The sequence below is a fragment of the Nothobranchius furzeri genome, chromosome 2, assembly GCF_043380555.1.
Source record: "Nothobranchius furzeri strain GRZ-AD chromosome 2, NfurGRZ-RIMD1, whole genome shotgun sequence".
Lineage (NCBI taxonomy): Eukaryota > Metazoa > Chordata > Actinopteri > Cyprinodontiformes > Nothobranchiidae > Nothobranchius > Nothobranchius furzeri.
In genome coordinates, this window is record NC_091742.1 from 79,328,830 (window position 1) to 79,473,008 (window position 144,179).

General features: G+C 42.6%; 5 protein-coding genes and 4 long non-coding RNA genes across 10 annotated transcripts; 5 read left to right on the forward strand and 4 right to left on the reverse strand.

The window, feature by feature from the left end:
• Positions 1-3,392: 3,392 nt before the first annotated feature.
• On the forward strand, positions 3,393-18,383 carry LOC129165504 (zinc finger protein 79-like). Of its 2 annotated transcripts, XM_070548042.1 has the most exons (3): positions 3,674-6,573; positions 6,718-6,894; positions 16,813-18,383. In XM_070548042.1, exon 3 carries the CDS (start codon positions 16,845-16,847, stop codon positions 18,030-18,032), a length of 1,188 nt encoding a protein of 395 aa, XP_070404143.1. In that variant the 5' UTR covers positions 3,674-6,573; positions 6,718-6,894; positions 16,813-16,844; the 3' UTR covers positions 18,033-18,383. The 2 variants fall into 2 exon arrangements, with proteins under 2 accessions (XP_070404142.1, XP_070404143.1); XM_070548041.1 differs by lacking the exons at positions 3,674-6,573; positions 6,718-6,894 and adding an exon at positions 3,393-3,662.
• LOC139066115 (uncharacterized) lies at positions 6,901-15,267 on the forward strand. Its single transcript, XR_011519086.1, has 2 exons — positions 6,901-8,394; positions 8,502-15,267. It is a non-coding gene; the product is annotated as an uncharacterized lncRNA (long non-coding RNA).
• Positions 18,384-26,603: 8,220 nt separating the features above from the next.
• On the forward strand, positions 26,604-27,887 carry LOC139066116 (uncharacterized). The gene is made up of 3 exons (XR_011519087.1): positions 26,604-26,673; positions 26,757-26,835; positions 26,910-27,887. It is a non-coding gene; the product is annotated as an uncharacterized lncRNA (long non-coding RNA).
• A 1,470-nt stretch (positions 27,888-29,357) lies between these two features.
• LOC129165499 (uncharacterized) lies at positions 29,358-35,291 on the forward strand. Its single transcript, XM_054748774.2, has 2 exons — positions 29,358-30,576; positions 31,381-35,291. Exon 2 carries the CDS (start codon positions 33,114-33,116, stop codon positions 34,557-34,559), a length of 1,446 nt encoding a protein of 481 aa, XP_054604749.2. The 5' UTR covers positions 29,358-30,576; positions 31,381-33,113; the 3' UTR covers positions 34,560-35,291.
• Positions 35,292-49,874: 14,583 nt separating this feature from the next.
• LOC129165505 (zinc finger protein 121-like) lies at positions 49,875-94,212 on the forward strand. The gene is made up of 2 exons (XM_054748789.2): positions 49,875-50,125; positions 91,108-94,212. Exons 1-2 carry the CDS (start codon positions 49,957-49,959, stop codon positions 92,385-92,387), a joined length of 1,449 nt encoding a protein of 482 aa, XP_054604764.2. The 5' UTR covers positions 49,875-49,956; the 3' UTR covers positions 92,388-94,212.
• On the reverse strand, positions 55,596-56,797 carry LOC139066113 (uncharacterized). Its single transcript, XR_011519084.1, has 2 exons — positions 56,355-56,797; positions 55,596-55,627 (listed from the first exon to the last, which is right to left on the reverse strand). It is a non-coding gene; the product is annotated as an uncharacterized lncRNA (long non-coding RNA).
• LOC139066305 (E3 SUMO-protein ligase ZBED1-like) lies at positions 65,508-66,752 on the reverse strand. Its single transcript, XM_070548747.1, has 2 exons — positions 66,324-66,752; positions 65,508-65,924 (listed from the first exon to the last, which is right to left on the reverse strand). The coding sequence occupies exons 1-2, from the start codon at positions 66,453-66,455 to the stop codon at positions 65,508-65,510; spliced, it is 549 nt and encodes a 182-aa protein (XP_070404848.1). The 5' UTR covers positions 66,456-66,752.
• LOC139066117 (uncharacterized) lies at positions 84,685-85,751 on the reverse strand. Its single transcript, XR_011519088.1, has 2 exons — positions 85,002-85,751; positions 84,685-84,952 (listed from the first exon to the last, which is right to left on the reverse strand). It is a non-coding gene; the product is annotated as an uncharacterized lncRNA (long non-coding RNA).
• A 13,414-nt stretch (positions 94,213-107,626) lies between the features above and the next one.
• LOC139062053 (ras-related protein Rab-38-like) lies at positions 107,627-110,974 on the reverse strand. Its single transcript, XM_070542240.1, has 3 exons — positions 110,897-110,974; positions 110,621-110,818; positions 107,627-109,287 (listed from the first exon to the last, which is right to left on the reverse strand). The coding sequence occupies exons 1-3, from the start codon at positions 110,972-110,974 to the stop codon at positions 109,072-109,074; spliced, it is 492 nt and encodes a 163-aa protein (XP_070398341.1). The 3' UTR covers positions 107,627-109,071.
• Positions 110,975-144,179: the final 33,205 nt, after the last annotated feature.

Below are 144,179 nucleotides of genomic sequence, written 5' to 3' on the forward strand. Positions count from 1 at the left end.
ACAGAAAATGAATCAGTCATGTGAATCAGGCGAATCAAGGTTTCGTTTGTGATCAGTCACGTGGGTTTCTGCGAGGCTTTGTCGAAGCAGGGCATCATGGACAAACCCCCTTCCTTCTTGACAAGCCTCGAAGCCTCACGCTTCACTAGTCCCATCACTAGTACCTACGGCTGCTAACGACATCACCTGCTCTGAAAAGACTGCAGTGGGACGCCACTCGGGTCCAAGGAGGACCACAGCTCTGGCGCCTCCAGTGAGCAGGAACTTTGGAGCTGTTTAGCTCGGGTGTGCGTGTGCATTGCGCACTTCTGGCATGCATCTGAATGGGACTGATTGCTCTCTTTGAAAATTTATTTTGTTTATTTTTTACTTATTTTAGACAGCTTGCAACTCCTGGCTGGTGAAATAGCACTGTCCATCAGTTTCTTTATAATTCGTTTCGCCAACTGCTTGTTGGTTAGTTGACTTGTTTTTAACTTTTTCTTTCTTTCATATCAGGCTGTTTGTTCCCAACGGCGTACCATCGACTTCAGTGGCGGGAGTTTTCCACGTGTGTGTGTGTGTGTGTGTGTGTTCCTTCACTGTGAACCTCCTGGGTGCATGACACTGTGACTGGGGTGGTTTTAGTTTGGTTTGGTTTGTATTTTTGCTGGTCGAGTTGGACCCTGGACTTTTCCATTTTTTTTTTCCTTTTATTTTGATTTGATGAATAAAACCATGTTATTAGTCAGGCCACATCTCCTGCCTGATGTGGACCTGTGTGTCTTTATATCCTGGGGTGCAACTCCCTAGGTGGCGTTGTGTACAATTGTCAGCCTGCAACTCGAACTCCCACATTTTCATTTCTCAAATAATAATAAAGAGACATTTCAATGCTGTTGGTCATTCTGACAGACTTGAATTACCCGCCACATGTGGGTGTGCAGACATTTTAGGTCACGCACAGAGAACAATGCAGAGGTAACAAAATTAATCAAGAAAAGACTCCCATCAGAACATGTGAGCATTATCTCAGACTTGGACATCATGATCAGCACAGCTCGCTATCAGCCCACTGAGGAGCCATGGTGAGCAGCTCGGAGCGCATCGGTGGGTCACAGGCCAACAGCAGAACCAGAACGCGGGAGGTAAAAGGTTCCTACTTTAAGAGAAATAATTTAATTGTGACATTATGATGCTGGGCACGCTGGTCAGCTTGTTTAGACTAAATATTAACGACAAATGAAAATTAAACAGTGATATTAATTCATGTATGTGTATAAGAAATGAAAATGACAAGAGGAAATTATCATAACAGTTTTATTTACTCTGTCGGTAAAAATAAAAACAAAGCGACTAGCGTGACTTCTGAATGTAGGTATTGTTTCTATACCTGCTTGTAACTTATATTGATTATAACTTGTTTAATTAAGGCCCATCCAAAACTGAAACCTAGTGCAACGTCTGAGTTAGTGGACAAATGTTTTTGGACGGCTACTTTTTACTTTTACTTTATTATAAATATGTTGAAGTGGTGCTCCACTTATATTTTCGGCAGTAATGAAACGTCTGCGCTCCATTTGTTGACTTTGAGGTCGTAGGGATCTATGTTGTTGATTTTTCTGAACACACCTATCCCTATCCTCCTTCACAATTTTATTCCTGTAAGGAATGTATTCATCCATGTTCTTTGTATCCGTCCTTTTGACTCTTGATCTGCTTCAACTTCAGCTGCGGCTTCCCCTAGGAACGCGAGTCATACACCTAAAATGGCACTAAGGGGGTGTGGTTTACATGCAGGTAACATGTCTGATAAAGACCGATACCGTGGATAGCTGCTGCTATAAATTGAGCTCTTTGTAACAAGTGCTCTCCATCTCCATCAGCATGGGCATGCATTTGCTGCATGTACACCAGTGATTGAACCCCACTCACTCCAATGACTGGGAATTTTCTTCGCTACTCACTTGCCTCTCATCCCGGTTTCACACTGCAAGCATCAGCGGAACAAAACAGCAGCGGAGCGGCTCACTCGCGAACTTCAAAGCGGCCCTTTTCACACCGGGAGGGTCTTGGCCGCGGCACGGCTTCCTTGCTGCGCCTCGCTGTACCCGCGAGATTCTAAAACCCCTCGAGACTTCCGACACCTTCCTCATCGAGAGATCACAATCCCCGCGAGGAATCACACCGTTGCACTTCTCGAAAGAAACCAGTGGTAAACACAGTCGTTCGGTCACACGTACTGACATAAGTTATAAATAACATCGCAACGTTGCATTTTATTTTGAAAATAACTGGGAATTTTACACTGAAACCGTGTAGTTTCCTGTCTCGCACTATGTGAACTGCGGAAAATGGTGTGTCCCAGAAGCAGCTCATGGAAAAAATAGAACTCAATCCTATCTTTTGCGACGCAGCATGTCGCTTCTGGGATGCGCCTGGAAATTGCCGCGTCGCGGCTTGTTTGAAACACTTCATAGACTAAAATCGGATTTTATTTGAAGCGGTGCCGCTTTGCTGCCGTTCCGCTGATGCTTGCAGTATGAAACTGGAGTCAGGTTCAAGTTGGAAAGGCTGAACTGACGCCCACTGCACTGTCAGCCGTGTGAACCAGATAAGTAGTCCAACCATGTGATGTCACTACCCAGAATATATACATATATATATATATATATATTAGGGATGGACAATAAAGGCTAATGTTAGTCATTTTTTAACATATCGGTATTGGTCAGATAAACAAAATTTAGCGGATATTACCAGCTGATATTTTTTCCATCTCGTCTCCATTTGTTTGAGTGTTTCAGAGGGTGAGCGGGGTGATGTGTATTTGTTTAGTCATGTGACAGAGTAATCATCTCAAAAGCGTAAACGTGTGTGGTGTGTGCACAATAATGTAAATTCAGCTTTAATAATTTTTATTCTGCTGATTTTGAAAGCATTAATGTCAGTATATCGGTATGGGCAAATATCGGATATCGGCCATAACAGTGATTTTGATATCGGTATCGGCCCAAATATTTCATATTTGTGCATCACTAACATCTATCTATCTATCTATCTATCTATCTATCTATCTATCTATCTATCTATCTATCTATCTATCTATCTATCTATATAATATCCTCCCCATTTCAGTTTTGCCATTTTTATTCATATAAATCTGACTCCAAATGTGATGATTTTAAAATAAATTACAAAAAACTAATTTCAACTAAACATCCAGTGATATATCAATATTGTTAAAGTTTCATGTAAATCCGTATAAAACATTCCAGTGTTTGTTTCTGTGAGATAGAGTACCTCACTTACGTTTTTACAATGAAAGAAAGTTTATATTTTGGATTAGTACTTCAAGTTCTCACTTGGTGTCGTTCTTATCCTGACCAGCAGGTGGCGGTAACACGTTCATTGTTCTCCGAGCGCCAACCAAAACCAAGACGAAGAAGAAGTAAAGGAGTGTTAGCAAACTTAGCTTGTTGTATGAGGTGAATATTGAGTCTCTGGGTTAAACATGTATTCAGGAGAGTCTCTTATGGAGTTTGTCCACAAGCAAGTAGCTACTGCTAGAAAACTCATCAGGAAGGTTGAAGAAGCCTTGGCCCAGATCGAGGAAGGGCTCGGTGGTCAGCGCAGACTGTCGGATATGAGCTGGGAACCACAGAACCGCTTGCACGGAGCAGGTAAGAAACACCAGCGGGACTCGTGCAGAGACGGAATGGGACAATAATTTAGCCCAGGGCCGTGTCCTGTTATTATTTAAGGCGTGTAGAAAGCTGCTTTCTTGTGTAGATCATCTCCAGCAAGCGGACCTCAGTTTTCTGACTGCCTTCTAGCCAGCCGTCTTTCGATTTTTATGGGCGCAACTACAAGAGAAATTACGGTGTCCTCGTTATAGAGTGCCTTTCAAAATAAAAGCGCTCAAAACACATTTCAAAATTTGTGTAAAATTGTGTCTACAATAAAACTGCGTTTTATGATTTTATCTATTTAAAAATACTTTTAATTCAAATAATGAACACAAAATAAACGTGTTTGTGTAAAATTGTGTGCAAAATAAAACAGTTTTTTATGATTTTATCTATTTAAAAATACTTTAAATTAAAAGATTAACCACATTTGTCTACTTTGCAATTTTATCCCTCCCCTCCCTTTCATCCTGATCGGATGTGGCATTTAAAAAAAGTGAAAGTTATTGACAATTATCACTAAATTCAATGGTTTCATTCTCAAAAACGGTCTAAATGAAGTGCAAATTTAACTATAAAGACAATTTTCACCATATTCAATGGTTTCTTTCTCAAAAACTGTCTAATTCCACGTCAGTCTTAAAGTACACACCGACTGCTAAATCCTCCCCAACTTTCATAAGGATCTGATGTGGCATTTCAAAATAAAGTGCAATCAAGTATGACTTTAGAGACAATATTCACTATATTCAATGGTTAATTTCTCAAAAACTGTCTGATTCGACAACATCTTTCCACCTCAGTCTTAGAGTACACATCGAGGAATACATCCTCTGCAAATTTTATTAAGACCTGATGGTACATCAGAAATTTTGTGAGGATGTAGTCGTCTATGTGTACTTTAAGGCAGATGTGGAATGATGTTGCGGAATCAAACTGAGAAATCAGCCGTGGAATATAGTTAAAATTGTCATTACTGACTAGTTTCATTGCACTTTATTTTGAAATGTCACATCAGATCTTTATGAAATTTGGGGAGGATGTAGTGCTCGATGTGTACTCTAAGACTGAAGTGGATTGATGTTGTGGGATGAAACAGTTTTTGAGAAATTACCATGGAATTAGTAAAAATAGTCATTAATGACTTTTGATTGCAATTTATTTTGAAATGCCACATCAATCAATCAAAGCTTTATTTATAAAACGCCTGTCGGGAAGCCCAAGGCGTTGAACATGGTACATGAGAAATGTGAAACATGATGAATAAATTGAAAATAAAAGCAATTCAAATAGTGCAAAAAAGGTAAAATATTAAAGTAGAAGACAAATGGGTAAAACAAGGGATAAAGAGACCAATGAAAACAGGGAAATTAAATCAACATAAAAGAGGGCCAAATTCAAACACGTTCAGGGAATGCCATGTCTACTAAATTTGTCGGGGTTGTTAACATTGTATCACTCACTGATTGAACCATATTTATTTTATTGTTTAGAAATTTGGGGAGCCACTTGCAAAACTTTTACACAACCATTGTTCATGTTGCAAAAAAGAGCATTGAGAATCATTAACAACAGTAACTATAGAGATCACACTAATCAATTATTCATTAGATACAAAATACTGAAATTTCCTGACTTGGTAGAGTGGAAAATATTGCAAATAATGTACAGAGCGAATACGAGTAATCTACCAACTAATATTCAGAAAATGTTTCATAAGAGAGTAAGTGGGTACATGTTAAAAGGAACTGATGTCTTTAAAGAGCAAGTAATGTCTAAATTAACTTTTTTTGCTGATGAACTGTATAAATGAGTGTCTAATAGTGTTTTAAATGTGTGCATTCTTTATTTTAGCATTTTGGTGCATTTTCTTTAAAAATGCTGCCTAAATACCACAGTATAGCACCATCTTCAGCTTAAAACATAGAATTTGACTCATTTTGAATAAATTTTAGCCAATGGCTAAAGAGTAAGATACTACGTAAACCAGTAGAGTACTACGTAGCAGCTCTGTGTGAACGTTATAAAAGCAACGAGCGTCTCGGCCACGCCTTGTGGCGAGTTGGGAGTTGGATTTGCAAGAGAGCGTAGGAGGTTAGCGGTAGTTCAGCCTTAGCATATAGCGTTAGCATATCCTAGTCTTTAGCATAGCTTTTAGTGTTAAAAATACTTATTTAGTGTTAGTTTGGCTGTTGGATATTGTAGTTTAGTTAGCGTTTGGCTGTTAGTGTAATTGGGAAAGTAGTTCGGGTTTAGTGCTCCATATCGTGTTAGTATTGGTGAGTAGGTGTAGTGTAGTATGGTTGCGGAGCTCTGTGGGCATTTTACCCGCGATTCTGCACGTCTCCGTTTTAAGAGGGAGGCTGTGCCCACCGTGGCTCTTCCGCGATTTAGATGCAGCCCACCGACTCTGCTCCCCCACCACGGTGGGCTCCAGTCTGAGGTGAGTAAGCTAAATAAACGTTTTAACATCTTCTAAAGACAATTTCCTACCTAAATGCAAAGTCCGAGAGACGTGGTTCACTTCCTTTAGCTAGTCAGTCGGTAATTCTGCAACAGTGTCTCTTAACTAACGCAGCACTAGTTGACAAGACAGCATTACAGCGTGAAATCCAGCTTGTGACCCGATTCTGTGAGGAATTCTGTTCAGGTCACATTTCAGGCTCTCCACATCATGTGTGACTGACTTTTACGTTATAACAACGATCACACACTAGGAATGTTATAAAGCGCCTTTATAGGACAGTTTCTTTTGTATTTTATCTGACTTTATAAACTCCCAACAACAATGTGCTTCTATTTTTTTTTTCAGGCTAAATCTACCCAAGACATTGGCTGTCAGACTGATTTAGCTGCAAGAATGCACTTGTCCAGGCTGACATGAAGCCTTGCCGGCGTAGCAAATGTGAATTCTTTTTAATAATCTTCTATGTAAACATTTTATTATTACCTTCTAGTTTTAATTTGTTTTACAGATTATTGTTACACGTGATTTTATGCTCTTTTAAACATTTATAAATGTGCTGCTTCTTTGTTTTTACATTGCCAGCCAGAATGGAGTTCACAGCCGCAGTGTGTCTTGTGACACAGGGACCATGATGGAAATTCATCTTCCAGAAAGGCCCAGAGCAACGTCCACACCCCTGAAAAGACCCAGATGTGAGGTGTCTGCTGTTGATTCCAGCTTCCACCTCAGTGACAGTGCAAGCTCAGTGAACTGTTCAAGGTAAAAAAAATTAAAACATTTCAGAATTTTTAAGACATTAACAATTAAATAAGTATGTGATTACATCATGACATCATGAAGGAGGCTACTAATTCTGGCCCTGTGACACTTGGTGGTGACTAGGGTTGTCACGGTAACCGGTATAGCGGTAAACCCCGGTAAAAAAGTTGACAATAAAAATAACCGTCCAGTTTTTAAAAAACTAAATTATCTCGGTGGGTTTACCGTGGCCGCGGTTTAGGCGCGGTGACCCTTACCAGCCACCGTTGCTTCTGCTGAAGTTCCCGCGCACACGCACTTTTTAGTTTGCAACCAAAACTTTGAAGCTGAAATAATGGCCGAAGGAGGAGACGGCAGCGCCCAGGACATCCATCAGCCCTCAAAGAAGACTAAATCGGAAGTATGGGCATATTTTGGATTTCTGAAAAATGCTGAGGGACAATTGATAGAAGACGGCTATCCCGTTTGCAGAACGTGCAGGAAACAAGTGTCTGCAAAAGGCAGCAACACTTCGAATCTAATGGCACATCTGCGTGACCATCACCCACGTCTCTACAGCCAGTGCAAGGTAAGTTAACATTAGCATTTTAGCTTAAATGCATGACGTGAGGACTTTTGGCTGAGGGAGAATGCAACGAGTCACTATAAACTGCAGCCGCAGCGTCCTCTGCCAGCATTTAAACCGTGTCACGGACACCCTGTTGCTGGATGAAGCATCTTATTTGTTGATGATGAAGAGAAATATACAATTAGTTCCTTGTCATTGATTTGTTTACTTATTCAATGCCATTTATACTTGAACATTTGGATTTGATTACATGGTGTAGTAGTTATTTTAGTCATTTGTTTAAAGTGGCTATTTATTTTAAATACATATTTTTTAAGGTTGACTTGTACAGTGCTCAAGTCAAGTATGGACTGGAGTTTTAGATTTTCATTTTGATAATGAAGAAAACAAGTGTATGAGAAAACAAGTGTATGAGAAAACAAGTGGTGTTTCTTTGATTTGTTTACATATTGTTTATGTTTTGAATGTTTGGATTTGTATCATTTAAACCTGCACTGACTACTGTAACATGTTCCAGAAAAAGAAGCTATTTGTTCCTTTACTTGTGAAAAGTTGCACTTTTGCTAAGGCTTTGTGTAATTTTAGGTTTAATAAACACTGTTAAACCTTTTCAAAACTATTTTAGTTTGTGTAGAACAGGACTATCAAAGCTTTCTGAACATATGCAACACCGTTTAATAAATACCGCGATAATACCGAAAACCGTGATAATTTTGGTCACAATAACCGTGAGGTTAAATTTTCATACCATGACAACCCTAGTGGTGACGTGTGAGCTGATTCACCTGGTAAATAACTTTTACATTAAATATTTTGTTTTTGCTTTCAAAAGTAAATTAACTAATAACCTGCATTATTGCAGGACACTCAGCAAAATATGGACTCTACACCATGAGGCAGGCACACGTTCATATTCTATAAGAGCACATAAGGTGAGCAACACCACATATTATTGTACTGTCCTGGATTTGTTTTCTTTCTGCATCTCATCATTAGCCTGGCTGATCACCTGATAACTCCTGTCATCTGGTTATGACAGCATGAGGACGTCCTCACACACCTGTAACCTATCAGCTCATCTGGCAGAATAGAGAGAGAAGAGACAACACCACATCTCCTGTTCCTGGAAAGCCTTCAGCCATCCTTCGATGACTGAGAACCTCCATCAGCTCTGTCTCCTGTCTGCCTACAATTATTATAATAAATATTGTGTTTGACAAGTTTTTGACACATTTTTGTTGCATGTTTAACTAGCTCTATTGTGATGAATTAAACTAGCACCTCACTGTTAAAAGCTCGTTTTAATTTCAAGCATGTTTACGTATTTATGGACATGAACAAAAACAGGAAATATATAAATTGAGATTTATTTAATTAATATAACAAATAAGGGGGAAAGAGTCATTGAAAGGCACATTCTTCTGGAAGCTCCTGATCCTGACGACACCAGCAGAGGAGACCACCTGCAGACACCAGAGACCAGCTGCAGACACCAGAGGACCTAGAACCGAGAGAACAGCTGTTATTAGTAAATAAATAAAGAAATCAGGGCAGTTTTAGTGGGCTGAACACATTACAGAATAATTTTCTCATGGGGTATTTTCATAACTTTGTATGCAGCAGACTGTAACTTGAGCCCAGGGCTACCGGAGAGCTGCTATCCAGCATGTTTCAGTGGTTTTCCTGCTTTAACAGGTTAGATTAGCTGTTAAGCAGCTCAGCTATTTGTTGCTGATTAAAACCAGGTGTGCTGAAGCAGATAAACCTCTAACACATGCTGAATACTAGCTCTAGGGCCGTGGAGACAAACCCTGCAGCTAATCTGATGCTATGGCTAATGGCTACTTACATTCAGAGGTGGTTCTGTTGGGTCGGTTCCGCTAGTTTCAGGCAACTCACACGCTCAAAACAATAAGGCTCAGGTCCGCTTGTCTCCAAATAGACTTGGTCCCTTTCTTCTCGAGTGTCTGGGTAAGGAGGGGGAGAAAGGTCCTCCACTTCTAATAACTGCTCAGAGTGAAGGGAGCTAGCATCGTCTAGTTAGCCATCGTCTTCATCACTGCCGCGGCTCTGCCCTCTCGGTCCTCCAGGCAACGCCTACTAATGTTGCATTTTTAAAAATTGATACGTGGGTGGAGAAGGACTCCGAGGCTCAGTTGACCCGCTCTTTAAGAAACCTAGATTCAGAACCAAAGTTAGGGAATGTAACATATCTGTAAATGGTGTAAGATTGTGGAATGCCATTAACAAGGAATTTAAAGAATCAACTACACTTGCAATATTTAAAAAATGTATAAAATCTAATGTATTTAGTAATTATGAAAAGGAGAATTATAATGTCAAAGATTAGACGTGAAAATATTAGAAAGTGACTGAGGTTACACTGTGTTTGTTTGGCGGATAATTTTATTTCGTAAAAAGGGGCAGAAATCATAAGATTTTTTCTTCTATCTGCTCCTTTTCATTCAAATGTTTTTTTTCAATATGTTAATGTATCCTGTATTTGTTTGTGTTTATTTTATACATTGTGAATGAAATAAAATATTTAAAAAAAAGTGGAGGAGGTGGGTTTTTAGGCGACTCTTAAAAGACTGGCAGAGATGGGGACAGCCTAACTGAGGGTGGCAAGTGGTTCCAGAGTGACGGTGTTAGGACAGAGAAAGCCCGGTCCTCGCGAGTACGATTCCTAGAACGAGAGACAGCGAGCAGGCCTTGGTCAGAGGAGCGCAGAGCGCGTGATGGGGAATGTCTGTTCAGAAGTGTGGCTAGATAGGGGGGAGCACCACCCTAGAAGAAATTGTAAACAAAGACGAGGAGTTTAAAGTGTGAACGATAACAGACTGGAAGCCAGTGCAGGGAGGCCAGAACCGGACTGATGTGGTCCCGTTTCCTGGTCCCAGTCAGGAACCTGGCTGCGCTGTTCTGCACTACTGTAGACGACGCAGTGATGACTGACACAACCCTGCATATAGAGAGTTGCAGTAATCAAGCCTAGAAATTACAAAAGCATGGAGTCCGGCTCCAGGTGGGCTCTCGACAGCATAGGCTTTATTTTTGCAAGGCGTCTCAGGTGAAAGAAACTGGATCGGATCACAGAGTTGATGTGAGCATCAAATTTAAGTCCAGCGTCAATTTTTACCCCCAGACTGGTGACAACTGGTTTTGAGTAGGAAGGGCCAAGATCAACATAACGACCCACTGCCCTGCTATTGGGGTGAAAAACAATGAGCTCTGTCTTTCCCTCATTCAGATGCAGATAATTGGCCATTAGCCAAGACTTTACCTCGTTAAGACAAGACACAAAGAACTGGATAGAGAGACCTTTCTCCTGACACAACGGAGAGTAAATCTGGCAATCGTCAGCATTGAGATGGAACGCTAGGCCATGTTTACGAAAGATTGACCCCAGAGGAAGCAGATAAATTGCAAATAAAAGAGGACCAAGGATCAATCCCTGCGGAACCCCCCAGCGGAGCCCCTCCCAAGAAGAAAAAACATCACTAAGTTTAACACTAGAACTCCCAGTGACCTGTCATTTGACGGGATCCCCCATCTCTACCAGAGAGTTGTCATTTGACTGGGCTGCTGTTATCTAGGATCCTTAATCACTTGTGGATGGTTTCCTTTGTTCTGTAAAGGTGGCAGTTACTTACATGTGAATTGGTAGTGTAGTGACAATTCCTTCAAAGATTCCAACATTTCAGGTTCCAAAATGTTGCCTGTCTGTGTCTCCAGTCAACCTTTCTTCTTTAGAGGAGTTCTGCTCTCTGACGTGGAACACAACTCATCATCTGAAGACAAATCAAAACTCTCCTGCAAGAGAATGGATTCTTCCTCCCCCAACTGAATCACAAGAACCCATATTTTGCAACCCTCAGTCCGACGCGCGGAGCCGTAGGCGGAAGATCGCCGGCAGGACTAACCAGCCGGCCGGGAGGCAATGCAAGCCCCCTGGCTTTGAAGAGAGAGCGGCGCCTGTTCGGCTCCCTGGAGACGATCTCCCAGCCTACCGGCTCGCACGACGGGGACGGCACCAAAATGTTGGGTATTTTTATTTATTCAATCCAGGCGTACCTCAAAGAAAGTCCACAACACACAAGGGGGTTAGAGATATTATTGTTATTAATACCATTTACCAATAAACACAAATAATCAATAATCAGATTTTGCAAAACCGGAGAGAAAAAAGTAACACCCACACCAGGGAGGTCGGTTTAGTCTCTCAACGAGCCGGGGGCTCATCAAAAGGTTTTATTCACAGATGACATATGACATAGCACACACGCATTAAAAGGTGACCCCACCTCCTCCTTCACAGACAGCAAACTTTCCCAGGTTCAGAGAGCTTGTTGTGATCTTCCATGCATCCAATACTGTATTTACTCATTGACATTAATATTATGGACATCTTCTTTCCATAGGCTCCAATATCAGTTTTTTGAGGCCAAATGGGAGGTGGCCACCACCGCCATTTTGACCGTGTCACAGGTTCCGTCAAGCCCAAACAATTCCAAAAAAGGAAAGAGGCTGGGATCGACTGACGACACCCGGTCGAACTAGCTACAAGCTAACCTGAAGCTAACCCAAAGCTAATGCGGAGGTGGGGGCTAAGCTAACGGAGGTAGCAACCTAGCTACAACCGGAGTTAACTGTGCACAACACCAGAGCTTCTGAGTTAGAGATACGCCGGGCTGACCGCTGGGTAAAACCGGGTGGAACACAGAGGTCTCGGAGACCTCCACAAGCCGGCAGCCGCACAGCACACATAAGCCGCGATCAGACAGATGCGCCGAGCTGCTGGGAGAACCAGCCGTCAGCCCGCGCAGCACACAGAAGCCGCGATCAGACAGATGCGCCGAGCTGCTGGGAGAACCAGCTGTCAGCCCGCCGCAGCACACAGAAGCCGCGATCAGACAGCGATGCGCCAAGCTGCTGGGAGAACCAGCCGTCAGCCCGCGCAGCTAAGGAGCCGCGATCAGACAGAGATGGACCGGGCTGCGGGGAGGGGAGAACCGAGTGGAAAACAGAGGTCTCCCGAGAGCTCCACAAGCCGATAGTCGGAACCCAGCTCCACCAACATGTTATATTTCAACCCATTTTCTAAAGTGCAGCATTATGTTAAATGCACTGGCGTTTACCCTATTACATTTAAATTTCATGGTTAAACAGTACATGTTAAAATCTAAGCTCAGCTCGGCAGTGACCTAAAATACATAAATATAATTTTACTTACCGAAATAAATTAAGTGGAGACTCCTTGGATGCTCTATTAGTGCAATTAATGCCACGTTAAGTCATTTTGTCCAACAATTGCACAAAAAATATCCAAAAAAAGAATACACAAACACAGAGACTCAAAATCCTGGAACAGTTTCCAAGCCAGGCCGAGGCTGTACTGAGGCCTTTCCATGGAGCTAGCTCTGTGGTCACGTGGGTCTGATGCTCATTAATTATACAGAATTTTAGGCTTTTAATACACTTAAACAGAAGAGTGAGAAAAAAATTCACCCCCCTCAGAGTTGTCATGAGTGTAAACTAGATCATTTAAACCAAAAACATGTTTTGGTACCAGGCTTTAAACATGTTTATTTCTGCTGTGAAATTGGCATTTTTAACATGGGAGTCAATGAGGATTTGCTCGCTTCTGACACCAGCCCCCAGTGGATGAGGGTGGAACTGCAATTTTTGGTACTTCCGGGTTGGCCTCAATTTTAAAGCCGCATTGTGGGGGCTTGTATTTACCACATTAAATGTGAATAAGGCTAATGAACTCTGTTTGAAAAAACAATAGTGAAGGTGAAATCAGCTTGTTATCCAACAGGCAGCTAACGATCAGTGTTTTAGTCATTGTTATCAAACCAAGCAGTTATTTGGCAAAGCTCTGGTAGAGCTGGGGGAATCAGAAAATGCTGAGAGTTCTAGTGTTAACACAAAATGTTCTGTTGTGGAGATATGATCTAAACCACTCCAGAACAGACCCTTGGATCCCAACCCATCGTTCCAAGCGATCAAGTAGAATCACGTGGTCAACTGTGTCAAACGCTGCCGTCAGATCTAACAACAGAAGCACCACAGATGTACCCTGATCTAGTGATAGATTGATATCATTTAAGACCCTCAGTAGAGCCGACTCAGTACTATGGCCAGACCTGAACCCTGATTGGAAAACCTCAGACAGATCACAGTCAGCTAAATGTGAGACCAGCTGCTGATAAACGACTTTCTCAAGCAGTTTCAATGTAAAAGGCAGGGTAGAGATAGGCCTGTAATTTTTGATCACAGAGACATCAGCACCAGGTTTCTTCAGGGTCGACCGAACAACTGCTGCTTTGAAAGCAGCTGGGACCACACCTGTGCTGAGGCTCCCATTGGTAATCTGACCAAGTGATGGGCCAAGACACGGAAAGGCAGCCTTCCAGAGACGAGGCGGCAGGACCTCAAGTGGAGAGCCAGATGGCTTCTGCCTTGCAACAAGCTTCCTCAGCTCAGAATAAGAAACGGTCTTGAGGGAGCTCAGGGTGGGTGGTGATGGAGGAACTGGAACAGGGTCAATAGAGTTACCAGAAATAGCTGCTCTAATGCCTGATACTTTATGAACAAAGAATTTGTGAAAATCTTCAGAGTTTCCAGCAGCTGTAGTGGACATGAAGCTGGGCTTCTGATACACCAGAACAGAGTTCAGTGTTTTGTAGAGATTCTTGGGATTTTTAGAGTTTGTTTCGATGATGTCTGCAAAATAGGCAGTTCTAGCAACCCTCACTGCATCCAGATAAGCAACCAGAGATGCTCAGAACAACTCACGCGAGACCTGTAGGCCATCCTTTTTCCACTTTCTCTCAGAGGATCTACACGCCCGCCTACAAGCCCGTGTGACACCAGAGAGCCAAGGCTCCCTCCTAGGCCAAGACTTGCAAAACTTGAGAGGGACAACCACATCCAGGACCTGAATACAAAGTAAATCAAAGTGTTGTGAGTAATGATCAATGTTAGATGGATCTGGGTTAAAGGTCTCTAAGCTTACAGACTTGTGACTTTGCCTCCTGTGTTCGCTGACCACTCTCCAATACTCTGTGATGTTACTTTGCCATGTCCTGTCCCTGTGTGTGAAGCTCCAGCTACTAGGTTCAGAGCCCTGGATGCAGAAACTGTTGCAAAGTTTGTAGACATACAGTCCACAAACCAAGACATACAGGATGCCGGCCCTCGAGGACCAGGGTTCCCCACGCCTGGTTAAAATAGACAGAATCATTACATACAATTTTACGCACGCACACACACGCACACACACACGCACGCACACACACACACACACACACACACACACACACACACACAACACACACACAAAATACCATACCACTTTATTTGTAGAGCGCTTTTAACACAGCAATACAAACGACCATAGCGCTGCACTTAAAAACAAATAAAAACACAAGCTAAAATAGTCGTGTGTATCATAAGAAGTAAAAAAGATGAAATAGTTAAAAGAACAACAAACTAAAACCAATAGAACAAGTAAAACCAGAATATAACAAAAACAAATTTAAAATCGAACAAACAAGGTGGAAAAACTAAGGATGAGTTAATGCTTTATGGTTTGGGAGTTGAAGGCCAGGGAGAGGTAGTGGGTTTTCAGGCGTGATTTAAAAACGGCAATAGAGGGTGCTTGCCTAACCTGAAGAGGTAATGAGTTCCACAATTTTGGGGCACAGACAGAAAAAGCCCTTTCCCCATGGGTCTTCAAACGTGCCTCAGGGACAGTTAGGAGGAGCTGATCTTCAGACCTAAGAGCACAAGGAGGGTGGTAGTAGTTAGAATAACATTTAAATCTAGTTCATTCTTTTCATGAAAAGTATTTTAATTAGATAAATCATTGCAAAGCTGTTTTATCTTAGACACAATTTTACACAAACTTTTAATTGTGTTCATCAGCATGCTCAGACACACATCTTAAAAGTGCACTTTTATTTTGAAAGGCACTCAAAAAATGAGGGCACCGTAATTTCTCATGTAGTTGTGCCCATAAAAATCGAAGGAGGGCTGGCTTGACGCTTGTTTCCAAACAGTCATGTCTGCGCTTAAACATTTTTAAAGAGAAGATCTGGACTTCTCCACAGCACAGCCAATGGTTGAAAGTACCAAAGAGGCTCTGAAAGAAATAATAGTCCATCTTGGCTCTGCTGAAAGGGAATTATTTAGCTCTCTTGATGGATACTGAGCATGCGCGAGGAAAACAGGCGCTGAAGTCACTGAAGGAACACGCCAGAGTTATGGAAAGTGGTTAAAAACTGTCAAGATTGATGGAGTAATATTCTGGATAAAACTTTTCGAATCACTTTTATTGTGAAGGACTTCTGGCTGATTATTTGGAGCTTACTGATGACGTTATGTCATTAAAAAGGTCAAGGATAAGGAACGCGAAAAAGAAAACAACGCTGGAGCAAGGTGTGGCTGACGAGCAACAGGTGACAGGAGTTACAATGGCAGGCATGGATGATCAGCAACAGGATTTACCGACGACGATTTTCATGATAATAGGAGAGCAAATAAGAGGAGTAATAGAGACCTTGCAGCCACAACTAGACGATTTAAAGCAAGAGATATTGCAGGCTGGCAAAAAAATGGAAGATGTGGAAGAATCGTGTGAAATGGACAGTCGGATTATAATATTGGAGAAAGAAAACGGACAACAGCAGTTTAGATGAGCAGAGGGCATGAAAGGCCTTGGGCCAATATCTCATGTAGATTAGGCCTCCCGACAGAGACATCACGTCTCCGCTCGAGCAGACGCAGCAGAGCATGACCTTTTAGGTCAAAAACAGGACATTTCGTGATGCTACAATGTATATATATATATATATATATATATATATATATATATATATATATATATATATATATATATATATATATATATATATATATATATATATATATATATCTTCTCATTCAATATGTTTTCTTTATTTTCATGACCATTTACAAAGGGGCCAACAAGTGCTAAACACCTCTGGGAACTTCTTCAAGACAGTTGGAAAACCATTTCAGGTGACTCCCTCTTGAAGATCATCAAGAGAATGCCAAGAGTGTGCAAAGCAGTAATCAGAGCAAAGGGTGACTATTTTGAAGAAAATAGAATATAAAACATGTTTTCAGGTATTTCGCCGTTGTGGTTAAGTACATAACTCCACATGTATTCATTCATAGTTTTAATGCCTTCAGTTAGAATCGCCCAATGTAAATGGTCATGAAAATAAAGAAAACACGTTGAATGAGAAGCTTTGTCCAAACACGAGATTTTTTTAAATTCACATTAATCTACATTTTGTTTTGTCTTTTATCCTGTCCAGAACTTCCACAGCATCATGTCTGGGAAAACAAGATGGCTCTGACTGACCAGCAGCTCTCTAAACAGAAATGGACCTCCAGTTTGGACCAGAAGGAACCAGAACCTCCACTGATGAAAGAGGAACAACAAGAACTCCTTATCCATCAGCATGAAGGGCAGTTTCTTTTGAAGCAGGAAGTTGTTACCCTCATGGAGCCTTCTCCTTCTGAAGAAACAGACTGTCATGAACCAGAACCAAACAAGAACCAACCCTTGTGTCAGAGTACTACAAAAGCTGAGAACCAAGATCAGGGTGGATGCAGGAAAGAAAACTCAGAATCAAACAGCAATGAAGAACTGATATGTAATAAAATATGCCAATCCAAAGATCACAGAGACAGTGTAGATGATAAAAAACAAAAAAGGCACAAGGGGGCTCACACAAAAAGGCACAAAAGGGCTCACACAGGTAAGAAGCCATATCCATGTAAAACTTGTGGTAAATGTTTTAGTGTCAGTAGTTCCTTGACTACACACATGAGAACTCACACAGGTGAGAAGCCATATTCATGTAAAACTTGTGGTAAATGTTTTAGTGAGGGTGGTTCCTTGACTAAACACATGAGAACTCACACAGGTGAGAAGCCTTATCCATGTATAAGTTGTAGTAAATGTTTCTCACAGAGTGCTGCTTTGATTAATCACATGAGAACTCACACAGGTGAGAAGCCATATCCATGTAATACTTGTGGTAAATGTTTTAGTGACAGTAGTACCTTGACTAAACACATGAGAACTCACACAGGTGAGAAGCCTTATCCATGTAAAACTTGTGGTAAATGTTTTTGTGACAGTGGTAACTTGACTACACACATGAGAACTCACACAGGTGAGAAGCCTTATCCATGTAAAACTTGTGGTAAATGTTTTTGTGACAGTGGTAACTTGACTACACACATGAGAACTCACACAGGTGAGAAGCCATATCCATGTAAAACTTGTGGTAAATGTTTTAGTGACAGTGGTAACTTGACTACACACATGAGAACTCACACAGGTGAGAAGCCATTTCAATGTAAAAGTTGTAGTAAATGTTTCTCACATAGTACTGCTTTGATTAAACACATGAGAACTCACACAGGCGAGAAGCCATATCCATGTAAAACTTGTGGTAAATGTTTTAGTGACAGTGGTCACTTGGCTAAACACATGAGAATTCACATTATATCACTGAATTGCTAAAGCCTCATACTCCAACCCGAGCCCTCAGGTCCACAAATAGAACCTTCTAGAAGTTCCAAAGACCAATTATAGAAGTCCAGGTGATGGCTCCTTCCAGACTGTTGCACCCTGACATTGGAGTGGTCCTCCTTTTAGTCTTATGTAGTCTTGACAGTCTGGACACTTTTAAACAAACAGCAGAAGACCCTTTCATTTAAAGCTGCTATTTATGTGACTTAGATTTTTATTTCTGTTTTAAGATCACTATGATTTTATGACTCAATGATTTGTTTTGATCTATGTGAAACACCATGTGATTTCTGTCTGTGATGAGTGCTATATAAATAAAATGTACATACATGTGAAAAGCCATATCTAGGGATGCTCTGATCAAGTTTTTTTTGCTTCCAATCACGAATTCAAAGAGTGTTGATTACTGATACCGATCACACAGCTTGGCCAAAAATTTCCTGTGAAGTTATGAGTTCTACAGATATGTTCTGGGCATAAAGGAACAATAACATCCACTAAAATGGCCTATATTAATTAGAAAGAAAAGGAAACAATTTTATATAGCTCCTCTCAAGATAAAAATCAGAGGCGCTTCACAAGAACAAAACATTTTAAATATATAAAAGATTTTGAAAAATTCTAAAAATTGTGATTAAAAATGTAAGGAAAGGGAATACGAAAACCAAGAGGAAAGAAATCAGTGGATCCCGGGAAAGGCAAAATAGGTAGAAAGAGCAGAATAAGGAGGGTGATGATGAAGGTCACATCAAAGCCAGCCTGAACAGGTGAGATTTCAGCTGATTTTTAAAGGAGACCACTAAATCCAATGATCTCAGGCTCAGGGGGAGAGAGTTCCAGAGCCTGGTGCGCTGCACAACCAGTAGGTTTTGGTCAATGGACCTCAGGGACCTGCTGGGGATGTAGGGACTGAGAAGATCACCAATGTATGATGGAGCTTGTCCATGTAAGGCCCTGAAAACCAGAACCATGATATTGAATTTGACTCGCAGCCAGACATGTTAGACAAAAACATATTTTTAAACATTTTTAAGAGATAAAAAGACTTGCAGCACAATAATTGTGTTTGTTTCTGTATGTTCCCCGAATAAGTCAAGAAACGAAAGTCTTCTGATTAAACATTCAAAGGCCAATCAGATTGATATTTCATATTTACATGGAATTATCACATCTTATTGATAAGTTCATATGTATGTAGTCGATCCTTAATGCAACAGTGTTGTAAACTTCTACCTTCTACTACCTTCTCAGATGTACCTAGGTTTGGTGCAGGTTGTGTTTTTTGTTTCTCCCAAGCCCCACATTGCGGTCAAAAATTGAAGCAATTCCCAAAGTGAAATAAATTGCAGTTCCACCCTCATCCGCTGGGGGCTGGTGTCAGAAGCGAGCAAATCCTCATTGACTCCCATGTTAAAAATACCAATTTCACAGCAGAAATAAACATGTTTACAGCCTGGTACCCAGTGGCGGCTGGTGAAAAATATTTTTGGTGGGGCTGTGCTATTTTTTATTTTTAAACAAACTTGTGCTTTCTGAGCTTTGTGCACAACTCCACTATGTCCTGAATTAAGCACAGCTCTTTTATTTCCTGTCTTACATCATTGGACAAACTGATTAATCCAGGTGTGTCTGACTATTGGCAAACTGCCTTGCGGACCAAGGTTGAAAAATACTGCATTAAATTGCACATAAAATAACATGACCATAAATGGTAAATAGGCAATTCAAGAGGCAAGTAACAAAAACATTTTGTTTAATTTCAACATTTGAGTGAACACGAAAAATTATGAGCAGGTCACTGTTACAGTAATGGTAGTAAACTCTAAAAAATGCCAGAAATTTACACTGTTAAATATTTCTGGAGTGTTGTGCCAAGGTCAACTTTATACAAAGATCAAGTTGATGCATTTGTGTGTGTGTGATACCTCATTTGTACAGAAATTTTGCCCTTCTGTCCTTCTGAGTGGCAAAGCTCTCGATTAGCTTTTTATTGAAGTCAGGAATGTTTGTGACAAGCTTTTTTTTCCATGGAGAGCATGGCAAGAGCATTCAGCCCATCCTGTGTCATGGTGTTCCTCAAGGAAAGTCTTAATCCTCTTTAAAGTAGATAAATAAAAAACAACAGATAAGTACATAGGAAACACTTTCATAGGAAATAATGTCATCAGTATCCTCTTACAAATGTCATATTTCCCAGTTTTTGGGACAATAAAACATTTCTGATTTTCAATCAGATGTTTTTACATTTGAGGTAAAAACATCTAATTGAGAATCAGAAATGTTTTATTGTCCCAAAAGCTGGGAAATTTGTTTGCTGCAGCAGAAGTGTAACAAGTTAAATGGAATCAGATTGATGTATGTACAAATTTACATGAAATACACATTTACGTGATTAAATATGTATAATAAGTATGTGTGTTGAAATTAGTTTTTACAGTTATTGCACATTAAACATGTTATTAAACAAATGTCCCAGTTTGTGGGACAACCAAGGATTTCTGATTCTGATTGTCTTGTTCACAGAAATGTAATGTACACCTTACATCTGCACCCAGCTGCTGTTGTTCCCTCGTCGAGCTGCATGGCAACGTTAGCTCTGCTGCATAGCATGGCTAGCTTCACCGTGTTGTTGTCCATGTGTGCCCGGGATGACTCGTGTTTCTTCACCTTCTCAGAAAAATGTTTCATGTCTGTAACTCCTGACTCATCCATGCCTTATCTGTCCCAGCCGTTTTGAATAACAAACACGGAAAGCAAAAATAACGCATTAGCGTGATTGCATCCAGCTAGCCGAGCCTTCCCAGAAGCCTCGTGTGTACAGTTTACCTCTATCCTTCTCCTGCTGGCTTATCTTTACGTCGGGCTGATCTGGTCCAAGCTCTTTGACATTAAGTTTTTCCACAATAGTTCTCCCTCAAACGGATACTGGAGAAGAGACTGAACTGAATTCAGTGGCTGCTGAGATCCGGTATCCATGCTGGTTGTGGTCACCGGCGGCGTCCATGTTACATCTGCGTCACGACCAAAAACGACTCTGCCGAGTTCTACCGAACACCAACGAAACCTTTGGCGGTAGCTCTATCGCCCATTATGCTTCTGAAACGTTCTGAAACAACGTCGACGCTGATTGGATACATTCCCATTCCTACCCTTTGATTTTCTTGTCAGCAATTGGACAGCTGGTCCCGTCCTGTTTGGGCGATTGAAACACAACACACAGCCTCCACCGCTCGGCAGAGACCAGTATATATATATATATATATATATATGATTTATTTTTGTTACAAAACACACAATTAACTTAGAATATGTGATTATTGTTAATTTTATTTATTTATTTTTTAAATAAAAATTAAAATAACGGGAAAACTGGGAGGGCGGCGCCCTATCGCCCTCTACTGGCCAGCCGCCACTGCTGGTACCAAAACATGTTTTTTGTTCAAATGATCTAGTTTACACTCATGACAACTCTGAGAGGGGTGAATTTTTTTCTCACTCTTGTGTTTAAGTGTATTAAAAGCCTAAAATTCTGTATAATTAATGAGCATCCGACCCACGTGACCGCCGCCTTAGACCCACGTGACCACAGAGCTAGCTCCGTGGAAAGGCCTCAATAGAGCCTCGGTCTCGCCTGAAAACTGTTCCGTGATTTTTATTCTCTGAAATTAGACCAGTAGTTGTGGCGTTTGTGCATTCTTTTTGGATATTATTTGTGCAATTGTTGGACAAAATGACTTGCTGTGGTATTAATTGCACTAATAGAGCATCCAAGGAGTCTCCACTTCATTTTTTCCGGTAAGCAGGGGCGGATTAAGGACTGAAGAAGATCCGGGGCTTAACACACACATGCGCGCACACACACACGCACGCGTGAGCGCACACACACACACGTGACACGCACTAGTCAACATCATATATATTTGTCTTGTACCACATAATTTTTAATCTGAAGCTACATATTAAGCATATTCAGGGCAAAGTATTGTTCCTGTTAGTGTTTAGTTAGAGATGATAGTAAATATTCCCTTTCTTTCTCCATCAACTTTACCTGATAGTAAGCCAACTTTAGGCAAACCAGCAGCACAACAAATATTTTCAAATAAGACTCACAAAGCTGAGTAAACACCAGTCTCATCAAAGCTGGGGTTCTGTCGCGGTACTTTTGGTCTAAGGCCGGGCGTACACTGTGTGACTTTTTTACTCGCAGCGTTCAGCTTCAGCTCAAACTGTACGACCCTCGCAGAGCAGATCTCACGAGCCAGGCGCTCACACTGCACGACCCAGTTCTCGCATGCGACCTGACTGCTCACACAGTACGTCTGGTAGTAACACGTCAGCCCTAAAAATATGCTAAAAATAGCAGTTTTTACTCAATACGTCAGACTTTTTTGTCTTGTCTTGCCTGTTGTCCTTCGGGAGTGCTGCAGGACACACAGGGATTTATGGAGGTTGGATGAGGAAAACGAAATAAAGAAAGTAAATCTGTGTTTTGTGATCAGTTTAATTTGACATGAACACGACAAACATGCTTTCTTGACAATCTTTGTGAGTAAAAAAACGTGTAGAAACACAAACGAACAGCGTGTGTTATTAGGGAAATAGCGAGCGGCGTTGATGCAGGATTGCGCATGCGCCGTGAGCGGTTCTGATACTTTTTGGGTCACAGCTGCTCGCAGCGTCGCTTCAACAGTGCGATACCCTCACGAGGGACGAGCGAAAATTTAAACACGCCAGAAGTCCGTGCGACCTCACGACTGCTGATCGGCAGCTGGTCACGTGGTGTTAATCGCCTCTCGTAACCCCCTGTACACTACACGACCGCTCGGCGCAAAACTCGCCCCGATGTCGTGGATTCTCGCACGACTGGAAAATCGGCTCAAAAAAGTGAAAAAGTCGCACAGTGTATGCCCGGCTTAAAAAATGTCCTTATGTCTATCTTCTCACGTGTTTCAGGCAGAGTGTAGAAGAAACCAGGCACTGCAGAAGAAGCCGGCTGCTGAAGGGCTTCTTCTTCAGTGGTGGAGGCTCAGGCAGGCTGTATACAAACTACTGCCTGCTGCTCCCTCTCTGTTGGACTTTGGTACTGCATGTTACTTCCACGTTTGAGATCCGGGGCTTTTCATTAAACATTCGGGACTTAAGCCCAAGTAGCCGGGCCTACCGCCGCCCCTGCCGGTAAGTAAAATTATATTTATGTATTTTAGGTCACTGCCGCTTTTGCTCTAGCTGAGTTTATCAGAAAACTACCATTTTAACATGTACAGTTTAACCCTGAAATTTAGATGTAATATACGGTAAAATAATTAATAGGGTATATGTCGATGGGTAAAACCATGGTAAAACCCAGTGCATTTAACATAAAAATGGGTTGAAATATGACGGAGCTCTCGGAGGGACACTTCTGTGTTCCATTCTTCCACCCGGTTCTCCCCAGCGGTCAGCCCGGCGCATCTCTGACCGCTTCGGCGCCTGGCTGCTGTGTGGGCTGACCGCTTGTGGAGCGGACTCGGAGAGAGACCTGACCGCAGAAATACTGCAGCTCGGTGAGTTGGTTGATAGTGCTTGATGTTAGTCTCCAGGAGTCTGTATGCCATCAGATAAACTCGCTCGTTTTTTTTATTTTTTGCATATTTGTAAAATAGTGGTGGTGGGGAGCGACTAAATAACTAATTTGTCCACAAAGAGCCGCGACCGGGTGCCCTGTTCTCATGGGAACTAGTGCAGTTTAATAAAATGGAAATTAGTTAATAAAATTGATTATTAAAAGGTTCATATCCTATCCAATAAGGCGATAGACTCAAGTAGTTCGTTTTATATTGTTTTTTAATAAAGTATGCATTTTGTATTACTCTTTATCCTAATTTTAGACCTTTTACTACAAGCCATGATAAGCTATTAAGTATTTTAAACCCATATGCTTAAGTAGTTCTTTGTATGAAGTTTTCCTCTAGGTGATCCAGAGAGGCTTGACCTTTAAGAGAGTGCTGGACTCCCAATTCACACTCCCGCTTGTGCAGTGAACACTATGAGAGTCATCACTTCACCACGGACTCCAGGGTACAAACACATTACTTCATACTTTGGTCAAGATTGAAAAGATTGAAGCATTAGCTGTATAATATACAGATGTTACATTGCTGTGTAACTAGAAGAAAACTTTCTTGTAAATAAGTATATAGTTTTTCTTCTTTGTTCCAGCGTCACAGTTATGGTTATTACGTATTTTTTTCATATTATTGATATATTATTATTATATTGCAGCACAAACCAGCACAAATGTTTGACACCAATTTTGTTCGATTTGAAGAAGGGGGGGGGGGGGGCAACTTCACTTAGGTACCTACTGCAAATAATGATAATATAGCAATAATATGAAAAAAGTAATAACTGTAACTCATGCATGAACGAAGAAGAAACACCCAATAAATACTGTAGCTACATGGATGGATGAAATGACGCCCATCAATCTATCTGCACAACTGTAGACCTGGGCCTAAGCTGAGATCAGTGCTGGACACAGACACATATGAGGGAGTCCTTCTGAAGCCTTCTGATGCTGGCCAGCACAACAAGGCAAAGAACGAGTTGATCGGTTCTCTGTGTCAATGCATCACTGCGAGATTTAGTGATGGGAACAGTGGTGTCCTGCATGCTATGCGACTGACCAGTTTCCAGTGCTGGCCAGAGGCAGACACGAGTTTCGGTTAGTGGTGGACACATCTTGCCAATGCATTTTATGATTCACGACAACTTCTGAACTTTGTAGTAATGTTTTCCCTTGTTCTCAGATTTTGGTGATGAGGAGATAAACAAGCTCACAAGTCACTTCCGACCTCTTCTGCTGTCTGCTGGAGTGGATGTGGACTTGATCCCTGATCAATGGACAATTCTTAAGGCTGAACTGTACACAGCAGGATTTAGCCAAGGTATTTAGAGAATGATGTTAGAGAAAAAAATTAACATTGATGTTCCTAAATGGCAAAGTTTTTAACAAGTCCTTAAAAAGCTAAATGTCTAATAGTGTAAGATTCGAATTTGTTAAAAGCGCATTACTATGGAAGCCCATTCCCGCCACTCAGATAAAATTAAAAAAAAATTATTATCTCATAATTATGACTTAGCTATCTAATAATAATGAGATACTATCTCATTATTTCTGTGCAGCTCCTATATAATAATAATGATATACTATGTCATTATTATGAGATACTATCTTATTATTTTGACTTAACTATCTCATAATAATGAAATACTATCTCATTATTATGACTTAGCTATCTCATAATTATGACTTAGCTATCTCATTATGAGATACTATCTCATTATTATGACTTGATTATCTCATTATTATGACTTAGGATCTCATTATGACTTAGTATCTCATAATTATGACTTAGGATCTCATTATTATGACTTAGTATCTCATAATTATGACTTAGCTATCTCATTATTATGAGATAGTATCTCATTATTATGACTTAGTATCTCATAATTATGACTTAGCTATCTCATAATTATGAGATAGTATCTCATAATTATGAGATAAATTCTGCTGGCCTCCACGGACTTCCGTTTTTGCACTTCCGTATTTTTCAACCTGCAGCACACAACTTCGTTCGCGCTGAGTGGTCAGAATGGCTATTTGTACGCGTTTGCTGCAAGACCTCCCAAGAGTAATAGTTAACGATGTACACCGAATCTTTCTTGCCTCGTCCGAAATGCCAAAATCTAGTATGGACAAAACTTGTATTGTATGTGCCCGGCTACTTACACAGCTATGAAGGTAAGCTAACAAACTTCTGCTCTGAGTTACTAAAGATGCTACATGCTAGCTCTCCACTAGCCTAAGTTAGCACAACAAGGAAACGTTATTGGAGTGATAAGTAAGGTCATGCGTGTTTTTCGTGTCTGAAATGAAAGAAAAAAAAACCAACAGTTCATATGTTATTCTCAGTTTTAATCATGCAGTCAGGAGAGGTCACGGTTAGGTCCGAGTGTTTCAGGTCAATGAGGAAAAACCAGAAGCCCCACCGTCTGAGTGTAGGAAACCGTTACCCTGCAGGTTCAGTGCAGGATTGATTCAGGTTCAAAAGAAGACTGTTCATGTTTTTAAACGTCACATTTTTGCGAGTCATATCATTGCTTTTAGTTTGATAACAGGTTAATGACATGCCTGAACTACGTGTGTCATGTGGTATCAGAGATAAAATGTGTCCCAGAAAGATATAGTAAGTAAAGTTTGTATAAATAGCATGTCACAGAAAGTCAGACATTAGATGACTCGCAGAAGCACAACATTGTTTACAGTTATTTTATTTTTTTCCATTACTTGTTCTACTCTTCTATTTTAAAATGAATAAAGTGAAGTTAATCATCAATGTTTGTCTCTCTTTAAATGAAGTTGTACTCTAACAAATATTCTGTGTTGTAACAGATTGTACTAAGGGATTCAAAGCCAGTGGTGGTGCCAGTGTACGTGTGGCAGGTGCAGCCTTGTGATGTCATGTGGCAGCTCAACTCTACCAGACGGCACATTTCTCCCAGCTGAAACTTACATCGGTCCCCCCCCCCCCCCCCCCCAGTGTTGAGCTGCACAGAAACTGGACAACAGTGGCACAAAACGGGGACCAAGGTTACAATCTTTTAATGATACTATTATTATGTGTATACATATTTCTGTTATAACCTTTAAACTTGTTTTTATTTGGAAACAAGGTATTAAACCATGTCCAGTTAATGACATGGTCATCATATCAGCCAGACCAAGAGAGAGGAGACCGGTAGAATGAACAAGGTATGTTTTTCTTTCTGGACTGCACGCACACACACATGCACACACCCCATTTGACTTTTGTTTTTCTTCCCCAGAAGCAGTTTGTAAAAAGGAGTCAGCTTCCCCGATGACAGACAGCTTCATTCTGAAGGTGCAGGAGGCGTACCACAGACTTGGTGCAGATGAGGCTCCGGTGATGACAACCATGGCTGTCTCTGGTGATGTACCTCTGGTAGGGTCCACGTTTGGTTCGGTGCAGGAGGGAAGCGGGCCATCTTACCAACTACCGGTGAGGACGGCCCCCAGGACGCGTCCACACAAAGACAACCCTTCTCTCCCACAACTGTCTCTCTCTCATTATAGACTGGGACCCTCTGCATATGCATTTGTGTTTACTGAACATCATCATTTCACATCCCTCACAACATCATTGGGGAAATCATACAAAGCTGAGAACAGAACACAACTGCAGAGTTTCTGTGTGGAGGGGCACCAACTAAGGAGATGCCACATCACTTCTACAAAATTTAGATAAGTGTGTCACACCAGGGCAGAAGGTTCTGCTGAGAACCTTGTGAAACAGCCTATGGGAACAAGTAGTCAGACTGATGACAAATGTTGGGGTCTTGCTTTGGAGCCTACAGCCATCAAGGAGTACTGCAAGGTAAGAGAGGTAAACCACTACCCATGTGGGGTCCTGATCCACCCTGAGGCACCATGGATGGGTTCAACAGCCGATGGGATTATGTATGAGGGCAGCCTGAGTGTGGCCTGTTGGAAATAAAATGCCTAAATGTGTGTAGCTTTGTGGACTATTATGCTCAGAAAAGGTTTACTCTCTGTGGCGATCTCATCCTCATTACTGGCAGGTCGGTGTTGACTGTTGATTTCTCCATGTGAGTGGTGTGACTTTGTTGTTTACACCACAGATGACATGTTTATTCAGCGAGTTCCCCGTGACATGGAGTCATACAGACACTATTGTAATGTTTTTGTTGCTGTTTAAATGTAAAGACTTACTGTGGAGGAAATTCAATGTAAATCTGCAGTAAAATTAAATATTTCTGCATTTTCTTGTTTGTGATGTTTTGTTTGCTAGATGAGTAATCATTTTTAAATGGCTTCTGTTTAGTTTCAAAAGATAAGATTTAAATTAAATGAATTAAAGAAGACTAAACAAAAACCGATTACTTATTTTATTTACCACAGAAGCATTTGAAACCAAAAACTTTCAATTTCTTTTTTATTACAAAACCATTTTAAACATACAAATACACATTTAAGCATGACATAGGTTTTTTTTTATTTTAAGAACTATCAATTGAGAAATTAATCATAACTTACTTTATTGCAGAGGTTTTGTAAAGGTACCGCATCTCAAGCCCTCAGAAGGGCACAGCACCGTTGAAGATCATCTGAGTGAAAGCTTTAAATGCAGTACCTTTATGGAAGTGTGTAAATAGACAGTGTGGTTGCCCTACATGACTCGAGGTGCTCAGACATCAGGCTCCTTTGTAGGAGGAAAACACCTCACTCTGGAGGAGAGGGGAAGATGGACATTGACACTTCAGCTCAGTGCAGTCAAGAATGACTGTGGTGTCTGGGTAGTCCTAAAAGTCTACAGGCAGATTTGGCCTTATCTCCTCCTCTGGTATCCAGATCCTCAAGTTCATGGATGTCATAAGCATTGAAGTGCCGACTACAAGCACAGGTGTGTTGTGTTACATTAAATTTGTCCCTGTGAATAGCAACAACCACCTACGTCTCGGCTCTGCATCAGTGGGAAAAGTAAAAACAATAAGGACAGAATTGTACTTTCATGCTTTCGTTCTTTTTTTAAACACAGAAACAGTTTTGTTTACCTGTTTGTAGCAACAGTTTCGCCGACAGCTGCCGGCTTCTTCAGGCTGACGCTGATGGTGGCGCGTCACTTCCTTCTCCGTTTATCTGCGGGCAGCAGAGGACGTTGTCGCCCTCTACTGCCCGCTCTCCCCTCTCCGACGATGCAGTCCCATGCGTGGTCCAGCGTGTAAACTCCGTCGTCCCTGTTCATGGTCCCACATCCACGTCTCCTTATCTCGATTGCTTCCTTGATCCTTGATGTTCCTTGATGAACAGGGACGACGGAGTTTACACGCTGGACCACGCATGGGACTGCATCGTCGGAGAGGGTAGAGCGGGCAGTAGAGGGCGACAACGTCCTCTGCTGCCCGCAGATAAACGGAGAAGGAAGTGACGCGCCACCATCAGCGTCAGCCTGAAGAAGCCGGCAGCTGTCGGCGAAACTGTTGCTACAAACAGGTAAACAAAACTGTTTCTGTGTTTAAAAAAAGAACGAAAGCATGGATTTAGAAAGACACAGCAAGAACACACCTAAGAATTGTACTTTGCTGATCTCTCTCCTCTCTCTCTCTCTCTCTCTTTCTCTCTCTCCTCTCTCCTCTCTCTCTCTCTCTCTCTCTCTCTCTCTCTCTCTCTCTCTCTCTCTCTCTCTCTCTCTCTCTCTCTCTCTCTCTCTCTCTCTCTCCTATGTGTAAATAGTAACATGTAAATAACGGCTACCTGTCCAGGGTGTACCGTGCTAGTTTGCTCTCTCTCTCTCTCTCTCTCTCTCTCTCTCTCTCTCTCTCTCTCTCACACACACACACACACACACACACACACCATTGACATGACATGAGTCAAAATATAATTAGTTAAGAGCTTTTTTGGACAGTTAGCAAGGCAGCTTCATTTGTCTAGCACAAACCTGAGCAATTAATGATTTTTCCAGCAAGAACATAAAACATTCAAATTGATGTGACAACATAAAACAGCAGATAAAATAATTAAAGTAAATTAGATTTAAGAAATAAAATGTACAACATAATAACTAACGAGTTATACATAAGAATACTTTAAAATATCCCAAAAGAACTGTTGTCAGAGTTTTTGGGTAGTTTCACATTCTTTACAAAATGAAAATAATGGGGTTACATTAGCAAATGACAGCTTTAAAGAAAACATGTAGGTGGTAAGAAACATATTTTCTAGAAAACCTGCTAAACTCTTCTCAGCTCAGAACCAATGTGTGGAAGAAAGGTATGAAAAAAAGATGTGCAATGAAGTTTGTCCGAGTGGATTTGCCGTAGTATGACGTAATCGGCAGGCCTCCGATCTGAGCGGGAATGGAGCCCACTTGGCTTTAGGCAGACTGTTAGCTCTTTGGATGATCAAGGACTTCATGTAACTGAAGAACTGGTATGCCAGTTATATAGGTATGTAATTATAATTTTTTTCCCTTATAAATAATGTGTATACATTTTGACTTGACATACATCAGGTTAACCGTTTTTAATGTTAGCGCACCGCATAAATGTGTAACATTATACAGTGTATGCTAAAAACTGAGCTTGTTTTAGCCAGCGTCATTCTAGGTCTTTGGTTACAGCTAAAATATAACAGTCAAAGAAAACACTACCTATCCATAAAACAAAGTCAGTACATTTCAATTAGCTCTAATAATAAATGTTTAGTGTAGGACAAACAAATTCCGGTGTTCCTAAATAGTTTTTAGAGACTGCTTCTCACCACTATTTAATGTCTACATGGTACATTTGCTATTCTAAAACATTACCTTCCGGTCTGTGTTTTTTTATGTTAAACTGCAAATATGTGATTTGTTGCAGGACTAGGAAAGAACTGTGCATCTTCCACTTGTGAGTTGGTGCTATACAGCTGAAGGACAGCCAAAAGACACAGCAGAAGGACTAGAGTACTCAGGTGAGTAAAAATTAGTATTTGCAAATACAGGAAAATAAAGTTTCAACAGCATATATTTGTCAGAGTTTTTAATATGATGTACCAGTACTCATGGAGTAAGTACTTTCTTCATTGGACTGAACATCCAAAGAGTTGATTAACCCCTTATCTTTTCAGTCCATGAAAATTAGTGCTGAAGACACTTATGAGAAAGCATAAGTAACAATAAAGGTTAAAATTAGAAAAGAAACCTAAAATAAATAACATATTTCAATTAAAAAAACAGCCTAGTTTAAAGCAAAGGAAGTGAAATAAAACCCACATATAATGTTGCAGTGGGGCAGGGATGATCACTGGAGTTGTCAGTTGTTTTAAATGCTTTTATTCAAATCATTTCAACTTACATACAAACTGATCCTCTTATATTATGTGCCTAAAGCTGTATGGTACTAGGGGTAGTTGATATGGGAAAAAAAATCATCACAATGTATTTTATGTCAAATCACAATCACTATTTAATCAAGTTTTTTTTTTCCATTTTGATAAATATGATGTTTTGAAAATTATTTACCAGTAAAGTAAATCAATGTAAAAGCATAACCCTTCACAGAAAATAAGAAAAAAGATTTCAGAATAAAAAAAATAATCAACTTCCTGCCTGTCCGTGGAATTTAGTAAAATGTTGAAATGCTGTAAGATTCACTTTGACACTGAGAACTGATTGGCATTATGACTAACTCCATGGTTGTAAAAGTATGTTGCATGGATTTTTTTATGTTATATTGGAAATATCTATGTTGTTGTTCTTCATATCTTTCCTTTCAGTGTATGGTCACGGAATGGATGACCTTTGGGATTTCCTGCGACAAAGGAACATTCCTGAGGAAACTATAGAGACCATGTTGAGAGAGAAGGTACTTTGATGAACATTTAAAAAAATTCAAAAATATTGTGGGAACGGGAAGCATGTTTCTTGCAATATCATCTAATTAAATTTCAATAATATCACATGCAATTATGTTGCTATAATTGTGTTTTTAATAGGGCTGGGACTTGATTAAAAAATTAATCTAATTAATTACAGGCTTTGTAATTAATTAATCTCGATTAATCGCATTTTAATCGTTCAGGAAAATGCGCTCTCAAAGTAAAACTTTTAATTAAAATTATGAGACAGAGAATCAAACATTAGACATGGTTATTACTGTAAACTAAAGCTTTTAATAAAAAAATGCATTTTAGTTATTCACATGTCACTGTGTGATATGAAACAAAACCCAAATCAACTAAAATTTATAATTACAAATCGAAAACACCTGCAAATGGTTCCTGAGCCTTTAAATAGTCTCTCTGTCTAGTTGAATGACTGAAATAAATTTGACTTTGCACCAGATTCTAATTTTTCCAGTTTCACTTGTTTGTATAATTGGGAGATTTTATTAGCATTTCTGCTCATAATGTAGTAAAAACACATAAATAATAATCCTTCAAAATGACAGTAGAACAGGCACAGATATGATCTAGTACTTAAATGTACTAACTTTTAACACCAGAGCAGGCATGGCATATTCTGAGAATGATCAGGAACACTAACTGGTTCCAGTTGGATGACTGGAGGTTGATGGGATGATAAAAGATCATGGCGAGGAAATAATGATCTGACGAACAGGTGAGCGGACCTTCCTTACATGGGAAGTTCTGCTGTCACGTTAATAAGGGGATGCTGCCGACCCGCAGATTCACGCCTGCAGCAGCAAATCTGGTGTGATCTCCAGCCTGATCACAACTTCCTCGTTCCTCGCTGCCCCTGATAGTAATGCATGTAATGTTTAGACAGCGACTCGTCTCAGAAACATAACTCCCCGACAGAATTGTTTAGAAAATCATCAGAAAAGTTTCAGAGTATTTCTGTTTTAACTTAAACTTCTGTTTTCAACTTTAAGACACGTTGTTTGTGATTTTTTAGAGTAGTGAGAACACGGAGCGTTCTCCCAGCGGCAGCCAGGTGCCTCTCGTTTATCTGCCTACTTTCATAAACTACTGTTAGGGCACAGAATTATTGTCTGGTGCTTTCAGCGCTGCACAGATGTTACGTAAATGTTAAAAATATAGCTTACCGCAACTTTTGTAAAATTTCCGGTGCCACCGGGCGGGCAGCCGCAGCAGAGATGATCTCTGAAAAATGTCCGCGACACGGACTCCGTTGTTGTCTGGAAGTTTTTATTTTCCAAGTTAAGAAAAGAGGCGGTTGTGTTTCCTAAATCCTGCATCAGTCCAAGCAAGGCAACTTCTTTCTGTTTTTATTTCGTTTTAGTAGCCATTAGCCACTGTGCATTGTTGTGTGCGTCAGTGATATTTGGTCTACGAGGAAAACGTGCAATGACAAAGGTTCCGCCATGCTTGAAATGCAAGCTGCGATTAAATGCGTTAATTTTTTTTAACGCGTTATTTTTTTCTAATTAATTAATCGTAATTAACGCGTTAAAGTCCCGGCCCTAGTTTTTAAACAATAATATTTCACTGTCTTCATTTAGATCGATACCAGCATCATCCAGTTGATGACAGATGAACAATTAAAGAGTTATTTGCCATCATATGGAGACCGCCTTGCACTGTTAGGTTATTGTAGGAGAAAGGAAAATGGATACCCAAACTGGCGCAAAACAAAGCTTTTTGAGCGCCTTAAATCAAAACTGCATAAAAGAAGAAGAACTGCTGATGAAGATGGCAGCAGTACAGAACAAGAAGAGCAATCTGCAACCCCTGTAAAGAAAAATGCTCTTAAGTCAAAGAGGAAAATAGAACTAGGCTGGATGATCTACGATGAAGAAATAGAGGCTTTTAAACAAGTGAGAGCAAAAAGAGGAGGTGGAACAAGGAGGGTAGATGTATCAAAAGATGCAAAGAAAAATGACATAATTCAGATGGCAGTTGATCTATTCTTTCCTAATGGGAGAAATAGAGAAGGGTCCTTAGCAGATTTTGAGGTAGATCTCAGAGATTATCAGGAAGTGGCAGTTGATGACAACATTACAGTAGGACAACTTTACTTTGATACAAAACTCCCGGTTATCAGGTTTTATCTGACCACACGTAAAAAGATGGAAACCCACTCAAACTGTCAAGATGAAGAGTCTTCACCATTTGCTCAGGACCACAACAGTTCTCACAGTCATCCCTCCTCTTCTTCAGCTTTTAATGATGCTACAATCATTCAGGCTACAGAATCTGAAACAGTCACTACTGACTTGATATTTTTCGAAAATTCCACAAATGACGAAAATATTGAATTAACATTTCATTCCACAGAGTTCATGGATGAGGATACCAGTAACACTGTATTTGTGGGGGAGTTTTCTGAGAGTGAGCCACAGATTCTGGATGATACTCTACCTCTGTCTCCACAAACCCTGTCCTTAGCAGAGCCAGTGAAGAAAATACTGGTTGTTCACAGAGGACAGGTACTTCGGCAGCTCATATTACACTTCTGTGATGATAAAATTCTAGAAAGTAACTTCAGAATCCAACTTGTCCTGCCTGATGGAAAACCTGAGATGGCATTTGATGAAGGAGGAGTTGTGAGAGACTGTCTCATTGAATTCTGGAAAGATTTTTATGAGCAGTGTACCACAGGAAATGCTTATAAAGTTCCATTTCTAAGACACGATTATGGACAGGAGCAGTGGGAGAGTGTAGGCCGAATAATCGCTTTTGGCTGGACAAGACAGAAATATCTTCCTGTGGGGATCGCACCTGTCATATTAGAGCAGGCTGCCTTTGGACATGTAAAAAGTGATGTGGTGGAAAATTTTCTGAAGTACATGCCTGAATCTGAGCGCACAGTGTTTCAACCATGGCAAGCAGATTTTAGCAGTGTTGACCAAGAAGAATTATTAGAGATTCTTGATAACCACTGCTGCAGACGACTGCCCACTGCCAGCAATGCAAATGAAATCCAGAGGTGGAAAGTAACGAATTACATTTACTCACGTTACTGTAATTGAGTAGCTTTTTTGTAAATTTATACTTTTTAAGTCGTTTTTAAAATCTGTACTTTTACTTTTACTTGAGTAAGTTTTTAAAAAAGAATTGTAATTCGCTACATTTTAAATGATATCCGTTACTGAGTAAAAATAAATTGTAGGCTTAGTAAATTAAAAATAGTACGTGTAGCAGCGTTGGAACAGAAAGACACCTGCATGAGCGCCACGTCTAAACCGGGGGGGGGGCTACACGCTTTATGATGAGGACAAACAGCCATTTTTACCGCAGTTTTGCTCAAAAACATCAATACAGTCCCTGTGATCCACTCGCTGTTTACCTCCTCTCTCCCTCCTCTCCTGTGGGTTGGAACCCGCACCTTCGCGCACCGGTGTGACGTCATCAGAATTCTGCTCGGTTCGGCAACCAGACTCGGTTCCGTGTTTGAAATGTGTTTCCTTACCGCGCACGGAAGTGGCAAAATAACGTTTAGCGCTCCTAAGAAGCCGATTATCAGCGCTCTGCTCATAAAACAGAAGACCTGCAGGCCTCTGTGAGTTAATCCTGATACTGTTCAGGTGTAAACATTGTGCTCCATCCCTGTGTTTGAACTCAGAAGATGCTTCTTGATGCCACAGATATGTGATGATTTAGCTTGTTTCTTTATTTTACTCCAGAATAAGAGATTAAATTATTACAAAAGCAGTTCAGTGTAGCTAAATTAGTCATTCAAATGATTCTAACATGCTGCTGTGTTTGTGTGTGTGTGTGTGCGTGCGTGCGTGTGTGTGTGTGTGTGTGTGTGTGTGTGTGTGTGTGTGTGTGTGTGTGTGTGTGTGTGTGTGTGTGGGACTGCATAAGACAGCATGGCTTCATCAAATCCATGCATCCTATATCTTGGCTGTAGTAATGGCTCAGGAAAATAACTTGTATTTAATAAACAATGATGTCTGCAGTGTTTATGATAAGGTTTTATCTTATATTGGACCTATCTTTGGTCTGGGAGGTGTAACTTATCATGATACAAGCCTTTTAAAACATGTTAAAGTGTTACAAGAGGAGATAAATGCATGAATTTAAAGTTCATGTTTGGAGACCAACCTTCAGTTTGGAGGCTCACGCTGGTGAGGAGACACCATTAGTTCTAGTAACACCTGGGCTCCCAAGGCCTGTTCTGACAGGATGGACGTTACGGGACCCTTAAGGATTCCAGTTGGATTATTGGAGGATTATTTAGGAGGATTGGAATGAACAAACTGATTTCAGTGGTGAAGGGTTAAAGGTATTGGCTCGGCATTAAAATTGTAGAAATGCAAAATAACTACACTTTACCATCTATATAAACATGTACTGGGTCCAGTTTTTTATTTTATTAAGGACTTTTGTCATAAATCATTAAAGAAAATCCAAATCCTCTCCTCCAGACAGTGAAGAACTGTGTTTCGCATACGTCACTCCAGCACGTAAAACAAGCTAGCTGCTGATGCTAATATTGTGAATCACTGTTATTTGTTTACTTTCATGCTCCTAATTATTACGTAAAATTGTGTTTACAGCTGCAGCAAAAGGTCTGAGCCATCTGTCTGTGTCCTACACACATTTTTAAATAACAGGTCTGATCTAAAATAATAACCTACATCTATAAATCCATCTAGAACCGCACCGCTACTTCTGGACTCCAGACGAGTCCCGTTAGCATGACTGCAGCAAAACTAACCGTGTTCGCTTCGGTAAGGAAAGAACAAGTCCTTTGGGAAAGCTACGACACACACACACATGCACGTACTCACTCACTCACTCACTCACTCACACACACACACACACACACACACACACACGCACGCACGCACGCACGCACACACACACACACACACAGAGATATAATCTAAAAGATGATCTCTATATTTCAACATTAGAACCTCCATGACATCCTGGATTAGTGCAAACAACGAGTTGAGCTAAGGAGTTACTCCAGCATCAGGAAGATTTATTCTGGTAAATTGTAGGTTCATTATCTTCCAGAGTTATGTCAATAAACACACACAGCAGTAAAACTGTAGATTACTGTTATGGCCGCCGCCGTTTTGGAGCCCAGTGGTGTGCTGCGCACCGTTCCCTGTACAGCAGCGCAGCACGACGGACAGCTACGCCTTGGGATGTTGTCCTTACTCCAGCACCATGGACAGCGCCGGAGCGGCAGGCACGGCCAGCTGGGACTTTTCACCTCATCAGCCAGCCCTTTAAAAGCGGCCTGCTGGAGCTCATCAGGAGAGAGAAATGTTTGTGGTTGCAGAGGCAACGTGTGTTCTCTCCCCGTTGGCGGTTACCAGAGATTTTGTGGTTAATACCAGGTTGTGGTTTGCTTCTTGTGAAGAAGCAGCTTAAGAACCTTTTGTGTTTGGGATATTTTCAGTTAAGCGGTAATTTTCGGTTTTGGTGAGTCATTTAGACCACCTTTGGTAAATTACCAGGTGGGGTTTTCCCCTTTTGCAGTCTCTGTTTCCTGAGCCAATTTTGGTATTTCGGACAACTTTAGTTAGGTTAGTACTTTTGTTTGGTTTGTCTTTTAGACAAACCTTGTTTAATTTAAGGGTGGGATTTTTCCCCTTTTGAGTTTCATTTATTTAGGATTTAGAGTGGTTGGTCCTCTGGACATTTTCAGTTATTCATTTAAACTTAGTTTGGATAACTAGGTAAGGGTTTTTTGGCCCTTCTTTTGGTTCTTTTGTTTTTGTAATAAAACCTTTGAAATTACAAGGACACTTTGAGTTTGGTTTTGCTTGGTCAAGCCTTTTTCTCCCCAACGAGGGTCACTTTTTGTTATACTGGTCCATCTTATGTTTATTCCCCTCACCTTCCTAGCTGAGCCCACAGAGGGGTGTAACATAAATGGGGGCTCGTCCGGGACTTTACTGATTTATAGCTGTTTATTACATGTTTATGGCCTGTTTTAGATCAGTTAAGCCCGTGCCAAACGTTTTGGACTAGTTTTAACATATGGTAGCTTTTGTTGGTTTTGTGAAGACACAAAACCCACGCTGTTTTGTGTAGTGTCCTTTTGTTTTGTGCTCAAACATGGCTCAGTTTTGTGTGGAGACATTTATGGAGGCTCCATCCCGTGAGGTGCTGGAGCGTTGCCGCAAGGCTGACCTACTGCAGATAGCTGTCAACCTTGCTCTTGACATCCCAAACCCTGTGCTGAAAAAAGACTTGAAATTGCTCGTTGTGGAGCGTTTGGAGGACATGGGGATTTTAAAGACTGAGAATGAGTCTGGTGCAAAGACTGAACCAGAAGGATCTCCTGCAGATCCTGATGAGTGCGACAATCCTGAAGTCCCTGCTGCTGCGGAGGATCGTGAGGGTGAGACGACGGAGACAGGAGAAACTCCTCTAACAGTACGAAAGTCTGTTCCGACCTCCCCAGGTTCGCCGACGGAAGGATCTCGAGACGCACGATTACAGGTGCGGCTGGCACGTCTGGACATGGAAAGAGAGGAGAGAGCCTAGGCTAAAAGACTCCAGATGGAACTGGAGGTTCGGAGGATGGAGATTGAAGCTGACACAGCTGTGAGAATAAGGAAACTGGAACTGGAAGCCCAGCTTTCCAACCCTGGACTTCATATCATGCCCACCAAAGCTCCGCAACCCACCACAACCCCGGCCTTTGACATCAGTAAGTGCATTTCCTTAATGCCTACTTTTAGAGAGGCCGAGGTTGACAGCTATTTTGTAGCTTTTGAAAGAATTGCGGAGACGTTGCAGTGGCCGCGCGGGGTGTGGTCTCTGCTGCTCCAGTGCAAGCTGAGCGGCAGAGCTTTAGAAGTTCTGTCTGCGCTCCCTGTCACAGATAGTTTGGACTATGACCGAGTGAAAGCTGTTATACTTCAAGCGTATGAGTTAATCCCAGAAGCTTATCGTCAAAAATTCAGACAAGCTAAGAAAAGTGCTGGACAAACACATGTGGAATTTGCACGAGAAATAAGCATGCTGTTTGATAAATGGCGTTCGTCCACAAAAATTAAAACCTTGAATGATCTCCGAGAACTTATCCTTTTGGAGGATTTTAAACGTAAGCTGCCTGAGAGACTGGTAACCTACTTAAACGAACAAAAAGTCAGCACTTTATCAGCTGCGTCCCTTTTAGCGGACGAATTCACACTCACTCACAGAGAGATTGTGAGGAGAGATGAAAGAAAAGATGTTCAGCCCGTTTTGATAAAGAAACTTATAAGAAGAAGCCCTCAAAATGGTAATCCTGAAACCCGTACCTGTTACTATTGTCACCGAACGGGACACGTTCTTAAGGATTGTTTTGTGTTGCAGAAAAAGAACGGGAAGCCCACTGCAGCTCCTAAGGAAGTTGCATTCCTTAAAAAGTCACCAGTGGTTAAACCCTTGTGCGCCGCCAGGGAGCCTGATGCTTGTTTTGCACCTTTTATTCTTTCGGGGGAGATTTTGTTGACTCCCGGTGATTCAGACAAGAAAAGCGTTCGCATTTTGAGAGACACAGGTGCGTCTCAAACGTTAATACTGAGCAGCGCACTCCCATTTTCAGCCAGTAGTTCACGCGGGTACGCTGTTTTGTTACAGGGAATTGAAATGAAATCCCTGCCTGCCCAGGTGCACCGCGTTCACCTAGAATGTCAGCTCGTTAGCGGCTGCTTTGATGTTGCCATTTGTGACCATTTACCTGTAAAAGGGGTTGATGTGTTGTCGGGGAATGATGTTGCTGGAGGTAAAGTGCTACCTCTTTTAGAAGTAGTTTCTCAACCTCAAGCCGAACATGTAAATTGTGCTGCTGATTCGCATTTTTACCCAGCTTGTGCTGTCACCCGTTCGCAAACACAGAATAATGCAGACATCCAGTTAAATGACTCAGTGCTGATGAGACTCCTCGGTGATGACTCCGAACAGACAGCCCATGATGGACTTTGGTTTGTTCCCTCATCCGACGCAGAAGAGCAGAGAGAAAAGGCTGATGCTGATCCTCAGCAAGGAGAACCTTTTCCACTTACGGCAGAAACCCTTTCTGCTGCACAGAAGAGTGATGTTACTCTGAAACCCTATTTTGAACAGGTGACCACTTCAGGTAAAACTGATAAAACTACAACACATTATTTATTAGATAGTGATGTGCTGGTGCGTTGTTGGCCTCAGCCTGCAGCTGAGGGCTCGGAATGGGGGTTGGTGAAACAAATAATTGTTCCATCCTCTTACAGAGAACATGTGGTCTCCTTGGCACATGAGAGTGACTGGTCTGGCCATTTGGGTGTCAACAAAACTTATAAACTGTTGTTGCAGCATTTCTTTTGGCCAGGGATGAAGAAAGAGGTGTCTCTCTTCTGTCGGCATTGCCATGTCTGTCAGATGACAGGAAAGCCGAACCAGCCCATTCCTCCTGCCCCGTTACAGCCCATTCCTGTAGTGAGTACGCCTTTTGACCATGTCATCTTAGATTGTGTGGGACCTTTACCTCCTTCTCGAACAGGAAAGCGATTTTTGTTAACCCTTATGTGTTCAGCTACAAGGTTTCCGGAGGCCATACCGCTGAACTCCATCACCACAAGGTCTATAATCAGAGCTCTAACCCATTTCTTCTCCATCTTTGGGTTACCAAAGGTAATACAGACTGACCAAGGGACAAACTTCAAAACTAAACTGTTCAAACAGGTAACAAAAACCTTAGGAATCACACATCTCACGTCATCCGCGTATCATCCTCAGAGTCAGGGCGCTTTGGAAAGATGGCACCAAACTTTAAAGGCAATGCTGACAAAGTATTGCTTAAGTAAAAACAAAACGTGGGAAGAAGGATTGCCTTTTGTGTTGTTTGCTGCTCGTGAGGCTGTGCAGGATTCTCCTGGTTTTAGTCCTGCCCAGCTTGTGTTTGGACACACTCCTCGTGGTCCCCTGAAGGCTCTAAAAGAGAGATTTCTTTGTTCTGATCCGCCTGACAGAAAAGTACAGGAGTATGTCTGCCTTTTCCAGAAAAGTCTGTTTGTTGATGTGCCCACTCAGATGTTAGCGCATCATGTTGAGGAGCCCCTGGAGTTCACCCTGTCTGGTGGAGAGGAAGCCGGATGGAACCGCTCGGTTGTCCAGAAGTTATGGTAACCTGTAACGTCCAATAACCACTACGAATATGACAGATGGATACATTTTGTGTTAACTCCTCCTTCCAGGGCCCCTTGTAGGCACAAGGGCTTCACCCTCTTTAGGGTGTTGCCGTTTGTTGTTTTCTTTAGGGTTGCGGCATGAGGCTAGTGTTGTCGGTGTCTTGCAGACATCACGGGAGCACCCCAGGGTGATGGGGGACGGGCTTGCCAATGAGACACCCCTCGTCATTGCTGGTTTGTATGTGTACACACACATGTGCTTAATCTGCCCGCCTTAACCCGCATGAAGAGCAAGGGTTGAGTTAGAGAAGCTCCCCCCATAGGCAGTTAGCGGGATGCCCTGGTTGTGTGTAAATGGAGGATACTGTTAAGTTTTTGTATCTTGAGTTTTAAGAAAAAAGATGGTGGTGTCTTAGGTATGGTTTTAGATTCTTTATCTCACCCCCCTTTTTTTTCTTTTAAGGGTGGGGATGTTACGGCCGCCGCCGTTTTGGAGCCCAGTGGTGTGCTGCGCACCGTTCCCTGTACAGCAGCGCAGCACCACGGACAGCTACGCCTTGGGATGTTGTCCTTACTCCAGCACCATGGACAGCGCCGGAGCGGCAGGCACGGCCAGCTGGGACTTTTCACCTCATCAGCCGGCCCTTTAAAAGCAGCCAGCTGGAGCTCATCAGGGGAGAGAAATGTTTGTGGTTGCAGAGGCAACGTGTGTTATCTCCCCGTTGGCGGTTACCAGAGATTTTGTGGTTAATACCAGGTTGTGGTTTGCTTCTTGTGAAGAAGCAGCTTAAGAACCTTTTGTGTTTGAGATATTTTCAGTTAAGCGGTAATTTTTGGTTTTGGTGAGTCATTTAGACCGCCTTTGGTAAATTACCAGGTGGGGTTTTCCCCTTTTGCAGTCTCTGTTTCCTGAGCCAATTTTGGTATTTCGGACAACTTTAGTTAGGTTAGTACTTTTGTTTGGTTTGTCTTTTAGACAAACCTTGTTTAATTTAAGGGTGGGATTTTTCCCCTTTTGAGTTTCATTTATTTAGGATTTAGAGTGGTTGGTCCTCTGGACATTTTCAGTTATTCATTTAAACTTAGTTTGGATAACTAGGTAAGGGTTTTTTGGCCCTTCTTTTGGTTCGTTTGTTTTTGTAATAAAACCTTTGAAATTACAAGGACACTTTGAGTTTGGTTTTGCTTGGTCAAGCCTTTTTCTCCCCAACGAGGGTCACTTTTTCTTATACTGGTCCATCTTATGTTTATTCCCCTCACCTTCCTAGCTGAGCCCACAGAGGGGTGTAACAATTACTGAACTATATTGGGACACATGATGGAGCTAAAACCAGCTGAGAACTCGTCAGCTTAGAGCTCCCAGTGGAGCACAGAAATGAAATATTCAAGAAAAGTAAACAAACTGTACCGATTTTGGTTCTGAAGATGAAAAGAATCCTCCTCTATGTCCAAATCAGGTCGCAGGTCTTCTGAGTCAAACGGTCTAAAACATGTCTGCATCTCTGGTAGTGATATCCAGCTGGCGGGGTCGGAGTTCGGTTGAACTTCTCCAGTAATCTAATATCCGTTCTCGTCGCCGTATCCCAGAGAAAAAACAAAACTGACCGACTAGTAGAGGCTTCAGAAGCTACATCTGATTGATGACACATTGTTCTCTGCTATAACGCTAACGCAGAAACACCGGAGCCAGGCGTTGTTTACTACAGCTGTTTCAGCAGAGCTCCATGTGAAACGTCACCAGCTGCCCAGGGCTTAGACCGGACGTTAGTTTCTGTTTTTCCTGCGCCAGTCACAAACATCAGATTTTCTTACAATTCCAGCCGTCAAAATCCAAAAACCTTCTTCATCTGAGATTTTAATACACATTTACACATGCTGTTCAAACAAATTTTGCCTCTGGCCAATATCTTTAAATGGGTGAGTGAACCCACTACCAAAGATGAACTCTGCTAACTTTAAAAATCAGCTGCTCTAAATAAGCATTCAGGGAAAAGTCATGGGCTTGTGACTATAACCTAATTTATGTTACTAGTTTGCAGTGTAACTGCCTTTGTACTTCAATATGCATATTTGTTCATTTAATTAAAAAAACGGCCACTTTGACATTATACCCCATTGTCTTTTTTTTAACTATTCAGAAGAGCCCGTCCTAGCACAGTCAAAAAAGTAACTAAGTAACTTTTACTCTGACTACATTTGAAATAAGCTACTTTTTACTTTTACTTGAGTACATTTTGAGGCAGGTAATTTTACTTGTAATTGAGTAAAATTTCATGAAAGTAATTATACTTGTACTTAAGTACAACATTTTAGTACTCTTTCCACCTCTGACGAAATCCTACAGGAACTTGCACACAAAACACTTGTCCAAGAGCCGGCCTATGTTATTGAACAATGGGCAAAAATACTCAGCATCACTGAGAACAGCTTGAAGGACATTTCTTCAGTATATGAAAACTTGCAACCAAATGTAAGAAAAGTTTTGAAGTCCCTCGACTTTCCTGAGGAAATGAATGTCCATCAGACGGCCATTCAAAGGTATGTAACCACATACATAAGGAATGCAGATTTGCAGCATCTGTCCTTGTTTCTAAGATTCTGCACAGGGTCAGACTTGTTCCTGGACAAGAGAATAAGTATCGAGTTCAACAAGATCCAAGGGTTTCTGAGAAGACCGGTGGCTCACACATGTGGCTGTGTCCTGGAGCTGTCAGTCTATTATGACAACTATCCAGATTTCAGTGCTGAAATGAACAAAGTTTTGGATTCTAATGTATGGGTCATGGACATTGTTTAAAGTTTTTTTCTCTCAAAGAGAAAGGTGAAAAAAGCTAAGGTGGCTCTTCAAAACAAACAGTTTATTTCTATCAACAAGTGAGGTGTTTATTTTATTTTTTTCCCATATTTTCCAATGTCATAGTGTCAGGTTTTTATAACAACATTAGACCTTTCTGATGTAAAAGAAATTACACTATACTGTGCTTGCATCATTGTTCAAAATTATGATTGCAACATTTTTGTTATAAATTAAGTTTCTTACATAAGTTGAATTGTCAGATTGTTTGCACTGAACTGACACTGTCCACATTTTCTGTAGCAGGGCCATATTACTCTAAGCTAATGAAAACTTAGATGGTTTTGTAAGATTTTGCTTAAACAAATGTTTAATGGTCTTTTAATTTTGCTTGGCAATGGTTATTTGTTTTTGTAAAATATAAAGGATTTAAGCTTAATAGCCAAAAAAATTGCTGCCAAAAATCTTATCTGAAGAAGTAGGAGTATTTTACTTCTCATGTTCAAGTTTTTTATGTTTAGTCCTGCAAACAATAAGGAGATACAAATATGCCTATGAAGACGGCTACAATGGCAGCGAGCAAAAATGCAGGTGGCTTTTGTTCTGTCACTGGTAAGATGTACATGGGTTGCTGACACATTGACTTTTAGAGGTAGCGTTTGAAAATCACTGGAACATGTTTTGAAGTTCTCAGCTAACAAACAAATTAAAGAGGGCACAATTAAATGTTGTTTAAGCACATTTAGTGTCATGTATAATGATATGTATGTGCACACAAACAAAGATTTCTTTAAGCACATGACTTTAATTTTCAAAAATGTCCAAAAGATGGATGGATTTTTTTTTGTTGGATGTTCCAAAATAAATACATTCTGATTACAATGTACTCTTCTTTATTGAGTAGCAATTGCACTGTATATAAACTAAAATATTAAGTATCACAAAATCTCTGAAATATAAATATGAAAGTACCATATTACAACATTTATGCTTCTACAAACTGAACGGTAACAAAAGTACAAACTATTATATATATATATATATATATATATATATATATATATATATATATATATATAACAGTTTTTTGCTAAGAACAACCAAATACACTGTACTTGTAACCCCACTGTCCATATAACCACCAGTGTCCTGAGCTGGTAAGAATAAGAAAAGGGATAACCTGAACATTTTGGCATTATTGAGTGTTTTTTTAAACAAAAGGCTAACATAAATTAAATTCTAAGGAATTCTGTTGGTAGGTTTTGACCTACACTTTAAAGTAAACACTAAATTCCATCACTCTTTGAATAAAGCACAGAAACAAGTCATATCTCACTTGTGTATTTTAGCCCACTTACAATCACAAAGTTTGTACCATAACACAGGCGATGCTGAAATAAAACCAGCCTTGTTGGATTTGGGGAGTATGTGATATAGATAATCTATTCCCTCAGCCCATCGCTAATCATTTGACGGAGCTTTACATACAGATTAGTAATTTCATAAACATCATCTGACATTACCAGTCTGTGCTCAGACATGAGTTCAGTGCACAAGTGAAATACGTCTACATCACAGGGAAAATCCTTGAAATAACACTCCTCTAGACATATTTCCAGCTTTGTTGGACTCACAGGCTGGAGAAAATTTGGAACCCCATAAAGGTTGGGGACAGCATGCATTATTGTTGGACGACCACTAGGAGCTCGAGGATTGTTAGTAGATCGTATGCGATGGTCATTCCAAGCATAGACAACCTCATCCAGTTCCACCTGTACAATGACCAAAAAAGAATAGTAAAATTAGAAAATAAAATATTGTTTTATTATTTAGAAATATTTACATATTTCTGTGCTGCAAGAATGTAAGAAATACATTTCTATTACCTGTATTGTTTGTAGGAAGCAAAACTGGATCAGTGATTTGTCCAGAAAGCTGTCAACAAAAAACCCATCAGCTTTCAGCTGGTCAAAATGATCCATCCAAAACTGGGCACATTCACTTCTTAAGGTGCACCACCATCGTTCTATCCTTTGATTTCCAGTGCTCGGGCCGAGGATAGCAGAGTCAAAACCATTTTCATTTTCAGTGTCGTCGTCGTCGTCGTCGTCGTCTTCCTCCGCTTATCCGGGTCCGGGTCGCGGGGGCAGCATCCCAACTAGGGAGCTCCAGGCCGTCCTCTCCCCGGCCTTGTCCACCAGCTCCTCCGGCAGGACCCCAAGGCGTTCCCGGACCAGATTGGAGATGTAACTTCTCCAACGTGTCCTGGGTCGACCCGGGGGCCTTCTGCCGGCAGGACATGCCCGAAACACCTCCCCGGGGAGGCGTCCAGGAGGCATCCTGACCAGATGCCCAAACCACCTCAACTGGCTCCTTTCGATCCGGAGGAGCAGCGGTTCTACTCCGAGTCCCTCCCGAATGTCCGAGCTCCTCACCCTATCTCTAAGGCTGAGCCCGGCCACCCTACGGAGGAAACTCATTTCGGCCGCTTGTATCCGCGATCTCGTTCTTTCGGTCATTACCCAAAGCTCATGACCATAGGTGAGGATTGGGACGTAGATCGACCGGTAAATCGAGAGCCTGGCTTTCTGGCTCAGCTCCCTCTTCCCCACGACAGATCGGCTCAGCGTCCGCATCACTGCAGACGCCGAACCAATCCGCCTGTCGATCTCCCGATCCCTCCTACCCTCACTCGTGAACAAGACCCCGAGATACTTAAACTCCTCCACTTGAGGTAGGACCTCTCCCCCGACCCGGAGGTGGCAAGCCACCCTTTTCCGGTCGAGAACCATGGTCTCAGATTTGGAGGTGCTGATCCTCATCCCAGCCGCTTCACATTCGGCCGCGAACCTACCCAGCAAGAGCTGAAGGTCAGAGCTGGATGAAGCTAGGAGGACCACATCATCCGCAAAAAGCAGAGACGAGATTCTCCTGCCACCAAACTCGACACACTCCACACCACGGCTGCGTCTAGAAATTCTGTCCATAAAAGTGATGAACAGAACCGGTGACAAAGGGCAGCCCTGGCGGAGTCCAACCCTCACTGGGAACAGGTCCGACTTACTACCGGCTATGCGGACCAAACTCACGCTCCTCTGGTAAAGGGACTGAATGGCCCTTAACAGAAAGCCACCCACCCCATACTCCTGGAGCGTCCCCCACAGGGTGCCCCTGGGGACACGGTCATAAGCCTTCTCCAAATCCACAAAGCACATGTGGATTGGTTGGGCAAACTCCCATGCCCCCTCCATCATTTTCAGTGTTGTGCAGAAATCTTTGCATCACCACCACATGAGTGTTTTCTGTGCCATGATCCACTCTGACCTTTTGTGGACATCCATTCCATTCCACCAGAGAATCAATGAAATAGCCAGCAATGATGCGAGGGTCACTGTTGGTTTTATATGCTTCCAACCAGATAATTTTCCTTGAGAAGCCATCTATGCAGCCATTAATACAAATACCATAAGGTTTGAGCTTGTCGTAGCCATCAATGTGCCATACATAATGTGGGCCACGACTGACATAAGAGCGTCGCCTCAAACGGTTTTGAGCACGCAGCTCAACCCCAGTTGGATCCATCATGCGCATCAGAACACGTACTGTTTCCCTGTCGGTGACTATCCCAGCCATCCAGCATTTCTGGTGCATCCACCTGTAGCCATGCTGTCTACCAGATCCTTGTAGTTGTTGCTGAATGAAAGATGCCACTTCAGCTTCATCTGTCTTGTTTCTTCTTCTCCAAAGCCGCAACTTTTGCAAGCGTCTCTCTAATGTGCGAAGGCTTAATTTCACATTGTGGGATTCTTCCAAAAGTTGTAAGATTTCACGATTGGAAAAACCACTTCTGAAATATTGCTCAATGATGTTACTGATATCCATTTCTGTCTATCAAGCCAAACCCACACCCAGATCCTCATAATTATGAGATAGCTAAGTCATAATAATGAGATACTAAGTCATAATAATGAGATACTAAGTCATAATAATGAGATACTATCTCATTATTATGAGATAGCTAAGTCATAATTATGAGATACTAAGTCATAATAATGAGATAGTATCTCATAATTATGAGATAGCTAAGTCATAGTAATGAGATAGTATCTCATTATTATTAGATAGCTAAGTCATAATTATGAGATAATAATTTTTTTTATTTTATCTGAGTGGCGGGAATGGGCTTCCATGCATTACAAATCTAATTATGTATTTAAAATAATATATAAAGCAGCATTTTAAACTATTGCTTACTAGACTGTAATTTTGTCTGACCCTTCTGCAGGAACTTTTGAGAAAACCTGGCCTACTGTGAACAGAATGCTGCGCCATCGGTGTCCTGACGTCCTTTACCTCTTTGATGCTCTCCTCACCATCCCTGCAAGTACAGCTGACTGTGAAAGAGGGTTCAGTGTCATGAAGCAGGTAAAGAGTGACTGGCGTTCACGCCCAAAGTCTCCTAACGATCTTCGTCCTGTAGCTCTAACCTCCTTGGTGATGAAGGCCATGGAGAAGATCATAAAAGAGCACATTGTAAGAGCAACTGAGCCCCTGATGGATCCACTCCAGTTTGCTTATCGTGCACGCAGAGGCGCCGATGATGCAAAAATCTTCATCCTGGACTCCATCCACAAACATCTGGAGCTCCCTGACTCCTCCGCCAGACTTCTGTTTGTTGACTTTTCATCAGCATTCAACACTCTGCAGCCTCACATCCTGGCAACTAAACTTTCCTCCCAATTTCATTTAGATGACCAGTTAACCCTGTGGATACTGGACTTTTTAACCAACAGGACTCAGAAAGTTTGGGTCAACAACTGTCTCTCCGATCTCCGTTCCACCTCCACCGGCTCCCCCCAGGGCTGTGTGCTCTCCCCCCGCTCTACATCCTCTACACCAACAACTGCAGATCCACACATCCCAACTGTCACCTGGTGAAATACGCTGATGATACAGTCCTCCTATCACTGTTGTCAGGTTCCTCACAACACCACAGACCTGCTCTTCAGGAGTTTGTAGAATGGTGTGACAGCTCCAAACTTGAAATGAATGTGAGCAAAACCAAAGACATGGTGGTGACCTTCTGCAGGAGACCGAGGGATCCGGCTGCTTCAGTCACCACCATTATCCATGGGAACCCAGTGGAGGTAGTGGAGGAGTACAAGTATCTGGGAACCACCTTTGGCAACCTCCTGAAATTCTCTGCTAACACAGAGGAGATTCTCAGGAAGTGCCACCAACAGTTATATCTCCTTAGGAAGCTCAACTCCTTTGGAGTCAGCTCCTCAGTCATGATGACTTTTTACTGTGCCTTCCTGGAAAGCATCATGACCTTCTCCATCACTTGCTGGTTCTACTCTCTTAGCCTCCAGAACAGGAACAGACTGCAGCACACTACATCAGTGTGTTCCAAAATCGTGGGCCTGCCTGTCAGAACTCTTGCTCAGGTTTTCTATCAACAAGCCCAGAGACAGGCAGCCAAAATCCTCCACAACCCCTCTCACATTCCTCACCCCGCATTTCAATGGCTCCCCTCTGGGCGACGCCTACGCTGCATTTCCTGCAAGACTGAGAGGAGGAGTCACCTTTGTCCCCAAAGCCATTCTGCTCTTTAACGCCAGCAGATAAGACCATCCCCTGATAAACCCTCTCCTTGGGCTCTCCATATATTTAACTTTTATACAGACGACACTTTAGTCACTTTAGTCACTTACTCAGTGATTTTTGCATATTTTACTGTTTTATCCATCTTCTTGCTGCTTTATTACTTCCTTATTGCCTATTTATTCAATGTTCGTATGTCCAACATCATGCTGCTCTGCTGTTATTATTATTATTTTTTTAATTGCCCCTCGGGGATAAATAAAGTTTTTCTGATTCTGAAAGGTGAGACCCTCTCTGACCTCCTGAAAACCCAGTTGTGCTCATCTGACATTAAAGACTTTGATCCAACCAAAGCCATTGACATCTGGCATGCTGACAGTTTGCGCAGACGCAGGCCTGAATTTGTGCGCAAAAATGCAACAAAAGAAAGTGATGCTTACTCAGATGCAGAAAAAGAAACAAGTTCAGAGAGCTCTGAGGATGAGGATGTTTGATTCAGAGGAAAGAGATACAGTGGGGAAAAATAAATCAATGTTGCACTTTCTATATGTGTGTATTGCAGTATGTGTGCGTTTTTGACAACAGCAGTGTTAATAAAATGACAAAATCTTCATTCAGTGGCATTCATAATCTCTTTTTTGACTGCAGAAAAAAATGGCTAGTGGAAATCCAAGGTGATGATCATAAAGGTTAATTTTGAACCCTGGTTTTTACAATGAAAGAAAGTTTATATTTTGGATTTGTACTTAGTTCTCACTTGGTGTCGTTCTTGTCCTGACCAGCAGGTGGCGGTAACACGTTCATTGTTCTCCGAGCGCCAACCAAAACTAAGACGAAGAAGATGTAAAGGACTGCTGGCAAAGTTAGCTTGTTGTATGAGGTGAATGTTGAGTCTCTGGGTTAAACATGTATTCAGGAGAGTCTCTGATGGACTTTGTCAACAAGCAAGTAGCTACTGCTAGAAAACTCATCACGAAGGTTGAAGAAGCCTTGGCCCAGTTCGAGGAAGGGCTCGGTGATCAGCGCAGACTGTCGGATGTGAGCTGGGAACCACAGAGCAGCTCACACGGAGCAGGTATGAAACACCAGCGGGACTCGTGCAGAGACGGACTGGGACAATAATTTTGCCCGGGGTCCTGTCCTGTTATTATTTAAGGTGTGTAGAAAGCTGCTTTCTTGTGTAGATCATCTCCAGCAAGCGGACCTCAGTTTTCTGACTGCCTTCTAGCCAGCCGTCTTTCGATTTTTACGGGCGCAACTACAAGATAAATTACGGTGTCCTCGTTAGAGTGCCTTTCAAAATAAAAGCGCTCAAAACACATTTGAACGTTTGTGTAAAATTGTGTCTACGATAAAACTGCGTTTTATGATTTTATCTATTTAAAAATACTTTTAATTAAAATAATGAACACAATATAAACGTGTTTGTGTAAAATTGTGTGCAAGATAAAACCATGTTTTTTATGATTTTATCCATTTAAAAATACTTTAAATTAAAAGAATAAACACATTTGTCTACTTTGCAATTCTTATCCCTCCCCTCCCTTTCATCCTGATCTGATGTGGGATTTCAAAAGAAAGTGAAAATTCTTGACAATTATCACTAAATTCAATGGTTTCATTCTCAAAAACGGTCTAAATGAAGTGCAAATTTAACTTTAAAGACAATTTTCACCATATTCAATGGTTTCTTTCTCAAAAACTGTCTGATTCCACAACATCATTCCACATCAGTCTTAAAGTACACACCGACTGCTAAATCCTCCCCAACTTTCATAAGGATCTGATGTGGCATTTCAAAATAAAGTGCAATCAAATATGACTTTAGAGTCAATTTTCACTATATTCAATGGTTAATTTCTCAAAAACTGTCTGATTCCACAACATCATTCCTAGTGTTGTGTTGTTTATCAGTCTTAGAGTACACATCGAGGACTACATCCTCTGCAAATTTTATTAAGACCTGATTAGGGATGGGTACCTTTGACATTTGAATCGATCCGGTACTAATTCCCGGTACCTACGAATCGATACCGGTACTTAACGGTACCAATTTTCGATACTTTTGAGTGTTTATTTTAATTCTCTTTTATAATTAAATATATATTTTTCTCTATATATAACAATATTTGATAAATAACATTCAACTGTTTGTATTTTAACATCGTCCTTGTAGTTTTATAAGCTGATAATTAAACTGAAGCAAATATCTTTACTGTGAACTAAATTTACTGAGTATCTTCATTCCTTTTGCCGTCTTTTTTCATTTGATTTTTCCTACTGGGAAGTTAGAATTTCCGAGGAGAAAGCGAACGCACCATTAGCTGATAACAACGGTGGCAATGGAAGCTAACATATTAAGCTAACGTTATCTTTAACAGTTTATTTAACTGCTGGAGCAGATTAAAACGATGATGCCTCACACTTAGATCGTTGTCGCTGGTTTCTTCTTCACCCAATCACCCGTCGCATTTAGTAAAGTGAAGCCAAACTTTAGAGCGCGTTCATGTTCTTCTAGTCGGAAATTCGGAGTTCCGAGGAGAAAGCGAACGCACCATTAGCGAAACGGAAGCTAACATATCAAGGTAACGTTATCTTAAACATTTTATTTACCTACCGGAACAGATTAAGATGAGGATGACTCACTTAGATCGTTGTCTGTCGCTGGTTTCATCACCCAGTTACCCATCACATTTAGTGAAGTGGACCCAAGCGTTAGCGTGCGTTCTTTCTACCATGCTGCTCTGTTTACAACTCACTCGCAGGGACCGACGACATAACGCTCTTGCGCATGCGCAGCTGTCTAGGCAAGTTCTCGTTATGATGGATGGGTACCGAAACGAGGCACCGTTTGAAACGAAGTGAATCGGTGCTCGGTCGGTACTATGGAATTCGGTCGGTACCTTAAAAAGTACCGAATTCGGTACCCATCCCTAGACCTGATGATACATCAGAAATTTTGTGAGGATGTAGTCGTCTATGTGTACTTTAAGGCAGATGTGGAATGATGTTGCGGAATCAAACAGTTTTTGAGAAATCAGCCGTGGAATATAGTGAAAATTGTCATTACTGACTAGTTTCACTGCACTTTATTTTGAAATGCCACATCAGATCTTTATGAAATTTGGGGAGGATGTAGTGCTCGATGTGTACTCTTAAGAATGAAGTGGATTGATGTTGCGGAATGAAACAGTTTTTGAGAAATTACCATGGAATTAGTAAAAATAATCATTAATGACTTGATTGCACTTTATTTTGTAATGCCACATCAATCAATCAAAGCTTTATTTATAAAGCGCCTGTCGGGAAGCCCAAGGCGCTGAACATGGTACATGAGAAATGTGAAACATGATGAATAAATTGAAAATAAAAGCACAGGGTTTCCCTTACATAGGCGTAGCCGTGGCGGCCCGCCATGGCTGAAATCCCACCGCCACACCTACAAGATCCCAAGTTTTATTTATTTATTTATTTTGAGCTGTTTCCCGAAGAAGCAGCGGGAACTACTATGTTGTCGCTTGTGATCACAGCTGGCGGGCAGCAAGGAGGAGCAGGCAGGGCAAGGTGAAGTTACAGCATAAGTTACTGAGTTTAAAATTAGAAAGGTAGCAGTGGATATAATGCTTTGTGGTTTACATGATTCAATAGCATTAAGATAAACGAGTGTTGACGATCTTGACAGGGTTTCCTCCAGTGCTTATTAGGCCAGGTTCTCCTCCCCCCACCAGGCTAAGCATCACTTATTCATGTAAAATTTATTTATTTTTTCATGTCTGACTTTAACCGCATCTAATACTGTATTACGGCGTGAGCGCAACGGTGACAACTTAAGATCGATGTGTGAGCAGCGTGAGAGGTCGGGTGTTTTCATCTGAACCCTTAAAACCTCCAGCAGCTACGCTGCTCTATTGACGTGTTAGCGCGCGGCGCTAACAACTTAGCGACGTGACATGTCTCGGAGAAAGCGTAAAAACACGTTGGACGCTTCTTCTGAAGCGGGAAAATAACACCTCTTCTTAAGCAGAGCACGACGCCGCCTCGGCTCGTTCAGGGCCGAGCCGGACTGAGCTCGATAACATTGACCCAGCACAGCCACTGGGTCGTTGGAGCTGCCCCGTGACTGCCTGATGGAAAACCAGCGGGTTTCATCAGACTTGTAAAGTTTCTTGTTTTGGTGGGGACCCCCTGTATTTACCGCTCCCTCCTGCAGTCTTCCCCTATTAAAATTTAAAATGATTCTGTAAATTCCGTGTATCAATAGAAAAAATCTCTGCCTCTGCCAGCTGCGGTAAATGTAGTCTTTTTGAAGCGACTCATGCTTTGTTTTTATTAAACGCTACATAAAAAATCCTTTCTTGTCATTTGTGTGCTTCTGTGAAGTCTTTGGTTGGACAAGTTCAGTTAACCAGATTCAAGACGGAAGAGAGACAAGCAGAGCCACTGGGCCAGCCTGAAAGACTGACAACCCCCAACACCCAAGCACATTCCATTGGACCTCATCTGTGGCTGGCTGCATTTACAAATGAAAGGCAGCTAACGATCAGTGATTTAGTCATTGTTATCAAACCAAGCAGTTATTTGACAAAGCTCTGGTAGAGCTGGGGGAATCAGAAAATGCTGGGAGTTCTAGTGTTAACACAGAATGTTCTGTTGTGGAGATACGATCTAAACCACTCCAGAACAGACCCTTTGATCCCAACCCATCGTTCCAAGCAACCAAGTAGAACCGCCTGGTCAACTGTGTCAAACGCTGCCGTCAGATCTAAAAACAGAAGCACCACAGATGTACCCTGATCTAGTGATAGATTGATATCATTTAAGACCCTCAGTAGAGCCGACTCAGTAATATGGCCAGACCTGAACCCTGATTGGGAAATCTCAAACAGATCAGAGTCTGCTAAATGTGAAACCAGCTGCTGATAAATGACTTTCTCAAGCAGTTTCAGTGTAAAAGGCAGGGTAGAGATAGGCCTGTAATTTTCGATCACAGAGACATCAGCACCAGGTTTCTTCAGGGTCGGCCTAACAACTGCTGCTTTCAAAGCAGCTGGGACCACACCTGTGCTGAGGCTCCCATTGGTAATCTGACCAAGTGATGGGCCAAGACACGGAAAGGCAGCCTTCCAGAGATGAGGCGGCAGGACCTCAAGTGGAGAGCCAGATGGCTTCTGCCTTGCAACAAGCTTACTCAGCTCAGAATAAGAAACGGTATTGAGGGAGCTCAGGGTGGGTGGTGATGGAGGAACTGGAACAGGGTCAATAGAGTTACCAGAAATAGCTGCTCTAATGCCTGATACTTTATGAACAAAGAATTTGTGAAAATCTTCAGAGTTTCCAGCAGCTGTAGTGGACAGGAAGCTGGGCTCCTGATACACCAGAACAGAGTTCAGTGTTTTGTAGAGAATCTTGGGATTCTTAGAGTTTGTTTTGAGGATGTCTGCAAAATAGGCAGTTCTAGCAACCCTCACTGCATCCAGATAAGCAACCAGGTCCAGGGTGTGACCCCTGGCATGAGTTGGGGACGATAACCATTGAGTTAAATTGAATGAATCTAGCAAATTCAAAAAACCTTTAGCAAGCACATTGTCAGGACAGCAGATGTTAAAATCACCAAAACAGGACATAGTCATATTTTAGGATGCAGTCTGCCACAAGATCACAGAAATCATTTAGGAAGTTAGAGTCAGTCTTTGGAGGGCGATCAATCAGCACGGAGAGCAGGCGGGGGGAGATGCACAGTTCAAATAGACACAGTTCAAAGGAAGAAAATGACATGGCGGGTGTAAGCTGTTTACAAGGAAAGCTGGATTTTAAAACCACAACCAGCTCACCACCTCTGCCCCGCGATCTAGGGATATTAAAACAGGAGCAGCCAGGTGGTACCAGCTCCAGCAGGGTGCTTGAGTCACCAAACGGGATCCAGGACTCACAGATGCACAGAAAACTCAAATCATGTTTAATAAAAAAATCCTGAAGAATAAAAGTTTTGTTCAGCACAGACCTGGTATTGACCAGACCAAACTGGGTCTGCGGCGGGGCCGCAGCACCGGGATTGCGCACGGGCACCGTCTCCTCCAACTCTGAGCCCGTAACCAAGCGTAGATTCTCCCAGCAAACCCCACTCTGGCGAGGTCCTCGAGCCGATTAGCCATGGCGCGGTGCCAGCTCACCCTCATAGCCGGCCAAGTTCACAAGGCAGGGCGCAGAGTAGGGCTGCAACTAACGATTATTTTCATAATCGGTTAATCTGTCTATTATTTTTTCGATTAATCGATTAATCGGTTTGTTATTGTTTAGCTATTTAACCTATACAAGTGATGGATGCATTTCAGTTAAGAAAAAAAAAACATTAGAGAATTGTGCAGTTGACTGCAATCTATTTTATTGCACATGAACACAGTCAGCAGTATAAAATGAGCTAAACAGTGCAAAATATCAGTCCAGAATAATTTTTAGCATTAGCTGGAAGCCTGCTCCTTCCACCATGGATAGTGGCCTCATGTCTTTTACCAGCATGTTTAGAATAGAGTTGAGTGTCTTGTTCCCCATGTAGTTGTCCATCGTTGCTTGTTTTTTTCTGCATAAGAAACACAAATAGACTGAAATAAGTACACATATAAAATAAAGCAGCACACACGCTACAACACTAAATCAATATTATATTATTTGAATTAATTAACAATATACAGTGATCATTTATTTTGAGGGTTACGTTCTACAAAATAGCCCGCAACCGGAGATATTCAGAAAAAAAGTAAAAAATTTTTACTATTAAAAAGCTCTAAGTAAGAAGCTCATGAGGTTTTTACTTTGAGTCGGGAGTGTTTAAATTAGCTAGAGAAATGTGAAAAATGTTTATTTTGTGTAATACTGTTTAAGAAACATGATAAAAATGTGTTGTGAGGCGTTTTACAGCGTTAGACAGTAAAACAGCCTTTTAATAGTAACAAAAATGACTTTTTCTGAATTTCTCCTGTATTTAAAAATTGAAAGTGTACAACCATGCCGCGTTATATTCACCTGGACACAGCTCGTCTGTATATTTTTCTCCGCGGAGTTGTCCTTTTTTGAATGAGGAACACAGTTATGGGTTTGTGCCGTTTTTCTCTTAACGAGAACATTCTTATAAACAGACGTGCTAAATTTGGCAAGCGCATGATACACAACACGGAGATTCACGATTGCATCTAGTCAATCAGAAATAGAACACTGCAGACTGACGCGGCAAAAAAACATGTTTAACATCCACTATAACGAACTCAGCTAAAACACTAAGTCCAGCTTGTTTATTTTCTGTTACTTACCGGGCTGGCTCTTCCAAATGACGGCTCACTTGACCGCGGTGCTCTTCCTCTGCTGCATCAGCCCCCACATGCTTTCGTCTCAAATGTGCTCCCATACTCGTGAGGTTTTTGTCCGGGGTTTCTCTTCAGCTTTGTCGCTTCTATTTTTCTTCCGTATTTCCTCTTGTTCCGCCATCTCTCACAGCAAGATGAGCGTCAGTAACGTGATACGTCATGAAAACCGAGGGCACTCATTGGCTCATTTCTTCTTCTACGGCTCCACTGGTAGATCAGTGGCTCATTACTGCCACACACTGGCGGCAAATTTAACAGCTTGTAACCGATGTCAGATTGTGGTAAAAATAGACTTTATGCGGTAAAATATGATTATTAAACAACTAATCGATGACTAAAAAAGTTGTTAACTATTTTAATAATCGATTATAATCGATTAAATCGATTAGTTGTTTCAGCTCTAGCGCAGAGTAAACCATCAGACGTCTCGGAACCACCGGGTCACAAGCTGGGCCAAATCGGACCAGCCGCTTCTTCAGGGATCCAGGAAGTCCAGCCCGACGTCTCACGCGCCAGCTACCTTGCTGTCCCCGTCTTCTACGATGCTTCCTTCTCAAGCTGGGGAGACAGAGGGCCAACACATCACGGCTTGGGGGGAGAGAGCACAGGGGCAGTCCAAACAACAATGCTATCCGTGAGGTTCCCAGCGCGCAGCGACCGCTACATCAACAGGAGTACGAAGCCTCAGCAGCACAGCTTGATCAAAAGTCACCAGAGAAGACACACCATTCAAAAAAAGAATCAGAGACAACAAAAATACATAAAAACCAATAAAACGCAAGTTTCCATTGCGTAAGGAGGACGAGCAGCTCGCTGCGTGCACCCGCGCGAGCGCCATCTGAACTCAACATCAGATCTTTATGAAATTTGGGAAGGATGTATTACTCGATGTGTACTCTTAAGACTGAAGTGGATTGATGTTACGGAATTGGACAGTTTTTGAGAAATTAACCATTAAATATAGTGAGATTTGTTTTATAGCCAACTTTGATTGCACCTTTTTTTAAATGCCACATCAGATCCTTATGAAAGTTTGTGAGGATGTACTAGTCGATGTGTACAATAAGTATTTTTTAAATCACTGGTGGGGAACCGTGGTCCATCGAGGGCAACTATCCAGGATATTTTAGTTTCAACCCTGCTTCAACAAACCTGATTTCAATCAGCAGGTGATTAACAGGCTTCTACAGAGCCTGATGAGCTGCTGAACAGGTGAATCAGCACCTGAATCAGAAGTGTTGGAGCTAAGACATGCAGGATGCCGGCCCTCGAGGACCAGGGTTCCCCACGCCTGGTTTAAATAGACAGAATCATTACACACAATTGTACACACACGCACACACACACACACACACACACACACACACCATACCACTTTATTTGTAGAGCGCTTTTAACACAGCAATACAACCGACCACAGCGCTGCACATAAAAACAAATAAATAAAAACACAAGCTAAATTAAAGCTGCAAGCAGCGTCGTTCGGCCCTCGCAGCTCCGCTCCGGCCTGGCCGGCAGCCCAGGGCACGTCCGCGGAACAGAAACGTTGACCACCCCGACACCAGAAACCACTAACGGTCACCTCGTCCGCACCTCACCCTGACTCAGCATCCCCTCTGAGCCCACCAAGTTTGGTGCAGTTGCGACCTTGTCTGTAGGAGTTATTACAGTTTTAATGGTGTATAGGGGACGCTGTGGTGACATTATACAAATTTCACCAACCGTTTGTGTCTCATTGGCTAAAGGGCATGATTGTTGATTAGGGCTGCAGCTATCGAATATTTTTGTAATCGAGTACTCTATCGAATCTTTTTCGATTAATCGAGTACTCTAATAAATTACCCTTTTGTGTTTGTAAACCATTATATCAAATAGCATGTTAAAATTATGAAAGACCTCTTAAAATGAGCAAGCCATTGCCAGTTATTCTTCAAGTTTTATTCAAAATTAGTTTTCAAAACTTCAGCACTTCAACTTTACTACACAGTAAACAAATGCCTGTGCAAAAAATAAGTAAACAACCTGAGCCGATTTTCCCCTCGTGCGAGAATCTGCTAACCTGCAAGCCAGAGGATAGCTGTTGAAGTAGCGCTGCGAGCGGCTGCGGCCCAAACAGAACCAGAACCGCTCAAGGCGCATGCGCAAACAGCTCGCCGGCTGTTTCCCTATTAACACACATCCGTTTTAATTTCTACACTTTTTTCTCACACAATAACAAGGATTGTCGAGAAAGCATGTTTGCCGTGGTTTTGTCAAATTATACTGATCACAAAACATTTATTTACTTTCTTTCGTTTTCCTCCGCCACTCATAAATACCTGTGTCCTGCAGAAACCCCGAGGGACAACAGACATCAATAACACAATAAAAAGTCAGACGTGTTGTGTAAAACTATTTTTTTTAGCACATTTTAAGTTTGACGTGTTGCTACCAGACGTACGGTGTGAGCTAAAACTGAGTACAACAAACGAAAAAGTCGCACAGCATCTGCAGAATATATAGAAATACAGGCTAAATGCATTATCTTGTAGAGGCTCTGAGTCCGCTTGCAGAAGTGACATTTACAGGTGCTACAGCACGGAGGATGTGGTGTTGTGGTAGGCTAAATCCATTTTACAGTTTTTAAACTGGACTACGTTTTCCACCTTACGACGTGAAAAATGGTCCCACACCTTTGACATTTTGTGTCTTTTTAGAACTCCACCGGGGTCCACGTTGTCCGCCATGGCTTAAGAGAAAGTAAAGTTTTATTCGCTACTCGCGTGTGCATTCAGCCCAGTGGGCATGTGCGTCACTTATTTCGGTCCGGGTGAAACATGACCCCGGGCGATTGCAAAGCCCTGAATTAATTAAATATGAATTAAACGAATCCTCGAGGCAGAGAATTTGACTCGAGGATTTTTTGTACTCGAATTATTCGAGGTATTCGAGGAATCGTTTCAGCCCTATTGTTGATTGCCATGTTCAGTCTCGTGCAGATGGGAGGCTGTTTGTGGAAGTTACGATCAAACGTAAGGTCACGGCGTCATGCCAGAATTCGCCATGGCATTAAAGCCCCTCCCTATCTGGAAAGCTATCAGATCTGAATGGTCATTGCAATATCATGAAGACAGTGCATGACCTTAGTGTCATGTTGACTAAATTCGAGGGACAACTATGGGCATTACACCATAAAACAATAGACTTCCTGTTGTCAGGGGCGGGGCTTAGGTGATGTCACCTGTCCACAATAATGTTGTCTTGAGATGTGGTCAGTGATCACACAGACAAAGTTTGATATAGATTTGATCATGCACATGGGAGTTATTAAGTCAAGGAATGTAATGGCGAAAGGTCAAAGTTTGAGGCTTAGCCACGCCCACACCTTTATACTTATTTAAAATCCGACGGTTGAATTTTTTCCTCTATGTCTTAAGAGTATATAGCAGAAGTTTGAGGGTGATTGGTGAAAAGGGCGATGGAGCATCACTCTCCAAACAACGTGTGCGAAAACCACTAAATCGAGTACTTGGACCAAAATGGCCGACTTCCTGTGCGACTTTGCACTTGGCTCCAAGAGACTTTTTTGTAGGTCCTGAGACACCACATTAGTGTACCAAAATTCGTAATCCTCAGTCAAAGCATGGCTTGGGGCTGAATGTTTTAATGGTCCTAGGGGGCGCTAATTCAGAAAATAGGCCACGCCCACAAACTTAAGCTGACCATTTCTATTGGGGGTCAGACTAGGATCACTCACAACAAATTTCGAGGTGATATCACGATAAATGAAGAAATGAGAGGCAAACGTATTTCCATGGCGTGATGGCGAATTTCGCCATGCTCCCAAAGCCCCGCCTTTTTTCAAAACCTTCCAGTACTGGAGACCAAGTGACCTCAACTTGTCTGCTGCTATTTACCAGAGATTCCTGGTGATTGGGTAAAAGGAGTCCAATAGGGAGCTGTGAAAAAAAGAGCGTGGCGAAAGGTCAAAGTTTGAGGCTTAGCCACGTCCACACCTTTATACTTATTTAAAATCTGACGGTTGAATTATTTCCTCTATGTCTTAAGAGTATATAGCAGAAGTTTGAAGGCGATTGATGAAAAGGGCGACGGAGCATCACTCTCCAAACAACGCCAACCGGATGTTCACATCAGATCTTTTGGGGGGCCGGACTAGGATCACTCACAAGAAGTTTCGTGATGATATCTTTAGAAATGACGAAATGGGAGGCAAACGTAAGGCCACGGCGGTACGCCTGACTTCGCCGCGCCGCCGCATCCCCGCCCTCTGCCGAAAACTCCCATAAAGTGACGCCAAGCAACCCCCACTTGTCTTGAGTTACCAGCTACAAATTCATGGTGATTAAGTCAAATGGGGCAATTTGGGACCTTTAACAGTAAAACTTGATCTTTTTGGTCCTGAGGGGGCGGGGCTTGAGTGATGTCATCATCCGACCATTCATTTTACTTTGTGGGTTGATGACGAATGACCACAGAAAGTTTGGTAACTCTATTCCATTCAGTTATGAAGTTATAGCAATTTAAATATTTTTGGCGAGTAGTCAAACTTTGAGGCCTGGCCCCGCCCCTTTAACATATACGAAAACTCAGAATCCTCATCTCATTTTGTTCGCCCATCCCTTCTGAGCAATTTTACACAATTTTTGAGACAATCGTGCGAACAATGATCGAGCAATCCAATCAGAAACGGACCCTAAAAACAGCAAAAAATCGCCATTTCAACCCAAAATGGCCGACTTCCTGTTTGATATTGACCTTGCTTGCAAGAGACTTTTCTGTGCGGACTGTTGAGTACTACAAGTGTACCAAATTTCATAACTGTACGATAAACTAAGCTTTATGGAGAGGGTTTTTTTCACATTCTAGGGGGAGCTGTTCGATTTTTTTGGGACCTTTAAAATATCAAATTTTTCACCAGGCCTGATAAGTTTGCAAAATATTGTGAGTTTTGGGGTATGCTAAGGTCCCCAAAAAGCTGTTCAAAGGGGCACGAGAATAATAAAAAAAAAGAAAGAATAATAAACAGAGCAAAAACAAGAGGCCTTCGCAGCGCTTTCGCTGCTCGGGCCTAAATAGTCGTGTGTATCATAAGAAGTAAAAAAGATGAAAAAGTTAAAAGAACAACAAACTAAAACCAATAGAACAAGTAAAACCAGAATATAAAAAACACAAATTTAAAATCGAACAAACAAGGTGGAAAAACTAAGGATGAGTTGATGCTTTATGGTTTGGGAGTTGAAGGCCAGGGAGAAGTAGTGGGTTTTCAGGCGTGATTTAAAAACGGCAAAAGAGGGTGCTTGCCTAACCTGAAGAGGTAATGAGTTCCACAATTTTGGGGCACAGACAGAAAAAGCCCTTTCCCCGCGGGTCTTCAAACGTGCCTCAGGGACAGTTAGGAGGAGCTGATCTTCAGACCTAAGAGCATGAGGAGGGTGGTAGTAGTTAGAATAACATTTAAATCTAGTTCATTCTTTTCATGAAAAGTATTTTAATTAGATTAATCATTGCAAAGCTGTTTTATCTTAGACACAATTTTACACAAACTTTTAATTGTGTTCATCAGCATGCTCAGACACACATCTTAAAAGTGCACTTTTATTTTTCAAAGGCACTCAAAAATGAGGGCACCGTAATTTCTCATGTAGTTGTGCCCATAAAAATCGAAGGAGGGCTGGCTTGACGCTTGTTTCCAAACAGTCATGTCTGCGCTTAAACATTTTTAAAGAGAAGATCTGGACTTCTCCACAGCACAGCCAATGGTTGAAAGTACCAAAGAGGCTCTGAAAGAAATAATAGTCCATCTTGGCTCTGCTGAAAGGGAATTATTTAGCTCTCTTGATGGATACTGAGCATGTGCGAGGAAAACAGGCGCTGAAGTCGCTGAAGGAACACGCCGGAGTTATGGAAAGTGGTTAAAAACTGTCAAGATTGATGGAGTAATATTCTGGATAAAACTTTTTGAATCACTTTTATTGTGAAGGACTTCTGGCTGATTATTTGGAGCTTACGGATGACGTTATGTCATTAAAAAGGTCAAGGATAAGGAACGCGAACAAGAAAACAACGCTGGAGCAAGGTGTGGCTGACGAGCAACAGGTGACAGGAGTTACAATGGCAGGCATGGATGATCAGCAACAGGATTTACCGACGACGATTTTCATGATAATAGGAGAGGAAATAAGAGGAGTAATAGAGACCTTGCAGCCACAACTGGACGATTTAAAGCAAGAGATATTGCAGGCTGGCAAAAAAAATGGAAGATGTGGAAGAATCGTGTGAAATGGACAGTCGGATTATAATATTGGAGAAAGAAAACGGACAACTTTGTAAGGTGAATAGTGAGTTAATAAAGAAGGTTGATCATCTTGAAAGTTACTCTAGGATGTGTAACGTCCGCGTTTATGGGCTGCTGAAAGATGTAGAAAAGGGACAACCCTCAAAATACATGGCTTCTCTCCTGAGCGAGATGTTTAAAAGTAAACTAACTTCGGAACCTGAGGTTGAAGTGGCTCATCGGATTGGATTAGCTGGGAAGACTGGAGACAGAGCCATGATTGTGAGACTACAACGATATAAAATGAAGGAAGAGATCATGGAAATTATGAAGAAGGAACGCATCTTTGAAAATCGCGGGATGAAGCTGCGAATTACTGCAGACCAGATGGAGATGATGGCGAAAAAGAGGGCAATCTTCCGTGATGTGAGAGAGAAATTGTGGAAGGCGGGTGTAAAAAATGGGATCATTCATCCTGCAAAATTAATTATAACATTTAAAGAAGAAACCAAGAGGTTCGTAGATCACCTCCAAGCTGAAGATTACTGGAAAAAAGTGATAGAGCCAAGCTTGAGTACTAGAGAATGATATATTAAGACCACAGGATCTAATTTAGGTTAAAATACAGCTGGCGTGGTGAGACACTTCTAATTTAGATATGGTTAAAGGGGGTATGGAGTATGAATGGGTGAATGTGTGTGATGTGATGGGGGTTTTCTTGTGGTTGAACGTCTGTAATGTTATGTGTTGCTCAAATATATATTATTATATGACAATGGCAAAGGTTTGTGTATTGAGAGGGAAATTATTGAAACTACATAATGACAAATGTTCTTGAATTACCTAATTCCCCTACCGGACCGAGCACCCAGAGGCTGATCAACATCCTCCCTTGACCTCCGGATCTGAACAGAGGGTCGTCTGAACGGTGAGGTAGAACACAGATTGCGTCTGAATGCCTCTTTTAAGAAATAATTTAGCTTAACTGCAAACCAAATTCTTTCACCCAGAACGTGTTTTTCTCTCTCTAAGATAAAACCTTCTGAGACCTACATTCACATATTCAAACACACACACTTCATGTTTAGTTTCATCCAGACACGGACTGCTTTAATACCAAGTTTTAATACCAAAGCTTTTATAAATTGTCATTTATGAATTGTCTTTTAAATTGCCGTCTTTAAATTGTTAGTTATAAATTATTAAATTTTTAAACCTGACTCTTCTTTGAAATAAGACACAGAGTGGTGCATTTGGTCATTGAACGAGCAAAGATCTTTTTAGATCTTCTGAATTAATAAATAAACTTTTGTTATTAATTAATTCAATTCAATTCAAGTTTATTTATATAGCGCCAAATCACGGCAAGAGTCGTCTCAAGGCACTTCACATAATAAACATTCCAATTCAGGACAGTTCATTAAGCCAATCAGAAATAATTCTTCCTATATAAGGAACCCAGCAAATTGCATCAAGTCACTGACTAGTGTCAGTGACTATACAGCAATCCTCATACTAAGCAAGCATGCAGCGACAGTGGAGAGGAAAACTCCCTTTTAACAGGAAGAAACCTCCAGAGAATCCTGGCTCAGTATAAGCAGCCATCCTCCACGACTCACTGGGGATCGAGAAGACAGAGCATACACACACACACACACACACACACACACACACACACACACACACACACACACACACACACACACACACACACACACACACACACACACACTCACAAAGACTAGTAATGTGTCTATAGTTATATTGTGATGTTTTAGTAAATATTCTATTTGGTGAAAGATAAACTTTATTGTATTTATCCTAGTGGATCTATAATTAAACGGATAAACTAGTATTAGCACATCCAACGTCAAGGAAAGCAAATAGCCATTATCAGGAGAATGTTTTAGTGGTTAGCAGCAGTGTGCTAGTCGATGGCCTCCTCCATGAGGCCACCACAGCTCAGCAGAACGTCGTTGTAGCTTCTTCTGGGGAGAAAAACACTTACAGAGAAAATAAAGTTAACAGCTGAAATTGCACAAAATAGTACAGTTAAAGAGCATACTGTAGAAGAAAGCAGTAGAGTGTGAAAAGTGATCAGTGTATCCTCCAGCAGTCTAAGCCTATAGCAGCATAACTACAGAGTAGTGCTGGGTATCGATTCAAATTTCCAGAATCGATTCCGATTCTTGAGATTTAGAATCGATTATCACTATCTAATCCGATCGATTCCGATCAGATATCGATTCAATTCAGGTCATCAATTTAAAAACAGTTTTGCAGTTACCATAATTCCATGACTGCATAGTTGTGCAGTTTATTGATAATATTGACATTCAATGATAAATTAATGAAATATTGGCCATTAAAAACAGTTGTAAGGACCAGTTCCTCTCCAAGAATGTCAAGTGTTTCCAGTGTTTTCTAGGACATCATTAAATTCAGATGTTAGGAATTCAGCCAAAAGCTATTGCTGTTGAAAGCAAATGCCATTTTTATTCAGATAAGTTTAACCATATAAAAAAAGATATTATTTGCCAGTGCAAATGTAAACAGAAGCAGAAAGCTTAAAATTAACGGCTTTCGTTTTACTTTGTGCAAATAGAAATTAAAAGGTACAGAACCTTAAACAACAGTTTCACAGTCTTGTGCAAAAACTTAAACACTTCAAGTATCCAGAAACATTCAAATGCCGTTAAAGTACAAAAATGTAAACTTGTGAAACGTGAAAACTGAAAGGCATTCCATATTAATGTACAAACAAAACTGAACAGGAAATTAAACTTGACTAAAGACAGACTGCGTAAACTGTCCTTTTATGAACATCACTTGGGAATGGTAAGATTCTTCTGCAGGAAAAGTGGCTGATTCACATGACCAGGGGTGAGACAGCTTCTTTTTGCAGTGATTATATCACCTGCAGTTGAAAAAACCCTCTCAGATGCGACGCTGGTCCCAGGGACACAGAGATGTCGCTTAGCCATGCGAGCCAAAAGAGGATACTCTTTTTGATTCTCTCTCCACCAGACCAGAGGATTGTCCTGCTGTCCTGCAGGTCTCCTCGCCCTGTACCTCTTTATCTCATCTTCTGCCACCTCTGCAAGAGTTTTCTTTGCATGTCCCCTCTCCTCTCTTGGTATGTAGGCTTCCCCAAGGAGAGACTCCAAAGCACTGGATTGCTTGGGGTTATGTGCAGGGGGGTTGTTTTCCTCCTCTTCTTCCATTTCATCAACTTCATCTTGCTGCGTGAGAGAGAAGAAATACTTATATGTGTCGTTGTGCAACAATAGGCTTCGGTTTGGCTATGAATAACTTAACATAACATAAATCTGTCATTTTGATCTAAACTATCAAGTCAGACAACCACTTGGATATCAGGAAAAGTGTTCAGTCTTGGTTCTTAGCGTTGTGTATTTTTTTGAAGGTTATAATAGCTTACTGCCTTGTGTATTTGAGTGTAATCTTATTATTTCTCGTTTTCTCCAAGGATATGTGCTGCTGTAGCGAATTAACTTCCCCACTGTGTGATTAATCGGAGTATATTCTATCATCTATGAATACCTGCCTGCTCAGGCTGAGATTTAAAATATGGTAAAAGTATTTGCTTGGATTTTTTTTTCACAAGGCTTCTTATTACTTACATTAGATGCTTCTTCCTCCATCCCACCCACTGCCTCAGCCTGGAGCCTGGAGAAGGTGTGCTCTCGCTCCTCCTCACCCAGAAATGGCAGGGCTTTGAAGCGTGGATCAACAGCTGAGGCGGCATGCAACATGGCCGTCTGATTCACATACCTGAAATATAAATGTCACACATTTAAATCTATGCAATTAGGGAGATAAAATTTTCTTAAATTGTTTAATTAAATACACAATATAACCTATTTTCTCTCTCACACGCACAAAATAGGCCTACCTTGTGCTCAGGTTTTTCTTGATCTCATTCTTCATATCCTTAACAACTTTGGAGTCTTCTGGGAGGCTGGTCATCTCCTTCAGCAGCAGAGCACACAGGGGTGCGATCACTGAGAGGGTTGGTGACTTTTCTTCTGACATGACTTCAGTAGCTTTTTTCATTGGCTTCAGAGCTCGGACCACATCTTCAGCATCAGTTATGTCTTCCTCTTTCAGACTGCACAAATCTTTTTCATTTCTGCGGACTTCAAGTGAGAGCAGAGCGGCAGAGATAGCAGGCTGCTGCTCCAGAAAACGTTCGAGCATTTCCAGTGCACTATTCCATCTGGTCACAACATCAATTGTGAGCTTGTGTTGTTTAAGCTGCAATAGTTTCTGCTTTTCTTTCAAGATGCGGCTAGCTGTTGTGCTGCGATGGAAGAACGTTACAATGTGCCTCACTCTCCCAAGCAGGCGTGCAATATTTGGGAGTTTGAGACCGGTTTGCGAGGTGAGGTTTATGATGTGTGCAAAACAGCCAATGTGTGTTAACCCCATCATCTCAACAGCATGAATCATATTAGCTGCATTGTCGGTCACCATAGCAGGATCTTTGCTCATCAGCCCCCACTCCTCTATCGCTGCGGTCAACATTTCTGCTAGACTGGCAGAACGATGGTCAGTTTCAACTTCTGTAGTCTGTAATACGTACGAGTTGAGGTTCCACTCCTCGTCAATATAGTGTGTCGTCAAACTCATGTACGATTCCGTAGCCACTAGGGCTGGGGGTAAACGATTATTTTTAAAACGATTATTCTGACGATTATTTTATCGAATAGTCGACTATTCTAATGACTATTTAGAAAATTAATCTAATGATTATTTTTCTATTGCACAATTAACAAAAACCAGAAAATTTCAAATAAATTCCTCAAAAAAATTGATAAATTCTTACTGTAAGAGAATAAACACTACAGGCCTTCCATTTTGTATAACACTGCGTTTATTGTGTTGGTTGGTTATGTTCTGGTGATGTGTAGAACTTGGGAGTGCAGGCTGCTGCCTGAGAGGTGGTAGAAGATGGAGTGTCTCCATGCTGCTTTGTTTTGGTCACTTATATGCGTGAGGCGAGTGGTCTTACGGGTTAAACCAAACTCAGGTGATATTTTACACTAAACCGAAAACCCACAACACTCTAAATGTAATAAAAGGGAGTTCTGTTTCGTTCCCTCCTGACTGCCAGTGGCAGTAAACAGAGTGGATGTATCTCCTCGCGCTCTGCGCAGGTCGAGTACTAATGTAAACAAAGTCACGCACGTGACACGTAGCGCACCTGGTCGCGAGTCTATAAATTATGCGCCGATAGCTACGTTCGGGTCTCCCGGGATCTCGCCCGAGAAGTTCCGAGTGACCCCTGTGACTGGCAGTCATCCATGTTCTCACAGAACCATAGTTACACCGTAACTTCCGATCTACACCACAAAAAAGATGAACTCTAAACCAAAACGTAACAGCTTATCCCAACGCAAGAAGCTGTTAGCGAAGATGCTAACAGTAGCTTTACCAACATTAAGTTCGTTACCAAGTTTAAATAAACCAAAAACACCCAGCAGCAAACAGACCAGCACGGAGGAGAGACTGCTACCACCAAAACAGCTCTCCTCATGTCTGAAAGAAGCTCCTTAATGAAGGGAGAAGCGCTCCCGGTGATTTTCTACATCTGCGGTAGACACGAAGCAGCGCATCTGACCCCGGAAGTTGTTGTCCGTTGCCGGGAGACGAAGGGGCAAAACAGGAAAATAATCTAGTAGTGGACGGACGTTGTTCCGGGTCTTCGGTATTTGGCGGAGATGTTAGTGAAGGCGGAGAAGAGGGCGAACTAGAGGAAAAACAGGCAGATTCCTCCTCTATTTACAAACTCCCGGGGATGCAACAAGTGGGCGCGGTGCGTCGACTTCCGGATCTGACGTCGACAAATTTTTAGAATCGAGCCGTCGACTTCGTCGAGGCTTCGCTACAGCCCTAGTAGCCACAGATGTCCAGGTATCCGTTGTAATGCCCACTCTCTCTGCTGACTGAAGCTTACTTTTCACATTTTCTTTCACCGACTGGTACATGTTTGGGATGACTTCTTCTGAAAGACGTTTGCGCGAAACCATAACATATTGCGGCTCCGCTACTTTCATTAGCCGCTTGAAGCCCTCGTTTTCAACGACAGAATATGGGCACATATCCTTGCAAATGAAGCCCGCTATCGCCTCGGTTATTTTGTGAGAACGTGTAGAATTAGCCGGCAGTTGTAGTGATTCCTTGATTTTCATCTGCTGCAGACCAGTGGACGGCTTGCACGCAAGATCTTGGTGATGTCGCAAAATGTGATTGTTGAGATTGGTTGTATTTCCGCAATATTTCACCTCCATTTGGCATGCCTTGCAAATCACTTTGCTTTTGTCAAGCTGACCTTTCTCTTTGTCCGTTCTGAAACCAAAATGCTGCCAGACTGCAGCTTTAAGAGTTTTTGGTGTTTTCAAACCGAGCGCATGGCTAACGTCGCTGCTAGTATCCGACGCCATTTTTAAAAATATCTTCACACCTAGCACGCATGCGTGAATTCAGTCACATGACGGTGGGCGGGAGAAGGTCGCTGCACCATATTAACCCTTTATCATCACCCACGCCTCTGAACTTCTTTTATATTTTAGCTGTACAAGAGCCAGACACTGTTAAATGGTTAAATCGATCTTTGGACGTATGAATCGATCTTCATGAATTTATATAAGAATCGATTCAGAATTGGAAAATCGATTTTTTCAACACAGCACTACTACAGAGATAACTCTGGATAATCTATCCTATTTAGATGGAGGCATGTTGGAGTCAGGGCAAGGGAGAGCCGTCTTTACCGACTGTACACTCCACCTCCCTGTACTCCCCCACTTGTCCAGATTTAGGCTAACATCAGATTTTAACCATAAGCCCTATCAAATAAAAACGTTTTAAGCCTATTCTTAAAAGTAGACAAAGTGTCTGCCTCACGGACTAAAGCTGGGAGCTGGTTCCACAGGAGAGGAGCCTGATAACTAAAAGATCTGCCTCCCATCCTAATTTTAGATATTCTGGGAACCACCAGTAGACCTGCAGTCTGAGAGCGAAGTGCTCGGTTAGGAACATATGGAACAATCAGATCACTGATGTATGATGGAGCTTGATTATTAAGAGCTTTATATATGAGAAGAAGGATCTTAAAATCTATTCTGAATTTAACTGGTAGCCAATGTAGGGAAGCTAAGACAGGAGAGATATGATCTCTCTTTTTAATTCTCATCAGAACTCTAGCTGCAGCATTTTGGACAAGCTGAAGACTTTTAACTGCATTCTGTGGACTTCCTGAGAGCAATGAATTACAGTAATCCAGTCTTGATGTAATAAATGCATGAACTAGTTTTTCAGCATCACTTCTGGAAAGGATGCTTCTAATCTTAGCAATATTCCGAAGGTGGAAAAAGGAAATCCTACAAACTTGTGAAACCTGGGATTTGAATGACATGTCCTGGTCAAAGATAACACCAAGGTTCCTTACTTTGTTCTCGGAGATTAATGTAATGCCATTCAGGTCAGGCGATTGGCTAAGCAATTTCTTTTTCTGGATTTCTGGTCCAAAGATGAGAACTTCCGTTTTGCCTTGATTTAAAAGCAAGAAGTTTAGAGTCATCCAACTTTTTATGTCCTCAAGACAAGCCTGTAATGTACCCAACCGATTAGGTTCATCAGGGTTAATGGATAAATATAACTGAGTATCGTCAGCATAACAGTGGAAGTTTATCCCATGCTGTCTAATGATTTTACCAATTGGGAGCATATATACAGGTGCTGGCCAGTAAATTAGAATATCATCAAAAGGTTGAAAATATTTCAGTAATTCCATTCAAAACGTGAAACTTGTACATTATATTCATGCAATGCACACAGATCAATGTATTTCCAATGTTCATTACATTTAAATTTGATATTCATAAGTGACAACTAATGAAAACTCCAAATTTGGTATCTCAAAAAATTAGAATATTCTGAAAAGGCTGAATATAGAAGACACCTGCTGCCACTCTAATCAGCTGATTTACTCAAAACACCTGCAAAGGCCTTTAAAAGGTCCCTCAGTCTTGTTTTGAAGGCACCACAATCATGGGGAAGACTTCTGACTTAACAGCTGTCCAAAAGACAATCATTGACACCTTGCACAAGGAGGGCAAGACACAAAAGGTGATTGCTAAAGAAGCTGGCTGTTCGCAGAGCTCTGTGTCCAAGCACATTAACAGACAGGCGAAGGGACGGAAAAAATGTGGTAGAAAAAAGTGTACAAGCTCTAGGGATAACCGCACCCTGCAGAGAATTGTGACGACAAACCCATTCAAAAATGTGGGGGAGATCCACAAAGAGTGGACTGCAGCTGGAGTCAGCGCTTCAAGAACCACCACGAGGAGACTCATGAAAGACATGGGATTCAGGTGTCGCATTCCGTGTGTCAAGCCACTCTTGAACAAGAAACAGCGCAAGAAGCGTCTCGCCTGGGCCAAGGACAAAAAGGACTGGACTGATGCTGAGTGGTCCAAAGTTATGTTTTCTGATGAAAGCAAGTTCTGCATTTCCTTTGGAAATCAAGGACCCAGAGTCTGGAGGAAGAGCGGAGAAGCACAGAATCCACGTTGCATGAGGTCCAGTGTAAAGTTTCCACCGTCAGTGATGGTGTGGGGTGCCATGTCATCTGCCGGTGTTGGCCCACTCTGTTTCCTGAGGTCCAGGGTCAATGCAGCCGTCTACCAGGAAGTTTTAGAGCACTTCATGCTTCCTGCTGCTGACCAACTTTATGGGGATGCAGACTTCACCTTTCAACAGGACTTGGCACCTGCACACAGTGCCAAAACCACCAGCACCTGGTTCAAGGACCATGGTATCCCTGTCCTTGATTGGCCAGCAAACTCGCCTGACCTTAACCCCATAGAAAATCTATGGGGTATTGTGAAGCGGAGGATGCAATACGCTAGACCCAACAATGCAGAGGAGCTGAAGACGACTATCAGAGCAACCTGGGCTCTCATAACACCTGAGCAGTGCCACAGACTGATCGAGTCCATGCCACGCCGCATTACTGCAGTTATTGAGGCAAAAGGAGCCCCGACTAAGTATTGAGTGCTATACATGCACATTCTTTTCATGTTCATTCTTTTCAGTTGGCCAACATTAGAGAAACAAACATTTTTTCATTGGCCTTTAGAATATTCTAATTTTCTGAGATACCAGATTTGATGTTTTCATTGGTTGTCACCTATAAATATCAAATTTAAATGTAATGAACATTGGAAATACATTGGTCTGTGTGCATTGCATGAATATAATGTACAAGTTTCACGTTTTGAATGGAATTACTGAAATATTTTCAACCTTTTGATGATATTCTAATTTACTGGCCAGCACCTGTATAGTAAAAAGAATTGGTCCAAGCACTGAACCCTGTGGTACTCCGCAAGTAACCCTGGAGTATGAAGAAGATTTGTCATGTACATTTACAAAATGAAATCTGTCAGACAGGTAGGATTTAAACCAGCCTAACGCTGTTCCTTTGATCCCTACAACATGTTCAAGTCTTTCTAAAAGAACATTGTGATCAACTGTGTCAAAGGCAGCACTGAGATCTAACAAGACTAGAACAGACACAAGATTCTTATCTGAGGCCATGAGAATATCATTTGTAACTCTCACTAATGCAGTTTCAATGCTGTGATACTCTCTAAAACCAGACTGAAATTCCTCAAACAGAGCATTAGTGTTTAAATGCTGACATACTTGGATGGCCACTATTTTCTCCAGGACTTTGGATAAAAATGGAAGGTTAGATATTGGTCTATAATTCATTGGGTCATCTGGATCCAGAGAAGGCTTCTTAAGTGAAGGTTTGATTACAGCAACCTTGAAATCTTGTGGTACATACCCATTTACTAAGGATAGATTGATTATATTTAGAATGGGGGCAGTAACCAAAGGAAATGCATCTTTAAATAATTTGGTTGGGATTGGATCCAAAATGCAAGTTGAAGGTTTAAATGAAGCCAATATTTTTGATAACTCTGAAAGCTCAACTGGATCAAAACGGTTCAAGCACAGATGAGGTTCTACAGTCACTTCTGATGCTGCCTCACTTACTGAGGAAGAAGAAATCGCATTAGGGAGGATGCTAAAGATTTTGTTTCTAATAGAATTAATTTTACTTGTAAAAAATCCCATGAAGTCATTGCTGCTGAGGGCTAAGGGAATAGATGGCTCAGAGCTATGATTCTGTGTAAGTTTAGCAACTGTACTGAAAAGAAATTTAGGATTATGCTTATTCTCCTCAATTAATGCTGAGAAATAAGCAGTTCTAGTTTGTCGAAGCTTATTTTTATAAAGCACAAGACTATTTTTCCAGGGTAGGTAGGCCTCCTCATGGTGCGTAAAGCGCCATGTTCTCTCCAATTCCCTAGAGTTTTGTTTTAAGGCTCGTAAATGAGAATTAAACCAGGGAGCCAACTTCCTGTCCCTAATTACCTTCTTTTTTAAAGGGGCAACATCATCTAATGTCACACGTAAAGAGGAATTAACATGATGAACTAAGGCAGTGGTTCCCAAACTTATTTAGCCACGCACCCCCTTCTATGTCCCGACCATGTCGACGCACCCCCCCAGCCCCCACATCGGGGCATGGCTCTCTCTCTCTCTCTCTCTATATATATATATATATATATATATATATATATATATATATCAGATGTCAAGCTAAACAGACAGGGTTAAAAAAATTCCCCATCACTTTCATTTTTTAAATAGTAATTAATAAACATTCGATACCATTACAATTTCCTTTGATTTCATTTTAAATAAATATTTAGAGTGCCCAGGTAGCACATCAAAAATGCAATTTAACGGTTTTCTTGAAGTAGGAACGTTTAACCTGTGCGGCCAGAGCGCTCTCCTTCCTTCTGCTCTGCGTAAACCTGAGCTGATCACCTGCTTGTGCGTAATCAAATGTCTATAGGGGAAAAGATATAGCCATGATGTTCACTTTTACCTCAGACCGACTTATTGCTGTTTTATGGTGTGGCTGAATCTGTGATCCGCTGTCATGCGGACTGGAATAACAAATGCTGCACTAACATGAGATGTGGTCAGGTTCATGAGGAGTCACTGGCTGGAGCGGACCCGACTCACACAGCCGCTCAAGTCACCGCGTCTCGCGCTATTTAAACCAATGTTGTAAAATGACTTCTGCCCAGCCCAGATGTGCTCACTTGTGCACCCGTGAGCCGTGGTTCAGCCGGAACGCGTCTGACCTCTGACAGACGCACTCTGAACTTCAGATCTTCAGCGCGCTGTCAATAGCCTGAATGGGGATTATTTCTTGTTATTTTGTTACATCCACAATGTTCTGTGTGTGAGGTTTACAATGTCAGATCACCTGCATGAGACAGGTGTTAATTACAATCTGCCAGAATGACTCACCACCTTCAGATTCCTCCAACACCGTTAAAAATGGTCAAATACGGAACATATCAGCGTGCGCAGGCCAGAGTGCTGAAGCTCGGCGCATTGTTATTATGAAGCTAGGGCACATGTGGAGGACACGCGCGCGCGCAAAAATATACTTGTTTTCAATTACATTTATTGTGCCCACTTACTTTTTCTTTGGCCCACCCACAAATGAGTTTCTACGCTAATGGTGACATATGACAGACTTCTATGAGCTCTGCAGCCATTACACATTTCACCTCGCGCACCCCCTAGCGGCAGCTCGCGCACCCCTGGGGGTGCTCGCGCACCCCACTTTGGGAATCCCTGAACTAAGGCATCAATTTGTGAGGGGCTAGAACTGAAAATATTGCCCTCTGCTACGTTCCTCTGAGATGCTGAGGACAGTAAAGATGGAACAGTTGATTTAAAAGATGCAGCAGCGTTGTCAGATAGAGACCGACTATAGTGAAATTTACTTTCATTTCTCGAGAACTCAGTTATAAAAAACACAAAGGTTATCAGAAAGTGGTCCGAGAGTACTGGATTATGTGGAAAGATCGTTATTTCCTCACACTCTATGCCATAAGTCAGCACAAGGCTCAATGTATGATGGCAGGAGTGGGTGGAGCTATGTATTCTTTGAGTAAAACCAATTGAGTCTAAGATATTAGTAAAGGCTACATTGAGGCAATCATTTTTAATGTCCACATGAATATTAAAATCCCCCACTACAATGACCTTATCAGTATTTAGCACCAAATCAGATAAAAAATCAGAGATCTGATCCAAAAACACTGTATTTTAATTTAAATCTGCCACCGCTATTGGTTAAGAAGTATGCTATGATGTAATCTGGTACATTATGATGTCACAATGCTGTCGTGAGCCTGAGTGTGTGTGTATTTGTTAGCGGCTCCGCCCTCTCGGTCTGCCAGGCAACAGCATGTGTTGCATTTTTCAAACATGAAGTGGGAGTGGAGTTAGACTCTGGTAGGGGTTGACTTGCTCTTTAAGCTGTTTAACTTGGACCAAGCATTTTGGGTCACAGATAGGTGTAGCTTAGGGTCTCTGTCTATACACCTTATAAGACAATTTAGGTGATGGCATGTTGTTTTTCTGCTATTGAACTGTTTTCTAATAATGTTGTGTTTAATAAAGTGAAGGAAGGAGAGAAATAACGTTTCCCTAGCAGTTTTTAACAATGTCCCCATGTAATCCGATTAATCGATTAATTGTGTCGAGACCCCATCCGATTCATCGATTATCCAAATAATCGTTTGTTGCAGCCCTAGATCCTGTTTGTGGTCAGGTGGTAATGGAAGTCGGCATCATGTTCAGCAAGAAAAGATAAAAGCTCCACATAATTACCTCTATTTAATGACTGGGGGTTTTCATCGTGTCTCCTAAATGAAAGTTCCTGTTTACCCAAAAACATGACCATTCATAGTTGCTTGCCTGAAAATGTCGAACAAATCCTTTCCCCTGCTGTGACAAGCCAGCTAGCATTGGGGTTGGGATGACCTGTTCTCACAAGATCCATTTTTTTCTTGAAAGGTTCATCTTGAAAATGGCGTGGCAAGTAAATCTGCAACCAAGTCTGTCCTTTCCCCTCTTTCAGCCATCATGTGTTCAAAAAATACACGATAGCTGTCTATAGATACAAATCTCTGTGTTTAGTTTTGATATTTTGCTGGCGCTAGACAAGTTCAAACTACTGCTTATCCAATCACAGGATGCGTTCATGTCAGCTTTTGCGTGGGCCACTCTGACTCATGAGCTGATTGGCTATTGCAACTGGATTGTCTCTGTTCACTTACACTCCGAGCGGACTGCTCGGTTGATTCTGAAGACCTAGGGCAGACTTAATCTACCTGAAAACGCAAGCTAGCTGAAATCTGATTGGATAACACCCAACCTTGGTATTTTAACACTGAGAGCAGTGCAACCAAGTGGGTATAATAGGATATAAAGAAAATAGGCCAGTGAAAATTTTTTGATTTAAAAATATTTACCAAAGGAAAAAATACATTTACTTTTTTGAGTAAGTTTAGGCCAGCAGAGAAGGCTTTGCTGGCCCTGACTGCCCACCAGTGGTACTAAGCAGCAGTAGCAGGTTGAGCGGGCAGCAGTAGCTCTCAACAGGTTGAGCAGGTTGTCCAGTAATCGGAAGGTTGCAGGTTCGATCCTGGCTCCGGACAGAGAATTCTGCTGTTGTGTTCTTGGGCAAGACACTTAACCCACTTTGCCTGCTGGTGGTGGTCAGAGGGGCCGGTGGCACCTGTGCTCGGGCGCCTCGCCTCTGTCAGTGCGCCCCAGGGCAGCTACATGGCTATGTCGTAGCTCATCACCATCAGTGTGTGAATGTATGTGTGAATGAATGAATGAATGAATGATACACTGTAGTGTAAAGCGCTTTGGAGTCCTTACACTGAGAAGCGCTGTACAAGTTTGGGTCATTTATCATTGATCATTTAATATTACTAATCTTAATCAAAAGAACATATATAAATATATTCACAGTTAAACTATGATCAGTAGAATTTAATGTATTTCAATAATCCTTAAGACCTGTCAGAGTTCGCCAGAACTTATATTTACATTTTTACATGCTGTGGTGCCATTTTTTTGGAGTATTTCAACTTGGTATACATCAATACAACCTTACATTCTAAATTTTAATAATATAAATGTAAAATGTTCATAGCAACTAAATATTTTACAAAAAAATGCTATTATCCATACACAAATTGAAAATCGTTTTTTGTTTTTACACATATTTTTCATTATATAGAAATGCCACACCTTTATCCCTCAAAATTTTCAATGGCAAAAAGTTACACACAATTAGAGCTGAAACGATTCCTCGAGTACCTCGAATAATTCGAGTACAAAAAATCCTCGAGTCAAATTCTCTGCCTCGAGGATTCGTTTAATTCATATTTAATTAATTCATGGCTTTGCAATCGCCCGGGGTCATGTTTCACCCGGACCGAAATAAGTGACGCACATGCCCACTGGACTGAATGCACACGCGAGTAGCGAATATAAGCCATGGCGGACAACTTGAACCCCGGTGGAGTGCGAAAAAGACAGAAAATGTCAAAGTTGTGGAACCATTTTTCACGTCGTAAGGTGGAAAACGTAGTCCAGTATAAATACAGTAAAATGGATTTAGCCTAGCACAACACCACATCCTCCGTGCTGCAGCACCTGTAAATGTCACTTCTGCAAGCGGACTCGGAGCCTCTACAAGATAATGCATTTTAGCCTGTTTTTCTATATATTCTGCAGACTCTGCGACTTTTTCGTTTGTAGCGCTCAGTTTCAGCTCACACCGTACATCTGGTAGCAACACGTCGGACTTAAAATGTGCTAAAAATAGCCGTTTTTACACAACACGTCGGACTTTTTATTGTGTTATTGATGTCTGTTGTCCCTCGGGGTTTCTGCAGGAGGACACGGGTATTTATGAGTGGCGGAGGAAAACGAAAGAAAGTAAATAAATGTTTTGTGATCAGTATAATTTGACAAAACCACAGCAAACATGGCTTTTGGCAATCCTTGTTAGTGTGAGAAAAAATGTGTGGAAATTAAAACGGACGTGTGTTAATAGGGAAACAGCCGGCGAGCTGTTTGCGCCGTGAGCGTTTCTGGTTCTGTTTGGGCCGCAGCCGCTCGCAGCGTTACGCCGGGGACACACCGGCCGCGGAAGCGCCGCGAAGCGCCGAGAAGCGAATCGCTCACGAAATTCGGCCGCTGCTCGCCGCTCCTCAGTTCAGATCAGACGCGCCCCAGTCGAGGCGCGCCTCGGCTCAGCTGTAGTTTTTCTTTTAAACACTTGGTGTTCTAAAATAAAATGTTTTATTTTATTTTAATTACCTTAAAAGACTCAAAGTCTCTTTTTACACTTTATATTTATTTAGTCAGGATCGTTGTCAAGTCGACGCCAGAAACAATGAAACACAACTTGAATATCAGATGAACAACAAGGCTTTATTCAACCGGCATTCATACAAGTTATCAATCATGAACGAAACATTTCTCTTACCGTTGCTTATGGGTGGAGAGCTGAACACCCCAATTAGAAAACGTAATCCATGATAGGTGAAGAACTGAACACATGTAATCCATGAACCTCGTCAGGTAGAATACGCCAAGCAGCTCTAACCCCCCTGAGCCCTGCTCTGCTCCTTATACATTCCCTGATGTGCGTGCAAAGCTGCACACCTCTACCATGATTACCTTGATTACATCCTCATGATCACATTATGTTCGGCTCTACCATGATTACCCTTGATTACATCCTCATGATAAGTGTGATTGACAAACAGTAGTGATCAATAACTTATATAAAGCAATTATACAACAGATGACAAGTTCATTTTTATTACATTCCACTCTTGAACTTTTCATCTAATTTATGTAACATATCCATCACCATTTCCCCATCAAAACCAACGTCATTTATAACATACCTTGTAGTTCCACTTTAATTTTCATCGTAGTCTTTGCATTATTACCCAATTTATTTCTCTTCTTAATCGAATAACATACCAACAAATAATAAGATTACACAATGTTAGAATGCTGATTATAATTAATGCTGCAATCATAGGTGGAATTAGCACTTTATTAGCGGTACTCGACATGCCTGTAAATATATCCCACCAATGATGAGCGGAAGCCTGTTCAATCAATGTAGCAACATGTTTTATTTCCCCTTGTGCCACAAGAGTAGACACCATGAGCCTGGAAAGGTTGGACCTATGAGAGTCAATCAATTTTGCCACTTCAGTGGAACCATCCAATGCGCATTTGAATCGTTCCAGTGAGAGTGTCCAAGGGGAGTGTAAAACCTCCCATTGTATCTTAGTCAGCCGACTAGATACAGTGTAATTACTCAACCAATAGGTCACGTTATTCCATTCCCACATATGTATACCCTTGAGACAACCTGAAAAGGGAACTGAAGGTACCTGTGGGGAATTGGTCATTGTAGCCACGCATAAGGTGTTAGGACCCACCTGCCAAAACTGTTCCTCTGGGGGTGTGACCGTCCAATCACAGAGTACGACCCTTGAATCAGTGAAACATGGATTGCTATGTCCTTTTACCAATGGGCAGGCTAAACCCTTATCAGTCTCATCACAGTGTTTTACTTCATATGTTCGATTTGTTTTAACATCCCACCACTCTCCACTAACATGGAGATACCAAAACCCTTTAGTGGTTATCACCGGCAGTATCTGATATCTACACACAGTCATTACTGATGTCATATTATACTGATCCCAGTATCCAGTACACATAGATTTATTACAAATCGTCATTTCTGCATGTGGCTGTAGCCATAATGAACTACTGATGTTCCATAATGTTCGCCATGCATGATAGTTATTACTCATTACCTGTATTTGAAACCTATTTCTTTGTGTCTCAGCATGAATAGTCTGCAAGGAACAGACTGTCCAATTACCTATGTGTGACAAATTATGCAATGCATCATAAGTTTCATTCCAAAGCTTTAGATTCCATTTAAATACACTTTTCCACACATCACTTCCTTCTAACTGACTAGATACAGTCGAGGGCATCCATCTTGCAGTCTTGGTGACAGCTTGTGCGGTGTATTCTCCAGTGTTGGACAGCATAGTTCGTGTTACCTCATTGTCTGCTGTGTTAGCCAGACCATACAAAGTTCCAGTTCCTCCTAGCACGGTGTCATACCATGCTCGCCTCCTCCTGTTGCAAGGCGGAATAGGAGGGAATTTCACAGTCCATCGCACATATTCGGCTACCCTTATTTGTCCCATTTGTTGACAAGTGTGAACCAGGGGAGCTACAGCTGTCTGCGTAGCTCTAGCTGTGTCGGGCAGCACCCAGAATATGTACAAATAGGCGTATCCTCCTGTGATTACAGTTCCATTCCTGATCCAGAAATCATGATCAACCTTCATACTCCAATTTGTGCCATTTTGTATGCAAGTACCATTCCCCTGATGGTATGCACAGATGCGCGCTGCAGAATTAAAGGTTACTGTTGATCCTTGAACCAACACCCCCGGGCTGATCACCCTTCCTCGGAATTTAAGACATCCTCTGCACCGGTACATCTTACCGGTAGATGTTAGGTTTCCCAAGTAGCAAGCGTCATTTGCTCTGCATGTGAATGTGCCTTGAGTGCGGTTGGACATACTGCTAACCAATTCCAGATGGCCCATGACCCCTTCTTCCAACACTTGTCCTTCCGTGAGCCCCCAACAGAAATGTGCCCTCAGTGCGATGACAGCGAGGACATGGAGGACGATGACCAAACATCCGACACCACCAGGTCCGCGGAGCCCATCCATCGCCTCGACAAGGGTTCAATCCTTTTGTAGGGGAAGGGGACCCAGTCAACCACCGTCACTCAGACACCCGCCTATGGGATACATACAAAACTGCAGATAGAATGACAAGCATTAATTTTCTCTCCTGTAACATTTGTTTTTCGGAATATTAATCCATTTTTCCTCTCCGGGGAACAATACACTTACCACAGCATCTTTTCCCTGTGCAATAATCTCTCCAGCTCTGGGAGGACCATTGAGCTGCTCCACCCACACTTTTGCCCCCGCAGTAAAGTCTGATGATCCAAACCCAGTTTCACCCCTCTGAGTGATAGTGGTAGGTTTAGTAATCTCTTCAACTTTGGACATTACACACCGTTTGATTACTAACTGAGCTATCTTGTCTCCTTTTTCCAGTACCAACGGTTCTTTACCTGTATATGTCGAGGGATTCTCTTTTTCTGATGTTGACAAGGTTCACAATCTTCTATGGCAGTTTTAATATCATCAATGATGAGATCTATTCCTCTGTCCCTCGCCCATTTCAATGTTCCCTGCACACCCCAATGTCCAGCAGTAACGTGAGCCCATTTGGCTAATCCAGGACTTGATTGTCTTACAGCCTGAATTTTCACTATCTTATCTACAGTCTGATTATGCAGGGATTCAGGATCATTGTTATTAGTATGAGCATCCACATGTAATACTGACACAGGAATATTTTGGCATTTCTCCCAAATGTCCTTCCATAGGTCAGCTCCCCAAACCTCTTTTGAATGTATCTTCCATTGTGTAGCATGCCAAGTTGGCATCCAAGTTAACATTCCTTGGGCTACTGACCAGGAGTCAGTATAAATACTTACTCCCTGCACCCCAGCCGCCATTATTACCATGTGTACTGCTTTCAACTCCGCCCATTGACTACTCTTTCCTGTCCCTGTGAGTTCCATAACTTGTTGTGTACCAGGGTTAAATGCCCCAGCCTTCCATTTCCTGGTTCCTGCCACATATTGACAGGAACCATCAGTGAACCAGGCTCGCTCCTGCTGCTCTGGGGTGAGTTCGCTCCATCTTACCCCCAGTTTCACAGGAGAATCCTGGATTGGTTTTACCTCAAAAGGCACTTCATCCATTTCTGGAACGTCTGCCACTTGCTCGTGGAGCATTGATAACCGTGCTATTTTCTCTTTAGCTTTAGTTGTTATCTCTCTTTCCCCTCTATTCCAGATAATTCCCAAGAACTTCACTGACTGTGCAGATCCCTGCACTTTCGCTGGATTTATCTCCCATCCATGATTCTTCATATGTGTTATCAGAAGTGGGAGCAATTGCTCAACCTCTTCTTTAGTGTTTCCCTGAATCATGATGTCATCAATGTAGTGTGATAGCAATATGCCTGATGGGATCTTTAAAGTCGACAGATTTTCAGCCACTATCCTATGACAGATTGTGGGTGAATGCAAATACCCTTGTGGTAATCTGGTGAAGGTGTACTGTCTTCCTTCCCATGTAAAGGCAAACTGTTCCATCTTGTCCTCAGGGATAGGTATGGTAAAGAAAGCATTGGCCAAATCTATCACCGCATACCATGTACCAGAGTGATGCTGCACCCTTTCCACAATCGTGATAACATCCGGAACCGCAGACGTTAAAGGAGGAGTATGTTTATTCAGCGCTCTATAATCCACAGTCATTCTCCATGAACCATCTGATTTCTTCACTGGCCATAAGGGATTATTCCACCGTGTGGTGCATGTTTTCAAAACTCCTGCCTCCAGATATTCTTTAATAGTGTCCGTAATTTCTTTCTGACCCCCAGGCAACCGGTATTGTTTTTGTGATACCACCTGTGTTGCTTCAGGAATGGGAAAAGGTGTCATTTTGACCTTGCCTACCAAAATGGTGTGGATTCTGTTTATACCAAAACAAAATCGACCATGTTTCAGATGAAGAGTCATTCCGGCCAATATATCCATTCCAATAATCCATTCCTTTGCAGGAGCCACTACTACACTGTAATTTCTAATAGGTTGATTTCCTATTTTTAAGGGCAAAATTACTCCCTTTCCTACTAACATCTGCCCCCCAAGTCCAGTCAAAGGTACAATGTTTCCCTTTATTTTATCAGGATTGCCATGAATTACCGAGGCCTCCGCCCCAGTGTCAACCAATGCCATTACTGTCTGTACTGATTTTTTCCAATAAATCTGTAATTCCACATGTGGTCTGATATCATTTATTGACCATCCTGAGGCACTGGCAACAACCTGAGCTTGACCTTCATCCTATTCATCATCATGTTCCCTTCGGTGCTGTTTTTTCTTTCTACGCTTCACTGCCGCCACCTGATAACACTCATCTAAACTCTCCTCCTCTGAAGATTCTTTGGGAGGGGCGGAAGGTTCAGCAGGCTTCGACGCCACCTCCCTGATCACATTCTGCAACATTCCAGCCAATTCTGACACAGACATCCTGTCGTCCTTTTCAGGACAATGTCTGAACTGACAATGGACCTTCAGTCCCATTTGTCTGCATTTCTCCATCAATGCATTAGTGGGCAATCCATCAATCTCCTCAAACGGCACTCCCGCTTGTCGCAGTGCCCTCCACAGATCTGTTCTAGAGGGGCCCATTGCCCCCCCTTTACGACCCCTTGAATGTGGATCAATCCTGGGTTTATTTTCAGTTCTAGCTCCCTCTCTCCTCGTCTCAGACAAATCACCCAGCGTGGTGAGTTCGCCAAGACGATCTTTTATCGCGGCAAAAGTCTGGTCTGCCGCGCCAAACAACAAGCTGGTCACCATGGGTTTATAATGTGGTGGGGCATGTCTGATGAGGTGGTCTCTAGTTGCCTTAGAGATGTTACAGTCCACCACTCCAGCTCCCCCGTTTCGAGCCACTTGCTCTCTAATAGTGAGTCTGGTGAGCCGCTGAATGACATCTCTCACTGTCTGCCATTGCCCTTTAATCTCAGACCAGTCCGCCGTGGTAGGATAGATTACATGACATGCCAGAGCATATGCATCCCCCACATTGAAATCTTCATCAGCTGGCAATGCCCGGACTGTAGCCCGGTATTCAGCATTTATCTGTGCATCAGTACTTAATCCTGAAAATCTCATGGCATCACCGGCATCTATGGCTATATCACACGCGCCATCCTCCATAAGGCGATTAAGCCAGGAGTCAGTTGGTTCGCCTGGGCGCTGTTTCAGCTTCCCATTCATGTGATTTAACTCATCTTGTGAATAATCCTCTAGCGTTGTTAGCAGCCTAGGGGCGGGTTGTGGCTGCTGTTGTAACATCCTTCTTATATTACCCGCCTCATCGAGTTCCGGCCGTCCCTGATCATCCACCATATCTACCAGTATTGGTGGAATAATTTGCTGTTCTCGCCGACGCCTAGTAATAGGTCTTTGTTCTGACATCTTTATCCCCTGTAATGATGGATACAAGGGCTGAGGTGGTGGGTCAGGTTTAATCGCCCACTCCTCCTCCTCATCATCCCCCCAAAGATCCCCGTTCCATTTCTCCGGGTTCCAATCTTCACCAACATTCTTTACAAACGCCCGGATCTGAGCAGGACCTGTTCTACGAGGTCGCTTCTTTTCCTTCCTTTGCGCTCGAGACACAAAAGTCAGCGTTTTATCCAAAACATTCTGAGCATGCTTTAGCTCTTTCCCCATCACACACACTCTCTGCTCAAACTCTGAGCATGATTTTCCAACTTCTTCAGCATGGATTTTCTCCTGCGCCGCTCGCTCTCTACAACTGCTCAATTCTAACTCCTGTTTTTTCCATGCTTCTGCAAAAAGCCACATCATATCTCTCACTCCTGCCAGCGGCGCTTTTTCTTTAACTTCTATCCGCGTCAAACGGTCCAGCACCACGGCGGGGCTGACCACTCCATTTAACTCTCCCCACGGCCCAGGGCGTCCACCGCGCTGCCTTAACATATCACCAATGGTTCGGAACTCCTCCGTTTCCCAGCCGGGAATCGGCACGGGAATCGGCGTTCCCTCCCCAGAAGCTCTCGGCTCCTTTTTGCTTCTCCAAAAACACTTCATTGTTGCTGGAATAGCTTGACTGATCCTGTTCGTGACGCCAAAAATGTTCTAAAATAAAATGTTTTATTTTATTTTAATTACCTTAAAAGACTCAAAGTCTCTTTTTACACTTTATATTTATTTAGTCAGGATCGTTGTCAAGTCGACGCCAGAAACAATGAAACACAACTTGAATATCAGATGAACAACAAGGCTTTATTCAACCGGCATTCATACAAGTTATCAATCATGAACGAAACATTTCTCTTACCGTTGCTTATGGGTGGAGAGCTGAACACCCCAATTAGAAAACGTAATCCATGATAGGTGAAGAACTGAACACATGTAATCCATGAACCTCGTCAGGTAGAATACGCCAAGCAGCTCTAACCCCCCTGAGCCCTGCTCTGCTCCTTATACATTCCCTGATGTGCGTGCAAAGCTGCACACCTCTACCATGATTACCTTGATTACATCCTCATGATCACATTATGTTCGGCTCTACCATGATTACCCTTGATTACATCCTCATGATAAGTGTGATTGACAAACAGTAGTGATCAATAACTTATATAAAGCAATTATACAACAGATGACAAGTTCATTTTTATTACACTTGGTGTCCTCCATTTCCTCTCTGCCTTTCCTCAGCTCTTTTCCTCTACGTTTGAGTGTTTGTACGCGTGCGTGTGTGTGCGCGCGCGTGTGTGTGTGAACCTATGGTATGAGTTGTTTCTGCCAGTTGAATCTCTTGGAACCCGCTCCAATTCTGCAGCTGTATCCTAGCAGTTTCTTCCTAAATGGGTACGTAAACAACCATGTTTTTCGGGGGTCGTACAGCTCCTTGTGTTTCTCAACTTCCATAATTAATTTAAAGTCATCCATCCTAACTGCTTGCCTCAGACTTTCTGCCTCTCTGTCCTGTTTGCTCCGGTGAAAAGACACCCAAAACCACACCCCCCTTCACGTGGTCACACACGCACACAAGTTCGATGTGTGTGTATGTGTGTGCGTGTTCGTGTGGTTTTTCTGTAGTGTCTGTTTACGAACACGTTTGACTATTGCGGAATTTTATTTTGAAATGCTTTATTTTGTTAACTTTGCCGGCCTGCCTCTTATGTCTACGTTTGACTTCCTGCCAGAATTGACGCGATTCACCCGCGGCTCGCGAAAAAAATAGAGCCAACGCCGAAATGATCGCTGCACGGCGCGGGCTGGAGCGCCGGCGCGAGGCGATTCGCGGCGCTTCGGCGGCCCATGTGGTCTATAGCATAGCTTAACAAGGGCGCCGAATGAAGGCGGTCCCATTTTCGCGGCGCTTCCGCGGCCAGTGTGTCCCCGGCCTCATCCTCCTAGTTATTGTCTGACTTGCAGGCTAGCAGATTCTCGCACAAGGGGAAAATCGGCTCAGGTTTACTTATTTTTTGCACAGGCATTTGTTTACTGTGAAGTAAAGTTGAAGTGCTGAAGTTATGCAAACTAATTTTGAATAAAACTTGAATAACTGGCAATTGCTTGCTCATTTTAAGAGGTCTTTCATAATTATAACATGCTATTTGATATCAAATCAAATCACTTTTATTGTCACGTCACATGTGCAGGTACACTGGTACAGTACATGCGAGTGAAATTCTTGTGTGCGAGCTTCACAGCAATAGAGTTGTGCAAAAATACAGTAATGTAAAAACAAGTAAAATATAAAAATGGCTAATCTAAGTATACAAATGAATAAAGTAAACAATAAGATAAGAGATATAAAATGTACAGAGGTTGGTATGTGCAAAACAGTGGCATTAATGTACAGTATGGAGCGTGTAATGTTGGAACTTGGTGGAGCTCGCGACGAGGCAGCCATACTCGGCGCCATCTTGGCTCATCAATATATGATATAAAGGTTTACAAACACAAAAGGGTAATTTATTAGAGTACTCGATTAATCGAAAAAAAGATTCGATAGAGTACTCGATTACAAAAATATTCGATAGCTGCAGCCCTACACACAATCCTTTCAAACAACAACAAATTTATTTGAAGTGCTTTTATAAATTAGTTTCTGAGATACACTCATTTAAATAAACTATTTGTAGCTCATTTTTCAGGAGTATACAGTTTTCCTAATCTCTCACTAATAATAATAACAATAATAAAGATTATTGCATTAATATATACGTGAGGAAACAGAAACTGAAACTTAATCACCCGGTGCTGTAATGGCGTCAACTGCTTCGAGGAGGGAGGATGCACCATTTGGTAGGTCCATGATTTGTTTAAACATTTGTAATGGTGTGCGTGTGTTGGGAGTTTGTAGTAGGTGTGTGATGTGTGTAGGATGTGTTTGTCAAAAAGTATCATTGCAAAAAAGCACAACGCTCCGGGACATGTTTAGCGTGTAAGATATTAGTGTAAATCCTCCGGTTTAATATGCAAAAAAATAAATAAATAATATAATTTCAATTCTACAAGCATTTGAACACAGATATGCAAATGGGAGCGCCGGCGCTCCTGCCGGTCTCAAAGGGCTAAGATATTCAGTGGTACTGGAAATGCTTACATTTAATTTCTACTACTAAATTGGAATGGTGACATATCTATTATGTACAGGTTAGCAATAATATGTTTTAAATAATTTTTGAAAATAGACATGGTTGCAAATAAATGCTACAGTGGCTTGCCATATTCCTGCACACTGCATGGAGCAGACTTGAAGCAGCAACCTGACTTCGGCGGTTCTGCTGCATAGCACTGCCGACAGCTAAGAATAAACAGTGCTTGTGTGTGTGTATATATATATATATATATATATATATTATATATATATATATATATATATATATATATATATATATATATATATATATATATATATATATATATATATATATATATATATATATATATATATATATATATATATATATATATATATATATATATATATATATATATATTTATATATATATATATATATATATATATATATATATATAGTAATAATGGGTAGTTTACATCTTACTTATGAACCTTAAAATGTGAGATTCCATAGAAATATGAAATATCAATCTGATAGATCTTTGAATATTTTAACCAGAAGATCAGAACTTTTTATTGCAGTGATTACTGGACACTTTCTATTAACTCAGATAAAAGAGAGAGTCAGGTTTATAATAGTTAAGAAATTTATTTCTACACAATTTAAACAAGTCTAACTGTAAACACTCTGTGTACTGATGAAACTAGGTGGAATTAATTAATTAATCTAGGTGGAGTTAATCAATTTCCCTCTGGGATTAATAAAGTATTTTTGAATTGAGTTGAATGAGACGTGAGATGAATGGTGTATGTGTGGAATGTTGTTTTCAGAACTCTCATATCCGGAGAATCAATTAGTTCTGAGTGGGAGCGAATGTTTCGCTCTAAACTATGGTTGGTGCCATCTGTCGGTCTACGTACCCACAGGCGAAGCCTCCGTTCAGATCCAGAATGTCGAGGTCCGTGGACCTTCCTTGGTACTGATGCCGGTAGAGACAGCAGCAGTGCCGACCAGACTAGTCTTGGAATGCTTCCAGGTCACGACAGGTTATTATTGGCGTCAGCGAGACCCTGAAGGGGTCGTGAGGTTCAGCTTTTATTCTGAAGGAACCGCTGCGGTCAGGTGTAACGTGCAACAGATTTTATCCAGCTTGTCAAGGTTCTTATGGTTGTAAAGGTTCCGGATGGCCTGTCCGAAACTTCTCTAGAACGCTTTGAAGTGAAGTAAAGGTGACGTGGGAATAGTTTTTATAAATGTCATATTTTGGTTTACTGGCGAATCAGAATTTGACATGCAAAAGAGGGCTTATACAGACACCACAGAAAACCACGCCTTACATCAGAAACGTAGGTTCTAATTGTATCAGACAAAAGGAAATGTGTAATGTGACTTAACATAACTCTGTGTCAACGTGTCTAGTGCAGCTGTCCAAAATTATAATTAAGTACTACTATTACGTCCCCGGCTCTCTAGGAGAGATGAGGAGGGGAGTAATGAAATTAGTGTGTGGGATAAATAATAACAGAGTGCTGTGTCGCTAAAAAACAAGGGATTTATTACAAAATAAATGGAATATTTACAAAGAATCCAAAAAACAATGCTATATACAAAACAAAAGAAGCTATATTTAAAAAGGGAGAAACTGAAAACGCCACCCCAGAAGGGGGTGGGAAGAAAACCGAGAATAATAAATATATATATTCAAAAAGGGAGATCCGAGGTCAGGGTCTTAAGCTGGTCCGAAGTCTATACACCAAATGCTCTAATCCTAAATCCAAATCCGAAATCCTATTGAGAGCAAACCGAAGACTAGCGAGTGAACCGAGTTGTACCAAAAGCGAACTGAAGAGAAGAGAATAGTATAAACTGTTCCCAGTCTACATACCCTTGAACTTCTCCTCGAACTGGTGGCTGGGAGCAGCTTTTAACTGCTGCCAAGTGATCATCAATGATTTGGAACAGCTGGGCACCGGGAGACAGGCGAGACACAGGCCACTGAGGCCATCTTGTGGCCGAAAAGGGACACGGCACGTAACAACTACTGATCACAGGATTATAATATATAATATATAATATAATATATATACATGTATATATATATGTATACATGTATATATATATATATATATATATATATATATATATATATATATTAGGGCTGGAACTGGATTAAAAATTTTAATCTAATTAATTACAGGCTTTGTAATTAATTAATCTAAATTAATCGCATTTTAATTGTTCAGGAAAATGTGCTCTCAAAGTAAAACTTTTAATTAAAATTATGAGACAGAGAATCAAACATTAGACATGGTTATTACTGTAAACTAAAGCTTTTAATTAAAAAATGCATTTTAATTATTCAAATGTCACTGTGTGATATGAAACAAAACCCAAATCATCTAAAATTTATAATTCCAAATAGAAAACACCTGCAAAGGGTTCCTGAGCCTTTAAATAGTCTCTCTATCTAGTTGAATGACTGAAATAAGTTTGACTTTGCACCAGATTCTAATTTTTCCAGTTTCACTTGTTTGTATAATTGGGAGTTTTTATCAACATTTCTACTCATAATGTAGTAAAGACACATAAATAATAATCCTTCAAAATGACAGTAGAACAGGCACAAATGTGATCTAGGACTTAAATGTACTAACTTTTAACACCAGAGCAGGCATGGCATATTCTGAGAATGATCAGGAACACTAACTGGTTCCAGTTGGATGACTGGAGGATGATGGGAAGATAAAAGATCATGGCGAGGAAATAATGATCTGACAAACAGGTGAGCAGACCTTCCTTACATGGGAAGTCCTGCTGTCACGTTAAGAAGGGGATGCTGCACACCCACAGATTCAGGCCTGCTGCAGCGAATCTGGTGTGATCTCCAGCCTGATCACAACTTCCTCGTTCCTCGCTGCCCCTGATGCACTTAAGCATCCGCCCCTTAGCTGATGACAGCTTCAACACACCTCGCTGCTTAATGATATTAATGCATGTGATGTTTAGACAGTGACTCGTCTCAGAAACGTATAATTCCCCGACAGAATTGTTTAGAAAATCATCAGAAAAGTTTCAGAGTGTTTCTGTTTTAACTTAAACTTCTGTTATCAACTTTAAGACATGTCTGTGATCAGAGTAGTGAGAACACGGAGCGTTCTCCCAGCGGCAGCCAGGTGCCTCTCGTTTGTCTGACTACTTTCATAAACTACTGTTAGGGCACAGAATTATTCTGGCTGGTGCTTTCAGCGCTGCACAGATGTTATGTAAATGTTAAAAATATAGCTTACCGCAACTTTCGTCAAGTTTCCCGTGCCACCGGGCAGCCGCAGCAGAGACGATCTCTGAAAAATTTCCGCGACACGGACTCTGTTGTTGTCTGGAAATTTTTTTTCCAAGTTAAGAAAAGAGGCGGACGTGTTTCCTAAATCCTGCATCAGTCCAAGCAAGGCAACTTCTTTCTGTTTTTATTCCGTTTTAGTAGCCATTAGCACTGTGCATTGTTGTGTGCATCAGTGATATTCAGTCTACGAAGAAATCGTGCAATGACAAAGGTTCCGCCGTGCTTGAAATGCAAGCTGCGATTAAAAGCGCTAATTTTTTTAACGTGTTATTTTGTTCTAATTAATTAATCGTAATTAACGTGTTACAGTCCCGGCCCTAATATATATATATATATATACCTTCTCATTCAATATGTTTTCTTTATTTTCATGACCATTTACAAAGGGGACAACCAGTGCTAAACACCTCTGGGAACCCTCTTCAAGACAGTTGGAAAACCATTTCAGGTCACTCCCTCTTGAAGATCATCAAGAGAATGCCAAGAGTGTGCAAAGCAGTAATCAGAGCAAAGGGTGACTATTTTGAAGAAAATAGAATATAAAACATATTTTCAGTTATTTCACCGTTTTGGTTAAGTACATAACTCCACATGTATTCATTCATAATTTTAATGCCTTCATTTAGAATCGCCCAATATAAATGGTCATGAAAATAAAGAAAACACGTTGAATGAGAAGCTTTGTCCAAACACGAGATTTTTTTAAATTCACATTAATCTACATTTTGTTTTGTCTTTTATCCTGTCCAGAACTTCCACAGAATCATGTCTGGGAAAACAAGATGGCTCTGACTGACCAGCAGCTCTCTAAACAGAAATGGACCTCCAGTTTGGACCAGAAGGAACCAGAACCTCCACTGATGAAAGAGGAACAACAAGAACTCCTTATCCATCAGCATGAAGGGCAGTTTCTTCTGAAGCAGGAAGTTGTTACCTTCATGGAGCCTTCTCCTTCTGAAGAAACAGACTGTCATGAACCAGAACCAAACAAGAACCAACCCTTGTGTCAGAGTACTACAGAAGCTGAGAACCAAGATCAGGGTGGATGCAGGAAAGAAAACTCAGAATCAAACAGCAATGAAGAACTGACACGTAAAAAAATATGCCAATCCAAAGATCACAGAGACAGTGTAGATGATAAAAAACAAAAAAGGAACAAGAGTGCTCACACAGGTGAGAAGCCATATCCATGTAAAACTTGTGGTAAATGTTTTAGTGTCAGAGGTAACTTGACTACACACATGAGAACTCACACAGGTGAGAAGCCATTTCATTGTAAAAGTTGTGGTAAATGTTTCTCACAGAGTGCTGCTTTGATTTATCACATGAGAATTCACACAGGTGAGAAGCCATATCCATGTAAAACTTGTGGTAAATGTTTTAGTGGCAGTGGTTCCTTGACTAAACACATGAGAACTCACACAGGTGAAAAGCCATATCCATGTAAAACTTGTGGTAAATGTTTTAGTGTCAGTAGTACCTTGACTACACACATGAGAACTCACACAGGTGAGAAGCCATATCCATGTAAAACTTGTGGTAAATGTTTTAGTAACAGTAGTGCCTTGACTAGACACATGAGAACTCACACAGATGAGAAGCCATTTCATTGTAAAAGTTGTGGTAAATGTTTCTCACAGAGTGCTGCTTTGATTTATCACATGAGAATTCACACAGGTGTGAAGCCATATCCATGTAAAACTTGTGGTAAATGTTTTAGTGTCAGTAGTTCCTTGACTAAACACATGAGAACTCACACAGGTGAAAAGCCATATCCATGTAAAACTTGTGGTAAATGTTTTAGTGGCAGTAGTAACTTGACTACACACATGAGAACTCACACAGGTGAGAAGCCATATCCATGTAAAACTTGTGGTAAATGTTTTAGTGGCAGTGGTGACTTGACTAAACACATGAGAACTCACACAGGTGAAAAGCCATATCCATGTAAAACTTGTGGTAAATGTTTTAGTGACAGTAGTCACTTTACTACACACATGAGAACTCACATTAGGGCTGCACGATATTAGGAAAACCTGCGATATTCGATAACAGTGCTTAATATTGCGATATCGATATTACTCACGATAAATGAACAAATACTAAAGTATGCAGTGTTGATGTCTGGTGTGTGACGGCTGCTCTGGGTTTAAAGCAAACAAAAACTAATGCATGAATTCCATTACAACATAACATTTTTAGTGCAAAAATATGCAGCTGCACCTGCTACTGTATTAGCAGCAAAACAACAAACTGCATGCATGCAGTTTCTCAGTGACTTTAAAACATCACCACCACCATAAAACTTTTTCTGATGCTCCAATTACAGAAAAACATCCCTTACCAGGGTTTTTGAGTAAATAAAAAAAGTCAGAAAGTAAGTTTAAATGTTAAATAATAGTTAACATCACTTAAATGCAACAGCAAATTCTGTCATTGCTACTGAACATTTTCTCCACTTATGTGGTTATGATATAAGGCTGTTGCTGCAATTGGAAAGTGAACTGTGCTGGGCCAAACTAGGAGAATATTAAGATTTTCTGAGGGAAAGAGAAATCAATTGTCTACCTTTCAGAAGAGGAACTGGCAAAAAACTGCATGGAAAATATGTGAAAACGTTTGTTTTTAACCCCAAATTGAACAAGTTTACCTAGATCTTAAAAAGCAGCTCAGATGATGAAATTGCAACTATGATTCTGATAACAAGCTAACAAATTGAACTTGCTCCTCTAAGATAACCGGCTAGCAGAGCTTCTGACTGACAGTTTATGTGCAGCAGCAAATCAACTATCCTGATTAACAGGGTTATAAAAGTTCATAAATGAAAAATCACTTTGATGTGTGGGGGAACTTTTCCAGGCCCTTTTTAGCAGGGTGGGACTGGGAGGAGAGTGCTGTAGCCTTTTAGCTGGAAGCTAACCAGAGCCACCACCCGGTGGAACACTAGCAACATGGAGGTGGGTTTGTTCACCGGCACGTGTCTGAGTCAGCCCGGTAAAAATGATTAACGACACGGAGCATACTCGCGTTCACGTTTGAAAGCAGCGCTGATTCCAGAAACCTCAGCACAAAGTGCGTTCATTGCTCTGAACCAGCATGACGAACAAGGGAACGGCGCCGCTAATGTTCGGGTGTTGCTTTCCAAAAGGGTCTACGTAGGGGGCGGGCGTATTACGTTAACGGACCCATCTGATTGGCTGCATATCAGAAGGGCTACATTTGATTGGTCAAATAATACTTCCGCGTAAAAAACAGAGCTGGTTTACAAAAAGTTGATGTATGACACGGATGGAAATGTTTGAACCAAACATTTATCGCCGTTTTTGACGTGCTTTGCGATGGGCCTATCGCACGTCCTGTTATTGCGATGATGATAATTTTCGATATATTGTGCAGCCCTAACTCACATTATATCATTGAATTTCTAAAGCCTCATACTCCAACCCGAGCCCTCAGATCCACAAACTAGAACCTTCTAGAAGTTCCAAAGACCAATTATAGAAGTCCAGGTGATGGCTCCTTCCAGACTGTTGCACCCTGACATTGGAGTGGTCCTCCTTTTAGCCTTACGTAGTCTTGACAGTCTGGACACTTAAAAAAAAACAGCAGAAGACCCTTTCATTTAAAGCTGCTATTTCTCAGTATTGTATTTTCTTATTTTTAACTCAAATTTGTAATCATCTTTCCTTTGTTTAATGGTATTTTATAAATATGTGACTTAGATTTTTATTTCTGTTTTAAGATCACTATGATTTTATGACTTAATGATTTGTTTTGATCTATGTGAAACACCATGTGATTTTCTGTCTGTGATGAGTGCTATATAAATAAAATGTACATACATGTGAAAAGCCATATCTAGGGATGCTCCGATCAAGTTTTATGCTTCCAATCACGAATTCAAAGAATGTTGATTACTGATACCGATCACACAGCTTGGCCAATAATTTCCTGTGAAGTTATGAGTTCTACAGATATGATCTGGGCATAAAGGAACAATAACATCCACTAAAATGGCCTATATTAATTAGAAAGAAAAGGAAACAATTTTTATATAGCTCCTCTCAAGATAAAAATCAGAGGCGCTTGACAAAAACAAAACATTTTAAATATAAAAAAGATTTTGAAAAAATTCTAAAAATTGTGATTAAAAATGTAAGGAAAGGGAATGCGAAAACGAAGAGGAAAGAGAGAAATCGGTGGATCCCGGGCAGAATAGGGATGGTGATGATGAAGGTAACATCAAAGCCAGCCTGAACTGGTGAGATTTCAGCTGCTTTTTAAAGGAGACCCCTGAGTCCAATGATCTCAGGCTCAGGGGGAGAGAGTTCCCAGCCTGGTGCGCTGCACAACCAGGCTTTGGTCAATGGACCTAAGTAGGGCTGAAACGATTCCTCGAGTACCTCGAATAATTCGAGTACAAAAAATCCTCGAGTCAAATTCTCTGCTTCGAGGATTCGTTTAATTCATATTTAATTAATTCATGGCTTTGCAAACGCACGGGGTCATGTTTCACCCGGACCGAAATAAGTGACGCACATGCCCACTGGACTGAATGCACACGGGAGTAGCGAATGTAACTTAACTTTCTCTTAAGCCATGGCGGACAATTTGAACCCCGGTGGAGTGCGAAAAAGACAGAAAATGTAAAAGTTGTGGAACCATTTTTCACGTCGTAAGGTGGAAAACATAGTCCAGTATAAATACTGTAAAATGGATCTAGCTACCACAACACCACATCCTCGATGCTGCAGCGCCTGTAAATGTCACTTCTTTTATTTTATTTTTTATTTTTTATTTATTTATTTATTTTTTTTACCGTGTCCTGTCTGGCTGTGAAGCAAGCAGAATTGATGTCTGAATGCTGGTGACAAGCCTTACAGATTTATTCTCAGGTGGAGCATCAAAGCGTTTGCTTTTAATGTCACGCCTGATACTTAAAACTTTATTGTTATTGATGCTGAATGCTTTGTAATTCCGACCAGACACGGAGACAGAGGTGAAAGAGAAAGGAAAAGAAAAGGTGGGGAGAGAGGGGGGGGGGGGGTTTCCACAAAAATAAACAATAATGAACAAGAGTCTGCTTCTAGACCTGCAGAAAAAAGACAAAAGAAACAAAGGGACACAAAAAATGGACACAACAACAATACAACAAGATCTACCTCTCACTGCGTCAACTTGATGAAAAGAAAAAAAATATATATATATAATCAACATTGCTTAACTGAAGAATCACGATAATAAATCACAACATATTAAGTGCCCACCATAGTCTTAAGACCTGTGTTTAACGTGCCCAAGCCCATACTTTTGAGAGCACCATGTGAGCACCTGTGTGTGTACACGCGCTTGTTTATTTAAGGTTTTTCTATAGGAGCGCCCAACAGAGAGTGTGAGGGACCACAGATCCGTCCCCCAAAGATGCGCAGGAGACGGGGGGGAGCTCCAAGTCCCAGAGATCCAGGCGCTGCCCCAGAACGCAGGAACCCCAAGGAGACTGCAACCAGGAAGGCCCCCGCCCCCCTCGAGAGGCACAGAGGATCGCCCCGGGGGGCCACAACCAGCAGCCGGCAGAGTCCCCGGAGATATCAGCGGCAAGCCCTCAGGCCCGCCCGCAGCCTCCCACCCCCTAGCCGGCCGAGCCCGGGACCCAGCGACCCGGGACCCAGGGGCGACCACCCCCGCCGGGGACCCAGCAGAGCCCAGGGACCCAGACCCCACCAGGCAGCCACCGGGATCTAACAGGCAGATGCCAAAATGTTAAACCCCCCCGACCCGGTTGCCACGAACACTCAGGCAGACCAAGGCACAAGCCCCCACACCAGGTGTGGCAGGGGGAGGGGGGACAGAGATCTATATCATCAAGAGAAGTTCCAGGAGAGGGGAGGACCCAAAGGCCCCACCTGACATATACAGTCATACACAAACACAGTCACACGCTCCCTCCCTCATGCTCACACATGCACATACAACCCAAGACTTACAAAGATGCACGCCGGACACCCACTCATGCTCCCCATACACACCCTATTCACTCTGGTCCCGGTACTGCTGCACATTGGGTACAACCATCACCGGTAACCAGAGTTTGACCCTTTCTGCTGGGGTGCTGATGAGCAGGCTCCCCCGCCCAACGCTGAGCACAGCAACCCACCACCCCAGACCCCAACCAGACGGCCAGATCTCCCTCCTAGCCTCCAGCCCCAGGAAGCCCAGCAACAACAGAGGTGGCTAAGACCCCTAGTCTCCCTCCGCCTGCTCCAATATAGTGTTGTGTGATCATGAGGTGTATTCCATGGCTGTGGTGAGTGGGCAGTGCGGGCATCATCCAGCATATGCCAGCTGATGCCACCGCACCACCCCACTTACACCCTCAGCCATCAGTGTCTAAGTGCGGTTTAAAATTGGAAGTGGGCACCGGCACTCGGGAGGAGGCTGAAATATCCCCCTGCCAAATGCCGTTGAATGTGCTCACTCCCAAGGCCCTAAGTGTGTGTTTGTGTGGAATGTCGTCAGTGGAAGTGTATAAGGTGCAAATAAAATTGGGAGGCAGGTTTCCACAGGAATGTGGAAATGGGGTCCATACCCGCACTCCCTGACTTGCCCACCCCCCAAGGTCCTATGTGTATGTTTGTGTGATGATGTGAGGGAGCAGGAGGAGAGAAATATGCGGGGATGGGGAGGAATGGCTGGTTGGGCTTAGCCCTCCAGGGAGCCAGCTCCCCTACTGGCCCCAATAGGCACCTCTGTTGTCCAACTGCCACCCAGGGCATGGAGACCCCAGCCCATCCTGCCAGGGCCCAAAGCAGCAGCATTACAGAGCCTCACGGAGTCCGAGGGCACCCACCCAGCCCCACCCCAGCAGAATATCTATGCCCACCCCTGCATTTGCACAACTTCCAGAATATATAAGACATGGGACATCCAGGTAAGGTTGGGTCCTCCCCCTCCTGGACCTCCCCCTCCCCTGTGATGGAACGGCAGAGGAGCCAAGGTCTACCTGAGGCCCCCGAACCCGGGCCAGGCACTGCTGGGTGTCCCTGCCTTCTTCCCGGCAGCATACATGTCAGGACCCGACCCCCAAGGCCCCGCCCAGATCCCCACACGGGGCCGGCCACCCCCAAACCCCGAGCCCCCAGGCCCCCACCCAGACCCGCCCAGGGGCATTGCAGCCACCAGGCAGTGACCCATGGCCGCCGCCAAGATCCCCAAGAGGCCCCACTCACAACCGCCAGCAGTCCACCCCCCGAGGCAACCCAAGCACCTCCAGAGGGGGGCAACGGCCCCCCAGTCCCAGACCCCCCCGTGAACCCACCTCCAGGGAACATCCGGATACTCCAAACTCAGACCCCACACCCCCCCACCCACACCATCCCGCAGGACAACATCAACGGCCCCCCACCCTCGCTATGTGATGGAACCGATCAAAGGAGCCCAGAGAGATTCGTCTGAAGTGGAAGCAGAGGCTATATCAAGTGCAATATGATCTAACAAAAGATTTCTACACTGGTTAATGCAGAGACTTTCTCTATTTTTCCAATTCAAGAGGATAGTTTTCTTAGCGATGCACATGGCAGTCAGAACCACGTGAACCAAAGATGTTGCAATCGGGACATCGTCCAGGTTTCCCAGTAAACAAAGAGAGGGGGTGGTTGGGATATGACATTTCAGACATTTTGACAGATCCTCACATACTCTACCCCAAAATTCCTGGACAGGTGGGCAGGACCACAGTGCATGAATGTAATTGTCAGGAATGTTGTTTGTGCAGTGTGTACAGGTGTCAGACGACACAAACCCCATCTTGAACATCCGATGACCTGTATAGTGTACTCTGTGTAGAATTTTGTACTGAATTAATTGTAAATTGGGGTGTCTGATCATTTTAAAAGTTTTTAAACAAGTTTGGGACCAAAAGTCCTGGTCAAAGCTAACTGATAGATCCACCTCCCATTTTTCAATAGGGATTGCAATTTTATCGTCTATTTTGGACAGTGTCTTATATACTTTAGACAGTAGTTTGGGGGGTTTGAGATTATAAAAGTCTAATACCCTTGGTGGTGTTTGTAATTCTATTTTATTGAGCTTAAATTTTTGTTTGACTACAGATTTAATTTGGTGATATTCTAAAAAGCTATTCTTATCCATTCCAAATTGGGAGACTATTTGATTAAATGGGATGAAGTCCAATCCTTCATATATGTGTTCCTGGTATAGGATTCCTTTATTTTTCCAGTCCGGAAGGTTCATCATTTTGTTGTTTTGCAAAATGTCAGGATTGTTCCAGATAGGTGTGCGTCTGCATGGTACTAGTGAAGACTCTGTCATTTTAAGATACTCCCACCATGCTGTCAGAGAGGTGCTGATACTAATACTTTTGAAGCTTTCATGTTTTCTTATGCTTGAGCTAATAAATGGTAAGTCTGAAAGCTCTATCGTATTGCAAAGTGTCTGTTCTATATCTAACCAGGACTCGTCTAATGGGTTATCTTGCAACCATCTTGGTATATATTGCAGCCTGTTGGCTAAGAAATAATAATAAAAGTTGGGTAAATCCAGTCCTCCTCTGTCTTTGGTCTTCTGAAGCGTTTTTAAGCTAATTCGTGGAGGTTTATCCTGCCAAAGGAATTTAGTAATTGAGGAGTCCAGAGATTTAAACCAGTCAGCTGGTGGTTTGTTTGGGATCATCGAGAATAAGTAATTTATTCAGGGTAAGACCATCATTTTAATTGTAGCCACTCTCCCCATGAGTGATATTGGTAAGGATTTCCATCTTGCAAGATCATCTTCCACTCTCCTTAAAAGTGGGATGTAGTTTAGTTTGGTTAGATCTGCTAACTTGGGAGAGATATTAATTCCCAGGTATGCGATATTCCCTGACTCCAATTGTGTATTAAGCAAATTGACAAATGAGAAATTAATTGGTAGAACTGTGGATTTTAACCAGTTTATAGAGTAATCTGAAACTCTTGAAAAAGAGTTTATCAGTTCTATTGCTTGGGAGAGAGAGGATTGAGAATTCTGGAGAAAGAGTAAAACATCATCTGCATAAAGACTGATCTTATGTTCTATTTTCTTACACTTTATCCCTTTAATATCTGTTGTTTGCCTAATTGCTGCTGCTAGTGGTTCGATAAAGATAGCAAATAGTGAGGGGGAGAGTGGGCATCCCTGCCTGGTCCCCCTCTGAAGACAGAAGCTAGCTGATATTTGGTCGTTCGTCCTGACACGTGCTGTTGGTGAACTGTATAATGTTTCTAGCCAGTTTATGAAGAAGTTCCCAAAGCCAAATTTATGTAAAGTTTTAAATAAGAACTTCCAGTTAACTCTATCAAAAGCTTTTTCTGCATCTAGAGATAATATACTAGTTTCTATGTTTCTACTGTAAGAGAAATCTATCAAATTAAGTAATCTACGTGAGTTTGTGGATGACTGTCTACCCTTAATGAAACCAGTTTGGTCAGGGTGTATTATGAAGGGGGTTACCTTCTCTAATCTTTTGGCCAGGGCTTTACAAATTATTTTGAGATCAACATTAATAAGAGAAATTGGGCAATAGCTGGTTGGAAATGCTGGGTCTTTGCCTGGTTTTAACAAGAGACTAATATTGGCTGAATTCATGTTTGGCTGTAATCTGCCGCTCTCTTCGATTTCCCTCACCATTCTGAAAAATGTTGGAGCCAGAATGATCCAGAATTCTTTGTAGAATTCTACTGGGAACCCGTCTGGACCTGGAGCTTTCCTATTCGTCATGGATTTAAGGGCTTCCTGGAGCTCCGCTGATGTTAGTGGCGAGTCCAGGACTGTAACTTGGCTGTCTGATAATTTAGGAAGTGTTATCCTGTCAAGGAACTCATTGATCTCATTATCTGATGGGTTTATCTGTGGTGAGTACAAAGTTTGGTAAAAGTCTCTGAAGGTGTTGTTTATTCTTTCAGGGTCATTAACTATATTCCCGGTTGAGTCTTTAACAGCAGATATGGTAGTTTTCTCTTTATTTATTTTTAATTGGCTAGCTAAGAATTTACCTGATTTATTACTATGTTCAAAGTTTTCTATTCGTAGTCTTTGTGCTAAAAATTGTGTCTTTTTGTCAATAATTCCATTAAGTTCTAATTTAGCTTTACGTAATTTGCTCATTGACTCTTCTTCTGTGGACGCCTCTAAAGACTTGATGATTTCTTCTAACTCCTGAATACGTTTGTTTTCTGTTTTTTTTCTTATGTGATGAGAAAGAGATTATTTTACCTCTCATCACTGCCTTTCCTGCCTCCCAAAGGATAGGTGCTGATGTTCCAGGCAGGTCATTATGTTCTAAATATAAAGCCCACTCCTTTTTAAAAAAATCTATAAAACCTTCGTCTTTAAGCAGTGATGTATTAAACCTCCAGTTTTTGCTTGGTGGGATTGTCTTCTTATTTACCAGAGTTAAAGAAACCGGAGCATGGTCGCTGACAAATATGGGGTGTATCTCAGTGTCTGAAATGTCAGCCAACAATGAGCTGCTGACTAGAAAATAATCCAAACGTGAGTGAGAGTGATGGACGTGCGAAAAAAAAGTATACTCTCTACGGTTAGGATGAAGAGATCGCCATGCATCACAAAGCCCATAATCACTCATGTACTGTTTAACTATGTTAGTGGATTGCCAATTGCGCTGAGTCCCAGCTGTACTGAGCCAGTCTGTTAAGGAATTCATCCAAAAATTTAAATCACCTCCAAGTATAAGTGGACAGTCCAAGTGTTCGGAGAGTACAGAGAAAAAATTATGAAAGAATGGAGGGTCATCAATATTTGGACAGTATATGCTGACGATACATAAGCGTTGGTTCTGTACAGATAATTTTAACATTATAAATCTACCCTCTGGATCAGAAACTGTGTCCAATACTGTGAAATTGATGTTTTTGTGTATTAAAATAGCTACACCTCTTTGCCTAGAGTTATAGCAGGCAGAGAACATGCTGGGAAACTCAGGTGTTTTAAGTTCATCTGCAGATGTGGCAGATCTATGAGTCTCTTGTAATAATATTACGTCTGCTTGCACTCTCTTTAACTGATCAAATATTTTTAATCTCTTCTCTCTAGAGCCAGCTCCATGTACGTTCCATGAGACAAATCTTAGTGCACCCATAGATGTGTGTGTGAGTAGCTAAAATATGACGCCTTCATGTGAATAGGATGGAATAAGTATATAAATGTATAAATAGTATGTTAATAAATAACAAAAAAAGTAAATAATAATAATAATAATAAAGATCCAACAGTGTTTGTGGTTGTATTATTTGACGCATAAATTATGATATTGTGCTATGAATTTAATATATCTGTGTGTGTGTGTGTGTGCGTGTGTGTGCGTGTGCATGTGTGTTTGCATGTGTGCGTGTGCTGTGTGTGTGTGTGTGTGCGTGTATGTGTGTGTGTGTGTGTGTGTGCGTGTGTGTGTGCGTGTATGTGTGTGTGTGTGTGCATGTGTGTGTGTGTGTGCTGTGCGTGTGTGTGTGTGTGTGTGTGTGTGTGCGTGTGTCGAGTCTGACGCAGTGTTGGAAAGTTGTGTGGTTGTGCCATACAGGTGTAAAGGAACAGAACCAAGTAAAGAGGAAGGGAAAGTACAGATACAGGTTAAAAAAGAAGAAAGAACTAAAAAGAAGAGGTGATAGGGGTGTGAAGTGGTGATGAACAGGTGATCTTATCATCTAGAAAACGGATTTAGCAGCTGTTTAATCCTGACGTGATCAAACCCAGTGAATCCTGATAAGAATAATAAATGTCTGACCTGATGTTGGGCTAATACAGCCAGTCAGTCACTCCTCGCTCCTTGTAAAGCTTATTGTCCACATAAAGCTTATCCACCGAGATGACAGCTCTCTTCCCATCCTGGATAAACTTTTTACGCAGCGGAAAGAGAACCCTGCGCCGATCCAGAATTTCCTTCGGGAACTGATCATTCACGCTGAAATCTTTCCCTTTAAGCTCTCTTCCGTGACTTTTAACAAGATCCTTCTGCTTAAAATGTTCAAATTTAGCCACGATGGGACGAGGTCTTCTGCTGTCTCCTCGTCTAGCTCCAAGGCGATGTACCCGGTGAAATGTGATGTTTTTTATCGTTTCTTCTGGAATCTTCATTTCTGTCTGGAGAAAGTTCTTGATTGTATGTTCGCAGTTCTCCGCCCCTCCCGTCTGCTCCGGCAGACCTGCGAACACCAGATTATCCCTCATGCTGCGGGCCTGAAGGTCCAAAACCGTCTCCTTTAGAGTTTTGTTGTAAATGTCACTTCTGCAAGCGGACTCGGAGCCTCCACAAGATAATGCATTTTAGCCTGTATTTCTATATATTCTGCAGACACTGTGCGACTTTTTCGTTTGTAGCACTCAGTTTCAGCTCACACCGTACGTCTGGTAGCAACACGTCGAACTTAAAATGTGCTAAAAAATAGCAGTTTTTACACAATATGTCGGACTTTTTATTGTGTTGTTATTGATATTTGTTGTCCCTCGGGATTGCTGCAGGAGGACACGGGTATTTATGAGTGGCGGAGGAAAACGAAAGAAAGTAAATAAATGTTGTGTGATCAGTATAATTTGCCAAAACCACAGCAAACATGCTTTCTCGACAATCCTTGTTATTGTGTGAGAAAAAAAGAGTGTAGAAATTAAAACGGACGTGTGTTAATAAGGAAACAGGGGCGAGCTGTTTGCGCCGTGAGCGGTTCTGGTTCTGTTTGGGCCGCAGCCGCTCGCAGCGCTACTTCAACAGTTATCCTCCTAGTTTCTGTCTGGCTTGCAGGCTAGCAGATTCTCGCACGAGGGGAAAATCGGCTCAGGTTTTTTACTTATTTTTTGCACAGGCATTTGTTTACTGCGAAGTAAAGTTGAAGTGCTGAAGTTTTGCAAACTTAATTTTGAATAAAACTTGAAGAATAACTGGCAATTGCTTGCTCATTTTGAGAGGTCTTTCATATTTTATAACATGCTATTTGATATATTGGTTTATAAACACAAAAGGGTAATTTATTAGAGTACTCGATTAATCGAAAAAAAGATTCGATAGAGTACTCGATTACAAAAATATTCGATAGCTGCAGCCCTAGACCTAAGGGACATGCTGGGGGTGTAGGGACTGAGAAGAGAGAAGATCACTGTAACGTGAGGAAATATGGGTTTTCTGTCACAAAGGTGGTGTTGGACTAAGCTGTGTCAAAGCTGGGTCGCTGAGAACTTTCACCCACAGATTAAGACCTGAACGCCAGAGAGTCTGGGAGGAAACCATAACATCTGCCACCTGCAGCTTCGTGCCAGAAGATGTTGTTCCCACAGAAGATGTTGTTCCCATAAAAGTAGTCATAACATAACAAGTCTTAAAACTTTGTTTCTTGATTTTAATGTTAAAGTAACCATTATCAATTTGCTCATTATAAATGTGTTTAATCAAATGAATGACTATTAGGCTTTGGGTAATTATAAGAGATTTAATTAATCCATTCCTAATTAAATGATAATGTTGAGGATGTTTGTTGCTGACCTTCACACACACAAACATTCACACACACCCACACACATCTGCTCACAGTAAACTCCAAACACATTTGCTGACGCACACGTTTGCTTTGAGAAGAGAAAGGTTTTTGGTAAGTTTCAGTCTTATGATTTGAGTTCGTACTTGACAACGAAAGAGAGAGGACGTGTGAACAACCGCTGGAAGGGGGGAGCCGGCTGGCTTGTTTCTCCCCCCCCCCCCCCCCCCCTTCTCTCACACGCTGTTCCTGCCAAGCCAGGCAGAATAGCTGAATCGCAACTTCTAACGCAGACTCATTACCGAGTCTTTTGATTTCTGAGTGAACTTAACTTAATAAAGCGCATCGACAAAACGCTTTACCATCAACGTGTACCGAGGGCAACTCTGGACCGGTTCGCGGCGCATCTTTGTCTTCTTTGCCAGCCAAGGTGCCCTGGATGAAACATCCTAAGGTGACGTCCCGAGTCCAACAGAGGGTCCGATTTTCGGTGAGGCAAAACACGACAGATAGCGTTTTGATGCATCTTTTCCAACTAAACCTAAGTTTATTCAAACCATCACTTTTCACTCAGACACCTGTTTCTTCCTGAAGCAAAATCAGATGCGCACACGCGTTCATCTCACCTCATGTTCAATTCTCACGACACTTTGCACACCCACGCATCCATAACCACATCCTATTACTCTCAATCTTCATTCACCGACAGAAGGTCTATTTGAGCAAGAACAGCATATCAACTGTTAAAGATTGTCCCACAAAGTTGCCAATGTTGATTGTTATTTCCTGTTTGTCACTTTTCAAAATCATTAGTTTAATTTGAAGAATTAAAACCTTTAATTCTCAAACTGGTTTCCTCATTGAACTGAAACACAGACACACAGATATTATCGTCAGTTTATCGATGAAAACAACCTTTGAGTCTTCTTAACAATATAAAATTTGGTTATTGATTTATTAAAAATTAATATTCCGAATTAATACGTAGCATTGTTCCTCTTTCATAAAAGAGCATAAAACCACAACGCTACATTAATGGTGAGCCAACCAGTTTCGTTACATCACCAATGTATGATGGAGCTTGTCCATGTAAGGCCCTAAAACCAGAACCAGGATACTAAATTGAATTTGACTGGCAGCCAGACATATTAGACAAAAACATATTTTTAAACATTTTTAAGAGATAAAAAGACTTGCAACACAATATATGTATGTTCCCCAAATAAGTCAAGAAACTAAAGTCTTCTGATTAAACATTCAAAGGCCAATCAGATTGATATTTCATATTTACATGGAATTATCACATCTTATTGATCAGTTCATATGTATGTAGCCAATCCTTAATGCAACAGTGTTGTAAACTTCTACCTTCTCAGATGTACCTAGGTTTGGTGCAGGTTGTGTTTTTGTTTCTCCCAAGCCCCCACAATGCGTTCAAAAATTGAAGCAAACCCGGAAGTGAAATAAATTGCAGTTCCACCCTCATCCGTTGGGGGCTGGTGTCAGAAGCGAGCAAATCCTCATTGACTCCCATGTTAAAAATACCAATTTCACAGCAGAAATAAACATGTTTACAGCCTGGTACCAAAACATGTTTTTGGTTTAAATGATCTAGTTTACACTCATGACAACTCTGAGGGGGGTGAACGTTTTTCTCACTCTTCTGTTTAAATGTATTAAATGCCTAAAATTCTGTATAAATAATGAGCATCAGACCCACGTGACCACAGAGCTAGCTCCCTGGAAAGGCCTCAGTAGAGCCTCGGTCTCACCTGAAAACTGTTCCGCGATTTTTAGTCTCTGAAATTAGACCAGTAGTTGTAGCGTTTGTGCATTCTTTTTGGATATTATTTGTGCAATTGTTTGACAAAATGACTTGCTTTGGTATTAAGTGCACTAATAGAGCGTCCAAGGAGTCTCCACTTCATTATTTCCGGTAAGTAAAATTATATTTATGTTTTTTAGGTCGCTAGCACCTATTTGCACTAGCTGAGCTTATCAGAAAACTACCATTTTAACGTGTACTGTTTAACCATGAAATTTAGATGTAATATACGGTAAAATAATTAATAGGGTATATGTCAATGGGTAAAACCATGGTAAAACCCAGTGCATTTAACATAAAAATGGGTTAAAATTAGGGATGAGCCTAAAGCATTTTTGACGAATACGAGCATGAAATGAGTAAACCTCATAAATATCTGTAATCGTGCTGAAGGAAAATCCTCATTGGGTAACTGACTGTCTTCACGCTCTGTGATTGGCCAGTCACATAGAGCGCCCGCCCCTCCCTACACACAAAACTCTCTAGCCCGCCGGGAGCGCAGTCCGTCCGGCTCATCCATGCACACACACAGACAGTAACGGATCTCGCTGTGATTGCTTCACTGTTGCTCACGTTTCTTCAGTTTTCCCTAGGTTTTCTTCAGCTTGTCTCTTTTTCGGTTGAATATTTAAAGTTACTTTTTTCGTAACTTACATGGTGCATTTGACAAGACAGAGCTGATGTTCTGCATCAGTCACTCACTACCTCCGCTCTGGTCGGGTTTTTAAAAAAAATTTTTTAACTCCATCTCTCTCCCTCTCACCCTCTCTCTCTTAGACACACACACACCTTAATCAACATTGTTTTGTTTAACTTTGTGTGGGGCAAAATGCCAAGAACGTTAAGAAAAAAATCTGTTTAATGAAATTATAAATTAAAAAATATACATAAAGTTGTGTCTGGTTCTAGCATTTCATATTTCCTAGTTCCTACTGCATGAGTTCAGATGTATTAATCCATGCACTCAAATATTAATGTTCTGATTTTAATGAAACACTTGTTCTGTAATAGTTTCTTTACTATTATGATCAAAAATATTTAATCTCAATTTTGAGGCTGCTCTGTAAATAGTTTTCAAATAAACAATACACATATCAACTTCCGATCATTCCATATCAATTTCAGACTTAAAATAATATATTGATGTAAACTACACCCACTTCCAGTTAGACCACGCCCACTTCCGGGTTATGCCTCGCCCATTCTGAGGACAGATACAGATAATTTAGTTGGTTGAACAGATACAGATAGTGGTGTACTCGCTCATCCCTAGTTGAAATACGACGGAGCTCTCGGAGGGACACTTCTGAGTTCCATTCTTCCACCCGGTTCTCCCCAGCGGTCAGCCCGGCGCATCTCTGACCGCTTCAGTGCCTGGCTGCTGTGTGGGCTGACCGCTTGTGGAGCGAACTCAGAGAGAGACCTGACCGCAGAAATACTGCAGCTCGGTGAGTTGGTTGATAGCAGAGGCGGTTTTACCATTAGGCATAGGGCGGCGGCCGCCTGGGGCCCCCTTGTGTTGGGGGCTCCCTAGCCCTGACTGCCAACACCCCTCTGTTAATGCCACAATAATCTTATTACCAACCTGTCACCGCAGACGGGATTGGACATGCTTCTCATTACCATAATTCCTGAACCGTTCGAGATATCATTAAAATTCCAAAAGTGCTGGAAAGATTAAAAATGGGGCTTTTCGTGCATGTACAATACATTACGGTAGCCCCCGGGATCCCCTGTCTTGAGCGCAACAAATCACAACACCGATTCAGAGAAGTGCTGAGTTTGTCATCCAAAATGCTCCGTTTTATAACTTTTGAATGGCTGATCAGATTTAAAAAATTCCAACGGTTTCTAAAAGTACATAAAAACAGCTTCCCAACGATCTATAGCATGAAGCAATCAGAGTTATGGACAATATCGCTACGAGGGGAAATCCTGCTGTACAGCCTGATTGAAACGGAGCGCAGCGCCGCAGTGAAAGCGGATAACGGGACGGGGAAGCTAATTAGCATAAAAAGCCAGCATGAAATTATGGAAATGCCTCAAAGAAAATGAACACAATCCATTAGGTGTCCCAGAAGGCTTATATCTGAAGACAGTGACCATGAAGAAGGACAGATCTCCAGTGAACCAGGGTATGAATGTTTGTTCAGTCTTTATTTTTTTTTTTATTTGAACAACCCTCAACTATCTGCTAATTGTAAGATTCAGCTTCATTCCAGCATTATTTATCTTTTTACAATAAATAATTATTTTTTGCTAAAACAAAGTTTTTGGTATAGCAGTGCACGGTGTGCAAGAGAAGCACCCCATGGCAGTGTGAGGTGTGCAGAGTGGGACTCTGCCTGCAGCTGGAGAGAAACTGCTTCAAGGTCTACCACATCAAATAAAAACATCTGAAAGTTTACAAAAATAAATGGTCCTAAAAACTGCTAAAAAGATACCAAGGTTCAAACTTTTTAAGAATAGATGCAGTTCAAAGTTTAAATTGTTCATTCCAAATTGTTTGTCCAGTAATTTTGAAGTTCCTGTTCAGAAATAAATGTAAAAAATTCTAATCCGTGTTTTGCTTTTTTCACTTTTAAGCTGATTTTTTAAAGGCTTTAATAGAAATAAATCCTAAAAATACAAATCATACACTGAAAGCTGAGGTTGTTCTGAAAAAAAAGAGAAGAGTTACACACACTTTGCACTTTTTATTACAATTTTACAGTCATAAGATTAGAAAAATACCAGGCGGCCCTGTTATAATTATGGTCATAAGAGGGTTTTTAAGACAGCGTTGCACAAACTGGAAGTGATTGGTAGTCATTCCACTCCAATCCAGTTGGTGGCGGTAATGCACCAAATTGTTGTTTGCCAAGTGCCATAAGACCACAAATAAGAGGAAGAAGAGAGGCGGGAGCGTTTGTAACAAACTCAAAGCGATAGTCAAAACATTAAGCATGAAATGGAGTTATCCTAGTGGCTCCAATGAGAGAAAGAAGCAGCATGCTTCATAAAAGCTTTTATTTTCACTTCTGAAAGTGACGTCGTTTTTCGATGTAAACATCAAAAGGAAGCAGAAAGGAAAGACCATGGAAAATGTTTAAAGGGAGGAAAACAGACCAAATTGGAAAATAGAAAAAAAAAACTAAGGCTAAAGCACAGGAGCCCTGACAGGAAAAAGAAACCAGAGCAAATATTGAAAGCGCTCAAAGGGCGGGAAATACAGGAAAAAAGAGGAGGACTAATATAAAGGGAAAATAACTCATGTCAGAAGAGGGGAGAGTTTCGCAAATCCAGTTAAAGATAAGATTGTTGAAAATTTAGTGTAAGGGGCCCCATGTCTGTGTTCGCCTTGGGCCCCCAAATTGCTAAAGCCGCCACTGATAATCAGATCCATAATCTGTTTTTAGTCATTTCCTCGGTTTTGGGGTTTACTTGGGGGCATCCTGAACACCCACCCAGTCCCTTCTCCTTCTTGTCACAGTCCAAGCGAGGGAGAATAATAACGTCACTTCTGGCAGTTTCAATCGTTGATTTCTCCTCCTCTGCAGCTATGATGGTCTTCACCAAACACGTGATGGCGGCATCAACGTTTGTGTCATCCTGGAGAAAAAGGTTTGTGAAGATGACAACAGAGGATCATTAGGGTTGTAACAGACAACTTTCAGCTACTTCTGAGGATAAAGATGATAAAGACACAATAAAAAAGTTTTTTTCCTGATCAGCAGGATCATTGTAGACTCTTTAATTTTCTCACAAATTATTACAGTCTAATAAAAGCATTATATATATATATATATATATATATATATATATATATATATATATATATATATGTGTGTGTGTGTGTGTGTGTGTGTGTGTGTGTGTGTGTGTGTATATAGTAGAGTATTACAGCAGCTCAAGATTTATTGGGATGTCTATTATGATTTAAATAAACTTTTGAAAATCGTTTTTCTGGAGAAGTAAAAAAAAGAAGGCGGTCATAATAGAAATGAGATGTGGAGGGCACCCTCCTCTTCATGACAATTAAAGCTAAATTATTTAATTTTGATGGAAAAAATAAAATCAACAGAACTGTTTACATTTGCAAAGACAGCATCCAGTTCTTATTTATGGCAACTTGGGGGCAGTATTTGAATCCATGGTGTCACATAAAAGGGTGTCCAGAAGTGAGTGCAAAAGATCTAATCTGATCCTATATTCTTTTATTTCATTTGAAAATAGAAAAAGTTAACCCTTTATTGAAAATAATGAAAAAATCCCCAAAACAAAGATGAATGCTATTATTCGTGCAATTTAAGTGGACTTAGAGAAGTTGTCTCCAATCTTTACTTCCTGGTTGCTCTGTGTTCTGACTCCTCTGGGTTCTGCAGAGGTTGAGCCATGACTGATGGTGTTTCTGTGTGTCTTCTCTATCGTGATAAGCCTCTACTGCTCTGATAATAAAGCAGATGTGCTCCAGATGGTTCTGTATGATAAGGTAGGGTGGTACTTCTCTTTATTCAGAACTGCCTTTTAGATGGAATGCCTGAATCAACACAGAGCCTTCTGTGTGTTTTATAGATGGATGCAGATATTCGCTTCTGCACCTACTGGAGAGGTTCGCTGACACTTTTTAGTTTTTGAGGTTTGGTTCTTTTTTCCCCTGATTTGAATCAAACCTGATCATTAAGTTGAACACTTTTAACCCTCCCACTGTCTTTATGGGTGACCCCGCGAGGAAAGTTGACAATTGAGCAGGATTGATGGTTTATCCCTTGAGGTCCACGTGGCAGGGGTGAGGTGGTGCTCACTCCTCACCCCTAACACATGGACCCAAGGGATAAACCATTAACCCTGCTCAATGGTCAACTTTCCTCGCATGGTCACAGTGGGAGGGTTAAACACAAACTAATGCCCAATTTGGTGTCTGAAAATAAAAGCTGCGTCTTGCCTTGGCAGAGGTTTCGAAGCAGCCAACTAACCCGTGCTCCTGGTAGAAGCTGTCCAGTTTGGGAAGTTTGGGACACAAACCGTGACTACGCTGGTCACATTTGTTGGCCAACAGAACCGCTGGAACTGGCCTTCCATTGCTCAGGGTGACCTGGTGGAACAGCAGACATGCTTGGAACTGCCACAGGTTGAGTCTAGTCTGCCCCCAAGTGGACACAACAGTCTACTGCAGCAAATTCAGTATCTTTGAATCCAGATCTCCTTTCCACTTGAGGACAGCCTGGAACGTGGACAGCCTCGTCATGTCGAAGACCACCAGAGCTCCCACAGCTTCTCTGTAATACACCCGGGTCATGTTCCCGTAACGTTCCTGTCCTGTTGGACAAAAACAAGAAGTGTTTGTGTTTCTGTCGTCCATCCGTCTGACTGTCAGAAAACTTCAGTATTAGTCAGAAATGTGATCAAAGCCAACAGAAATTAGGTGCTTTATGAAAAAACAAGTTAAACATTTTATAGCTCAAACACAACCCTGAAAAACCACTTGTTTGTTATGCTGAATGGTCTTTAAACACACCTAACACAAGAATTCCATCTGATCACACAGCTCGTGGTATACACAAGTGAGAAATGCAACTGTAACTAAAGTTCAGAGGTTATTGTTTAAAATGTCAAAACTTATGTCTTTTGTGTTAAGGGAGCTGCAAAGGGGACAACATGAGACACTTTAACTATTATAAAGGGTAATGCAACCACAAAAATAGCCCACAACCTCACTCATTTTCTATACCACTTAATCCTCATACGGGTCATGGAGAGCCGGTGCCTAACTCTGGCAAACAATCCACAAATTAAAGCAAAACAAGAAAAGTTGAATAATGACATGAGCTAGACTATGTAACAAACTGGCTAAAATCAAAATAGAATAGCATGAAGCACAAACAGCTTAATCATTTCAAAAATGCCCATAAACAAGAAAAGGACATTTATACAATATTAATAGAAAATGTAGTGTAAATAGAGTTTCTGTGCAAATTTAGACCTCAAAACAACTGAAGAAAAAATGACTAAATTAGTCTGAAAATTACCTTTACATATACATCTTTTTGGGATTTTGCTTAAAAATATCTAAATGATAAAGCAAAACAAAACATCTGCCAGCAGATGGAGACAAAACAAAGACAAGTTACTAACAGATTCTAAAAATACATTTTTCTGCTAAACAAACTAGCATAACACATTTTTTCATGCCTCTTAACAACGTTCTAACATAGTTTAGCTATAAATGTTTTGCTGCCATAAAAGAAAATACAACAACTTGTGGTTCTCTTGCATTTGTCTAAAAAACCCCGCCAATAACATGGCTTTGTCTGAAGCATCTACGGTATTGGTTGTCGCTTTTGCCAAACCGCCGCACTTTCCTGGGTCCTCCGCTCATAATGAGATTTTTTTTGCTGCAGCAGCAGCAGCAGAACACCACTGGTGTGAGAGGTTCTCTTGGCTCAACAATATCAGAGAAGGAGAAACAGCCAACTGCTACCACTTGAACTTTAGGACAAACTACCAGAGTCCAAAGAAGAAAAACACTGTTAGAAGTCACAGACAACAAAATATGTCTGGGTAATGGCGACTGGTGTTTAGTGCTTTCTTGATAACTGTGGCAATGCTGGTTCCGGTATCTGCCGGACGCGACTCAGGGATGATGGGTTAAGTGTTCTGTGACCGTGTTTGTGTTTAAAAGCTAGATTTCCTTGCAGATTTGCTATTGCAGCTTTAATTTGAATGGTTTGTCAGCTTATAGGTATTTTTGGTTTCCTATGAACAGAAACTTCTGATGATGATATGTTACAACCAGGGTTCGAAATTAACACCCGCCAACCCGCCAAATGCGGGTTAAAAATCGTTTTGGCGGGTACTGTTAAAATATTACTAGCCAGTCTGGCCGGTGATCCGTGAGGCAACCAAGCAATTCATGTCAGAGACGCTCTGGGTCGTTTGCCCCCTCCTCCCCTCCTCGAAGACGAGTCACGACACCACCGTAAACCGTGTGCTATAAGTGACGTTTTAGATGCCTATTGGCTGCAGCGCACAGCACGCTTCTGTCTGCTGTGCAATTTGGTCCAATCAACAATGAGAGCGCGACACCAGAAACGCCTGAAAACACAAGCAAAAAATATGTGATGAAGAGCGAAGACAAAGAAAAATCAGAGCTGGACGGCGAAGTTGGATAAAATGCTGCGGTGGTTAGGACAGACGTCTGGAGGAGGTGAGAAGAGGAAGGAAGCAGAAGATGAGAGTGTTGACAGAGCGTGCAAAGCTAAGAGAAGAAACTTCAACAGTAAATGGCAGACAGGCCGTGAATGGCTTGTGTTTGACAATGAAAATGCAGAAATGTTTTGTAAAATTTGCCGAGTGTACACGAAAGAAAAAAACAAAACTAACAGTTTTGTGGTGGGGACTAATAATTTTAAAATCGAGGCTGTAAAGGACCACGAGAAAGCTCGAAGTCACCAGGAAAGCCTCCAAATGAAGATTGCTAAGGCAGTTCCAGTTGAAGAGAGTGTTGCTGGGAAAAGCCTCTCTTCACTCAGAAGTTTGGAGTTGGAAAAGATGCAGCTTCTTTTTAGAAATGCTCATGCCATCGCAAAAAAGGGAAGGCCTTTCACCGACTTCGCATGGATGTGTGAGTAAGTAAATCAATCATTCCATTTACACACACTTAAAACTGCTGGGTTAAAAATAACGGAAGTTACGGTGTAACTATGGTTCTGTGAGTTCCTGGATGACTGCCAGTGGCAGTAAACAGAGTGGATGTATCTCCTCGCGCTCTGCGCAGGTCGAGTACTAATGTAAACAAAGTCACGCACGTGACACGTAGCGCACCTGGTCGCGAGTCTATAAATTACGCGCCGATAGCTACGTTCGGGTCTCCCGGGATCTCTCGCCCGAGAAGTTCCGAGTGACCCCTGTGACTGGCAGTCATCCAGGAACTCACAGAACCATAGTTACACCGTAACTTCCATTCTGTTTCGTTCCCTCCTGACTGCCAGTGGCAGTAAACAGAGTGGATGTATCTCCTTGCGCTCTGCGCAGGTCGAGTACTAATGTAAACGAGGTCACGCACGTGACACGTAGCGCACCTGGTCGCGAGTCTATAAATTACGAGCTGATAGCTGATAGCTACGTTCGGGTCTCCCGGGATCTTCTCGCCCGAGAAGTTCCGAGTGACCCCTGTGACTGGCAGTCATCCAGGAACTCACAGAACCATAGTTACACCGTAACTTCCGTTCTGTTTCGTTCCCTCCTGACTGCCAGTGGCAGTAAACAGAGTGGATGACTTATGCCAGAAGTGTCACGAGGAACACAAAACTCACCGTCACTCAGGAGGTAGCCGCCAGAGGCAGCACTGCCGAAGCGAGCGTGGACCCGTGGCCAACGTTGAGGCGGTAGAAGCGTGCAAACGTGCACGGAGTTGCCCAGGACGCCGCAGCACAGACGTCCGCCAGTGGCACACCTCTCATCGCCGCCCAGGATGTAGCAACACTCCTGGTGGAATGGCACAAGATCCCAGGGGGAGCCACGGCAACCACTGCCGCATAAGCCATCGCAATGGCATCCACGACCCAATGCGACAGCCTCTGCTTCGAAAGGGCCCGACCCCTGCTCACACCTCCGTGACAGACAAACAGCTGGTTCGACTGCCGGACAGTGTTTGTGGCCACAATATAGAGCTGCAGTGCCCGGACCGGGCACAGCAAATTCGCCCACCATTGTTCCTCCGAAAGAAATGGGGGAGGGAAATACACCCCCAGCTCGATTGTGGCATTCACGTAGCCAGCGGGCAGAACCTTGGGAAGAAAGGCAACGTTGGGCCACAGTGTCACCCCTGACCCATCTGCCTTCCACCGCAGGCAGGCGGGGCTGATGTCCAGTGCGTGCAGCTCACTGACCCGTTTAGCTGACATCACTGCCAAGAGAAAGGCGGTTTTCACTGACACCACTGCCAACGGGGCGGTAGTCATCGGCTCAAAGGGTGGCCCACACAGGGCCTGCAGGACCAGGGGAAGGTCCCAAGCAGGTGCCGGCCTGCACAAGGCAGGACGCAACCTTCTCACGCCCCGCAGAAACTGGGTCACCAAACAGTGAGCCCCAATGCTCCTGCCATCCACCAAGAGGTGGTTGGCCGAAATAGCCGCCAGGTGTACCTTAAGGGTCGAGGCGGCCCGGCCCTTGTCAAACAGGTGTCGCAGGTACCGCAAAACCTCATGCAGGGAACAAGAACCAGGGTCCACGTCCCTGCCGGAACACCAGGTAGAGAACCGCTGCCAACAGCGAGCGTACGTGGCTCTTGTAGACGGAGCCCTGGCACTATCCAGCACCTGCTGGATGGAGGGCTCTAAGCCGACTGGGGGCTGCCTGCCCCTTTCAATGGCCACACAGTGAGCCGAAGATGATCTGGGGATGGATGCCAAATCCTCCCCTCCATCTGAGACAGGAGGTCTCGTCTCGCCGGCAACCGCCACGGCTCTCCGTTCAGCAGACTGAGAAGCAGTGGAAACCAGATCCGCATGGGCCAGTCTGGCGCCACCAGAAGGACCTCGTGTGACGAGTCCCTCACCCGATGGAGGGTTGGTAAGAGCAACGGAGAAGGCGGGAAAGCGTACAGCCGAACCAACGGCCAGGCATTGGCGAGGGCGTCCATCCCCAGAGGGGCGTCGGCCTCTGCCAGGGAGAACCACAGAGGGCAAAGTGTGCTGCTCCTCGAGGCGAACAGATCCACCTGGGCCTCTCCAAACTGATGCCACACCCTCTGCACCACCTGAGGGTGCAACCTCCATTCCCCCGGGGGAAGACCCCGCCGGGACAGGCAATCGGCCACCAAGTTCCTCCATCCCGGAAGGTGCAGCGCCCTGATGGAGGCCAAGCGGGGGTAAGCCCAGGTCAGCAGCGTCTGAGCCTCCCTCAACGATCGCAACGACCTGGTGCCCCCCTGATGGTTTATGTGGAACACCGCCGAGGTGCTGTCCATTCGGATGAGCACGTGCTTGCCCCGCAGAAAGGGCAAGAAGCGCCTCAGCGCCAAGTAGACGGTCTTCAATTCCAGGACATTGATGTGAAGCCGTGCCTGACGGGGGCTCCACAACCCCTGGACCGACCTGCACTGCCAATGCGCCCCCCACCCCCGGGGTGACGCATCCGTCGTGACCACCTCTCGTCTGGCGGGAACCGCGTCAAGCGGGACGCCGAGACTCAGGTAGGCGACATCGTCCCAACGACGCAAAAGAGCCACACAGCTGCTTGTGACCTCCAGCTCGACCCGTCTGTGTCGCCGGGGATCCAGGCGGAAGCCGTTGAACCACCTCTGCAAGGGCCGAAGGTGGAGTAGCCCGAGAGGCACCAGTGCAGAAGCCGAGACCAGCATCCCCAACAGTCGTAGCCACACCTGGACCGGGGGTGCCGCCCCAAGGCGAAAGGCCCGGAGCAAGGACCGAATCCGGACCCTCCTCTGCTCGGTCAGCCTCGCCCGCATGGCCACAGAATCTATGGAAATGCCGATAAAATCCACCCGCTGAGTCGGAACCAGAGAACTCTTCTGCAGGTTCACCATCATCCGCAGCGCCTCGACGTGGGCAAGGACCCTGGCCGTGGCCAGACCCACTTCGCGACACGACGGCGCGCAGACGAGCCAGTCGTCGAGATATGGCAGGACCTTCAACCCCGCCCGACACAGGGGGCTCAAGGCTGCCTTCACGCACTGCGTGAAAACTCGGGGGGCGAGAGACAGGCCGAATGGTAGAACCAGAAACTGGTACACCCTCCCGAGGAAAGAAAACCGCAGGTACTTCCTGTGCCCCGGATGGATCGGGACATGGAAGTATGCGTCCTTGAGGTCTATGGTCGTAAACCACTCTCCCGGACAAACCACCTGAAGGACATCGGGAGTCCGAAGCATGCGGAAGGGCAGCACCTTCAGGAACCGATTGAGACCCCTGAGGTCCAGTACCGGCCGCAGGGGCCCGTCCTTCTTCGGCACCAAGAAATACGACGAATAAAAGCCGTCTGCCTGCAAATGCGGCGGAACGACCTCTATGGCCCGTTTGTCCAGGAGAACATCTATTTCCTGCATCAGGATGCAGACCCGTGCAGGATCTGTGACCGAAGTCACCCTGACCCCCTTCGGGGGTGGGGGCCGACGGCGGAACTGCAACCTGTAGCCCTGGGACATAGTTCGAACCACCCAAGTGTCTCCGCATTGGGCCTCCCAGAGGGCCAGGTGCTGTGGTGTAAATCTGCCCGCCGCCGGCCCACAGCCCTCAGGCCGTGTCCCGACGCCTGTTTGGGGCCCTGGGGGGGCGGCGGCCCCTGTCCTGCCCCGAGGATCCCCGGGGCGGTGCCTTACCTGCCCCCGAGCGTCTCCAAGTCCCTGCCGCACCCGCACCGAGGGTCCCGTGCCCCTCGTGGCCTGGACTGTGGTATGGGGAGGACCCCTGCTCCGCTACGCCCACTCCAGGCCTCTGCAGCTTGTCTGGACTGCCGCCGACGTTCCAACGCCCGCTCAGCCTCGGGCCCGAACAACTGGCCTGGCACCACGGGCAGACCGCGCAGGCTCTGTCGGCAGTCATCCGACACCGGGGCCTGCGCCAACCAGACCTGACGGCGAGCCACTACCAGTGTGCCCAACAACCGACCAAGCTCCCTGGACATCAGCCCAAATGCTTGCAGGGCTGCGTCGTTCGTATCGCCCAGTGCCATCCCCGCTGCGCCCGACTGCAGCATCTGGGACTGGGCTAGCAACAGCACCGACAGCGAATTGCTGGTGCGTGCCATCCGTGCCCCGATGTCGTAAGCCCGGCACAGTAAGCTGTCGGTCACCCGACACTGGGTGCTCGGGCAGCGGACCCTGTCCCTCAATGCCTCATCTGGGGAGAGCACCAGAGAGGCAACGCAGTGGTCCACCGGGGGGCATGCGGCCCAACCCGTAGGTTCCTGCCTCCCGCATCGATGCCAGGGTCCTGGCATCCCTACCATGGTGGGAGAGCTGTCTTGGGTCCCCCCAGCACCGCTGCAGCTCCTCCACAAAGGCCGGCGATGGTGGGACCTGAAACGGGGGCGCCGCCGGAGCCCGGCGGAAGAAGGGATTCCCCGCCGGACGGGCCACCGGCACGTCATCCAGTCCAATCCTGGCCAGTGCCGCTCGCAGAATCGCCCGCAACTGACAGGGGTCCTCCGCCAGCTCCGAGCTTGCTGAGCTATGGAGAGACATCCCCGAGTCTCCATGACCTCCCAGGCCCGGGGGCTCCACTACCAGCCCCTGACTACGGCCCGGAGAGGGGCCCTCCTCCTCGAGGGACTGAAACTCAGAATTTGAGGCCCTCACAGAGATCAGGTCGTCCGGGCCCCCCTCGTCCGGGGCTCTGGTCAGCAGCGCTTTGAGCTGTTCCACCTCCACCCGCAAAGAGTCCACTTCCTGGCGAGAGGGATGCGCCACACGCCGTTTCTTGCGCCTCGGGCTGCCGCGTTCCTCAGCCGGTCTATCCCTCCGTCTCCCGGAACACGGGTGAGGGATACCAGAGGGCGGCAGGTATGATTCAAACAGGAGGCACTCCACTTGACGTAGCCTGTCCTCCCGCACCGCCAGCGGCAAAATGCTGCAGATCCTGCATGGGTCAGTCAGCGCCTCTCTGAGGTGACCGACGCCCAGGCACTTAGGACACAAGTCGTGGCCGTCCTCCACCTGGAGGGGAGCCCCGCATGATGTACACGCCAACATCCTTACCGGTGTGGGAGACGCCAGCGTCTCCACAGGAACTGAGCGAGGACTTCGAGGAAAACTGAAGAACGCGATTCAGTCCTGGAGTTGTAAAACAACACACGTGTGTGTGTCGGCTGGGTAATCTGAGCGTGCCACCACCACGGTCAGAACGTCCAGCCCCACTCACCAGTAATGTTGTAAAACAACACATGTGTGTGTGTGTCGGCTGGGTAATCTGAGCGTGCCACCACCACGGTCAGAACGTCCAGCCCCACTTACCTGTAGCGCTCGCCGGCCGCACCCACCTCCCCTTTTCACAGGGGAAAACCTGCGACCGCCAGCGAGCCCTATCCGAGCCGGCAGCGGCGGTCCGAACGGCGCCGGCCGGCCGCACCACCCGCACTCGGTAACAAATAGCAGATAAATAACAGCGTCAATCCACCGCCCCAGAGGGCTCCTTCGAGCGCTCCGACCACACGGTCCCGGGCAGGAAGACGCCAAGTAAAAACAGTACTCACCTCTCAAGACCGATAAGATCCGAATCACGGACTTACGGAGCGATTGACCAGCGAAGCACGCCAGGCCAACAGCGAGAAGATCAAAGAGACCCGAACGTAGCTATCGGCGCGTAATTTATAGACTCGCGACCAGGTGCGCTACGTGTCACGTGCGTGACTTTGTTTACATTAGTACTCGACCTGCGCAGAGCGCGAGGAGATACATCCACTCTGTTTACTGCCACTGGCAGTCAGGAGGGAACGAAACAGAACCCAACTTGGGTTATTTTGTAACCCAGGCGCTGGGTCAAAAAGGGACCGACCCAACGCTGGGTTGTATTAACCAAGCAGGGTTGGGTTATGGGTTTGACCCAGCATATTGGGTTATGTTTTCTACCCAACTAATGGGTTAAAATGACCCAACTGTATAATTAGGGTAACCCAAAACTGGGTTAAAAAGAAAACCCAACTTCTGGGTTATTTAATAACTAAAGATTGGGTTAAAATGACCCAATTCTATAATATAGGGTTATAGGAAAAAAATAAAATAAAATGCTTAATGAATAACTTAGTACACAAAATGAACATGTCTCAGTCAATTCTTTATTGACCACATAAGTTTTTTCATTTTTAAAATGCATAACAATATTAATACAACTGAAGAGTATTTAAAAACATTTATAGTCCCGCTCATTTTTTTGTAAAACTCTGCTTATTGCATTTGTGTAAATGTGTTTTAATGACAAATATTAAAATATTAGACACCTGAAGATCATGAACATTTTCAACCCAATGCTAATGGAAGAACTGTACTTACGTAAATGTCCAAAAACATGTAACTCATCTCCATGCTAGCAAAACATCAACTTTAAATCATAGCCAACTGAGCCCTCATTAGCTTTACAGCATTTGATTCATGCCCAGGCATTTCAAAGATGACCGTTTGAATGAACTCCCAAATTTGGGCACATGGTTTTGGGTAATTCACATCAAACACAAAAAATGTTTTAAACAGCCATCAACTGCACCCAAAAGTGATGGATATTCCATGGCAGTCCCATTGAGGATAACGAATGCTTGGGAACATCGATGGTCTTCACCAAGCATAAGAACATGTGGGTCGTCTGTTGTGGTGGCCCCGGTCAGGTACTCCACCATGTTGGTTCCAGTCTAAAAGTAAGGGGAATTGAAGAAAAAAAAGAGAAAGAAAGGGAAAAAAAATTAAGGCATGAAAAAGATATGGTTTCATACAAGTTGTGGAAGCATATTTGGAGTTGGCTGTAAATAATAGTGGTGCAACTGTACAGATAGCCCACGGTACGGTCTGTAGTATGGTTTTTAGACACTGTCTCAGTATGGTTTTGGCATACGTTTTGTGCAGAAAGGCTGCTGTTTGTTATCCCAAGTTGTTACACAAGTAGCGGGAGGTATTGCACAGACCTCAGCATAAAGAGCCCCTGCTGCTGTTAGGGCCTGCACGACTTTGTTTTTTTTAAAGTCGACAATCAAGTAATGAAAGTCGAGTCGACTTCGACTAGTCGTTGATGACGTCATACATCGGAAGCGGCGGCCGGGGGGGGGGGGGGGGGGGTTGTGCGGGGGTGAGGGGGTGCGGTGCGGTAGATTCGCTGGAGTTTTTGACAATTAAAATTGCGCCCACATTTTCTAAGTTAACACATCTCTTTTAATAACGGTAGTTTCTGCATCCTACTTCAGTCCTCTGCCCCCTCCCCCATAGACTGCCCTCCCCTTGCGCAGCAGCCGCAAACTCACTGATGCGCCTGCAGCCTTTCCTGCTGCTCTAAACATTAAAATAATTATTTCATTTTCTGTTCCTCACTTCTGATTACCTTCAGTGGTGTCTGTTTGTTGCAACCACCAGGTACAAAAACTAACTTGTTTTTATTTGACTATTTTTCTGTCCTGTCTGTTTATTATCTTCCTGCATCTCCTCTCAATCCTAAAGAGAAACTGCTGCCTGGGTTCATATATATTCACCTCATGAGTTACCTTTGAACTGCAGTTCTAAAAGATCTACCGACCGCAAAAACAGCGGAGTGCCGCTGCTCGCCGGCCGACTACAACGGGACCGTTTTTGCTGCGGAGTTCGTGCCGGAGCGGAGCGGAGATAGTGGAATCTTGGGGGTGCGTCACCGGAGGACAACAGGTGATGCACATCGCTACGCAGCAGCGAAATGCATCAGGCACAAATAACAGACAGAAAACATGAAAGGAAATGAGCCGACATGAACGATCGCGTGTTTAATTTGTTTTTGAGGTGGTGACACCTGATTTGGCGGTGCTCAGGACGCAATGTCTGGAGCGCACGTCAATGATCAGAGCTTTGCATGCACAAACTGGTTAAGATTAGGATGGGGGTGAGGGGAAGGTAAAATTGCAAAAGGGAAAAGGTCACAGTTTGGTTAAATGTCCGTTTTTCTGCCGGTGTCAGTACCGCACAGCGCGTCGCCTCCGCCTCGATCCATACGCGCAGGGGCTTATCACCTGCTGTCTTTTCCGAGGACTGCATCTTGTCAGTCATTGTCACGTGACAGCGACTAGTTGATGACAGGCATAAAAAGTCACTACAGAGCCGTGAAGTCGACTAGTCGACTAGTCGACTATTTCGTACAACCCCTAGCTGCTGTTGCGAGTCCCACATGCCAAAGACAGTGGCAAGTACGGCGTCAAAAGGTGAGCCACACTGGACTGGCTTGTGCGAGCAAAATCAGCCAGCCGACAGGAGCTGGGCTGCAGGTCAAAAAACTGTGGTCAGAAACAAGGGTCACACAAGGGTCACAGGGACAAGAGGACAGAACTGGGCGAAGGGTCAGGAGACTGACCCCACCTCTTTGCCCCACCCCTGGCTTGGAAAGATGGGATTGGAGGAGAACAGAGTGAAGACAAGCCCATCAGATCCAGAAGCCCTCTCGGGAACATTGGAGAGAAACTGAAGAATACTGCAAAAGATGATGTAATGACCTGTGTTAAGAAGAATGCTGCATGTAGTGAAAATGACACCAAATGTTTTGTGTTGAGCTACAAAGTGTGTATCTGGTAAATGACCCCATGACCTTAAGCTGGCCCAGGAAGGGTATATAAGAACAGCTCTGAACAGCAGAGGGGAGGAGATTCGACAGCAGCTGGGGCAGGCGACAAGAAGAGACAGAGCAGGCTTGGAGGGGTCCCCCTGGATGGGGGATGACAGGCAGTTTTTTGGAGAGAAGCAGAGCTTAGAGGAGCTGTGTTGGGGAGATTCTGAGAAGACAAGAGCTGGTGTAAACTAACTCTTATTTAATTATTTTGAACTAATTCCTCCTTGGGGGATAGTAGTTGTTTTTTATTTACCCATTTTTGTATTTTGATTTTGTAATAAACCTTTTTTGAAAAAGAAACATAATCCTGATTCTTTCAGGTTTTCTCTAAAGCTTCACGTTTGGAGCCCTGACCATAAATTGCACAGAGGTAAGCATATCGATGATCGGTCTCTGAATCATCAGGACTTACTTTACAGTTTAAAATAGAATAATATAAAGAAACCTTAAGATAAGGGAAGTTTTAACTTCCCCCTCCTTGCGAGTAACGAGTTGTCTTAAGGGCGATAAAAGCAGAATATTCGAGGTTATTTTGGCTCTGATTGCAGGTTGAAAAAGTCTCTAATCAGCTGGAAGGTTGGATTAATAAATAAATTGATAAACTTATGATAGCCTGATCAACTAGCATAAATCATTTTATAGTTACCAACCTCCCACATAAGCTGTTAGAGGCGCAATTAATTCCGGGTAATCCAAACAATTGCTGAGAGGCTTGGCTTGCCTCCAGACTTCTCTCCAGTATCTTAACCAAAAGGTAACGAGTTTAAAAGAAGTGTAGGACTCTGGGGCTGGCTATTCGTGCAAGTCGTTTCACCTTTAAAATAAAAGACAAGATTCTAATTAGATGGTCCAATCCCGGATCTGGTACAATTATACTCGCCGACATCCCCTCGAACCCTGATAGATGCACCGCCTCATAAGTTCTAACGGAACTAGGTTTTAAAGGAACCGGTAAATGGGACGGGCACGCGACATGGCGCAACAACGTGGGGCTACGGAGCGAAGGTTCAAATATTAGATACCGGACTATCCGACGTAGAACTATGTCTTTTAGGCTGATAAAAGCTTGCGCGCTAAGGACCTATTAAGCTTATAACCTTGGAGTGAAAACCGCACCAGTTTCTCGAAAAGGAAAGAAATCTGGGAGAACGGACGATTAACTTAAAAAGGTATAAAGAAAATACGGCTTTCCGACGTAAGAAAAGCCAAGGATAAAAGCTAGGCAAAAAATAAAAATAAATAAAGAATAAGAATAAAGAATAAGACGTGAAAACGAATAAAATAAAAATAAGAAAAACTTTTAACTAGCCATGGCAGATAGATCTTTCAGTATCCTGTAACCGGAGCTTTCAGAATGAGGCTGGAAAAGCTAGTATGGAGCTGCGGCGGGGCGCTGTCCGGGTGCTGAGGCACAAGTGAGATGCGATTAAACGTCATGGCTGGATCAAAATCTAGTGAAGGACTGATATGTAAGAATCTGTGTGACTTGGGCCTCGTTTCTGGTAACACGGGGAGGTATTTGTCACGAACTGTAAAGTAATCATGTTCCCTAGCTTCACAGAATCTCATGTCGGGCATCGTTACGCGCAATGGAAGCTGGAAGCCAGGAACATGTATAATGTGTGAACCTCTGTGTCGGGGCTCCGTGAGGGGAGAAACCGTGCCGCCTGTAAAGGAGGACGGACTTATAACTGGGAGCATTGGAAATCTGCTCCAATTAAACTTTGTTTTTAGAGGATCTGCTTGAGACAAGCACCTAGCTTCCGCTCTCGGCAGCCTGCAGATATGAGAAGAGACAGCTGAACAGAGAAAAAGCACCCAGTCAGCTGAGCAACAACAGACAAGCAGGATGTGGTGACATCACCCCTCCCCCTACTAGTTCTGTTGAGAAGGGAGAATCCTGAACTAACAGCTCCGTATGATTCTGACCTGACAGACAGCTACACTAATAATGCGTAAGCATTTTTAACCATGCCACATATGGTGTTGTAGGCATGTAGTGCTGTCAAGTAGGTCCATGGATGTGAAGTTTGTGGCACCCTGCGCGGGAGTACGAGGACGCACTTGTGGAAAGAGGGGGGAAGGTGTGACAGTGTGAGCGTTCTGTCACAATATCTTGATTGATCATGCGCCCTGGCCAGTTGGCTAAGGTGATGTCCCTTTGGCTGAGTGGTTAGAGCGTATGACTCCCACCCCGGAGGTCTCAGGATCGAATCCCACCCGGTCCTCATTTATCCACCTTGCCACACTTTATAATTTTTAGCGTAAGCTTCCCACCAGCAGCTGCAAGCAGAGTTAGCTTGTTGATGTTCAGGTGTGTGAGGAGAATATTTGAAGCTCTGCAGTAAAAAATGTCTTCAGTCTGGAGGGAGAGAGTCTCTGCTTGAAGGTGGAGACTGAGATGTTCCAACCAGCAGCTCAGCTGACCAGATGGCGGTAGAAACTGGTGGAGAAGCAGGAACCCAGATCTGAACCCTCATGAACAAACATCTGGTTCTTCAGAGAATGAAGTGAGTGATGATGATGATGGTGTATCTGGACTCTGAGCTAGTCAGACTCTGGGTCTGAGACTGGAGATGAAGATGATCCAGAGGAGGAGGCAGCCCCACCCCAAAGAAGGCTGTTGCAGTCCCCTGGCTAGATTTTTCTCGCATGGGGGATGTTGCGAGTCCCACATGCCAAAGACAGTGGCAAGTACGGGGTCAAAAGGTGAGCCACACTGGACTGGCTTGTGCGAGCAAAATCAGCCAGCCGACAGGAGCTGGGCTGCAGGTCAAAAAACTGTGGTCAGAAACAAGGGTCACACAAGGGTCACAGGGACAAGAGGACAGAACTGGGCGAAGGGTCAGGAGACTGACCCCACCTCTTTGCCCCACCCCTGGCTTGGAAAGATGGGATTGGAGGAGAACAGAGTGAAGACAAGCCCATCAGATCCAGAAGCCCTCTCGGGAACATTGGAGAGAAACTGAAGAATACTGCAAAAGATGATGTAATGACCTGTGTTAAGAAGAATGCTGCATGTAGTGAAAATGACACCAAATGTTTTGTGTTGAGCTACAAAGTGTGTATCTGGTAAATGACCCCATGACCTTAAGCTGGCCCAGGAAGGGTATATAAGAACAGCTCTGAACAGCAGAGGGGAGGAGATTCGACAGCAGCTGGGGAAGGCGACAAGAAGAGACAGAGCAGGCTTGGAGGGGTCATCCCCTGTCCCCCTGGATGGGGGATGACAGGCAGTTTTTTGGAGAGAAGCAGAGCTTAGAGGAGCTGTGTTGGGGAGATTCTGAGAAGACAAGAGCTGGTGTAAACTAACTCTTATTTAATTATTTTTAACTAATTCCTCCTTGGGGGATAGTAGTTGTTTTTTATTTACCCATTTTTGTATTTTGATTTTGTAATAAACCTTTTTTGAAAAAGAAACATAATCCTGATTCTTTCAGGTTTTCTCTAAAGCTTCACGTTTGGGGCCCTGATCATTAATTGCACGGAGGTAAGCACATTAATTATGGGTTCTTGAATTATCAGGACTTACTTTACGGTTTGTGACAGATTAATATAAAGAAAACTTAAGATAACGGGATTGCTTAAAAAGAAGTGAGCTACTACAGAAGGAAAAGTCTTACATATTATTTCACCTTTAAAATAAAAGACAAGATTCTAATTAGATAGTCCAAACCCGGGTCTAGTACAATTATACTCGCCGACATCCCCTCGAACCCTGATGGATGCACCGCCTCATAAGTTCTAACGGAACTGGGTTTTAAAGGAACCGGTAAATGGGACGGGCACGCGACACTGCTAGTGGGGATGCTATGCATAGTAGGCCTAACTTCCTGAGCCTCATCATGTCTAACAAACAAAGGGAGGGTGGTCAAATAGTAAAACACTGTCTGGAGCACAGATAGTTGTGTCACAGATTTTCTGTTCCATTATATCTAATGAAGTAGATTGATGCTGGGAAGCTAAGTAGCTAGCTAGCTACTCGAAGCTATATTCGGTTGAAAAGCTCTTGTAGGCTTAAAATCTCTTTGTTTACTGCATTACCTGCCTTCAACTGCTTTACCAGAACACATTTTCAAACTCCATCATCAACATCTTACCTTATTTTTTAACCTTGCTGGTGTGAAGGTCTATGGAAATGAGGCAAGTCCTTGTCATCCTCCACTTTAAAATGGTGAAGCTGGCACAGACGAGGGGGAGGATCCTTCTTTTTACCGCCCTTTTTAACCCAACATGCTGGGTCAAAATGTTTGACCCAATGTTGTATTAAATTGACCCAACTGCTTAAAAATCAGCCTTAACCCAGCAGTTGGGTTAGCAAAATAACCCAGCATTTTTAAGAGTGCATGTTTCAAAATCAGTGCATTTAAACTGATACAGAGTGATGATGTACACGCCTTTACTGACACAGATGAAATGTTATGCTTGATTTCAAAAAGAAAAAAGAAAAGAACTCAGTAACTGAACTCTGCACTAACTTTGTCTTTATTCACATGATTAATTTAGGGTGGGCAGAAAGAAAGGCTTGAAGATAGGAGAGACATATACAAATGACCACCAAGCAAAAGAATTCATACACTACATAGCAGAGGATGAGAGGAGAAAAATGAAGACAAGATTATTAGATGGCAAGTTCATGTCAGTCATGTCAGATGGATCCCTGGACAGTGCAGTGATGGAAGAAGAAATTGTTTATGTCAGGAGTGCCAGTGAAGGAAAAGTTCAAGTTGACTTTGTTGGGGTTAAATCAGTCTCAAAGCCAGATGCTGCAAATATAGCTGAAGCTGTGTGCGGTATGTTGGACAGTAAAGTCAGCACTGATTGGAAGAAGAAGCTGGTTGCCATCACTACTGATGGAGCATCTGTAATGACAGGAGTAAACAATGGTGTTGTTACAAAACTGCGTGGAGACAGATGTTATGTGCTTGGAATCCACTGCATGGCCCATAAGCTTGAACTCTCCTTTTTGGATGGAATAAGGAAGAATGTGATGGTCAGGAAAGTTGAGGACCTGTTGAGTGGACTCTACACCTTATATCATAAGAGTGGCGTAAACAGGGCCAGCCTAAAGGATCACTTCAGGGAGCTCCACCTGAAGCCTTTGATGCCAACCAGAATAGGTGGAACCCGGTGGCTCCCACATTTCTTCAATGCACTTGATCATTTTCTCAGGGGATATGTTGGCTTTGTCCACCACTTAGAGGAGAAGGTATGTTAATTTACAGCCTACTAAAACTAGTGTAGATAGATACAATGTTCTCTAAATCTGATACTCATTATCATCAGTTTTAATGCGGTCTGTGGCTGTGATATAATTTAGTTTGTTTGTCTGTAGTCCCAAAATACCACGAACACCAATGCAGTTCTGAGGGCAAAGGCCAAGGGGTTCCTCAACATAGCCAAGGATGGTGGGGTGCTCAGGTTTTGCTACCTTCTCCATGACACCATCTATCAACTGAGCAGCCTCTCCAAGTCACTGCAGAGGTCCGTGTCAACCCTGGCTGAAGCTCAGAGTTGCCTGTCTTCTACTCAAGCTGCCATTCAAAAGTGCAAGTCAAGGTATGTAACCTACATTGTATTCTTTGATTTTAGGTTGTGTTGCTTTCAAATAAATACTGTAGATACGTGGATGGATGAAATGACACCCATCAATCTATCTGCACAACTGTAGACCTGGGCCTAAGCTGAGATCAGTGCTGGACACAGACACATATGAGGGAGTCCTTCTGAAGCCTTCTGATGCTGGCCAGCACAACAAGGCAAAGAACGAGTCGATCGATTCTCTGTGTCAATGCATCGCTGCGAGATTTAGTGATGTGAACAGTGGTGTCCTGCATGCTATGCGACTGACCAGTTTCCAGTGCTGGCCAGAGGCAGACACGAGTTTCGGTTAGTGGTGGACACATCTTGCCAATGCATTTTATGATTTACGACAACTTCTGAACTTTGTAGTAATGTTTTCCCTTGTTCTCAGATTTTGGTGATGAGGAGATAAACAAGCTCACAAGTCACTTCCGACCTCTTCTGCTGTCTGCTGGAGTGGATGTGGACTTGATCCCTGATCAATGGACAATTCTTAAGGCTGAACTGTACACAGCAGGATTTAGCCAAGGTATTTAGAGAATTATGTTAGAGAAAAAAATTAACATTGATGTTCCTAAATGGCAAAGTTTTTAACAAGTCCTTGAAAAGCTAAATGTCTAATAGTGTAAGATTTTAATTTGTTAAAAGCACATTACAAATCTAATTATGTCTTTAAAATAATATATAAAGCAGCATTTTAAACTATTGCTTACTAGACTGTAATTTTGTCTGACCCTTCTGCAGGAACTTTTGAGAAAACCTGGCCTACTGTGAACAGAATACTGCGCCATCGGTGTCCTGACGTCCTTTACCTCTTTGATGCTCTCCTCACCATCCCTGCAAGTACAGCTGACTGTGAAAGAGGGTTCAGTGTCATGAAGCAGGTAAAGAGTGACTGGCGTTCACGCCCAAAGTCTCCTAACGATCTTCGTCCTGTAGCTCTAACCTCCTTGGTGATGAAGGCCATGGAGAAGATCATAAAAGAGCACATTGTAAGAGCAACTGAGCCCCTGATGGATCCACTCCAGTTTGCTTATCGTGCACGCAGAGGCGCCGATGATGCAAAAATCTTCATCCTGGACTCCATCCACAAACATCTGGAGCTCCCTGACTCCTCCGCCAGGCTTCTGTTTGTTGACTTTTCATCAGCATTCAACACTCTGCAGCCTCACATCCTGGCTACTAAACTTTCCTCCCAATTTCATTTAGATGACCAGTTAACCCTGTGGATACTGGACTTTTTAACCAACAGCACTCAGAAAGTTTGGGTCAACAACTGTCTCTCCGGTCTCCGTTCCACCTCCACCGGCTCCCCCCAGGGCTGTGTGCTGTCCCCCCGCTCTACATCCTCTCCACTGACGACTGCAGATCCACACATCCCAACTGTCACCTGGTGAAATACGCTGATGATAGTCCTCCTATCACTGTTGTCAGGCTCCTCACAACACCACAGACCTGCTCTTCAGGAGTTTGTAGAATGGTGTGACAGCTCCAAACTTGAACTGAATGTGAGCAAAACCAAAGACATGGTGGTGACCTTCTGCAGGAGGCCGAGGGATCCGGCTGCTTCAGTCACCACCATTATCCATGGGAACCCAGAGGAGGTAGTGGAGGAGTACAAGTATCTGGGAACCACCTTTGACAACCTCCTGAAATTCTCTGCTAACACAGAGGAGATTCTCAGGAAGTGCCACCAACGGTTATATCTCCTTAGGAAGCTCAACTCCTTTGGAGTCAGCTCCTCAGTCATGATGACTTTTTACTGTGCCTTCCTGGAAAGCATCATGACCTTCTCCATCACTTGCTGGTTCTACTCTCTTAGCCTCCAGAACAGGAACAGACTGCAGCACACTACATCAGTGTGTTCCAAAATTGTGGGCCTGCCTGTCAGAACTCTTGCTCAGGTTTTCTATCAACAAGCCCTGAGACAGGCAGCCAAAATCCTCCACAACCCCTCTCACATTCTTCACCCCGCGTTTCAATGGCTCCCCTCTGGGCGACGCCTACGCTGCATTTCCTGCAAGACTGAGAGGAGGAGCCACCTTTGTCCCCAAAGCCATTCTGCTCCTTAACTCCAGCAGATAAGACCATCCCCTGATAAACCCTCTCCTTGGGCTCTCCATATATTTAACTTTTATACAGACGACACTTTAGTCACTTTATTCACTTACTCAGTGATTTTTGCATATTTTACTGTTTTATCCATTTTCTTGCTGCTTTATTACTTCCTTATTGCCTATTTATTCAATGTTCGTATGTCCAACATCATGCTGCTCTGCTGTTATTATTATTATTTTTTTAATTGCCCCTCGGGGATAAATAAAGTTTTTCTGATTCTGAAAGGTGAGACCCTCTCTGACCTCCTGAAAACCCAGTTGTGCTCACCTGACATTAAAGTCTGATCCAACCAAAGCCATTGACATCTGGCATGCTGACAGTTTGCGCAGACGCAGGCCTGAATTTGTGCGCAAAAATGCAACAAAAGAAAGTGATGCTTACTCAGATTCAGAAAAAGAAACAAGTTCAGAGAGCTCTGAGGATGAGGATGTTTGATTCAGAGGGAAGAGATACAGTGGGAAAAAAATAAATCAATGTTGCACTTTCTATATGTGTGTATTGCAGTATGTGTGCGTTTTTCACAACAGCAGTGTTAATAAAATGACAAAATCTTCATTCAGGGGCATTCATAATCTCTTTTTTGACTGCAGAAAAAATGGCTAGTGGAAATCCAAGGTGACGATCATAAAGGTTAATTTTGAACCCTGTTTTTTTACAATGAAAGAAAGTTTATATTTTGGATTTGTACTTAGTTCTCACTTGGTGTCGTTCTTGTCCTGACCAGCAGGTGGCGGTAACACGTTCATTGTTCTCCGAGCGCCAACCAAAACCAAGACGAAGAAGAAGTAAAGGACTGTTGGCAAAGTTAGCTTGTTGTATGAGGTGAATGTTGAGTCTCTGGGTTAAACATGTATTCAGGAGAGTCTCTGATGGACTTTGTCAACAAGCAAGTAGCTACTGCTAGAAAACTCATCACGAAGGTTGAAGAAGCCTTGGCCCAGTTCGAGGAAGGGCTCGGTGATCAGCGCAGACTGTCGGATATGAGCTGGGAACCACAGAGCAGCTCACACGGAGCAGGTATGAAACACCAGCGGGACTCGTGTAGAGACGGACTGGGACAATAATTTGCCCGGGGCCCTGTCCTGTTATTATTATTTAAGGTGTGTAGAAAGCTGCTTTCTTGTGTAGATCATCTCCAGCAAGCGGACCTCAGTTTTCTGACTGCCTTCTAGCCAGCCGTCTTTCGATTTTTACGGGCGCAACTACAAGAAAAATTACGGTGTCCTCGTTAGAGTGCCTTTCAAAATAAAAGCGCTCAAAACACATTTCAAAGTTTGTGTAAAATTGTGTCTACGATAAAACTGCGTTTTATGAGTTTATCTATTTAAAAATACTTTTAATTAAAATAATGAACACGATATAAACGTGTTTGTGTAAAATTGTGTGCAAGATAAAACCGTGTTTTTTATGATTTCATCCATTTAAAAATACTTTAAATTAAAAGAATAAACACATTTGTCTACTTTGCAATTCTTATCCCTCCCCTCCCTTTCATCCTGATCTGATGTGGGATTTCAAAAGAAAGTGAAAATTATTGACAATTATCACTGAATTCAATGGTTTCATTCTCAAAAACTGTCTAAATGAAGTGCAAATTTAACTATAAAGACAATTTTCACCATATTCAATGGTTTCTTTCTCAAAAACTGTCTGATTCCACAACATCATTCCACATCAATCTTTAAGTACACACCGACTGCTAAATCCTCCCCAACTTTCATAAGGATCTGATGTGGCATTTCAAAATAAAGTGCAATCAAATATGACTTTAGAGACAATTTTCACTATATTCAATGGTTTAATTTCTCAAAAACTGTCTGATTCCACAACATCATTCCTAGTGTTGTGTTGTTTATCAGTCTTAGAGTACACATCGAGGACTACATCCTCTGCAAATTTTATTAAGACCTGATGATACATCAGAAATTTTGTGAGGATGTAGTCGTCTATGTGTACTTTAAGGCAGATGTGGAATGATGTTGCGGAATCAAACAGTTTTTGAGAAATCAGCCGTGGAATATAGTGAAAATTGTCATTACTGACTAGTTTCACTGCACTTTATTTTGAAATGCCACATCAGATCTTTATGAAATTTGGGGAGGATGTAGTGCTCGATGTGTACTCTTAAGAATGAAGTGGATTGATGTTGCGGAATGAAACAGTTTTTGAGAAATTACCATGGAATTAGTAAAAATAATCATTAATGACTTTTGATTGCACTTTATTTTGTAATGCCACATCAATCAATCAAAGCTTTATTTATAAAGCGCCTGTCAGGAAGCCCAAGGCGCTGAACATGGTACATGAGAAATGTGAAACATGATGAATAAATTGAAAATAAAAGCACAGGGTTTCCCTTACATAGGCGTAGCCGTGGCGGCCCGCCACAGCTGGAATCCCACCGCCACGCCTACAAGATCCCAAGTTTTATTTATTTATTTATTTTGAGCTGTTTCCCGAAAAAGCAGCGGGAACGACTATGTTGTCGCTTGTGATCACAGCCGGCGGGCAGCAAGGAGGAGCAGGCAGGGCAAGGTGAAGTTACAGCATAAGTTACTGAGTTTAGAATTAGAAAGGTAGCAGTGGATATAATGCTTTGTGGTTTACATGATTCAATAGCATTAAGTTAAACGAGTTTTGACGATCTTGACAGGGTTTCCTCCAGTGCTTATTAGGCCAGGTTCTCCTCCCCCCACCAGGCTAAGCATAACTTATTCATGTAAAATTTATTCATTTTTTCATGTCTGACTTTAACCGCATCTAATACCGTATTACGGCGTGAGCGCAACGGCGACAACTTAAGTTCGATGTGTGAGCAGCGTGAGAGGTCGGGTGTTTTCATCTGAACCCTTAAAACCTCCAGCAGCTACGCTGCACTATGGACGTGTTAGCGCGCGCAGCGCTAACAACTTAGCGACGTGACATGTGTCGGAGAAAGCGTAAAAACACGTTGGACGCTTCTTCTGAAGCGGGAAAATAACACTTCTTCTTAAGCAGAGCACGACGCCGCCTCGGCTCGTTCAGGGCCGAGCCGGACTGAGCTCGATAACATTGACCCAGCACAGCCACTGGGTCCTTGGAGCTGCCCCGTGACTGCCTGATGGAAAACCAGCGGGTTTCATCAGACTCGTAAAGTTTCTTGTTTTTGGTGGGGACCCCTGTATTTTACTGCTCCCTCCTGCAGTCTTCCCCTATTAACATTTAAAATGATTCTGTAAACTCCGTGTATCAATAGAAAACACCTCTGCCAGCTGCAGTAAATGTAGTCTTTTTGAAGCGACTCATGCTTTGTTTTTATTAAACGCTACATAAAAATCCTTTCTTGTCATTTGTGTGCTTCTGTGAAGTCTTTGGATGGACAAGTTCAGTTAACCAGATTCAAGACAGGAGAGAGACAAGTAGAGCCACTGGGCCAGCCTGAAAGACTGACAACCCCCAACACCCAAGCACATTCCATTGGACCTCATCTGTGGCTGGCTGCATTTACAAATGAAAGGCAGCTAACGATCAGTGATTTAGTCATTGTTATCAAACCAAGCAGTTATTTGACAAAGCTCTGGTAGAGCTGGGGGAATCAGAAAATGCTGGGAGTTCTAGCGTTAACACAGAATGTTCTGTTGTAGAGATATGATCTAAACCACTCCAGAACAGACCCTTTGATCCCAACCCATCGTTCCAAGCAACCAAGTAGAATCGCCTGGTCAACTGTGTCAAACGCTGCTGTCAGATCTAACAACAGAAGCACCACAGAAGTACCCTGATCTAGTGATAGATTGATATCATTTAAGACCCTCAGTAGAGCCGACTCAGTACTATGGCCAGACCTGAACCCTGATTGGAAAACCTCAAACAGATCAGAGTCTGCTAAATGTGAGACCAGCTGCTGATAAATGACTTTTATGGTTTGGGAGTTGAAGGCCAGGGAGAAGTAGTGGGTTTTCAGGCGTGATTTAAAACGGCAATAGAGGCTGCTTGCCTAACCTGAAGAGGCAATGAGTTCCACAATTTTGGGGCACAGACAGAAAAAGCCCTTTCCCCGCGGGTCTTCAAACGTGCCTCGGGGACAGTTAGGAGGAGCTGATCTTCAGACCTAAGAGCATGAGGAGGGTGGTAGTAGTTAGAATAACATTTAAATCTAGTTCATTCTTTTCATCAAAAGTATTTTAATTAGATAAATAATTGTAAAGCTGTTTTAGACACAATTTTACACAAACTTTTAATTGTGTTCATCAGCATGCTCAGACACACATCTTAAAAGTGCACTTTTATTTTTCAAAGGCACTCAGAAATGAGGGCACCGTAATTTCTCATGTAGTTGTGCCCATAAAAATCGAAGGAGGGCTGGCTTGACGCTTGTTTCCAAACAGTCATGTCTGCGCTTAAACATTTTTAAAGAGAAGATCTGGACTTCTCCACAGCACAGCCAATGGTTGAAAGTACCAAAGAGGCTCTGAAAGAAATAATAGTCCATCTTGGCTCTGCTGAAAGGGAATTATTTAGCTCTCTTGATGGATACTGAGCATGCGCGAGGAAAACAGGCGCTGAAGTCGCTGAAGGAACACGCCGGAGTTATGGAAAGTGGTTAAAAACTGTCAAGATTGATGGAGTAATATTCTGGATAAAACTTTTTGAATCACTTTTATTGTGAAGGACTTCTGGCTGATTATTTGGAGCTTACGGATGACGTTATGTCATTAAAAAGGTCAAGGATAAGGAACGCGAACAAGAAAACAACGCTGGAGCAAGGTGTGGCTGACGAGCAACAGGTGACAGGAGTTACAATGGCAGGCGTGGATGATCAGCAACAGGATTTACCGACGACGATTTTCATGATAATAGGAGAGCAAATAAGAGGAGTAATAGAGACCTTGCAGCCACAACTGGACGATTTAAAGCAAGAGATATTGCAGGCTGGCAAAAAAGTGGAAGATGTGGAAGAATCGTGTGAAATGGACAGTCGGATTATAATATTGGAGAAAGAAAACGGACAACTTCGTAAGGTGAATAGTGAGTTAATAAAGAAGGTTGATCATCTTGAAAGTTACTCTAGGATGTGTAACATCCGCGTTTATGAGCTGCCGAAAGATGTAGAAAAGGGACAACCCTCAAAATACATGGCTTCTCTCCTGAGCGAGATGTTTAAAAGTAAACTAACTTCGGAACCTGAGGTTGAAGTGGCTCATCGGATTGGATTAGCTGGGAAGACTGGAGACAGAGCCATGATTGTGAGACTACAACGATATAAAATGAAGGAAGAGATCATGGAAATTATGAAGAAGGAATGCATCTTTGAAAATTGCGGGATGAAGCTGCGAATTACTGCAGACCAGACGGAGATGATGGCGAAAAAGAGGGCAATCTTCCGTGATGTGAGAGAGAAATTGTGGAAGGCGAGGGTAAAAAATGGGATCATTCATCCTGCAACATTAATTATAACATTTAAAGAAGAAACCAAGAGGTTCGTAGATCACCTCCAAGCTGAAGATTACTGGAAAAAAGGGATAGAGCCAAGCTTGAGTACTAGAGAATGATATATTAAGACCACAGGATCTAATTTAGGTTAAAATACAGCTGGCGTGGTGAGACACTTCTAATTTAGATATGGTTAAAGGGGGTATGGAGTATGAATGGGTGAATGTGTGTGATGTGATGGGGGTTTTCTTGTGGTTGAATGTCTGTAATGTTATGTGTTGCTCAAATATATATTATTATATGACAATGGCAAAGGTTTGTGTATTGAGAGGGAAAGTATTGAAACTACATAATGACAAATGTTCTTGAATTACCTAATTCCCCTACCGGACCGAGTACCCAGAGGCTGATCAACATCCTCCCTTGACCTCCGGATCTGAACAGAGGGTCGTCTGAACGGTGAGGTAGAACACAGATTGCGTCTGAATGCCTCTTTTAAGAAATAATTTAGCTTAACTGCAAACCAAATTCTTTCACCCAGAACGTGTTTTTCTCTCTCTAAGATAAAACCTTCTGAGACCTACATTCACACATTCAAACACACACACTTCATGTTTAGTTTCATCCAGACACGGACTGCTTTAATACCAAGTTTTAATACCAAAGCTTTTATAAATTGTCATTTATGTATTGTCTTTTAAATTGCCGTCTTTAAATTTTTAGTTATAAATTATTAAATTTTTAAACCTGACTCTTCTTTGAAATAAGACACAGAGTGGTGCATTTGGTCATTGAACGAGCAAAGATCTTTTTAGATCTTCTGAATTAATAAATAAACTTTTGTTATTAATTAATTCAATTCAATTCAAGTTTATTTATATAGCGCCAAATCACCATGGTTCTCGACCGGAAAAGGGTGGCTTGCCACCTCCGGGTCGGGGGAGAGGTCCTACCTCAAGTGGAGGAGTTTAAGTATCTCGGGGTCTTGTTCACGAGTGAGGGTAGGAGGGATCGGGAGATCGACAGGCGGATTGGTTCGGCGTCTGCAGTGATGCGGACGCTGAGCTGATCTGTCGTGGGGAAGAGGGAGCTGAGCCAGAAAGCCAGGCTCTCGATTTACCGGTCGATCTACGTCCCAATCCTCACCTATGGTCATGAGCTTTGGGTAATGACCGAAAGAACGAGATCGCGGATACAAGCGGCCGAAATGAGTTTCCTCCGTAGGGTGGCCGGGCTCAGCCTTAGAGATAGGGTGAGGAGCTCGGACATTCGGGAGGGACTCGGAGTAGAACCGCTGCTCCTCCGGATCGAAAGGAGCCAGTTGAGGTGGTTTGGGCATCTGGTCAGGATGCCTCCTGGACGCCTCCCCGGGGAGGTGTTTCGGGCATGTCCTGCCGGCAGAAGGCCCCCGGGTCGACCCAGGACACGTTGGAGAGGTTACATCTCCAATCTGGTCCGGGAACGCCTTGGGGTCCTGCCGGAGGAGCTGGTGGACAAGGCCGGGGAGAGGACGGCCTGGAGCTCCCTAGTTGGGATGCTGCCCCCGCGACCCGGACCCGGATAAGCGGAGGAAGACGAGACGAGCGCCAAATCACGACAAGAGTCGTCTCAAGGCACTTCACATAATAAACATTCCAATTCAGGACAGTTCATTAAGCCAATCAGAAATAATTCTTCCTTTATAAGGAACCCAGCAAATTGCATCAAGTCACTGACTAGTGTCAGTGACTATACAGCAATCCTCATACTAAGCAAGCATGCAGCGACAGTGGAGAGGAAAACTCCCTTTTAACAGGAAGAAACCTCCAGAGAATCCTGGCTCAGTATAAGCAGCCATCCTCCACGACTCACTGGGGATCAAGAAGACAGAGCAGACACACACACACACACACACACACACACACACACACACACACACACACACACACACACACACACACACACACACACACACACACACACACACACACACACACACACACAGTGGTACTCAACCTTTTTTCACTGATGTACCCCCGTGAAATATTTTTTTCAGCCAAGTACCCCTAATCAGCGCAAAAACATTTTTGGTTGTAAAAAACAAGACCTTAAATAGGTGCCTTCAGTGACTGATTTATTAAACTTTGAAACTGATAAACAAGTACAAAATTCAACCATTTGGGGAAAAAAAACTATTTTGAATATTTTAAATCTTAATACTCCATAACTAAATGTATTGGAAATATTTTTCATCACTAAAATGTGATTCTAATTAATTAATTGAAAACAGTCACCATAAAACTATTTAAAACCATAAGATTACCCATTGAAAAATCCATAAATGTGCAAAACACTGCACATTTTTTGTAGTATCTCTTGAACTATTTGGAAAAACAATATATATATAACTAGAAATATTAAAAAAAAAATCAAATACAGGCCAAAGAAATGATTAAGCTAATTATAATTAAAGATTTGTGCTCATAAAAAGCATGTCAACGTAAAGTGTTCTCTTTTGGGATCATAGTATATCTGTTCTCTAAAAGAAATCATCGTCATTTTAAATAACAATTGCTAAAAACAAATGTAAATCTCAAAATATATTTTTAAAAATCAAAAAGAAGACTGAAATCTTAACATTACTGCACTGATCGGAGTGTTTTTACAGACTTTTTAGTGAGACACTTGGGCTTGTGCTTCACTGAGGATCTTTTTCTTCCTTGGTGGCAGGGAGGCAACTGCTGTGATCAAGCTCTTTTTTAGACACAGTCTGCTTCTCTGATGTACCCCCTGGAGTTTCTTTACGTACCCCCAGGGGTACGCGTACCCCCATTTGAGAAAGGCTGCACACACACACACACACACACACACACACACACACACACACACACACACACACACACACACATTCACAAAGACTAGTAATGTGTCTATAGTTATATTGTGATGTCTTAGTAAATATTCTATTTGGTGAAAGATAAACTTTATTGTATTTATCCTAGTGGATCTATAATTAAACGGATAAACTAGTATTAGCACATCCAACGTCAAGGAAAGCAAATAGCCATTATCAGGAGAATGTTTTAGTGGTTAGCAGCAGTGTGCTAGTCGATGGCCTCCTCCATGAGGCCACCACAGCTCAGCAGAACGTCGTTGTAGCTTCTTCTGGGGAGAAAAACACTTACAGAGAAAATAAAGTTAACAGCTGAAATTGCACAAAATAGTACAGTTAAAGAGCATACTGTAGAAGAAAGCAGTAGAGTGTGAAAAGTGATCAGTGTATCCTCCAGCAGTCTAAGCCTATAGCAGCATAACTACAGAGTAGTGCTGGGTATCCTTTCAAATTTCCAGAATCGATTCGATTCCGATTCTTGAGATTTAAAATCAATTATCACTATCTAATCCGATCGATTCCGATCCGATATCGATTCAATTCAGGTCATCAATTTAAAAACAGTTTTGCAGTTACCATAATTCCATAACTGCATAGTTGTGCAGTTTATTGATAATATTGACATTCAATGATAAATTAAATTAACGGCTTTCGTTTTACTTTGTGCAAATAGAAATTAAAAGGTACAGAACCTTAAACAACAGTTTCACAGTCTTGTGCAAAAACTTAAACACTTCAAGTATCCAGAAACTTTCAATTGCCGTTAAAGTACAAAAATGTAAACTTGTGAAAAGTGAAAACTGAAAGGCATTCCATATTAATGTACAAACAAAACTGAACAGGAAATTAAACTTGACTAAAGACAGACTGCGTAAACTGTCCTTTTATGAACATCACTTGGGAATGGTAAGATTCTTCTGCAGGAAAAGTAGCTGATTCACATGACCAGGGGTGAGACAGCTTCTTTTTGCAGTGATTATATCACCTGCAGTTGAAAAAACCCTCTCAGATGCAACGCTGGTCCCAGGGACACAGAGATATCGCTTAGCCATGCGAGCCAAAAGAGGATACTCTTTTTGATTCTCTCTCCACCAGACCAGAGGATTGTCCTGCAGTCCTGCAGGTCTCCTCGCCCTGTACCTCTTGATCTCATCTTCTGCCACCTCTGCAAGAGTTTTCTTTGCATGTCCCCTCTCCGCATGTAGGCTTCCCCAAGGAGAGACTCCAAAGCACTGGATTGCTTGGGGTTATGTGCAGGGGGGTTGTTTTCCTCCTCTTCTTCCATTTCATCAACTTCATCTTGCTGCGTGAGAGAGAAGAAATACTTATATGTGTCGTTGTGCAACAATAGGCTTCGGTTTGGCTATGAATAACTTAACATAACATAAATCTGTCATTTTGATCTAAACTATCAAGTCAGACAACCACTTGGATATCAGGAAAAGTGTTCAGTCTTGGTTCTTAGCGTTGTGTATTTTTTTGAAGGTTACAATAGCTTACTGCCTTGTGTATTTGAGTGTAATCTTATTATTTCTCGTTTTCTCCAAGGATATGTGCTGCTGTAGCGAATTAACTTCCCCACTGTGTTATTAATCGGAGTATATTCTATCATCTATGAATACCTGCCTGCTCAGGCTGAGATTTAAAATATGGTAAAAGTATTTGCTTGGATTTTTTTTTCGCAAGGCTTCTTATTACTTACATCAGATGCTTCTTCCTCCATCCCACCCACTGCCTCAGCCTGGAGCCTGGAGAAGGTGTGCTCTCGCTCCTCCTCACCCAGAAATGGCAGGGCTTTGAAGCGTGGATCAACAGCTGAGGCGGCATGCAGCATGGCCGTCTGATTCACATACCTGAAATATAAATGTCACAGATTTAAATCTATGCAATTAGGGAGATAAAATTTTCTTAAATTGTTTAATTAAATACACAATATAACCTATTTTCTCTCTCACACGCACAAAATAGGCCTACCTTGTGCTCAGGTTTTTCTTGATCTCATTCTTCATATCCTTAACAACTTTGGAGTCTACTGGGAGGCTGGTCATCTCCTTCAGCAGCAGAGCACGCAGGGGTGCGATCACTGAGAGGGTTGGTGACTTTTCTTCTGACATGACTTCAGTAGCTTTTTTCATTGGCTTCAGAGCTCGGACCACATCTTCAGCATCAGTTATGTCTTCCTCTTTCAGACTGCACAAATCTTTTTCATTTCTGCGGACTTCAGGTGAGAGCAGAGCAGCAGAGATAGCAGGCTGCTGCTCCAGAAAACGTTCGAGCATTTCCAGTGCACTATTCCATCTGGTCACAACATCAATTGTGAGCTTGTGTTGTTTAAGCTGCAATAGTTTCTGCTTTTCTTTCAAGATGCGGCTAGCTGTTGTGCTGCGATGGAAGAACGTTACAATGTGCCTCACTCTCCCAAGCAGGCGTGCAATATTTGGGAGTTTGAGACCGGTTTGCGAGGTGAGGTTTATGATGTGTGCAAAACAGCCAATGTGTGTTAACCCCATCATCTCAACAGCATGAATCATATTAGCCGCATTGTCGGTCACCATAGCAGGATCTTTGCTCATCAGCTCCCACTCCTCTATCGCTGCGGTCAACATTTCTGCTAGACTGGCAGAACGATGGCCAGTTTAAACTTCTGTGGTCTGTAATACGTACGAGTTGAGGTTCTACTCCTCGTCAATATAGTGTGTCGTCAAACTCATGTACGATTCCGTAGCCACAGATGTCCAGGTATCCGTTGTAATGCCCACTCTCTCTGCTGACTGAAGCTTACTTTTCACATTTTCTTTCACCGACTGGTACATGTTTGGGATGACTTCTTCTGAAAGACGTTTGCGCGAAACCATAACATATTGCGGCTCCGCTACTTTCATTAGCTGCTTGAAGCCCTCGTTTTCAACGACAGAATATGGGCACATATCCTTGCAAATGAAGCCCGCTATCGTCTCGGTTATTTTGTGAGAACGTGTAGAATTAGCCGGTAGTTGTAGTGATTCCTTGATTTTCATCTGCTGCAGACCAGTGGACGGCTTGCACGCAAGATCTTGGTGATGTCGCAAAATGTGATTGTTGAGATTGGTTGTATTTCCGCAATATTTCACCTCCATTTGGCATGCCTTGCAAATCACTTTGCTTTTGTCAAGCTGACCTTTCTCTTTGTCCGTTCTGAAACCAAAATGCTGCCAGACTGCAGCTTTAAGAGTTTTTGGTGTTTTCAAACCGAGCGCATGGCTAACGTCGCTGCTAGTATCCGACGCCATTTTTAAAAATATCTTCACACCTAGCACGCATGCGTGAATTCAGTCACATGACGGTGGGCGGGAGAAGGTCGCTGCACCATATTAACCCTTTATCATCACCCACGCCTCTGAACTTCTTTTATATTTTAGCTGTACAAGAGCCAGACACTGTTAAATGGTTAAATCGATCTTTGGACGTATGAATCGATCTTCATGAATTTATATAAGAATCGATTCAGAATTGGAAAATCGATTTTTTCAACACAGCACTACTACAGAGATAACTCTGGATAATCTATCCTATTTAGATGGAGGCATGTTGGAGTCAGGGCAAGGGAGAGCCGTCTTTACCGACTGTACACTCCACCTCCCTGTACTCCCCCACTTGTCCAGATTTAGGCTAACATCAGATTTTAACCATAAGCCCTATCAAATAAAAACGTTTTAAGCCTATTCTTAAAAGTAGACAACGTGTCTGCCTCACGGACTAAAGCTGGGAGCTGGTTCCACAGGAGAGGAGCCTGATAACTAAAAGATCTGCCTCCCATCCTAATTTTAGATATTCTGAGAACCACCAGTAGACCTGCAATCTGAGAGCGAAGTGCTCGGTTAGGAACATATGGAACAATCAGATCACTGATGTATGATGGAGCTTGATTATTAAGAGCTTTATATATGAGAAGAAGGATCTTAAAATCTATTCTGAATTTAACTGGTAGCCAATGTAGGGAAGCTAAGACAGGAGAGATATGATCTCTCTTTTTAATTCTCATCAGAACTCTAGCTGCAGCATTTTGGACAAGCTGAAGACTTTTAACTGCATTCTGTGGACTTCCTGAGAGCAATGAATTACAGTAATCCAGTCTTGATGTAATAAATGCATGAACTAGTTTTTCAGCATCACTTCTGGAAAGGATGCTTCTAATCTTAGCAATATTCCGAAGGTGGAAAAAGGAAATCCTACAAACTTGTGAAACCTGGGATTTGAATGACATGTCCTGGTCAAAGATAACACCAAGGTTCCTTACTTTGTTCTCGGAGATTAATGTAATGCCATTCAGGTCAGGCGATTGGCTAAGCAATTTCCTTTTCTGGATTTCTGGTCCAAAGACGAGAACTTCCGTCTTGCCTTGATTTAAAAGCAAGAAGTTTAGAGTCATCCAACTTTTTATATCCTCAAGACAAGCCTGTAATGTACCCAACCGATTAGGTTCATCAGGGTTAATGAATAAATATAACTGAGTATCGTCAGCATAACAGTGGAAGTTTATCCCATGCTGTCTAATGATTTTACCAATTGGGAGCATATATATAGTAAAAAGAATTGGTCCAAGCACTGAACCCTGTGGTACTCCGCAAGTAACCCTGGAGTATGAAGAAGATTTGTCATGTACATTTACAAAATGAAATCTGTCAGACAGGTAGGATTTAAACCAGCCTAACGCTGTTCCTTTGATCCCTACAACATGTTCAAGTCTTTCTAAAAGAACATTGTGATCAACTGTGTCAAAGGCAGCACTGAGATCTAACAAGACTAGAACAGACACAAGATTCTTATCTGAGGCCATGAGAATATCATTTGTAACTCTCACTAATGCAGTTTCAATGCTGTGATACTCTCTAAAACCAGACTGAAATTCCTCAAACAGAGCATTAGTGTTTAAATGCTGACATACTTGGATGGCCACTATTTTCTCCAGGACTTTGGATAAAAATGGAAGGTTAGATATTGGTCTATAATTCATTGGGTCATCTGGATCCAGAGAAGGCTTCTTAAGTGAAGGTTTGATTACAGCAACCTTGAAATCTTGTGGTACATACCCATTTACTAAGGATAGATTGATTATATTTAGAATGGGGGCAGTAACCAAAGGAAATGCATCTTTAAATAATTTGGTTGGGATTGGATCCAAAATGCAAGTTGAAGGTTTAAATGAAGCCAATATTTTTGATAACTCTGAAAGCTCAACTGGATCAAAACGGTTCAAGCACAGATGAGGTTCTACAGTCACTTCTGATGCTGCCTCACTTACTGAGGAAGAAGAAATCGCATTAGGGAGGATGCTAAAGATTTTGTTTCTAATAGAATTAATTTTACTTGTAAAAAATCCCATGAAGTCATTGCTGCTGAGGGCTAAGGGAATAGATGGCTCAGAGCTATGATTCTGTGTAAGTTGAGCAACTGCACTGAAGAGAAATTTAGGATTATGCTTATTCTCCTCAATTAATGCTGAGAAATAAGCAGTTCTAGTTTGTCGAAGCTTATTTTTATAAAGCACAAGACTATTTTTCCAGGGTAGGTAGGCCTCCTCATGGTGCGTAAAGCGCCATGTTCTCTCCAATTCCCTAGAGTTTTGTTTTAAGGCTCGTAAATGAGAATTAAACCAGGGAGCCAACTTCCTGTCCCTAATTACCTTCTTTTTTAAAGGGGCAACATCATCTAATGCCACACGTAAAGAGGAATTAACATGATGAACTAAGGCAGTGGTTCCCAAACTTATTTAGCCACGCACCCCCTTCTATGTCCCGACCATGTCGACGCACCCCCCCAGCCCCCACATCGGGGCATGGCTCTCTATATATATATGTATGTATGTATGTATATATATATATATATATATATATATATATATATATATATATATATATATATATATATATATATATAGATCAGATGTCAAGCTAAACAGACAGGGTTAAAAAAATTCCCCATCACTTTCATTTTTTAAATAGTAATTAATAAACATTCAATACCATTACAATTTCCTTTGATTTCATTTTAAATAAATATTTAGAGTGCCCAGGTAGCACATCAAAAATGCAATTTAACGGTTTTCTTAAAGTAGGAACTAGGGCTGCAACTAACGATTATTTTCATAATCGATTAATCTGTCGATTATTTTTTCGATTAATCGATTAATCGGTTTGTTATTGTTTAGCTATTTAACCTATACAAGTGATGGATGCATTTCAGTTAAGAAAAAA

Excerpts from the sequence above, each read along its gene's own strand:
- LOC129165504 (XM_070548041.1), top strand. The coding sequence starts at position 3,494 with ATGTATTCAGGAGAGTCTCTTATGGAGTTTGTCCACAAGCAAGTAGCT. Across the intron at positions 3,663-16,812 it reads GAACCGCTTGCACGGAGCAG|AACTTCCACAGCATCATGTC; the intron begins GTAAGAAACACC and ends TATCCTGTCCAG.
- LOC129165499 (XM_054748774.2), top strand. The coding sequence starts at position 33,114 with ATGACAGATGAACAATTAAAGAGTTATTTGCCATCATATGGAGACCGC.
- LOC129165505 (XM_054748789.2), top strand. The coding sequence starts at position 49,957 with ATGTATTCAGGAGAGTCTCTGATGGACTTTGTCAACAAGCAAGTAGCT. Across the intron at positions 50,126-91,107 it reads GAGCAGCTCACACGGAGCAG|AACTTCCACAGAATCATGTC; the intron begins GTATGAAACACC and ends TATCCTGTCCAG.
- LOC139066305 (XM_070548747.1), bottom strand. The coding sequence starts at position 66,455 with ATGTTGCATGCCGCCTCAGCTGTTGATCCACGCTTCAAAGCCCTGCCA. Across the intron at positions 65,925-66,323 it reads TGGAGGAAGAAGCATCTAAT|CAAGATGAAGTTGATGAAAT; the intron begins GTAAGTAATAAG and ends TCTCTCACGCAG.
- LOC139062053 (XM_070542240.1), bottom strand. The coding sequence starts at position 110,974 with ATGACCCGGGTGTATTACAGAGAAGCTGTGGGAGCTCTGGTGGTCTTC. Across the intron at positions 110,819-110,896 it reads GGCTGTCCACGTTCCAGGCT|ACTAGACTCAACCTGTGGCA; the intron begins GTCCTCAAGTGG and ends ACTTGGGGGCAG. Across the intron at positions 109,288-110,620 it reads GCTTCGAAACCTCTGCCAAG|GATGACACAAACGTTGATGC; the intron begins GCAAGACGCAGC and ends CTTTTTCTCCAG.